This window comes from Crotalus tigris, unplaced genomic scaffold (assembly GCF_016545835.1).
Source record: "Crotalus tigris isolate CLP2741 ecotype Arizona unplaced genomic scaffold, ASM1654583v1 scf7180000018553.2237530, whole genome shotgun sequence".
Taxonomy (NCBI): Eukaryota; Metazoa; Chordata; class Lepidosauria; order Squamata; family Viperidae; genus Crotalus; species Crotalus tigris.
In genome coordinates, this window is record NW_024097074.1 from 654,775 (window position 1) to 777,980 (window position 123,206).

Consider the following 123,206-nt stretch of genomic DNA (forward strand, 5'->3'; position numbering starts at 1 on the left):
TAAATCAATTTGGATTCCTGACTTTGGCACTATAATCTTGGCGAGAATAGTGAAAGGTGGGATGGGTTGACTTACCATCGGATCATCTTCATCATCCTCATCGCTATCATAAGGCACCGGTAAGGTCAGGTGTTCAGGTGAGGCTCCTGCTTCTCCCTGGGGTGGGGAGGAGATTTGGACAGCTTGCTCCTGCTTGGCCCAATTAGACTTCTCCCATCCTGCTCGTGGCAGTGGCTTTCTTAGCTTTTGCTTGGGGGCAGGAGCTAAGCATTCAGCAGCATGATGGCTCTGCTGCCCACATTGGAAGCATTTGATGGGAGCCCAGCAGCTGCTCGAGGAATGTCGATGGTTGGTGTGGCTTGGTGTCACCATCCAGGTGCTTCTTAGGACCTCGTCTTGGCTTTGGCTTGGTGGTAGTTGGTCTATTGACATGATCCAGTTAGATGTCCAAGGTTACTGTCATGTTATACCTTTCTCGCAGCTGGTTCAGAATCCCTCAGTAGATGCATGCTTGTAGCAGGTCGCGGTCCAGCCCTTGTTTGAAATAGTGGATCAGGGGCTTCTCTGGCCACTGTCCCAGGCAACAAGTGACTCTCCTGAACTCTTGGACATATTCCTTCGCTGGGCGACCTCTCTGCCTCAAGCGATGGATCTCCTTTTCCACTTACAGGGCTTGGGATTCATCCTCAAATCTTGGCCTCAGCTGTTCCATGAATAAATTTGCATCCAGCAATTCTGAAACCCCTTCATCATGAAGGTTGGTCACCTACTCCGCTTCCCCTTCCAAATTGGCTGTCACTGCATTCACCATTGTGGCATCGTCACGGTAGATGTAGGTATAACAATCCAGCTGGGCCCACACCTGGTTTAGGAAGAATGGCAACTTCTCGGAGTCTTCATCAAAAGTGGGTTTGATAGATGGTGGCTCCAGGTGTTGTGGTGCCAGATACATTGGTTGCTGAGCTGCTTGCTGATATCAGGGCCAAGGTCGCACCACTCTCTGGAATCCTCTCTGCTGCGTACCCAGGTTCGCAGAGCGAGGCTGATGCAAAGGGTTTTGCTGGGATTGAGAGCTCAAGCCTGCAGCCAATGGAGGAGTGGGCAAAGTGGTGTGGGTGCCAGCAACAGGACTGGGGCTTCAGCAAGGGGGTGGAAGTGATGGATATGTCTTCACTTTACCGCCCTTTGTGCATTCACACTGGGCTTTATGAATCCCATCTTTGACTTCCAGTCGGTCAAATTTTTCCTTTATCTGCTTGACTGAGGGACTGTGAACTGCAGTCTGTAAATTCCAGTCAGTTGAGTTGTCCCATCCAGTCAACCCTTTCTTTCTGCACTGCGGAAGATGGACCCTGTAGCAGGATTAAGAACAGCTCTTTTTCAGAAGGCTTAGGAGTGTTTCTGCACTGAAGGATCAGTTCCGATTGATAGAGGTCTGCCAGGATGGTGATTCCTTCTTGAGGCATCAACTTCCCTGGCTGGATTATCCAGCTCTTTGACTGGGCCCTTGTCATCAGGGCCTCTTCGGTGGCCAGAGGAGCCGCTTGTGTTCCAATGGCCAAATCCTCAGTGTGACCAGCAGTGGATTCCTCTTTTTTCTCCATAGCAAAGTCTTCATTGAGTCTTCTCTGTCCTCCCAAGGTAGTAGGTAAGCAGCCAGGGCGCAGCACCCCAGGAAAGATAGCATTTTGAATGAGACTTAGTTTAATGTCAAGGTTCCGATAAACAAGACCAAACAAATCAGAACTCCAAGGCTTGCGATTTCCTCAAAGAACATGTTTATTGGTTACATAGTATTGGCATGGTCAAAAGTGAAACCAAGTCTGAAGTTCCCTTCAGAGAGCAACAATATTACAAAGTTAAACTTCCCACCCCATTGCTATGCAATTAGCTATGTTCCCCAATAGAAGAGTTTGGTGGGCTTTCTAACTAAATGCCCCTAACTGACAGAAATGACCTTGGTCCCACAGGAGCATAAAATGTTTTGTCTAGTAGAAATCCTCCATCCCCCTTCCAATCTTGTGGCAACTTAGAACAAAGGAAATGGCTGCATCCAGGTTCATTGTAGAGTTGACAATATGCATACCTCGTGTAATGGTCGAACACCAAAGTCCGTGTTATTTGTTTTACAGAAATGTTCTACTCTGTTGGACAAAGGTTATTTCCAGAAAGATGAGCAATTGGCATACTGCAAGCAGCAAAGGAGAGTTTATTTCTTTACTCCTGCTATAAAAGTTTGCTTCCTGAAGTTCTATTTTCAGAGGGAGAAGTTTATTTTATTTATGTATTTAACAAATTTAAATATCACCCATCTCACTCTGATTGTGACTCTGGGCAATTTAAAGATAAAGGCATCAAAACCATATGAAAATACAATACATACCAAATTCAGTAAAAAAAATAAAGGAGCCAAGTAAAAACAAAAGAAAAATAAATTAAAAATTAAATACCTAATTAGTACCATTAATATTTTAGGAAACTACCTGAATGTTTTACAGACATATTTCTAAAAGTATCCAAACCAGAGTTCTGAAATCTGATACTTTCTTGTTGGAACGTTGGGAGAACTTTTTTTAAAAAAAATATTCTTTAAAGTTTGATAACAGTCTTTTAATTTAAGATTGTTAAATTAACCTTACAGTCATCTTTATATCACCTATGGTCTATACATTTAGCCGAATCACAAATGGTGTCCTTTCCTGATTTGGTTTTTTTTTCCCCATTTCATTATTTTTCCATTACCTGCAGAATGTTACAATTCCTATGCTCTGTTTTGCACCCTGGCTAATTAAACTAAGTGGATTTACTTTTGATGTTTTGGACAGCTATAGCTATAATAGATAATGGGGTTGGTCATCTTAACTATTATGACTATTTTCAACATTTTAAAATAAAATAGAAACATTTTTGTAAAGCTGTTTCCTATGTACAGTGAAAGCACTATAAAATGCCATACTCAGATTGAAGAATCTTTTGATTGTGTGACAATATTATAACTCACATACTAAAGGATCAATAAAATTAAAAATATTTAATGAAAAAAATGAAAATAGAAACTGAGAAGCATTCTTACTTACATCCAAGGACATAGGATAAATTTTAGAAAAATAGGAAATAAAACCAAAATGATAAATACCTCTATTTTATATATTACCATCCACAAGAAATATACAGTATTTTGCTGATTTCATTTTCCTTTGTGGGTTCATTACTAAATGACAATCAAACAGTCCTTAATTTCTTGTTTCCATGTCACTTAGAAACCACACAATAAGTTCCAAAATGAAAGAATTTCAATTCATTCATTTTAAAACATATCAGTGTGATAACCTCGAAGAAATAACTGATAAGTTCCAAGGATGGGCTTTTATTTCATACAATTATGAAATACAATACAAGGATTCTCTCTCTTGAATTGTATACCAAAGCATATTCAAACTTTTAAAATGCAGCTAATAGCTGCTGTGCCCTAATAACTATAGCAACAGGATGAGCAAAATCAGTCTGTTATCTATGGGCAAAATGACAGGGAAGTATTTGCATTTTAAACAATTCTGGTGACAGATTTTGGTTGGGGTAACAAAAAAAAATGCAATTGGGGCCATATACTTGAATAAACATTGCAAAGTACAGTTTATTGGAGTTTGACTAGCATTTGAGTTGGACAATTTAAAGAGAGGCAACTAGATTTCTTTTCACTTAATTGATCACATTTACTTTGTTTATTGCTTATTGTTCCTTCCCCTGTTCTTCTGTAAACATAGATGTAAATTTACTTGTATTTCAAAATAAGATTTATGCATCTGAAGAAATGGACAACTGAATGAAAATGTAGGACTTCAATCAATCAATCAGTTTATTATTAGTTTAATGAAGAGAAGGACGAGGGGGGACATGATAGCAGTGTTCCAATATCTCAGGGGCTGCCACAAAGAAGAGGAGTCAAGCTATTTTCCAAAGCACCTGAAGGCAGGACAAGAAGCAACTGGTGGAAACTAACCAAAGAGAGAAGCAACCTAGAACTAAGGAGAAACTTCCTAATAGTTAGAACAATTAACCAGTGGAACAACCTGCCTCCAGAAGCGGTGAATGCGCCAACACTGGACATTTTTAAGAAGAAACTGGACAGCCATTTGTCCAAAATGGTATAGGGTTTCCTGCTTGAGCAGGGGGGTGGACTATATGACCTCTCTGACAAATTGAAAAATAAAAAGGACAAGTATAGAAAGTGGAAAGAGGGGAACATAACTAAGTCAGAATATCAGCAAATAGCCCGAGCCTGCAAAGATGAAGTGAAGAAAGCCAAGGCTCAAAATGAACTGAGGCTTGCGACCAAAGTCAAAAAAAACAAAAAAAGCTTCTTTCAACATGTAAAAAACAAGAAAAAAGTGAAGGAAATGATTGGTCCATTAGTGGGTGGAAGTGGAAAGAAGGTGACAAGCAAAAGGGAGAAAGCAGAACTATTTAACTCATTTTTTGCATCTGTCTTTACACAAAGGGAAAAAACAGACCAACCTATCCAAAATAGTGCCACAAAAAACAAAACAGAAACACAAGTTAAGATAGGCAAGAAAATCGTTAGTGAGCACCTGTCCAGCCTAGATGAGTTCAAATCGCCAGGACCAGACGGATTACACCCCAGAATTCTCAAGGAACTGGCAGATGTGATATCGGAGCCACTGAACTATATTTTTCAAAGATCCTGGAACACAGGGGAACTACCAGAGGACTGGAAAAGAGCTGATGTAGTTCCCATCCTCAAAAAAGGAAAAAAAATGGATCCAGGAAATTACAGACCTATCAGCCTGACCTCAATACCTGGGAAGATCATGGAAAAGATAATCAAACAACGAATCAACGAACACCTAGAGGCAAACAAAGTCATTACTAAAAGCCAACAGGGGTTTGTCAAAAATAGATCATGCCAGATAAATCTTATTGCATTCTTTGACCAAGTGACAAAATTAGTGGATCAGAGGAATGCTGTGGACATAATTTACTTGGACTTCAGTTAGGCATTTGATAAAGTAGATCACAACCTACTACTTGACAAGATAGAAAAATGTGGGGTAGACAGAACCACCACCAGATGGATCCGTAGCTGGCTGACCGGCCGTACTCAGCGAGTGGTCCTCAATGGAACTGCATCTATATGGAGGGACGTGTGTAGTGGGGTGCCCCAGGGCTCTGTTCTGGGCCCAGTACTCTTCAACATCTTCATCAACGATTTGGATGACGGGATAGATGGGGAACTCATCAAATTTGCAGATGACACCAAGCTGGCAGGAATAGCCAACACTCCAGAAGACAGGCTTCAGATACAGAAGGATCTGGACAGACTTGAACACTGGGCACTAACTCACAAAATGAAATTCAATGGTGAAAAAAGCAAGGTTCTACATTTAGGCAAGAAAAACCAAATGCACAAGTACAGAATAGGTGGCACCATGCTCAATAGTAGTAACTGTGAGAGGGACCTCGGAGTCCTAGTAGACAATCACTTAAATATGAGCCAGCAGTGTGCTGCAGCTGCCAAAAAGGCCAACACAGTGCTAGGCTGCATTAACAGAGGGATAGAATCAAGATCACGTGAAGTATTAATACCACTCTTCAATGCCTTGGTAAGGCCACACTTGGAATACTGCATCCCGTTTTGGTCACCACGATGTAAAAAAGATGTTGAGACTCTAGAAAGAGTACAGAGAAGAGCAACAAAGATGATTAGGGGACTGGAGGCTAAAACATATAAGGAACGGTTGCGAGAATTGGGTATGTCTAGTTTAACGAAGAGAAGGACAAGGGGGGACATGATAGCAGTATTCCAATATCTCAGGGCTGCCATAAAGAAGAGGGAATTAAGCTATTTTCCAAAGCACCTGAAGGCAGGACAAGAAGCAACGGGTGGAAACTAATCAAGGAGAGAAGCAACCTAGAACTAAGGAGAAACTTCCTGACAGTGAGAACAATTAATCAGGGGAACAGCTTGCCTCCAGAAGCAGTAAATGCTCCAACACTGGAAGTTTTTAAGAAGAGACTGGACAGCCATTTGTCCGAAATGGGGTAGGGTTTCCTGCCCGAGCAGGGGGTTGGACTAGATGACCTCCAAGGTCCCTTCCAACTTTACTACTATTACTATTACCTTCAAGGTCCCTTCCAACTTTATCATCATCATCATCATTATTATTATTACAGCCATAGGCCAATAGTAAAATTAAACATTCAAATAAAACAGAACTAAACAGAACCAAACACAAGAAGGCATACCAATATATTACAATTAATGATGTAATCAATGAGTATCCAAAGTCTGCCTAGTTTTACAGACAGTATAACAAAACCTATCTACCTTCAGAGAGACTGAGTTATACTGACCTGACATTAAAAATACATTAAGTATGGTCTAATACTGAATAAAAACACATAATAAAATTAATTATAAAAGATTATTATTATCTTCAATGTGCACTTCCAGGATTAACCAACAGTAAAGCTGTATTACAATTAACTTGAGAAGAATCAATGACTGAGATTACCCATACCATTGTCTCCAATTGTCCAAACCCATTTATTAGGATTATATCTGGATTGGATAAATCCAGATGAAAACAAATAGTTACAGAAATTCTCTTTGTAGCCATCTAGGGCTAGAACTTTGCAGTGATGAACCTTTTCAGCTTGATGTGTCAAAAATTCGGAAAATGCCTAACTTGACTCTGCTGGTGTGTCACACACCTCATAGAATCATAGGGCTGGAAGGAACTTTGTGGGTCTTCTAGTCCAATCCCCAGCCCAAGGCAGGAATCTTTATTCTGTCCTGGACAAATGGTTGTCCAATCTTTTCTTGAAGACCTCCAATGATGGAACAACCACAATTCCAGTATTCAAGCTGTTCCATTGATTCATTGTCAGCAAATTCCTCCTTAGTTACAGGTAGAATCTCCCTCTGATGAGCCTTTTGTTGTTGTTGTTCCTGAAACAAAAAGGAAACAATTCTCTAACACCCTTCGCTTCATCTAGGCCTCAGCACTTGGCAGCAATGCTTGGGCCTCAGCTTGAACCCTAGTGCCCCTGCTGCCACTCAGAAAGGCTGCTTTGTGCTGTTCCCCAAAGTGCACTGCTTACTTTCAGGCAGTATTCTCTTTCTGTTGACAAGCACCTGCAATCTATATGAGGCTACTCTGGGTTGCACAAGGCCTTCATTTTTAAAGCAGCTTTGGAGAATGCAGAGCCTCTGAGCCTCTGAAAACTGTACTAAAGAATGGCTCATTCTTGTGGGATTTTTGGAGGCTCCGAAAACTGCATGAGAGCAAACCTCATTCTCATACAATCTCCAGGGCATGCTTTTGAAAATAGTTGTTGGTGAATGTTGGAGTATCACCCAAAACATTGTGGCATATCACCTTTGACATTATCATAGGTTTACCATTACAATCAAACACTATTATGAAAACCATTCATCTATCATCTTCACTGCAGGTGAATCATTAGGTTGCCCCAGAGAGGAAGAGAAATTTAAAATATGTGTACAACCATGTTTTGAATGAATTCATGAATATAAAAAGTATGCTTGCATAATTAATTTTCTTTAAAGGGGAAAAATAGACATTATCTGATATTACTATATTACTATACTTTGGTTTGTTTAAGGTCAATTTAAGAGTAACTGAGGAGAACTGGGAATATAAATACAAACTTTTTCAATAATGAGTTACCCAAGCTTGGCAATCTCTTTGTTTTACTACCTTGTATTCCTTGTGTATTTAATCACACTTGGCCAATAAAGTATTCTATTCTTTAATCATCTCATTAGAAAAATGCACAAATAGATGTGCTTGCTGATTGAAATCAATAATGATATCATTTAGACTAGCTCAGCTCCGATGCCTTCAAAAGATTCCTAAATTTTGCAATTTATAAGTTCTACTCCCTTCTTTTGGATACTGATACCAAAATATGTTCTTCAGGGAGTTTTCTAGTATTATTTATTATGTACAGAAAAAAGTCTTCCAGAAATAAATTAAAAGGCCAAAAGAAATTAGTAATCATTGCTAAAATGCTAAAATATGACAATTTGAGCTTCTGAGTCACAAACACCTGTACTTGTTTATAAAAGAATGTTTAAAGTTTCCAGAAGAAAACTAAGTAAATAAAGCAAAATATTTTATGGGTGATAGAAGGGCTATATTTATCGGTTGAAAATCTGTTATATTCTAAAATGTAATAAATGCATTAGTTGCTAATTTTTCAACTCATCTTTCTCAGACCAAACTATCAGTTTATATTTCATCAGCTATTTAAAGAAGTTCTATTTTTAATTGCATGGCAACAATGCATAATCAACCCTCCACCTCCCAAGAAAATTTGGCCAAGATATTCTCACTATGCAAAGATAATGAGAAGTGATTGGCAACTGACAACCATGATTTTTTTCTGCTTTGGGACAGGTCACAATAAAATATTGGTTTCTTAATGTGAAATTTGCTTCAGCAGTTGAGAAATCTTAATTTCTTAAGGAAAGGTGCTATCTGTTTTAGGTCTTTTCTTTTTAGTTTCATTATAAATATCCAATATAATGAGCAGAATTTCAGGAATAATGGTTTCTGTGTATTTGTCAGAAATCCCTTCAATCCTTTTCGAGGCTCTGCCATTCTAGTGGGGGGGAGGTTTTTCCTCTGCTGGGAGGGGGGCTTGTGGCTTGTAGTTCCTCTGCTTTGTTCCTCCTCAACTTTGGTGTATCTCTTTGGGTGTGAAGTGGAGAATGAAATGTGCCACATTATCTCCAGTCCGTTGCAAGATCCGGTGAAGCACCTGGGAACTGTTCCTTATCAGCTCCGGTTCTCATAACAACTTCACACCTGTGGATTGACTGGATGCAAGCTGGACAGTTGGGCTCTGGAGTGGGGTTTTGTGAAGCAAATATTTTAATGTAGAGAGAGGTGAGCTGAGAGCCCTGGAGAGGTCCGTCAGGCTGGAGTCCAGGAGCAGAGGCAATGACAGGCAAGAGGGGTCAAAATGGGAAGCCCCACCCACCACTGCTTGCCTGTTGCCCTCTCTGCCTGGAGCCTCTGGCACCTTAAAAAAAAAAAGCTTGGAGAGCACCAGCTTTGTTTTTTTTCTTCCACCCTCCCCTCCATTGCCTCTGCTCCTGGACTCCAGCCTCACACTGAACGGGGAGTTGGCTGATGCCCCATCTTTCCTGCCCCGTGCCAGGCTCCTCCCCACAATTGGAGCTGCGCTAGTGCCGTTTGCCTCCTTCCTCCTCCCCCCACAATCAGAGAAGCCGCGCAGGCCCTGCTATTCACCTGCTACCTCACAACACAGCCCCTGAGATAGCCCATCGCACACTGCCCCCAAGAGCAACATGGCTGTTGCCTGCCACCGATCCGATTGGCTGTTGGCTAACTGTCCCATGTGGCCCAAAGCTCGGGACAAAGGGAGCCTTGGTGAATGGGCCAGGCTGAAGGGCACGAGGTGGAGGGCCAGGGAGAATGGGCGGGGGTGGTTCAGCTGAGGAGGAATGCTGCAGGCAAATGGGTGGAGGTGGTAGGCTTGAAGCGAAGGAAGTGTGGCCAAGGTAAGAACCTAAAGCTCCCATTCTGCTCTGAAATGGATGATGGAATGCCAAGCGGCGTTCAAAATATTAAAAAGATTGTTCTTGGCAGAGCCGATTCTTTCTTTTTTTTTTTTTTACAAATTTTATTTATAATACAATTAAAAACAAACAAACATTGGATTTGATGTAACATTACAGTATATACATTCTTATCAGATTATTCCACTTTTTACAATCAATTATTCATCTCTACATATACATCTAAGTTTTATATACAATACTTGTTCTAAAATAACATATATTTCTATCTTAACATTCGTCTTTAATCCCTACTGTCCTCTTCAAATTCCTCCAGCGGTAAAATTTATCCCAGGTTTCATAATAAACTGATCCACATTTATCTTTTAATATCATTGTGAGCCTGTCCATTTCTGCATATGCTAATATTTTATGTATTAACTCTTCCTCTGTGGGAATTTCCTTCTCTTCCATTTTTGCGCTAAAGCAAGCCTAGCTGCAGTCAGGATGTGTAGCAGCAGGTAGATTGTTCCCTTGTCATATTTTTCTGTCGTTATTCCCAACAAGAAGAGTTCAGGTTTTAACTCTAAGTCCAGTGTTAATATATCCCTCAACCAGTTTCATGTCCTGTTCCAATACTCACGGATCTTTGGGCATTCCCACCACATATGGTAGTATGAACCTAATGCTGTTTTACATTTCCAGCATAGGGGAGAAATGTTTGAACCCATTTTGGCTAACCTTACGGGTGCGAAATTTGGCAGAGCCAATTCTAAAGCACCCAGATCCAGAAAAGGCATTCATAATCCAGGCTGATGCCAGCAGTGTTACTCCAAGGGAATGAACAGGAAAAACTGCAGTCCTGTGCTTACACCTCCAAAAAATTATCAGAAACTGAACAACATTGGGCAGTGTGGGAGAAGGAAGCTTATGTAGTGCACAGGGCCCTCCTCACCTGGAGACACTTCCTGGAAGGGAGCAAGATCCCTTTCCAAATATGGGCTGATCACAAAAATTTAGAAGCTCTTAAGACACCTAGGAAGTTAATCCCCAATGAGCACTGTGGGCTCAACACTTCCACCAATTCAATTTTACTCTCCATTACCTGCTGGGAGGAAAGAATTTCTTAGCTGATGCTCTATCTAGAATGCCACACTATAACAACACCAAAGCAGAGGTAGTCAAACCTCCATTACCAGCCCAGCAATTGGCTGTGCCAATTGTTACAAGAACATAGAAGAGGACCCCCACCCAAATGGACGGCTCTGCCCCAACCAAGTTCAAGCAGGCCCTTGAGACAGGTAAATGATTCTCAAAGTACAAGAATCTCTGCTCAATGCGAGATGGACTGGCATGAGTAGGAGAAAAACTGTATGTCCCAGGCACGCAAAGGCTAACAACTATGCAAGCCTCCCATGATTCAAAACTAGCGGGACACTTCGGGTTTGTGAAAACCCTTCACCTAGTAAAGAGGCAGTTCTGGTGGCCATAATTGAAAAAGGACATTGAAAATTATGTAGCCAGCTGTCCTGTTTGTGCCACAGCAAAATGTATGCAAGGAAAAATGCCTGGCCTTTTACAGCCAGTAGCTAACCCTTCAGTACCCTGGAGAAAGATCTCTATGGACTTTTATTGTGGAACTGCCAGACAGTGCGGGAAACACAGTTATTTGGGTCTTGACTGACTTATTCTCAAAATAGGTCCACTTCATCCCATGCCAGAAGATCCCAATCACCAAAACCTTAGCTAAAATGTTTCTTCAACACATCTACTGACTACATGGAGCCCCCCCAATGCATAATTTGGACAGGGATGTCCAATTTACTTCCAAGTTCTGGAAGGCCTTTTTGGATCTTTTGGGCACAGAACAGGGCTTGAATTCTAGTCATCATCCTCAAACGAATGGGGGGACAGAACGAATAAACTCAGTTCTAGTATAATATCTTAGATGTTTTATTAACTATCAACAGACATTTGGACCGACCTCCTGCCGTTTGCTGAAGTGGCATATAACAATGCTATTCACACTAGTACCAGATACATTCCCTTTCAAGTGGCTACAGGGCAGGTGTTTAAACCAATGCCAGAACTGCCTACTATTTAACCCACCATCTCTTCCCTTAAAGAATGGATAAATCAGTTACAAATACCTGGTTGATAGTAAGGAAAGCTCTAGACAAAGCCAGGGACACTTTCAAAGTTCAAGCCAATAAAAAAAGAATAGAACCCAAACCTTTCCATATCAGGGACAGGGTTTACCTATCTACTAAGTTTCTACAGTCATTTCAACCTTCAAAGAAGCTAGGCCCATGTTTGTAGGACCCTTTCCCATTAAATGTATTATAAACCCAGTTACTGTGGAGTTAGAACTCCCAAACCCCTTAAGGCAAATCCACCCGGTGTTCCATTGTAATTTACAAAACCAAAAATACACTCGCCTTTAAGGTATTAAAGCTCCTCCTGCATCACAACCTATTATGATAGAGAGAGTGCAGCCCTTTGAAATTAAGGACATCCTAGATTCCCGTAGGCACCATGGGGCTGTCCAATATTTGGTGGCTTGGAAAGTTCTTCCAGCCTCCGAAAATAAGTAGGTACATAAAAAGCATGTTAAGAGCCTCTATATTATTTAAACATTTTCATGCTCGGTACCCAGATAAACCTAATTAACCTATTGTTCTCTTCCCTATTTTATTGTTTCTGCAGGCGGATTTCTCCTTCTATTAAGGGGGGCAGCATGTCAGAAACCCCTTCAATCCTTCTTTTTGGGACTCTGCCATTCTAGTGTGAGGGAGGAGGTTTTACCTTTGCTGGGAAGGGGGCTCGTGGCTTATACTTCCTCTGCTTTGATTCTCCTCAACTTTGATGTATCTCTTTGGGCATGAAGTGGAGAATGGAATGTGCCAGGGGCCATCTGCCTTATCTTCAGTCCGTTGCGAGATCCAATGAAGCACCTGGGAACCATCCCTTATTAGCTCCAGTTCCCATAACAACTTCACACCTGTGGATTGGCTGGATGCAAACTGGACAGTTGAGCTCTGGGGTGAGATTTTGTGAAACAAATGTTTTAGCACAGCAATTTGCATGGGAAAACTTTAGATCTTGCTTTGCTCTCTTGCTATCACTATCTCTCAATAAAAGTTCTTTTTGAAACAATGCCTGTTTCAAGCATTCTGCTTTCTTGGGGGAGGAGTTGAGGCAGGACCTTAGCAGTATTCTGTAATATGTGATTATTACTGTCAACTTGGCTATATGTACATTGTCTTTCTTTTTCTTTAAATCTGTAATTTTTTGCGGCAACTGATTTACCATAACTGTCCTTTAGAATTTCCCCATGATAGCCATTCCAGGAACTTTCTGTGGGAAGAATATATAGCTCTGCCACCATTAGCACAAGTGTCAGAAAGAAAGAAAGAAAATTAAAATAGCACATTCCATAATGCAGAGACCCAAGTTTAATGAAATCAAAGATGTTTATACTCTAAAAAGATTAACACTTAGTAAATCAGGCTTCAATACAAGTCATCCATCTGACAAGATCTAAAACGGTGGGCGGACTCCAAGTCCTGCCATTAAACAGAGTTATGGTGGAGTCGAGGAGACATGCCTTCTGTTACCTGCACAATGGAATTGCATTCTACTCCCCACCCAAGATCCAAATAACCCCAACCTTACCTACCTTTTGGAAGGTTCTAATATCTAGCTTTTGTTTAGGGGATTGCAAGGTTTTGTACCTGTCTTGATTACTTTTCACTGTTTGGGGCTAGATGAAGTTGCCTCAAGCACAGTATGTTTTATTGGTTAAAAATATTTTGGGTATTATGTGTCATTTTGATTTTTTTTAGAAAGTAATGACAGCATAACAAGGGGCAAAGGAAAAGCTGCTCTAGGATATAGTTTATGGCATATGCAGGTGTGAGACTGCAATAGAATGGTTTTGAAAATGAATACTGTATAAAAAAACCTTCATTTTATTAATCTAGTATTGCATAAATAGCAACACATTGAAAATATCTGCACATTTTTAAATCTCACAGCCTCTTTCCTAACCCACTCTTTACCTGCCTGGTAAAAGTCAGGGGAATACATTGCTCTGGCCATTTTGATGAATGACTTATGAAGAAAACTAAATGGAGAGAATTCAAGCCTACTAATTCCCTTGAGTCTCTCAATAGCTTTTTCCCTATGCTGGAAATATAAGAGATATAACAGCACAAGTAGAATGGTATTTTAGAAGAAGCAATTCTTTTTACCAATATCTTAGGATACTGCAAACTAATCCACAGGCTTAGCACAGGTCCAGTGGCCAAACAACATATTGAAGGGGAGAAATAGGGAATACAGTAGAATGGGGTGGAATCCAGAATGCTAAGCATGGTACAACAAGACAAACACAACAAAGCTAAGGGTTGAAAAGATGTTCTCAGCATTTTCTCCCAGAGGCTGGGGTCAATAAATCAGCTTTGCTGAGCCTTCACCCAAATGCACAGATGAGTCATGTTACTCATTAGAATCTGCATTCCTGGATGTCTGCTTTTTGCCCAGTCTGACCTGCAAGGCTCAGGCTTTTGCTGTTCTATCTTTAAAGCATAACCTTGCCTAGGATTGACTGAGAGGCCATCAGTCAGTGCAGGAAAAGACCCGCAAGGTCTATTGTATTTGCTGCAATCAGATTAAGATCTTTGGTCCCTTTATTGTTGCAATCACCCACTCCAGGATTATTGTCACTAAAAGCCCATGAGCCCATTTGTTTGTCGTAGTCCTCCTCTCAAGACATGTCCAGCATGGTTATAGCTTTTAATACTTTCAATTATAACATCTTTCTGGGCCATCTGGTATGATTTTGGTTTGAGGCTATTGATTTGAAGTGGTTCCAGTCCTTCTTATCAGTTAGAAACAGAAGGTAGTTCTGGGGAACTATTGTTTGAAGGCTAAATTGTTGACTATTATGTTTACATAGTTCAATCTTATGTCTAATACTATATAATATCTACAAAAAACTGCTGAAGGAAGGCACCCAGAGATTTGAAGTAGAGGGCCGTCAAAGATGCGGATAATACCAGCTGTTATCTTCATCATTTAACTCCACTGAATTCAACTAACACAGAGCATTGCAATGATAAAAAGAAAATAACAAATTTCCTGTGGAAATGCAGAGGGAAAGAGAATCATTACCAGTACTTTATTAGTATGGGCAGGGAAATGAAAACAGACCTTTAATTATAAATGAAAGGGTTAAAATGTATGTCAGAAAGCATGGATAGGCAGCTTATGGATCATTATGAATATAATGACTGTCCTTTTGGGAGGACAGTCCTCCTTTTTTGAATTCTGTCCTCCCTCAAAAAGTGTCCTCCTAAATGTCCTCCTTTTCCATATTTGAAGACTCATCTGCAGGGCTTTTTTCCCCTCATAGAACGCCCAGAAGTCATTCCAGGACCTTTTTTTGATGGTTTTTTTCAACTTTTGCCTGAGCTGTGCTACTCCCCCTATTGGCTTTCAAAAGCCAATAGGAATTGCTGCTGAGTGCGCCAAAACACCCAGGCGGCAAACTTTGCACATGCAAGTTGCAGGAACTTTGCACCCCTCACTGCTACCCAACTACACCATCTCTTACTTAGTTCCGCAGATAGCTGGAGGAGACTGGAGCGGTAAGTTTCTCTTGATCTTCTCTGTTCGGTTCTACACGGGGATGCACAGGGTAGGCGGTGGTGCTGGGGGGTGGTGGCTGCAGGGCCGGAGCCAGCGCGGCTGGTGCTTTGCGAGCCGCAGGGCCGGCTCTACGGGAATGCGCAGGGTGGGCAGTGGTGCTGGGGGGCAGCTGGGGGGACGGCTGCAGGGCCGGAGCCGGAGCAGCTGGTGCTTTGCCTTTGAGAGCTGTGGGGCCGGCTCTACGGGGATGCGCAGGGTGGGCGGTGGTGCTGGGGGGCAGCTGTAGGGCCGGAGCTGGCACTTTGCCTTTGCGAGCCATGGGGCCGGCTCTACGGGGATGCGCAGGGTGGGCGGTGGTGCTGGGGGGTGGCTCAGGGCTGGAGCTGGCTCGGCTGGTGCTTTGCGAGCCGCGGGGCCGGCTCTCCACGGCAGGGCAGCGGTGCTGGCAGGGCAGCTGTGGGCAGGGGTGCGGCAGGCAGTTGACCTTCCATGGGCCGCGCCATCTGGTGATCTACGCAGTGCTGACCTGCGCTGCCACCACTTCACCCTGCGCATCTACGTGGCCACCCTGGAGCGCCTGGCTCACAACACCTGCCGCCCACCCCCGTGCAGTCCAGCCGTGTAGATTTGGGGACAAGTGAGAAATCGAGATTGAATGTTGATACTTAGCTGCAGCACTTGCCGTAAAATTCAATATGAAGGGTATTTCTTGTTCAGATATTTCCAATATATTGTTAGAAGATGATACATTGACAAAAAATATTCATTCAATGGAAAAGTACTCATTTAAATAATTAATAGGCATGTAAGCATAATTACAATATAAAATGTTATTTTACAAATGTTTTTTATTATGCATTGATCATATTATAGTGTATTCTGTATTATTGTTGCAATAAATACAATGTTTCTTTTATTTACGATATTTTTTTCTTCAATTTATTCGTGTCCTCCTTTTTGTTGTAAAAAAGTTGGTCACCTTAATATATAAGAATGTGAGCATATCATAAGCTGCTAATAATTGCATGTCAGACACAACTAAACAATCACAAATTTGGGGGAGAAAACTGGATTTTGAGGACTTAATCTTACTTTCTGTTTGCCGCAGCACCAAGATGCTTTACTAACCATTCTGAGGAATATGTCCTTAGGACATCAGCTCCATCTCATCCCCAATCCACAGGTGAGACAGCCAAGACAAATTTTTGTTTGTTCCAGTTTGAAAATGCTGTTTTCCTTATTCTCAAAACATGAAACTTCTCATGCACACAATTTAGAGTGCCTCAGGGATGAACCTGGGGAAGATGTTATGAAGGACAGTGATCTGCTCAGCTTCATTTTGTCCAGGAGTTCTGCTAAGAAATGCTTTTTTCCATAGTTATTTTGGTTTTAATTGCAAAAGAGGCCAGAGACCTGGTCTTTTTTTATATATATATAAAGGAATAACAAATTTTCTAGCAACAGAGATATTTGAGCCAGGAATATTTAGCATACATATACATTTTATGTTGGTGTGTTAGGGAATGGGAAACTAAACAAAAAGCTAACACATGCATATAAATAGTGACGGGTTGAGAGAGATACAACTCTGCCCAATCAAAAACATTTTTGGGGGGAAACTGAAGGGAGAAGAAAAAGAAAGATTCAACATGGAGAGCTCCTCAACTTGGACTTTTCTGCTTTCTATCTCAAATCAGCTTTTCTAAAGTAGGCTTTCTAGGGGAGGGGGTGAATACAATAGATAAAGTTATTTTCTATATCTTTAATAGAACTATTGATCTCACTCAATTTTACCAATGAACTATCCAGATTCTTCAGACTGAAACCTGAAACAATTTAGTATTTAACAATTTAAAATGAGAAATTCGGTTCTTTAAAGGAAAATACAGATAAATAGGAACAGTTTTGGAAGGTATTAGAAATGCTCTGTGACTCCGGTTCTGAATGTAAGAAATAAAAATAATTATTTCAGAAATTGTTTAATGATAATATTTTAAGGTGGGGTAATACCAATTTATTTTAAAGATATTCAGATAGGTATGACAACACATTACATTTAATCTTAATAATCCTAGCTGAAATTTAAGGAGTGGGCTTAACAATTATAAAATGGAATAACTTAAGCTTTTAAAAGTAGGAGCTTTGAAACATGCAAGATAGTTGCTGTGATATTAGACATATAAGTAGGCCACTGGAAACCAGACACAACCGAAGTAGAGGAAACACAAAAATAAAGATACAGCTTATGCTAGAAAAAAGGTCATGGTTAACAGGTACAGCAAATGCAAGGGGCTTTTTCCTGGGAGGGGACGAACAGAAATTTATTCTATTTAGGCACTTCAGATTAGCTGATCGGGATTAGCAGGTGGGCTTGAGTGCGATAAGGTGTGTGTGGGGGGGAACCAGCATCATGAAAAGATATAAATATGTACTTTTAAAGACTTTCTGCGTGAGTTTAAGACCACCAACTTTTGCAAAAGTTCAATCTCAATAAAACTCTGCTCCTGAAATCCAAATGAGTTTGTTTATTTTTTAAAACTCTGAGCCACGCTCCAGACATGAACAACAAAAATATGATCAATTAATGACTTTTTGGATTTGCACAGTACAACAGATCAACTCATCTAAGAATAGTAACACAGTAATAACAACATTCAGGATTCTTAAGCACAAAAATAAATGTATTGTTATATGATATGAGCACCAGCTAACAAGATCATTACCTAATTCCCTGAGTATTGGTAGACAGAATTATAAATTGAACCTCTGGTTGCAAGACAATACTCTCATATCTGCATTGGACCCATATATGTCATTTTAGAAGAATATTACATATTATAGTTGTCAGAATGGATAAGTACTTTTGAACATAATAGGTTTCAATTTATATTAAGATGGCATAGAAAAAATGGCTTTACCTATTGAAAAATGGCTTTACCCACCTCCTCCAAACAGTATTTGCTTAATGTTTACCTAGCAAACCATAACATTATTTTTTTATTATTTCAGTTTGTCCTACTAAGGAATTATCTTACTATGGTGGGAGGGTTTTAATGGACAAACACTGCTGTCACTATTTTTAATGCACATGATATTTTATTTTCACCATCTACAGATGGTGCTGTAGAGCAGTTCTGCTTTATATTACTACACATATGTAGAGTTCTTTGCTCAATCAATTGCCATGTCTTCATTTTCAATTCATTTATTTGCATCTTATTGGCAATTACATAAAAAAGTTCCAAGAATAAATCTTACATGTTAGTCATAGAGCAGCTTACCACACAAAAATATTGGTTTATAAGGGAAGGCATAATCAATGTAGTTTCAGATTTTAGTAATGAAAATATGATAGGAATATTTAGTATGAGAATTTAATAGCACTGGATCTATTAGCTAATACTACCGGAACAAGGATAAAGAACTGCTCATAGCAAGATCCTGCTACTGAAGAAGCAGCAAAATTTCCTTGATTTAATTCAAGTCCATCCAAAATCAATACTTGAATAACAACTTTATTAGCAATGAGCCAAAACTGCAACAAATGTATATAAACTTTTGAGTTCTCCATAATTAATATCAGTTAAGGTATACAAAAAGCAGGAAATTAAAAAGCAGAAAACCACCATACACTTTTAATATCATTTTGATGAGTTCTGGAAATCTCAAAGCTCATTAGCTTTTTTCACACTTGTTTGACCTAAAAATGGTGTCATATAACTACAATTTCATTTTACTTATATGTTGAACCAACAAAGCTTTCTTTAATAATGGTCCTAATTATTCAAAGTACATACAATGCTAGCAATCCCACATCTTCTCCCAGTTTGATATTATACTTCGACTTTCATTATTCTCAATCAGTATATAGTATCAAAAGCTGCTGTATTTATTCTGAAAGTGTGAGAACCTCCTAGTTTCCAACAATACACAAGTGTGCTACTTGAAGCATCTGATAAATGGATCAAGAATGAGAGGCCCAAATAAATGGAAGAAAAAGTCAGAAGCAAGATTCATTTTTGAGATTTTTATTCTCTTTCTTTCCTTTTTTTATAATACTGATTTTTAGCTTCCTCTGTGCTCTGTTCAAAAAGAATAGAGAGGAGTTTCAAATTTTTACATCATTTCAGCTTAGTATGCCGTTCTGAACTGTCTATGTCTTTTTAGGGAAGTAACAACAGAATAGCAGCAGACAAGGAACAATGGAGGGAACGGAATGGGATGACATAGGCTTGAATCAGCTCTGGACATCTGACTTTAAGCATGCAACCAGCTTAAGAAGAAAAACTCTACTTGAACATCAGGATGATTTAAGTCTATGTCTTTCATAGACTGAGGATGAGTCTATGAAAGGATGCTATATAGACTTTGCTTGTTGGAAGTTGGTTGGGAAGGTTACAAATGGTGATGACGTGAACCTGGGATACTGCAACGGTCATAGATGCATGCCAGTTGCCAAGCGTCCAAATTTTGATTAGGTAATCATGGGAATGCTGCAACTGTCGTAAGTGTGAAAACTGGTCTTAAATCACTTTTTTTAGTGCCATTATAATTTCAAACAGTCACTAAATGAATGGTTGTCAGTTAAGGACTATTTGTATTGTATGACCAGAGCACTTTCAGCATCTCGTTTTTTATTTCCTTTGAGTTTAAACTGCTCAAGAAAATAGTTGCAAAAATAAATCAGTTACTGGCATTGTGCACTGATGTAAGAGTACTTATGCATTTATCATTATGGATATATTATTAGGCAATGTGTACAGATTGCAGGTAGCCATTTCCCTATTGTAATTATTGGATGGAGTACAGTTCTGCCTAGGAAACATTGGCCTGTTCTACTGTTGTTAAGACAAGGAGCCTGTTCGTGGAAAAAGTTTTTACTTAGTGTCTATCGAAGTTTTTCAAAAAATAGAAGAATGGCAATGAAATTAATAAAGGGCCTGTTTTGGCAATTGAAAGGCTAAAGCCAACAAATAAAATGATGTTCTACTAATCAGTCAGAATGCAAACAGATCATTAACAAGTCCAGACCCATCTCCATATTTTCTTCCTGTTAATTGGAATGACCTAGTTAACTAATACAGAGCTCCAGGGCATCACTGCCATTCAAGAAAGTACAGTATCTTCTTCAAACAGCCAAAATATAAAAGGTTTATGCCAAACTCCGTTACTCGTGGTTAATATTATCTCATCCATCTTGCCCAGTGTCACTTTACAGTGAGATGGGTTACAAATGAATTTAATAAATAAAATCCTAGCTCCATGGATTTTTCAGTAAGCATTCTTCTCCAGCAGTAACAAAAAAGAATATGGTTTACTTTCTGCTATTTTTTAAACAAAGTCCTAACCATCACTAGCCAGAATTTTAATGAACGCTTGGAGCCAGAAGGAAATGAAAGCGAGAGAGACCTTGAGAAGCATGAAAATGGAGCCAGTTACCAAAACAAATGCCACCTGTGAATTGGCTGGAATTCAAATGGACCTGGGACCCTGGGGGGAGGAATTTTTCTCCAGATCTTGCTTTGTTTTCCTTGCTATCACTAGCCCCTAATAAAAGTTCCTTTTGAGACAATGCCTATTTCAAGAGTTCTGCTTTCTTGGGTGGCTTTGTTGAGTTAGGACCTTACATAAGGCAAGATCGGCATAGTGCCCAACCCAGAGAGGCAGGTGCCCTACCAAGGTGGGTCGCGACCGACTTGTTCCTTCCTAACAGCAGAATGGAAGAGAGCGAAATGGAGTCTTGGGGCAGAGACATCACTCTGGCAAACCCCAAGGAAGCCACTTCCAGGGACCTGGAAGAAGCTGAACCCTCAGCCAAAGGAGATCGAGCCAGGTGGTCACTTGGGGTTGGAAAGAAAGAGGACTGGGAGGAAAAGGCTCAGAGAGTGACCCTCATGTGAGGCAGAGGAAAGAAAAAAGCTAAAAAGAAAAATCCGGAGCCTACCCCTCCCGAAAAGGAGAAAGAAGACCCCAAATCAGAGCTGATGGAAGCAGTGTTAAAGCAGACCATGGAATATGTGAGAAAGTCCTGTGAGGAACTAAAAGCCCAACTGAAAGAGTGCCCAGGGTCAGAGGAAGAAGCGAGGAAGGAGCACAGGAAGAAGAACTAGCAGTGCCAGAGGCGGCAGCGGTGGCTTGCCCCCCCTGAAGCAGCACGATGAGGGCATTCTTCTCAAGTATCCAGAGAGGGCCCACCCCAGTCTACGGAAGTGAAACTGATTCCATTGGGGGTGAAGTTTGACAAAAATCCCCAAATGGTTGGGGTTCTTCTTAGCCCAGATGTTTACCTACATGCAGATATACGGGAGAATGCTGCCCACGGATGGGAAGAAAGTCACTCTGGCACTGGAAGACACTGCTACTAACTGGATGGTGACCCTGTACAATTGCAATGCTCCAGAACTGAGACATTTCAACCATTTCATGGCAGCCTTCCTTCATCACTTCGAAGACTGTTTGGCAGACCGGAAAGCCTGTGAACACATAAAAACAGTAAAACAGGGGTGCCAGCCCAATGAACATTGAGGGTTTGACCATATTCAAGCTCTTTTGTTGCATTTTATATCATCTCCTAACAAAAGGGATATATTGTGCATTTTGTTGCATTTTATATCATCTCCTAACAAAAGGGATATACGGCGCGCGAATTATATAATTAGATAACTAAAAATCACAAACAGTAGCAGTACATTCAGGGCAAGTGTGTCTGACATCCCCTGTATCTAAGATGTCCAGCTTAGTTCAGTGCAACACCTGCTTTGCAGCTGTTTTTCGCAGTACCCTTTTCAAACTTGGAAACTGTCCTATCTGTAAACAAATCACTAGCCTACAAGGACAGATCATTTACCTAGGGTCTGTAATCCATGCTCTTCGGGCAGAAATTAGGTGTCCAGTTCAGCCCCTCTACTCTAGTAAGCCTCCCTGCTATCAGCCCCCTTTACCACAAAGATCCTGCAGGAAAAGGGCAGTGTGGACAAACGTGGGATCTGGCAGGGTGAGAGCTGTGAACCATAAACACAAAGCTTTCGCTGTGTCCCTGCACAACAGCTACAGTGCCCTTGCTGACCTTAATAGGGACATTAAGGAGACTGGTAAAGGTATTTGTGAAGATAACTCAAATAAGCAGGGGATTGTGGTCCGAGATGAAGAACTAGATTTTGACAGGGAGAAGTGTGAATCAGGTATTGCACATCAGTCATGCAAGAATAGAAAGGCTCCAAAAAGAGAAGCTACCTTCTGGTAGGTGATTCAATTATAAGGGATGTAAATTTAGGAAAGGACACAGAGGCTTTGAAAGAGGTCAGGTGTCTTCCAGGTGCTACTGCCAGTAGGGACAAGAAGCGTATTTCTAAAATAATCAAGAATGGCAGCAAGGACTGTGATGTGGAGGCTATTGTACATCTTGGCACTAATGATCTGTCCCAAAAAGATGTACTCTCTGTGCAGAATGATTTCCAGAGCTTGGGGAAGGAACTTAGCAGAATAGGCTGTAGGCTTACTTTCTCAGAGGTTTTACCAGTGTATAAGGAGCAAAACGGAAAAGGCCAGCGCATAGCACAATTCAATATGTGGCTAAAGGAGTGGTGTAAAGGGGAAGGCTTCGGATATATTAGTCACGATGTCAGTAGCTGGTCCAATCAAAAGATGTACAAAAGAGATGGTTTGCATCCATCAAAAAAAGGGACTGAGTTACTCGGCTATAAATTCACAGATTTTCTGGAGGGAAATTTAAACTAAACAGCGGGGACAGGGAGTTAATTGATACGGAACAACCCTGTCCCCGGCAATTTAAAAACTATAGGGCTATCAGTGCATGTAGCATAGATGTGTGTGTGGACAAGAATACCAACCTTGCTACCAATCAAAATGAAGCCTCTAATAGCGAGTGCCACATAAAGTGCACTAACCAAATAAGTGGTAAGACAATAGGGGAACTCAGGCACCACACAGGTTATGTAGAAAGGAAACACAGGGCCACCCACAAAGGACTCAAATGTTTATACACCAATGCACAGAGTATGAACAGCAAACAGGGTGAACTAGAAATTCAGGTTAACGAGGGCAGATACGATATTGTTGCCATTACGGAAACATGGTGGGATGAAACTCACACATGGAACACACAGCTAGAGGGATTTAAATTATTTAAAAGAAACAGACCAAATAAAAGAGGAGGTGGAGTTGCTCTCTATATAAGAAATAACTACATCTCCACAGAAATAGAGTACAACAATGATAAAAACTGTCTTGAATGCATTTGGGTCAATATAAAAGGGGGGGGGAATGACATTGCCATAGGTGTATACTACAGACCACCCAACCAAACAGAGGAAATAGATGAACTTTTTGCTAGTCAGCTAACGAAGGTATGTAGGAAGCACATCACAATAGTAATGGGGGACTTTAACTACCCTGACATCAACTGGGAGACAAACTCCGCACCAAGTGGAAGATCAAACAGGTTCCTGACAAACCTAGCAGAAAACTTTGTCTCCCAAAAAGTAGAGAAGGGAACTAGGGGATTAGCCATCTTGGATCTAATTCTCACTAACAGAGATGAAATGATAGACGGTGTTGAAGCCATAGGAACCCTGGGAGGAAGTGATCATGCAATATTAGAATTCAACATTATAGAAGCACAACAAATAGAACACAGTCAAACTAGAGTCTTGGACTTCAAGAGAGCTAATTTCAATAAACTTAGAGAGGGCTTGGGAAGGATTCCAGGGATGAGAATCCTCAAGGGGAAAACAACTCAAGAAGCTTGGGAAATTTTGAAAAATGAGATAATAAAAGCACAGTCTAGCACAATACCAACAAAGAGGAAAAACAACAGCTCTCAAAAGAAACCAGCATGGCTGCATAAAGAACTCTTTGACAAATTGAAAGATAAAAAGGACAAGTATAGAAAGTGGAAAGAGGGGAACATAACTAAGTCAGAAGATCAGCAAATAGCCCGAGCCTGCAAAGATGAAGTGAAGAAAGCCAAGGCTCAAAATGAACTGAGGCTTGCGACCAAAGTCAAAAATAACAAAAAAAGCTTCTTTCAACATGTAAAAAACAAGAAAAAAGTGAAGGAAATGATTGGTCAATTAGTGGGTGGAAGTGGCAAGAAGGTGACAAGCAACAGGGAGAAAGCAGAACTATTTAACTCGTTTTTTTGCATCTGTCTTTACACAAAGGGAAAAAACAGACCAACCTATCAAAAATAGTGCCATAAAAAACAAAATAGAAACACAAGTTAAGATAGGCAAGAAAATGGTTAGGGAGCACCTGTCCAGCCTAGATGAGTTCAAATCGCCAGGACCAGATGGATTACACCCAGAGTTCTCAAGGAACTGGCAGATGTGATATCGGAGCCACTGAACTATATTTTTCAAAGATCCTGGAACACAGGGGAACTACCAGAGGACTGGAAAAGAGCTGATGTAGTTCCCATCCTCAAAAAAGGAAAAAAAATGGATCCAGGAAATTACAGACCTATCAGCCTGACCTCAATACCTGGGAAGATCCTGGAAAAGATAATCAAACAACGAATCAACGAACACCTAGAGGCAAACAAAGTCATTACTAAAAGCCAACATGGGTTTGTCAAAAATAGATCATGCCAGACAAATCTTATTGCATTCTTTGACCAAGTGACAAAATTAGTGGATCAGAGGAATGCTGTGGACATAATTTACTTGGACTTCAGTAAGGCATTTGATAAAGTAGATCACAACCTACTACTTGACAAGATAGAAAAATGTGGGGTAGACAGAATCACCACCAGATGGATCCGTAGCTGGCTGACCGGCCGTACTCAGCGAGTGGTCCTCAATGGAACTGCATCTATATGGAGGGAAGTGTGTAGTGGGGTGCCCCAGGGCTCTGTTCTGGGCCCAGGGCTCTTCAACATCTTCATCAACGATTTGGACGAAGGGATAGATGGGGAACTCATCAAATTTGCAGACGACACCAAGCTGGCAGGAATAGCCAACACTCCAGAAGACAGGCTTAAGATACAGAAGGATCTGGACAGACTTGAACACTGGGCACTAACTAACAAAATGAAATTCAATGGTGAAAAAAGCAAGGTTCTACATTTAGGCAAGAAAAACCAAATGCACAAGTACAGCATAGGTGGCACCATGCTCAATAGTAGTAACTGTGAGAGGGACCTCGGAGTCCTAGTAGACAATCACTTAAATATGAGCCAGCAGTGTGCTGCAGCTGCCAAAAAGGCCAACACAGTGCTAGGCTGCATTAACAGAGGGATAGAATCAAGATCACGTGAAGTATTAATACCACTCTTCAATGCCTTGTTAAGGCCACACTTGGAATACTGCATCCAGTTTTGGTCACCACGATGTAAAAAAGATGTTGAGACTCTAGAAAGAGTACAGAGAAGAGCAACAAAGATGATTAGGGGACTGGAGGCTAAAACATATAAGGAACGGTTGCGAGAATTGGGTATGTCTAGTTTAACGAAGAGAAGGACAAGGGGGGACATGATAGCAGTATTCCAATATCTCAGGGGCTGCCATAAAGAAGAGGGAATTAAGATATTTTCCAAAGCACCTGAAGGCAGGACAAGAAGCAACGGGTGGAAAATCATCAAGGAGAGAAGCAACCTAGAACTAAGGAGAAACTTCCTGACAGTGAGAACAATTAATCAGTGGAACAGCTTGCCTCCAGAAGCAGTAAATGCTCCAACACTGGAAGTTTTTAAGAAGAGACTGGACAGCCATTTGTCCGAAATGGTGTAGGGTTTCCTGCCCGAGCAGGGGGTTGGACTAGATGACCTCCAAGGTCCCTTCCAACTTTACTACTATTACTATTACTAAATTATTATATTTTTTATTATTCTGTTTAAAATACAATATATGCATACATTCAGAAGGATTGCAATTGGGGATTGTAGGACCCCCCCCCGGGACGCCGCATCTGTCAAAAATACGTGCCAGCTGACCAGCGCTTAAATTTTGATCACGTGAAGGTAGCGGAAAGAGGCGTGTTGCTGCAATGGTTGTAACTGTGAAAAATGAACACAGCCTGCTTTTTTTTCAATGCCTTTGTAACTTGAAATGGTCCCTAAACCAGTGGTTCTCAACCTTTTTAATGCCACGACCCCCAACTGGTCGTAAGTCAAGGACTACTCAACCGGTCGTAAGTTGAGGACTACTCAACTGGTGCAGCACAGTTTGCAGAATGGGACTTTTGGCGGGCTCAGCAGGGCAGAGACAGCCTGGACAATTCCTATTGGCTTTTGAAAGCCAATAGAATTAGACTCTATTCAAGAGAGTCTATTGGCTTTCAAAAGCCAATAGAATAAAAGGGAGTAGCATAGCTAAGGAAAAGGGGGAAAAATGGCGGACTGCGTTGTTTGGGGACCCCCGTGAAATGGTCGTTCAACCCCAAATGGGGTCCCAACCCACAGGTTGAGAACCACTGCACTAAACAAATTCATTTGTAAAATTGCCCTGCAAATGCAAGACAACCAGTGATCTCAACCCTGAACATTTAGAGAAGAAACTGTAGATGAAAGAGTATAATCTATGAAAAAAGATTCCACAATAGTCTATCTCCCTGCCTATCTGTCTGTCTGTCTGTCTGTCTGTCTGTCTATCTATCTATGTGTATCTATATCTATTTGTATCTCTATTTCTGTCTATCTCTGTGTGTATCTATCTCTCTCTTTCTGTGTAGCTATCTCTATCTCTGTATCTCTCTATCTCTCTGTGTATCTATATCCATCCATCCATCCCTATGTCTGTCTGTCTGTCTGTCTGTCTGTCTGTCTATCTATCTATCTATCTATCTATCTATCTATCTCCCTCCATCCATCTATATCTATCTATGTGTATCTATATCTATCTCTGTGTATCTATTTCTGTCTATTTCTCTGTATCTATCTATCTATCTATCTATCTATCTATCTATCTATCTATCTATCTATCTATCTATCTATCTATCTATCTCTTTCTGTGTAGCTATCTCTCTATGTATCTCTTCATCTATCTCTGTGTATCTATCTCTGTATCTCTCTATCTCTGTGTATCTATATCTATCTACCTATCTACCTACCTCTATCTATCTATCTATCTATCTATCTATCTATCTATCTATCTATCTATCTATCTATCTGTGTGTGTCTCTATCTATATATTGCTCCATTTACAGTTGTGAGGAAACAATGATTTTCGAGATTTGTAAATATATTATTATACATTTAACGTAATCTGATTCTTAAGTGTACTGCTCAGCGGCTGAAAATTAGTTCACTCTTTGTCTTCTTCTCATTTCCCCTTCTGCTTTTATTCATTTCTGGATAAAAAGGGTGTGGATTACAGATGCCGTGGTTCAAGAAGGGTGAGTTGTGTGCTCTTAGAGGAGTTGCATGCTTGCAAAGGTCAGATGCTCCAGGAAGAAAAAAATGACAAAAAAAAAATCGCATTAACTTTATCCAAAGCTGGCTTTCCGGTTATCACTGCAGAAATAAAATGTTTTGGAAGCCGAGCTGCCATCGATCCCACTCATCTGATCCAACAGAGGAATGTGAAGCGAGTCCAAAAGCATTCAACGCCGTGATAAACCATATTTGCTGCTTCCCCCCCCCCCACATACACACTTTGGCTGCTAATGTTCTAGGACTCCTGTCGCTTCTCATTTTCTTGTCTTGTTATCCATCAGCAGATTGCTTCCTAGTTAATTTCGTGTCTTCAGTTTTCCAAGAATTCAGCCACTTTCTTGTTATCTCACTGGAGATCTCGTACTGCAGCGGGCTAGAACAGTGGTTCTCAACCTTTTTAATGCCGCGACCCCCAACCGGTCGTAAGTCGAGGACTACTCAACCGGTCGTAATAGTAATAGTAATAGTAGTAAAGTTGGAAGGGACCTTGGAGGTCATCTAGTCCAACCCCCTGCTCGGGCAGGAAACCCTACACCATTTCGGACAAATGGCTGTCCAGTCGCTTCTTAAAAACTTCCAGTGTTGGAGCATTTACTGCTTCTGGAGGCAAGCTGTTCCACTGATTAATTGTTCTCACTGTCAGGAAGTTTCTCCTTAGTTCTAGGTTGCTTCTCTCCTTGATTAGTTTCCATCCGTTGCTTCTTGTCCTGCCTTCAGGCGCCTTGGAGACTAGCTTGACTCCCTCTTCTTTGTGGCAGCCCCTGAGATATTGGAACACTGCTACCATGTCCCCCCTTGTCTTCCTCTTCGTTAAACTAGACATACCCCACTCTCGCAAACGTTCCTTATATGGTTTAGCCTCCAGTCCCATAATCATAGATTAGTCCGAGGACTACTAACTGTGCAGCACCGTTTGCAGATAGGAATGGGACTTTGGCGGGCTCAGCAGGGCAGAGACAGCCTGGACAATTCCTATTGCTTTTGAGAGCCAATAGAATAGGACTTATTCAAGAGAGTCTATTCTATTGGCTTTCAAAAGCCAATAGAATAAAAGGGAGTAGCACAGCTAAGGAAAAGGGGGGGGGGGAATGGCGGACTGCGTTGTTTGGCGACCCCCGTGAAATGGTCGTTCGACCCCAAATGGGGTCCCGACCCACAGGTGGAGAACCACTGGGCTAGAAGGAAGTCAATATCCTTCAACCATTTATTCTGCAAAAGAAAAGAAAAAAAACACCCCCACCAAAATGTAATCTTATGGATCAGAGGTAATGAAAACGGACACAAATTTATAAAAAGGCATTCTCCCTTTGGCGGATTGTCAGGGCCCAAATTGTGCGACAGAGAACAATTGACACTTCTGCTGAACTAGACTCTGTGGCATCTAACATACGTGGGTATGTGCGTTGTTCTGTATTTATTTATTTATTTTTGTCACATTCATGTAGCGCCTATCGGAGGGGGTGGCCCTTTGGGAGCTGTAGGCAATGAAAATTTCATTTTAGTGTATGACGATTAGTGTATACGTTCAGAGTGACAACGAAGCTATTATTCATGTTTGTTAGTCACATATAATTATTCAACTGAGACATAGGTTTTCAGCCAGCTGGGTGTTCTGTTCTGTATTCTTCAGAGCAACATTATGCTTACCCCCAAAATATGTGAGGAATATATGTTATGGTCTTCCAAGCCAAAACGTATCTATACATATGTTGTATGTAGTATGTTTAAATGTGTTATGTATGTGTACACTTTGAGAGCAAGCAACTTCATTTGTAATGTGTGCCATTGTGCCCACAGTAAAAAAATGACAAGATTATTTTTTTTCCTTCTTCTTTCTTTTTCCCTTCTTTCTTTCTATATCATTTGTCTATATCATCTATCTCTATCTATCTATCTATCTATCTATCTATCTATCTATTTATCTATCTATCTATATCATCTCTCTATCTATCTACCTATATCATCTATCTACTGTATATCTATATCATCTATCTATCTATCTATCTATCTATCTATCTATCTATCTATCTATCTATCTCTATCTATCTATCTATCTATCTATATCAATATATCATCTATCTATCTATCATCTATCTATCTATCTATCTATCTATATCATCTATCTACTATATATCTATCTATATCATCTATCTATCTATCTATCTATCTATCTATCTATCTATCTATATCATCTATCTATATCTATATATCATCTATCTATCTATCTATCTATCTATCTATCTATCTATTTATCTATCTATCTATATCATCTATCTCTATCTATCTACCTATATCATCTATCTACTGTATATCTATATCATCTATCTATCTATCTATCTATCTATCTATCTATCTATCTATCTATCTATCTATCTATCTATCTATCTATATCATCTATCTATATCTATATATCATCTATCTATCTATATCTATCTCTATCTATCTATATCATCTATCTACTGTATATCTATCTATATCATCTATCTATCTATCTCTCTATCTATCTATCTATCTATCTATCTATCTATCTATCCATCCATCCATCCATCCATCCATCCATCCATCCATCCATCCATCCATCCATCCATCCATCTATCTATCTATCTATCTATCTATCTATCTATCTATCTATCTATCTATCTATCATCTATTGTAACATTCTTAACTGACCCCCAATTCCTTTGCTATTAAAACACCACCTATTTCAAAGTTTAAGGCTAACAAAGCAATTGAAATGTGTTGAAAAGCAAGATCTTACCTATATTTCATGGTGGAATTTGAGAGCGAAGCTGAGATCAGTTTGAGTAGACAATGTGGCTTATTTAACTCTGTCCCAGTTGCTCATTTATGTGTCTCCGGCTCAATTCATTACAGGAACTTTAGCGGATAAATGCTTTGTCTTGCAAGGTCATTAAATGGAGAGGCTCATCAAAAGAATTTCAAGTTTTTTTTAATTACTGTAACAACCACAAAGTTGCATAAATCCGAAAGACATTCTTAGTCTTTATCCTGGTGTGGAATCGATGATTACAAATATTACAATTTGTTATCGGGGAAACGGTAGCAGCTAAGAGGATTTTTCCACCAACACACACACTGAGAAAGAGTACAACTCAAATTCCACAATTATCAATTAATTACGGGATAATGCTTCCGGTCCAGCTCTTTTTTTTCTTACTTTAAAATGGAAGGCACCGCTTCGTTGTTGTTGTTGTGTTGGAATGGAGGAACACAAATCCCTCCAAAATTATAATTAAACCATCAGAGAAGCATAGAAAAGAGAGCGGCGTTTTGGAATTAACTTATGCCTTTGTTGTGCTGTTTGACATTAAAGACAAGATTTATAGCCTTTAAGCCCCGCAGTGTTTCTCCACCTTGACAATTTTAAGGCATGTGGACTTCAACTCCCAGAATTCCACAGCCAGCAAATGCTGGCTGTGGAATTCTGGGAGTTGGAAGTCCACATGCCTTAAAATTGTCAAGGTGGAGAAACACTGCAAGGGAATACCAGCCTGTTTGGTATTATTGCAAAGGTCCCATTTTGCAAATGTACCTTTTTGGAAATGTGCCTCGTTTTGGAACTTCTGTTGAGATAAAACACGTAATCCGTATAATTTGGGGGTCTGTGTGTGTGTGTGTGTGTGTGTGTGTGTGTGTGTATCCAGTGTCAGTACTTGACCACCTCTATTACTGTATTCCAGAACCCTCAATATACACTGTAGTATCCTCAATGTAAGCCCAAAGTTTCCATTGCTGACGGAGACAGCTGTTAAGGGAATTTTGCTCCTTTTTACGACTTTTAGTAGGCGGTTAAGCAAAATTGGCTTCCTGCATTGACTTTGCTCGTCAGAAAGTCGCAAAAGGGGAATCACGTGATTCCGGGACGCTGCGACCGTCGTAAATATGAATCAGTTGCCAGTTGATCACCTGACCCTGGGGCTGATGCAACGGTTGTCAGTGTGGTTAGAATGCGGTACTGCAGGCTAATTCTGATGACTGCCCAAAGTAATATTCTGTAAGTCATGCGCCCTGGTGGCGCGGTGGTTAGAATGCGGTACTGCAGGCCACTTCGGCAGTTCGATCCTGACCGGCTCAAGGTTGACTCAGCCTTCCGTCCTTCCAAGGTCAGTAAAATGAGGACCCAAATTGTTGGGGGGCAACAGGCTGACTCTATAAACTGCTTAGAGAGGGTTTTGTAAAGCCCTGTGAAACGGTATATATAAGTGCTATCGTTATAAGTTACTTTTTTCAGCGGCTTCGTAATTTCAAACGGTCAATAAACGAACGGTTGGAAATCGAGGGCTACCCGTACTCAAACGCTGAAAAGGTACAATGTTCACTTGACTTGATATTTACAACAAGGTGGATCTTCTCGATATATCAGAACAGAAATGTGAAACTCAAATCAATCAGAGGAAGGGACCTTGGAGGTCATCTAGTCCAACCCCCTGCTCAGGCAGGAAACCCTATACCATTTCGGACAAATGGCTGTCCAGTCTCTTCTTAAAAACTTCCAGTGTTGGCGCATTCACCGCTTCTGGAGGCAAGGAGTTCCACTGGTCAATTGTTCTAACTGTCAGGAAGTTTCTCCTTAGTTCTAGGTTGCTTCTCTCCTTGATTAGTTTCCATCCGTTGTTTCTTGTCCTGCCTTCAGGCGCTTTGGAGAATAGCTTGACTCCCTCTTCTTTATGGCAGCCCTGAGATACTGTAAGGCTGCTATCATGTCCCCCCCCCCATTCTTCTTTTCTCTAGACTAGCCATACCCACTTCCTGCCACCGTTCTTTATATGTTTTAGTCTCCAGGTCTTTAATTATCTTAATTGCTCTTCTTGGCATTTTTTTCCAAAGTCTCAACATCTTTTTTGTGATCTCAGAGAAAAATACACAGACTTGTCATAAAAATGTACATTCCTCTAAACCAGTGGTTCTCAACCTTTTTATATGGCGACCCCGGTCATAAGCAGGCGGCGCACATGCGCGGCGCTGCCCCCTGCGTGGCACGCATGCGCGGCGCAACCCTGTGCGGCGTGCATGCGCGGGGCTGCCCCTGTGCGGTGCGCATGCGCTGCGCCTGCGCCGCCCCCTGCGTGGCGTGCATGCGCGGCGGCGCCCCATGCGCCACCCCCTGTGCGGCATGCATGCGCAGCGGCGCCCCATGCGCCGGCTGACGAAAAAAATGGCGGATCGCATTGTTTGGCGACCCCCGTGAAATGGTCGTTCGACCCCAAATGGAGTCGCGACCCATAGGTGGAGAACCGCTGCTCTAAACAAATTAGCGGTGGATCACAATCACGTGTTCCTTCAGTTGTAAAAGAGGGAGAAACGGAGCACCCCAAACTCTCACTTAGAGAAATGACACTTAACTTGCACAGAGGACGCTCTGTGAAACTGGGCGCAACCGGGCGCGAGTAATAGTAGCATGGGAAGAGTATCACTAGTAACAGTTACGACATGCTCCCCCAAAATTGACAGATCTAACACGATTTAATTTTAAACCAATATGCCACGTCGCTTCTGGGTATCCTTATTGTTTCAAGATCAGCTGTCCTGTGGATAAAGGCAGTCCTCAACTTATGACCGCAACGGAGCCCAAAATTTATGTTGCTAAGCAAGACAGTGGTTGAGTGAGCTTTGCTCCGATTTACGCCCTTTAGGGACACAGTTGTTAAATGGACAACTGCAATTGTTAAGTTGACTTCCTCATTGGCTTTGCTTGTTGAGACGGTCGCCAAAGGGAATCACATGACCCTGGGGCACTGCGACCGTCATAAACATGAGTCAGTTGCCAAGGATCTGATTTTTTTTATCATGTGACCGGCGAGGGGCTGTAACGGTCATAAGTGTGAAAACAGTAGTAAGTCACCTTTTTTCTGTGCCGTTATAACTTCACTAAACAAACTGTTGTTACGTTGAGGACTATTTGCATTGTGCTATAGACAAAAAGGCATTTGAGGCGCCCTATAGTCATTATACAGTTTTCACTTCTACCCAAAGCAATGTTTTGACACAAAAAGAGTGCACACCACCACACCAAACAACAGCAAAGTAAGCACTCTGCAGGGTGAGCTTTGACAACGCACAAATTTGGTTGATGTTGCCCTATTCCTATTCTTTCTTTTTGCATTAAGCCTGAGCGAACCCTCCTGGCAAATAGATGGGGAAGAAATGGAGGTAGTGACAGATTATATCTTCCTGGGCTCCAAGATCACCTCAGATGGGGACTGCAGCCAAGAAATTAAAAGACGCTCCTGGGGAGGAAAGCTATGGCAAATCTAGACAGCATACTAAAAAGCAGAGACATCACCCTGCCAACAAAAGTGCGCATAGTCAAGGCCATGGTTTTCCCAGTTGCGATGTAGGGCTGTGAAAGTGGGACCATAAGAAAGGCTGAGCGCCAAAGAATGGAGGCCTTTGAACTCTGGGGCTGGAGAAGACTCCTGAGAGTCCCCTGGACTGCAAGGCGATCCAACCAGTCAGTCCTGGAGGAGATCAACCCCGACTGCCCTTTAGAAGGCCAGATCCTGAAGTTGAAACTCAAGTACTTTGGCCACCTAATGAGAAGGAAGGACTCACTGGAGAAGGGCCTAATGCTGGGAAAGATTGAGGGCAATAGAAGAAGGGGACGACGAAGAATGAGATGGCTGGATGGAGTCACTGAAGCAATAGGTGTGAACTTAAATGGACTCCAGAAGATGGTAGAGGACAGGAAGACCTGGAGGAACATTGTCCATGGGGTCACGATGGGTTGGACACGACTTCGCATTTAACAACAACAACCCTCTCAATTCCTGGCAAATAGATGGGGAAGAAATGGAGGTAGTGACAGATTATATCTTCCAGGGCTCCAAGATCACCACAGATGGGGACCGCAGCCAAGAAATTAAAAGATGCTCGCTCCTGGGGAGGAAAGCTATGGCAAATCTAGACAGCATACTAAAAAGCAGAGACGTCACCCTGCCAACAAAAGTGCGTATAGTCAAGGCCATGATTTTCCCAGTTGCAATGGATGGCTGTGAAAGTTGGACCATAAGAAAGGCTGAGCGCCAAAGAATGGAGGCCTTTGAACTATGGTGCTGGAGAAGACTCCTGCGAGTCCCATGGACTGCAAGGCGTTCAAACCGGTCAGTCCTAGAAGAGATCAACCCCGACTGCTCTTTAGAAGGCCAGATCCTGAAGTTGAAACTCAAGGACTTTGGCCACCTAATGAGAAGAAAGGACTCCCTGGTTTGGGTCATGAAACATCTGCAAGAAAACCACCCAGCTCAGAGAGCAGCAAGGATCCTTCAGAAGAAGCAACTTCACCGAGAGTTTCCGGAACGGTTAAGATCACGGTTAACGGTCACAGTAACGAAAATGCTTACGTTTTGGCAAGTCTCCGGTGCTGGATGCTGAAACCGTCCTGCTCCTGTCGTGGGATGGAGTGCTTCCGTCTCTTTCGGTTACGGTCGACTCTTCAGAAACCGCCAAACCACAAGCGATGGAATCTAAAGCTCCGGGGAACGCCGAAGCGGAGAATTCCGAATATTGTGATTCTGGAATGTTATGACGTCCGTTTGGCAATTCGCCATTAAATTGTTCGTAAGAGCTGCTGTAGCTGTACTCGCTTTTCGCGTCGGGCGCATCGAGGTTATATTGCTCGGCATTCGGGCCTTCTTCCTCCTCCTCCTCTTCCTCTTCCTCTTCCTCCTCAATCTGCTCTTCCAGGGAGAAAGGGCCATCTATAATGTGGCCATTGGTTTTGGGAGATTCTATCCAAGCGGGATCCGCGGACTCTGAATTGGCCAGTTCTTGTTCCAGGTCCTCGTCCTTCTCCGTGTCTTTTTCTTTTTCCGTGTCGTCTTTCTCGTCTTGGTCTTCTGTGTCTCCTGAGGGATACAAAGAATAGAATTCTTTTTTTTAAAAAAAAACCAATTTTATTGTTTTTTTTAATTTTTAGGACAAAGTGCTCAAGACACACCGTGGTGTTAGGGTAGTCAAACATCCAAAGGCAAAACATATATACGTAATTCAATCAATACATCAAGTAGTCCCTCTCTTTTTCCCTTAAGTAACATAATTTATTTAAAATAGTCCCATTCTAGCTTAAATTTATTCAACCTAGACCTGTTTTTAAAGCTTTATAAATTGACACTACCATAATCAAATTAACTTTCAGTACAAACATTATCAATTCGGGTATCCCTTCCAAATATGTTCCAGTTCCTTAATTTTATCACAAATCTTATTTATTTCTTCTTCCACTAATATCCCTTATTTAAAATGAAATATTAATCTATCCTATACGTATCTAATCCATCCATCAATCAATCTCTTTAAGCTGGCAGAATAAAATCAGACCTTAAATCATTTCCATCCATTAAACAGAATTCAAATTTCATCCAATTAATTGTCGTGACTAATAACATCCATGTTATCAAACAAACCAATCTTCTTATTAGATTAACTCCACATTACATAATGATTTTCTTACAAGTAAACCTATCGTTCTAAAACAGTGGTTCTCAGCCTTTTTTTTCTGGTGACCCCGGTCATAAGGACGTGCCGCGCATGCGCGGTGACGCCCCCATGCGCGGCACGCATACGCGGCGACACCCCCATGGGCGGCAGCGCCCATGCGCAACGTGCATGCGCAACGATGCCCCATGCGCGGCCCACATGTGCGGTGGCGGCCCATGCGTGGCGCACATGCGTGGCGGCACCCCATGCGTGGCGCACATGCGTGGCGGCACCCCATGCGTGGCGTGCATGTGCAGTGGCGCCCCATGCATGGCAGGCATGCGCGGCATGGCGCGCATGCGCGGTGCCGCCAGCTAAAAAAATGCCGGATCGCGTTGTTTGGCGACCCCCGTGAAATAGTCGTTCGACCCCAAATGGGGTCGCGACCCACAGGTTGAGAACCGCTGTTCTAAAAGAACACATAAAGAATAGAATTCTTCATTGCCCATCTGGTTGGACACACAAGGAAATTGTCTCCGGTTTGTAAGTGTACGTAGAAGTAATAGCGATCATCATGATGATAAACAACGTGAAATGCATTCATCATGAATCGTAAAATACAACACATTCATCATAAATTGTGCACTTAGTGATAGTCATAGAGCACTGGCTAAGAAAAACATAAATCATACTAGGACAGGGGTCCCCAACCCCAGTCCGTGGATCGGTACCGGGCTGCGACATGCCAGCAACCAGTCCGCACAGACGAGCAAATACTCTAGGGTCTGTAAATTGTTGCACACATTATGTACACAGTTAGTCAACAGTCATCTTGAATTGCGTCCCAACCTTAATTCAATCAATCAGAATAGAGCTGGAAGGGGCGTTGGAGGTCTTCTAGTCCAGCCCCCTGCTGAAGCCGGAGACCCTATATCATTACTAGATTACTACATTTAGTAATTGCTAACATCAAGCCGAGTAATTTGACTTTATGGAAGCTATATCTATAATTTCTTCATATTTGGTACTAAATAGTAATAGTAATAGTAGTAAAGTTGGAAGGGACCTTGGAGGTCATCTAGTCCAACCCCCTGCTCGGGCAGGAAACCCTACACCATTTCGGACAAATGGCTGTCCAGTCTCTTCTTAAAAACTTCCAGTGTTGGAGCATTTACTGCTTCTGGAGGCAAGCTGTTCCACTGATTAATTGTTCTCACTGTCAGGAAGTTTCTCCTTAGTTCTAGGTTGCTTCTCTCCTTGATGATTTTCCACCCGTTGCTTCTTGTCCTGCCTTCAGGTGCTTTGGAAAATAGCTTAATTCCCTCTTCTTTATGGCAGCCCCTGAGATATTGGAATACTGCTATCATGTCCCCCCTTGTCCTTCTCTTCGTTAAACTAGACATACCCAATTCTCGCAACCGTTCCTTATATGTTTTAGCCTCCAGTCCCCTAATCATCTTTGTTGCTCTTCTCTGTACTCTTTCTAGAGGCTCAACATCTTTTTTACATCGTGGTGACCAAAACTGGATGCAGTATTCCAAGTGTGGCCTTACCATGGCATTGAAGAGTGGTGTTAACACTTCACGTGATCTTGATTCTATCCCTCTGTTAATGCAGCCTAGCACTCTGTTGGCCTTTTTGGCAGCTGCAGCACACGGCTCAGCAGGGCAGAGACAGCCTGGACAATTCCTATTGGCTTTTGAAAGCCAATCGAATTAGACTCTATTCAAGAGAGTCTATTCTATTGGCTTTCAAAAGCCAATAGAATAAAAGGGAGTAGCACAGCTAAGGAAAAGGGGGACAAAAATGGCGGACTGCGTTGTTTGGCGACCCCCGTGAAATGGTTGTTCGACCCCCAATGGGGTCGCAACCCACAGGTGGAGAACCGTTGATTTAATGCATAATAAATAGATGGGGTTAAGAAACTAACTCACCATCTTCTTCGTTCCCAGGTTCTTCGTCTGCCACTTCCTCTAACTCTACAGTTTTTAGTTTAACTTCGGGATGGTACCCGTCCTCTTGTTTGTTGGACGGAGTAGTAGAGGTTACATTTTCTTCTGTTTTTTTCCTCTCCGCTTCTCGCTCCAGTTCCTCTATTTCCTGCAAACGTTTTTCTAGCAGCTCGGCCTGCCTCTTTTGCTTTTTTTTTAGTTTCTTCTTTTTATTTTTAGATATCTTTCCGATCTGGAAGGGGAAAACAGGAAAGAAAAAAAAAACCATCACAAATTAGTCTGGAATCACACAAGACAATTAGTTTGTTAGGTGTCGCTAATCTGCTGATGTTGCATAGATTAGTGATGGAGAGCCTATTACCCCTTCCTGTACGAAAACGCTGGAATCCTAAAAAGCTAATTTTCAGATACAAATCTCTTTTGTTTTTGTGGAATAAAAAAACAAGCTTAATATGCGACGCGGCCGTTTGCTTACCTGCTATCAACCAGCTTAAATCCATTTTTTCCAAACCATCTGCAAAAATCTGTCTGATAAAAAATACAGTCCAACAGTCAAAGCAACCTCACAATGGGAATACCGTTTGGTGTAGTTCTAGTCCAGGGGTCTTCAAACATGGCCCTTTGATGACTTGTGGACTTCAACTCCCAGAATTCCTCAGCCAGCCTCCATTTTGTTTGTTAGATTTAAGACAGGGGTCTTCAAACATGGCCCTTTGATGACTTGTGGACTTCAACTCCCAGAATTCCTCAGCCAGCCTCCATTTTGTTTGTTAGATTTAAGACAGGGGTCTTCAAACTTGGCCCTTTGGTGACTTGTGGACTTCAACTCCCAGAATTCCTCAGCCAGCCTCCATTTTGTTTGTTAGATTTAAGACAGGGGTCTTCAAACTTGGCCCTTTGATGACTTGTGGACTTCAACTCCCAGAATTCCTCAGCCAGCCTCCATTTTGTTTGTTAGATTTAAGACAGGGGTCTTCAACTTGGCCCTTTGATGACTTGTGGACTTCAACTCCCAGAATTCCTCAGCCAGCGTGCCTGGCTGAGGAATTCTGGGAGTTGAAGTCCACAAGTCATCAAAGGGCCAAGTTTGAAGACCCCTGTTCTAGTCCCACCTTAGCCATGAAAGCCAGCTGGGTGACTTTGGTATTTGTGTGTGGGGAAAATAGGAGGAAGGAGTATCGTCTGTGTTTGCCACCCTTGAGTTATTAGTAAAGCTAATAAAGGCAGGATACAAATAAAATTAACAAAGATTTATCTGTGGCCTCAAAAATAATAAAATAAAATAAAATAAAATAAATAAAATAAAATAAATAATGAAATAAAATAATAATAAAATAAAATAAAATATATAAAAAATAAATTAAAATAAAATAAAATAAAAAATAAAATCTAAACTAAACTAAAATAATAAAATAATAAAATATAAAATAAAATAAAATCTAAACTAACATAAAATAAAATCTAAACTAAACTAATAAAATAAATAAAATATAAAATAAAATCTAAACTAAACTAAAATAATAAAAGAAAATAAAGAAAACAAAATAAAATCTAAACTAAAGTAAACTAATAAAATAATATACACTAAAATAAAATCTAAACTAAAATAAAATAAAATCTAAACTAAACTAATAAAATAAAATAAAATAAAAAACTAAACTAAACTAAACTAAACAAAATCTAAACTAAACTAAAATAAAATCTAAACTAAACTAAACTAAAATAAAATAAAAACTATATTAAAATAAAGTAAGTGTGCAGTATGGGGGCATAAAAGTTATTTTTACCCCACATCGTAGAATGTCGTGTTCTGAAGCTTTTGGGTAGCTACTGCCCATTAAAACTTAATATGGAGTCTTTCCTACAAAATATACCCAGTTCCCACTCAGAGGTTAGTTTCCTGGAATGGGCCAGCTGGAATGTACCATTTTGCAGCCATCAAAAGCAGGACGTAGGATGCTGTTTCAATCTGCCTTTTTTTTTTAAATTTCATGTTAAGAATGCATTGTTTAAGAAATGCATGGTGGACAGCTCGGTAGCTATCAGAACGGACGGTCTCATCTTAAATTTCCCATTATAAATGCAGCTACTAAATCTATTTCGGCATTTAACTGATCCCACCTAAAACGCTGCCAGTTTCCATTATATTGTGACCATCGATATAAATTAGCAAAGCTATAAAGCTGAAGGAAGGCTGTTAAAAATCGCACTGAAGTCAACGTTGAGGGTGAAAAGGGGGGGGGGACGACACAGAGCACGGTGTATCTTTCTATACAGAAATAAATCCAATAAAGGCAACCGCTATAAAAATTCCCTACGCGGTCTTATTAAAAAATGTGCTAAGCTAGTGAGATCCCTTCTTTCTTTCTTTTTTCCCACCAATCGTTGTTGAAATTTTCCCTTGCTTCGCAAGCAATTTGTCACGAATTATGGAAATTTCATCTTTGAAGAAAAATATGTTGCATAGCTGCTATTTTGGGCGAGTGGCATTTTAATGCTTAACTGCAGACAGGAATGTAGCCTTCACAGCCACACCAGAAGAAGCAAGCTATTATACACACCACACATGCAATAAAAATTCAAGGAAGGAAGGATGGGATAAATGACTTTCTCCAAAATAACCCTCTGGGTCCTGTCAAGTCTCCCCACCTATTTGTGCAGAGGAAACATATACAGGTCGTCCTCAATTTACAACAGTTCGTTTAGCGACCTTTCCAAGTTACAAGGCACGGGGAAAAAATGGCTTACGACCATTTTTTATCGTTTTAACTGTTGCCACATCAATCCCCAGGGTCACGTGAACAAAATTCAGATGCTTGGAAACTTGTATGTATTTACGACGGTTGCAGGCTCACGTGATCCCCTTTTGGGACATTCTGACAAATAAAGCCAATGGGGGAAGCCAGAACCACTTAACAACCGTGTGACTAATTTAACAACTGCAGTGATTTACTTTAACAAATGTGGAAGGAAAATCGTAAAACAGGGCAAAACTCATTTAACAAAGGTCTCACTTAGCGACAGAATTGTTGGGCTCCACTGAGGTCGTAAGTTGAGGACTACCTGTACTTGGTGGTTTTATTTAAGCTAAGGGGCATAACATGTTTTAAAATCCAGTGGCAAATATAATGCATGGTGAATGTTATGCAGAAGACTTGACGTCAGATAACATTTAAAATGTTTTTATCTTTCAACCATCCAAACAAAAGAATCAGGTACCTAATAACAATAATGTGACGGTACTTACAGGCTTTTGTTGTGGGGCAGTGCTCACTAAAAAATAAAATAAAGAGACAGCCAGAGTCACATTTAGGAATATTCAAGTGTATGTTTAAAAAAATAGCAAACAATGGATATAAGACTCAGCCAGAGACAAATTCCTTGTGTGTCCGATCACACTTGGCCAATAAAGAATTCTATTCTGTCCTGTTCTGTTCTATTCTGTATTTGTATTCTCTATTCTATATCCTATTCTCCCATCTATCCTGTTTGGATCCCAATGTTCCTAGCCAAGCAACAATCCATTCCAAACTCTGTTCTCCTTCCAGAAAAACCTGAGACGTTCAGTCACAGGATGACAACATTATTACAGGCCGAGAGAGATTTCTATATATTGCCCAGGTAGAACTGGAACGTTCAATCCAGCTTCAAACCTGTTCAAAGAATGAACTAGGATGCGCAAATAAAGGTGTTGGGAAATGTTTTGACCTCTCTAACAAAGTTAAATGAATGGAATGGAATGGAATGGAATGGAATGGAATGGAATGGAATGGAATAGAATAGAATAGAATAGAATAGAATAGAATAGAATAGAATAGAATAGAATAGAATAGAATGGAATGGAATGGAATGGAATGGAATGGAATGGAATGGAATGGAATGGAATAGAATAGAATGGAATGGAATGGAATAATGAAGAATAGAATAGAATAGAATAGAATATAGGAATGAAGAACAGAATAGAATGGAATGGAATGGAATAGAATAGAATAGAACAGAAAATATGGAACAGAACGGAACAGAACAGAATAGGAATTCAAATGGAATGGAATAGGGAACAGAACAGAACGGAACAGAGCAGACAACCTTTATTGTCATTTTTTACTGCGGGCACATTGGCACACATTAAAAATGAAATTTTGTTGTTTGCTCTCTCCAAAATGTACACATACATAATACACATTTAAGCATGCTATATACAACATATGTATAAACCTACGCCCTTATGTATAAATAAATATAAATATTAATCGTGTGTGTGTGTGTGTGTGTGTTAAAAGAAATACACTCTTCTTCCTTTCGTATGGCAAAGTGGCTGAAAATTTACACGTTCCCATTAAGCGCCTTTAAAACGTATTATCATTCCCATTAAGCAAAATCGACCCAGGGTTATTACACCATGGCTTGCTGAAAACACGAAATTTTAAACTCTACCTGCGGAGCCAGAGGGAGGAGGGGCTCCTGCTTTCTGCCACTCAGTAGCTTCCGCCGCCATTCTCCGCACGTAGGTGTCATCTACACACATCAAGATGTTTTCTGGTTTGATATCCGTATGAATGATCTTACATTTGCTGTGGAGGTAATCTAAACCCTGCAATACCTGATTACAAAATATTCAGATGGAGAATAAGGGCATTACCATCAAAAACAGCCACGCGGGTCAGGATTCAACAGTTTTAGCACCAACAGGAGTTTATTCCTAGCCTTCCAGATGTTGCTTAACTTCAGCATTACGAATAGGGCGACATTAAAAAAAAAAATTCCCCAAAGTAATATTCTGAAAATCATGAGCCCTGGTGGTTAGAATGCGGTACTGCAGGCCACGTCTACAGTTCGATCCTGACCAGCTCAAGGTTGACTCGGCCTTCCATCCTTCCGAGGTTGGTAAAATGAGGACCCAGATTGTTGGGGGCCATAGGCTGATTCTGTAAACCACTCAGAGAGAGCTGTAAAAGCACTACAAAGCAGTATATAAGTCTAAGTGCTAGTGCTATGCCTGTATTAAATGCTATGTAAGACTGGCTGAGACAAGCACAACGTCATTTCATGTACTGCTACATGTTGTAACATGCAGTTTTTCGGCTATTAAGAATAATGTCAGTAACTAATTGTCTAAACTGGAACTCCTCAAATATTCCTATTTCCAAGTATTAAGATCTCGGTGTTTTATAACTTTACACTCATGAGGAATTCCTGGACAGGTTTCTCCTTAACACCACAAATAGCTGGAAGTAATCCAAAAAAAAAGGGGGGGGACTAAAAACACAATATTTCCACGTTTTGCTGGACCAGACATGTCAAGCTTGCGATGTCACGTGACGTCGCGCAATGTATCGGGACAGTTTTGCCTTTGCCGGCAATGGGATGGGCACAGCTTCCGCGTGACGCATGCGGCCCGCGGGCCGGCAGTTTGACACCCCTGTGCTAGACAATGATATATTAATACCTAAACTGACATATTAAATACCAAAACCTTACCTGTTTTATTATACTTTTTACACAATGGATCGGAAGGCCCTGATAGCTGGACTTAATTATCCATTTTAAAAGGTGATGTCCGAGTACCTCAAAAACCATACAGACATCTGTGTTTCCATTAAGGATAAATGGCAAGGGATTTTTATTGGCGCACAATTGTGTTTACAGAGCCATTACAAAGAGGAATTCTGCTGCAATTGCACGATGGAACGGACTCTTTTGCAAGGTTCTTATATAAAGTAAAGACAAGCGTTAAGATAAATTGCACAGCCCCAGACTGGACCCATCAAGAATAAACATGGGCAGATAAATACGATCATGAGGACCAGTTTGGTGTGGTGGTTAAGGCATCACGCTAGAAACCGGAGACTTGTGAGTTCCAGTCCTGTTTTAGACATACATCCAACTGAGTGACCCTGGGCCAGTCACTCTCCCTCAGCCCTAGGAAGGAGGGAATGGCAAACCACTTTTGAGAAACTTGCCAAGGAAACTGATGGAGTATCCAAGGATCGATCACAATTGAATGGGGGGGGGGAAATACGAGCAGGGTCTACAGATTAACTTTATGAAATAAAATGCTTTAATAAAATAGCGAGAGAAAAAAATAAAAGCTCATAATGTATGCAGATGAGATGGCTGGATGGAGTCACTGAAGCAGTAGGTGTGAATTTAAATGGACTCCAGAAGATGGTAGAGGACAGGAAGACCTGGAGGAATGTTGTCCATGGGGTCGCGATGGGTCGGACACAACTTCGCAATTAACAACAACAACAATGTATGCAGAACATCCCTGTGACACCAACTCATGCGACTGCAAAAGGTATTTTCAGTCTAGTATAAGCCAAAAGAACGTAAATTATTCCTGTAGCAATGACGCCTTGTAAATAATTACAATTATAACAGGGATCTTCAAACTTGGCCCTTTTATGACTGGTGGACTTCAACTCCCAGAATTCCTCAGCCAGCCATGCTGAGGGGAAAGGGAGAGGTTTCCAAGCTGAGCCATGCTGGCTAAGGAATTCTGGGAGTTGAAGTCCACGAGTCATAAAAGGGCCAAGTTTGAAGACCCCTGAATTATAATGAAACATCGATCTGTTATAGAATCAGCTGGTGTTTTATTTAGTGACAGTGTATATGTTTGACTGTCAAAAGTAGACAATATGGAAACAGACCCATTCCCATAGATATAAAAATAGACAAAGGTGCAAATATAAATATTACATTGCATTATACAAATTAAAAGATTACAAAATAAATATTGTATATTGTAATATAACTTGCTAGTTGTATTTACGGCACTCAAGGACATTGAGTTTAGAACAGTTTAGAACATGAAAACCTTTATGTGGTCAGTATTTTAAGAAAGGCTGGCTATTTTGAAAGATAACTCCCGTATAAACCTGAATAATCTGAAATTTAAAGTCTTATTTTCCAAAAATATAAAAAGATAAACCCCGTATAAACCTGAACAATCTGAAATTTAAGTACAAAAGTACTTCCAAAAGTACAAAAATATTCAAATTATTACAAAAGTTATTGACCATATCACCTATTTTTAAAAGTGTAAAAATGCCAATTTTGGAGTTTTATAAGAAAATACAGGTGAGCACTCAAAAAACATATGACTTTCTTTAACCACTGTATGAAATGTCTGAACGATCGCTGAAATATCCTTATACTTTAAAAAATATTTATTTCTTAAAATAATAATAAAGTTGGAAGGGGCCTTGGAGGTCATCTAGTCCAACCCCCTGCTTTCTACAGCATTTCCCACCATAATAATTCATTCTTAGAGAACTGACCCACTAACGTAGCATAATATTCTGAAGGGGATGAACAAGCTCTTCTAATATTGCTTAAAAAGGAAAGGCAGAAAAGATACGTATGCCGTTCAAGCCAGAAATTTTAAAGTCGTCAATTAATTGCACCACCATGTCTTTATTTGGATCGTTAGGGTCACTTTCACGGACCTAAAAACAAAGACGAGAAACATCATGTTACAGTTTAGATTAAGAAGCGGCAACATTTATATTTTAACCACTTATTTTAAAGGCAAGGCAGGTATCATAGTTCCAAAAGAGAAGTCCTAAGCAAGAGGTTTCCTTAAAAAAAACCTATTTATTGGCTACAAAGTACGGGCATGGTCAAAGATGAAACCAAGACCGAAGGCATAACTGTAGGTTATTATGAGAAAGAGGGTATAAATTTGATTTTACACATATTAACTGCGGCAAGAATTGTACTCCCTCAATATTGGAAAAATGAAGATCTACCAGCGAAGGAAGTGTTAATTAAAAAAAATCTTAAAAGTGTGCAGAAATGGATAGATTGACTTTGAAAATGAAAGAGAAAGAAGACTCATTTTATTTTAGAACAGGGGTGTCAAACTCAATTTCACTGAGGGCCGCATCAGCACTGCGGTTGCCCTGGGGGGGGCGGGTGGGTGTGGCTAGAGTGGGTGCAGCCTACTGGATGGGTGTGGATGGAGTCGGTGTGGCCTACTGGGTGGGCGTGCCCAGTTCTACATCATTCGTGTCAAGGGTGCCTGTGGGGGCCTGGGCAGGAGTGGGACAGATCTGAGGGTCTTTGGCAGAAGGGGGTGGGACCGGGGCAAGTGCAAGTGCCAAGATGGCCACCACAAAATTGTACATTGGCTCCCGGCCGGCCTGGGCCAGGGCCAAGGCAATGGGGGCCGTTCCCTCACTGTTTCCAGGATGGCTTCGCGGGCCACATGAAAACACTTCGCGGGCCGCATCCGGCCCCCGGGCCTTGTGTTTGACATGTCTGCTTTAGAACATGGAATACTTTTTATCATTGGCTAGAAAAATGAGGCAGAGAGAAAGGAACTTACTGTGTATTAGTAAAGTAGGCATTGAAACCCAGACAAAGTGTTGCTGACAATATTTTAAGCAGTTGTGATTATAAAAAAACTTAATATATAGCAACCCGCCAAAACCTCAGCAGCAGTGACCTTGGTTCCCACAGGACAATTTATTGTTTTGTCTAACCTTAAAAGCACACATCCTCCCCCCTCCCAACTGTGGCCACCGAAAACAAAGTTGCGGCGTTGACAGTAGGTTTGAACAGGCCTTGTGGTTTTCACTGCCTTCCTGGACTCCTAAAATTAAGTCGTAAAATTACCTACAACTGTAGAAGCGCTTTTCAATTCATCGCTCGAAAGAATGGGACGTTGTCTTGATACTTACACACTTCAGCAATTTTATTTCATCCAAGGCTGTCTCCGTATAATGTTGAGCGCTTTTCACAACTTTCATTGCGACAAACCGTTTCCCCCTTTAAAATAATAGTTAATATATAGAGAGAGATTTATCAATATTATATTCTTTTTTCTATTTAAAGGAAGAAATAGAGAAAACAGAGACACTAAGTACAAGTTCACTACAAATGATAACTAGGCAGGATCCCATTTGGATTGGTCAACCGGGACCAGAGGTTTAATCTTCCAAGCTTTTGGACTCGTGCTGAAGACCAACTTCTGGAAACTTCTCTCTGTCCAGAATGTGTGCTTTGATCTATATTCTATGTGTAATATTTATGTGGTGCCTTCCTATTGGTTGACTGGTCTATTGAGGGCCAGTGATTAGCTGTCGTTTCCTTGTGCTGCCATTGTAACTTCAAAGGGTCACTAAAAGAAGGATTGTAAGTCGAGGACCACCTGTGTTTTCTACGATTTCCCAACACTCAATGACAGCATAAGGAAACAATAGCCAATCACCAGCCATCACCAGACCAATCAACCAATAGGAAGGCACCACAATAAATATTACACATAGAAGTTCCCTGAGAATGGGCTCCAACACAAATCTGAAAGCTCAGAAGTTTTAAGCTTCTGGTCCTGGTCCAATTAGGATCCTGCAACATTATCCCGGAACACGTATATTTGCTTTCATTTGTAACGGTAACAACATTTCAGTAATATTCAGATGACTAAATGACAGTCATAACCTTTTCTTCAATAATTTACCTTTAACTAATGGGATTTAAAGTAACATTTTTAGCAACCAAATCAGAAGTATAATTAGTACAATTAGATTATCTATCTATCTATCTATCTATCTATCTATCTATCTATCTATCTATCTATCTATCTACCTACCTACCTACCTACCTATCTATCTATCTATATCTAATCTATCTATCTATCTATCTATCTATCTATCTATCTATCTATCTATCTATCTACCTATCTATCTATCTATCTAATTATCTATCTATCTATCTATCTATCTATCTATCTATCTATCTATATCTAATCTATCTATCTATCTATCTATCTATCTATCTATCTAATTATCTATCTAATCTATCTATCTATCTATCTATCTATATCTAATCTATCTATCTATCTATCTATCTATCTATCTAATCTATCTAAGCTATCTATCAATCTATCAATCTATCATCTAGCTTATCTATCTATCTATCTATCTATCTATCTATCTATCTATCTATCTATCTATCTAATTTATCTATCTGTATCTATCTATCTAATCTTCTAATCCAGTGGTTCTCCACCTGTGGGTCGGGACCCCTTTTGGGGTCGAATGACCATTTCACGGGGGTTGCCAAACAATGCAGTCCGCCATTTTTTCCCCCTTTTCCTTAGCTGTGCTACTCCCTTTTATTCTATTGGCTTTTGAAAGCCAATAGAATAGACTCTCTTGAATAGAGTCTAATTCTATTGGCTTTCAAAAGCCAATAGGAATTGTCCAGGCTGTCTCTGCCCTGCTGAGCCCGCCAAAAGTCCCATTCTGCAAACGGTGCTGCAAGTTATCTGCAGCGAAGGCGAGCTGTCTGGAACTTTCCACCCCTCCCTGCTGAGCAACTACTAAAAATGTAAGGAAAAGAGGGCCAGGGGTGGGAGGTGGGAGGCCGGCGGGCGCAGGGAGGGTTGCTGGTGCGCGTGGGACCCGGTGGGTGCCTTACCTCCCTTGGGCTGGGCCAGCTGGTGGCCCAGCCGATGGTCGGCTTGCGCCGTCTCTGCCACTTGCCAGCTACGCCTCGGCTGGAGCATGGGGCGGCACCACGCATGCGCAGCGCTCCCGGGCAGGGAAAGTCCTCGACTTACGACCGGTTGGATAGTCCTTGACTTACGACCGGTTGGGTAGTCCTCGACTTATGACTGGTTGGGGGTCGCGGCATTAAAAAGATTGAGAACCACTGTTCTAATCTATCTTATCTATCAATGTATCTTATCTATCTAATCTATCTATCTATCTATCTATCTATCTATCTATCTATCTAATTATCTATCCATCCATCCATCCATCCATCCATCCATCCATCCATCCATCCAATAAAAACAAGATGCAGAGAGAAAGAACATATCTTACTGCATGTCCCAGCATAGCCAGACTGTAGAGAAGTGACCCCATCCTAATTTTCTGATAACGTGATATCGACCATTGAAAAGATCTCCAATTTTCACTGGATGGTAGCCACCTTTCCAAAAAATAAAAGGATATAATTAAGGATATAATTTAATTTGCAGCATTTTACTTACGTATGCATGAAAGGATCTCAATATCGCCAGCTACCTACAGAATTGCAAATGTAAACGTTTGCATAGACCTTTGCTGACTACAATGGAACAATTCTGAGAAGACATGCCTAAGATTGCATTGCTGGATTTAATTTGTTGTTCCAAAAATATCCGGCAACACACTTTAAAGATTTAATTGTTTTCTGAAGCTTCATTGTATCGTAATTGCGAAGACAGTACCTTAGTCTATGAAAATATTTCATCCCTCCACCCCTCCTTCCATCCATCTAGCCCTCCCTCCCTCCTTCCACCCACCCATCCATCCAAATCTCCTTCCACCCATCCATCCATCTATCTAAGCCTCCCTCCCTCCACCCACCCACCCACCCGTCCACCCATCCATCCCTTCCTCCACCCATCCATCCATCCGTCTATCCATCCATCCAACCAACCCTTCCTCCACCCACCTATCCATCCATCCATCCATCTAACCCTCCCTCCTTCCATCCATCCATCCATCCACCCACCCATCCATCCAACCTTCCATCCATCCATCCATCCATCCATCCATCTAACCTTCCATCCATCCATCCAACCCTCCCCCCTCCATCCAAACATCCATCCATCCATCCATCCATCCATCCAACCCTTCTTCCATCCATCCAACCTTCCATCCATCCATCCATCCCTTCCTCCACCCACCTATCCATTCATCCATCCATCTAACCTTCCCTCCCTCTACCCATCCATCCACCCATCCATCCAACCTTCCTTCCATCCATCCATCTAACCTTCCATCCATCCATCCATCCATCCAACCCTCCCTCCCTCCCTCCAACCTTCCATCCATCCACCCATCCAACCCTTCCTCCACCCACCTATCCATCCATCCATCCATTCATCTAACCCTCCCTCCCTCCATCCAACCTTCCATCCATCCATCCATCCACCCATCCATCCATCCAACCCTTCCTCCACCCACCTATCCATTCATCCATTCATCCATCCATCCAACCCTCCCTCCCTCCACCCATCCATCCATCCATCCAACCTTCCATCCATCCATCCATCCAACTTTCCATCCATCCATCCAACCCTCCCTCCCTCCATCCAACCTTCCATCCATCCACCACCCATCCATTCAACCCTCCCTCCACCATCTGTCCATCCAACCTTCCATCCATCCATCCATCCATCCATCCCTCCCTCCACCCATCCGTCCGTCCATCCATCCATCTAACCTTCCTTCCTTCCATCCATCCATCCTTCCAACCCTCCCTCCACCCATCCGTCCGTCCATCCATCCATCTAACCCTCCTCCCTCCCTCCCTCCAGTATATAAAGCTATCCATTTGTCCCATTTTATTGGGTGGTGAACCCAATAAAAATAAGACATTTCATTGACCAACAAAATCAAATAAAACCAAACTGAAGTTCAGTAAAACACAAACCCATTAACCACATGCACACATATCACAGCTCTCGTAGGTAACTCATTTCCAATTGGTCTGTGTTTGTTTCAATGGAAAGTTCCCTGCTTCCCTTCCCTCTACCAAGACTTTATCAATACAACACTTTAATACCAGTATCAAATTCTTGATGTTCTAGACCTCATTTTAGTGAGTTGGATGAAATGGGGGGGGGGGGACTTTGCTTAGATAAAATCCCTTTTTGGTATTTTATGGATCCACAAAATACATAAAACGCTCCCTATGTTACATTACAGTCCTATTCTATACCAGTGCAAATTCTGATTTATCGTTTTAGTATATGCAAATAATATAGGCAAACTCATTCAAATTAAACAAACATTCAGTATTAACAGGATCCCCACCACATTAACTGATTAAAATGAGAGCTTATTTTATTAGATATCCTATCAGCATTTCTCTATCAAAGGCTGTTATATTGTATTAGATCAAAATACATTTTTTTTGGTTATGGCTTACCTTACTTTATACATTCATTCTGGTTTATAAACACAGATTATCGTTCAACACAGTGTGTGAGCACAATAACTGCCATTTATTTTGCAAACCACAATAAAATAAGCCATGGCTTGGCCTGAAAATACTCTCTACGTGTTACACAAGTACTGTTTACTATTAAAACAGAAAAAAATCTTTATTCAACGTCTTCTCTACAAAGTTGCAGTATTAATAAGGACTACCCCACTAGCAGTTGTGTCTCACTTGTAGACCAGCTCAAGTAAATGCAGCTCCCAAAGTTTATACAAAATCATTTCTAAGATTCAGAGTTTGCAACTGCTGCAAAATGAAGACACTCCAATGAGCCTTTGATTCGTTTCAAATCGCACCCAATGACATTTCAAATTATTTCCCAAATTTCAATTATTGGCGTTTGCCAGTACAAAAGTCCTCAGAAATTGAAAATGTTCTCAATTGGTTAGGTAATCTTGGTCCTTCAAATGTCAGTGTAATTCCCATCAGCCTCTTTAGCCTAGCCCAGTGGGCGAGGAATTTGGGGAGATCAGGAATAAGTGGGAGACGTAACTTGATCTAAATTCCCTGATCTAAATTCTCTGTGACAGCCGTGAAGAACACATCTGGATAATTACAATCAAGTTACGAATCATTTATTTTCTAAATCTAAAATACTCCGTTGTCATTTTTTTTTTTTAAGAAAGGCAAATAAGTTAATTCAAAAGCAAACTGGAGGTCACAAACCGTACAGAAAGAAAAAAAAAAAGGGGGGGGGTTATTAGCATCTGAAAAAAAAAACACCTACATGATTAGGCAGAGGAAAAAGCTGTCACTTTTCAATGCTTCTTCAAAACATCTGCCTTTGAAAGTTAGGGATTTCCAGAGTATTTAATTCTTCATTTCTTTTCTTTTTTTTCAAGAGAAACTTCACTAGGGATATAAACTGTCAATTCACCTTACAGTACAGGCTATCAGACCAGTCTCAAGGAGACTACGAAGGGAAGAATTTGTCCAAAAATTTGCACTCCTCACCATCCAGGCAGAGCTGAAGAAGCCTCTGGGATGAGAAGCGAAATGTTTTCAAAAGAAATATAAGGCAGTCCAGTTTCCTCCTGGAAAAAAAAGCACCTTTGCCCAAAATCTGGATCAATCTGCTTATCAAGGAGGATTAATATATGCAAATATGAAAGAAAAACACACTAAAATTCGTGTTGTCATTTGAGAGACTAATTTAGTATTTGCAATCAAAATGCAAGCACACCCTAGGGCAGCGGTTCTCAACCTGTGGGTCGGGACCCCATTTGGCGTCGAACGACCATTTTACAGGGGTCGCCAAACAACGCAGTCCGCCATTTTTTCCCCCTTTTCCTTAGCTGTGCTACTCCCTTTTATTCTATTGGCTTTTAAAAGCCAATAGAATAGACTCTCTTGAATAGAGTCTAATCCTATTGGCTTTCAAAAGCCAATAGGAATTGTCTAGGCTGTCTCTGCTCTGCTGAGCCCGCCAAAAGTCCCATTCTGCAAACGGTGCTGCACCAGTTGAGTAGTCCTCGACTTACGACCGGTTGAGTAGTCCTCAACTTACGACAGGCTGGGGGTCGCGGCATTAAAAAGGTTGAGAACCACTTCACTAGGGCATTCGGAAAATCTACTTAAATAGATAAGTAAAGCTGGCTGGGCTTTATTTTTATTTTTAACCCATTCAACCATTTTTAAAAATCTGCACCCACTAATAATTAATCTTTCCTTATGTACATACAGAATTTTCACGCGCTGTTCTTACGTAATACTATCTTAGCGGCAATGAAAAAAAAATCAGCCAACGTCATTTTAACAAGTCTATATTCTGAATGGCAAAAAGAAAAACCAAGGTAAAAAAAAATGTGACATTCGGCATCAATTCTATCGCTCTTTTAAAAAGAGCTGTTCTGTAACAAGAAGGCCACAAAGCCAAGAGTGAAAATGTTTCACGTGATGGAGGGCTGTCTGGCTTGGAAAAGAAAGAAGTAGAAATACAGAGATGATTCCTTTCAAAAGTACCTCTTGAATGTGCTATTATTTTAAGCTGGCAAATGGGGGGGAAAATTCCTGCCTTTGTTAGCTCAATGAATAGGAGACATCGCCAGAGTCTAGAATTAAAAAAAGAGCTAAAGAAAAGAAAAAACGTCTAGTCCACCAAGGAAAAGACACGTGGACCTGTGGCACACAAACTCTACAGGAGTTTCCAACTGTTCTAGGCACATCTGGACTGCTCTTTATTTACTGACTGTTCTGGGCACATCTGGACAGCTATTTACTTACTTATTTACTTACTTAATTGGTAAAGGAGACTATCTGTAATCAGGGTTTGTATGGTGGGGTCCTTGGTGCTTGCTAATCTTGATGGTTTTCTTGAAGACCTTTCATTATCCAAACTAGGTAACATCATCCGTGCTAGAGCAAGGAGTGAGGTTTGCTCTCAATTTAATTTTCTACTGCAGGGGTCCCCAATCCCCGATCCATGGACCAGTACTGGGCCGCGGCATGCCAGCAACCGGTCCACATAAACAAGCAAAGCCCCATCTGCACACAAAACCACGTCCCCTCCCCTCCGGTCCGTGGGAAAACCTCTCTCCACGGAACCGGTCCCTGGTGCCCAGAAGGTTGGGGACCACTGCCCTAGTTCAGGGGTCTCCAACCCCCCCAGTCTGTGGACCAGTACCGGGTCACAGCAGGCCAGCAACCGGTCCGCACAAACAAGCAAATCCCCATCTGCACACAAAACCACATCCCCCCCTCCGGTCCGTGGGAAAACCTCTCTCCACGGAACCGGTCCCTGGTGCCCAAAAGGTTGGGGACCACTGCCCTAGTTCAGGGGTCCCCAACCCCTCAGTCTGTGGACCAGTACCAGGTCGCGGCAGGCCAGCAACCGGTCCACACAAGCAAGCAAAGGCCCATCTGCACACAAAACCACATACCCCCCCCCCTCCGGCCTGCGGAAAAACCTCTCTCCACGGAACCGATCCCTGATGCCCAAAAGGTTTGGGACTCCTGCCCTACTTCAGGGGTCCCCAACCCCCCCGGTCTGTGGACAAGTACCGGGCCGCGGCAGGCCAGCAACCGGTCCACACAAACAAGCAAAGCCCCATCTGCACACAAAACCACGTGTCCCCCCCCCGGTCCGCGGGAAAACCTCTCTCCACGGAACCAGTCCCTGGTGTCCAAAAGATTGGGGACCTGCCAGCAACCAGTCCACACAACCAAGCAAAGCCCCATCTGCACACAAAACCACGTCCCCTCCCCTCCGGTCCGTGGGAAAACCTCTCTCCACGGAACCGGTCCCTGGTGCCCAGAAGGTTGGGGACCACTGCCCTAGTTCAGGGGTCTCCAACCCCTCAGTCTGTGGACCAGTACCGGGTCGCGGCAGGCCAGCAACTGGTCCACACAAGCAAGCAAAGGCCCATCTGCACACAAAACCACGTACCCCCCCCCTCTGGCCCGCGGAAAAACCTCTCTCCACGGAACCGGCCCCTGATGCCCAAAAGGTTGGGGATCACTGCCCTAGTTCAGGGGTCCCCAACCCCCCCGGTCTGTGGACAAGTACCGGGCCGCGGCAGGCCAGCAACCGGTCCACACAAGCAAGCAAAGGCCCATCTGCACACAAAACCACGTACCCCCCCCCCTCCGGTCTGCGGGAAAACCTCTCTCCACAGAACCGGTCCCTGGTGCCCAAAAGGTTGGGGACCTCTGTTCTAGTGGACTGCCTAGTTTGGTAATGAAACATTGGCAGGAAAGCAACCCATTTCAGAGAGCACCAAGGACCATTAATTAATTAATTAATTAATTAATTTCATTCAGAGACTACCCATTTCACTCACAGAATGACTCTGGGTTGAATACAATGAAAAAATATTGCTTCCTCTTTCCCCCATCTAATTTGGAAATCAAGAGAAAGCAGGGACTCAGAACCGCTGGCCGAGGTTCTTCAAACTACCCTTCGCTGGGATTAATCAAATGAGAGAGGTTTTTTTTTTAAATACTCATCGCCTACCTATTAAAAATCATTTAATGAATCGGTGTCACTAACGAGCCAAAATTCTGCAATCCAAAACTGGAATCAGACGTTATATACATATGAACCCACAAGCGCTACTGTTGAGAAATAGTTAAAAGTATATGTATAGTGGTACCTCGGTACTCGTTGTTAATTGATTCCGGGAGCCACAATGAGTACCAAAAACGATGAGTACCAAACAAATGTTTCCCATAAGGCATAATATAGTAAGTCACAAGGCAGCTGACATGGACAAATTCTAGCTTGTGGGTTGAGTGCCGAACAAATGATGAGCAACGGGACAAATGTTTCACGTCAAAATCCATTGAATACCAAATTCGATGAATTCCAATGTACCACTGTATAAGAAGACTATACGCTATTTCAACTATAACATGGGAAGGTGTTATGGTGCTGAATCTCAACCATTCATGCTTCCTTGTTAGGTTAAAGGGTTTGTTGGTTTCAGTGCCAAGACATACAATAAAGCAGGGGTCCCCGACCCCCGAGTCCCTGGACCAGTACCGGGTCACGGCATGGCAGCAACAGGGCCACACAAACAAGGAAAGCCCCATCCGCGGGATGCAGGCAGCACGCAAAACCACTCCCCCCCTTCGGTCCGCGGAAGGTAGATTCAATTGATAACAGGAAATATTTCAGTGGTGGCGAACCTATGGCACGCGTGCCAGAGGCGGGCACATGTGCCGTTGCCCCAGCCTTGCTTCCCCGTGACCCCCTCCTCTCTAGCAGCCCCCCTGAAGGAGAGTCGCCCCCGAGCGTGGCCCACGCGGAGCAGCGCAGCCAAGGACATGACAGCCAGGTAGAGTAGACAAGACTCTGCCCTCCCACCCCATCACGCAGTTGACGCTGCAGGGCACAGGCAGAGAGTGTGACCACCATAGTGCTGCTGGGCTGCCTGGGCGATCTGCGGCGGGCCCTGGAGGCGGTGAGTGGTCCTGTGGGCAGGCGGGGCAGGGGATGGGGGGCAGAATGGGGGCGGGCAGGGAGGGTGGAGCAGGGGCACGACCAGTTTTTGGACACTCGGTCTCTAAAAGGTTTGCCATCACTGATGTGTCCTTAATAGTATTAAAAACATGAATCCCGGGTATACACATAATGTGAAGTAAAGTAAGGTGATCACCAAGATAAAATCATAAACACAAATGTTTAATCTACAAAACCAAGCTTTCGTCGGCCACACTACCGACATCGTCAGGGTATAAAATGCTGGATCCGGGAGTCCGTTTTTATGTGGCTGGCTGCCTCTGCGCTTTGACCCTGGATAGGCAAAGCATAGGCAAGCATCCAGTTGTCCTGACGGTACTTTTCCAAAAAGCAAGTGGACTTTCTTGTTTTTTTCCTCGAACTTTTCGCTCCTCATCCCAGAAGCTTCTTTGATTCTGACTGGTTTTCAACGGGGAAAAAAAAGAAAAACAAAAAAACCCCAAAAAAGCCTTTGGAAAAAGCATCTTTGGGACAGCCGTGACCTGGATGGATTGATGATCTCCACAGGCATCCAAGCATCCTGTTCTAATCATTAATCTCGTTATTTTTAACCAACTTACCTTTGCAATAATCTGCAGGATCTTCCTGTTCCTCATCATCGGATCCTAGAATTTCTTCCTCTGGTTCCGGCGGGGTCGGTTCTGGCAACGGTGGTGGTGGAGGAGGAGGTGGCGGCGGTGCGGAGGGAACTTTTTGTGGAGGCTCTGGCCTACAAATAAAATATATGGATATGTATATATATATTTGTCCTTGATTATGCTAAAACTACAAATCCTGGGTATACTCATTCTTGAAAAAAACAATTGAACACCAGGATAAAATACAAACAAAACTGTTTAATACACTTAGCTTTCGTCGGCTAGCTGCCGATGTCATCAGAGTAAAATGCTGGCCTTTTGGGAGCTTGCTTATGAGATTCCCAGGTCTAGGAACACACGGACTGATGTGGGACACCTAGACACAATATGGCCAATTGGGGCAGGTAAACCAGTAACTCGCTCCATGAGCAGAGCGCAAAAATGGCTGGCTTCATAAGCAAGCTCCCAAAAGGCCAGCATTTTACTCTGACGATGTCGGCAGCTAGCCGACGAAAGCTAAGTGTATAAAACAGTTTTGTTCTGCAGTCATACTTTTTACAATCTCTATATACATGTTCAGAAAGTAAAACTCTGGAGCAAATTTCCAAGAGCTTCCTCTTTCCCTGGCTTTTAATTCAAACATTCCTTCAGAAAGATGACAATTTATTCCGCGCGGGCTACAGAAATGAATCTGAAAAATGTTACAGGACATGGCAGGGATTTTTATGTAGGATTTAAAGTGCAGGCGCGGACCCATAAAATCAGATTAAAAGACAGGAGGAAAGCCACTAGCTCTGTTCCCCAACCTGGTCAGTATAAACTACCGTCATTTGAATAAAATGGTACTATCCAGATCCAAATTGGGTCAGTCACTGGGACCGAAGGTTTCGGTCTTCCGAGCTTACAGACTCGTGCTGGAGCCGGTCCTCAGGGAACTTGTCTCTCACTAGAATGTGTGCGGCTCTGGATGTGGTATTTATAGTGCCTGTTGTATGTGGCTTTCTAGATATTATTAGGGTGTGTTGGTGGCTGGCTATGAAGTCATTGGATGTTTCTTTGTTTGTGCTGCCCAGTCCTCACTTCTTAAGGACTTGATAGACTGGGGGTAAATCAGCATTCCCGCTCACTGGAGAGGGGCCCGTTTCCCAGGCTTCAATCCCTGAGCAGGCTGTTTTTGTGCCTGCTCATCCGACAATCGTAGTAGTGGCAAAACTGAATCTAGCCCACACTCTGCTAGAGAGGAAAAGGCTGAGGATGGGTTCCAGCATGGAAGGCAAAACCCAGATTGGATCCTGCAACATTATCTCGGGACACGTATGTTCACCTCTGTTCGTAAAAACGGTACTTCTTTCAAGATGTGACACTTTTTTAAAAAAACTTTGCTCACAGCAGCAAAAGGACCGCAACTTCGCTGACAGGTAGCCCTCGACTAACAAGCACAGCTGAGACCAGGTTTTCTGTTGCTAAGCAAGACTGTTGTTCGGCGAATCGGGCCTAGTTTTATAGCGTTTTTTTCTGATGCGGTTGTTAAGTGAATCACTGTTCTTGAGGGAACCCTGCAATCGTTAAGTAAATGTGCCCTCCCCCCCCCCAAGGACTCTGCTTGAGGTTGTATCAAATGGCAATCCCATGACCCCGGGATGCTGCAACTGTTGTAAATATATGGGGGTTGCCAAGCACCCAAATTTTGATCACATGATCATCGGGATGCTGTGACAGCTGTAAGTATGAGGAATGGTGCATAAGCAGTGGTGGGATTCAGCCGGTTCGCACCACTTCGGCCAAACCGGTAGCTAATTTTTTTGTTGCTCAGGCCCAGAACGGATTTCCAGAAGCGGCATCCACGCAGAGAACCGGTTGTTCACTTATTTGAATCCCACCACTAGATGGATGGATGGTTGGATCGATGGATGGATGGATGATAGATAAGAGATAGACAGACAGACATAGATATAGATAGACAGAAAGATAGATAGACAGACAGACAGACAGACAAACAGAGATATAGATAGGCAGACAGAGATATAGATAGACAGAGAGACATATGCAGACAGTGATATAGGTAGGTAGGTAGGTAGGTAGGTAGGTAGGTAGGTAGGTAGGTAGGGTGGTGGGATTCAGCCGGTTCGTACCACTTTGGCAGAACCGGTAGCTAATTTTTTTTGTTGCCCAGGCCCAGAATGGACTTCTGGAAGCAGTATCCACACAGAGATAGGTGTTCATCTATTTGAATCACTAAACGAATGGCTGCAAGTTGAGGACTGCCTGTATAAAAAAATTGAAATTTCTATAACTCAAGTTTGCGTCTCTCTCTCTCTCTCTCTCTCTCTCTCTCTCTCTGTGTGTGTGTGTGTGTGTGTGTGTGTGTGTGTGTGTTTATTAGAATGAAATAAAACTAATTATTTTATTTTCTGTGCCCCATGCTCTAATATGATTCTACCGCTTATCTCTCACGTACCAAAACCATGTCTGATTTCCGATATTATGATACAGCCGATTTCAACAGGCTTTGAGATCCAGAGTTAGCTTAACTTGTTCCTTAACTTAATTCTTTCCTCAAAATAAGGAAATCTTCAAAATAAGAAACTCCGTTGCAAATAATTAAATATAGGTAGCCCACGACTGACGACCACAATTGAGCCGCAACATTTATGTTTCTAAGTGAGCCATTTGTTAAGGGAGTTTTGCCCCCACTTTATGACCTTTCTTGCCACAGTTGTTAAGTGAATCACCGCAGTGGTTCAGTTGGTCACACGGTTGTGAAGCGAGTCTGACTTTTCTTGACGCCGTTCTTAAGTGAATCACTGCAGTTATTAAGTTAGCGAATCTGGTTTTCCCGTTGACTTTGCTTGTCAAAAGGCTGCAAAAGCTGATCCCGTGAGCCCGGGACGTTGCGACCGTCATAAATACGAGTCAGTGGACAAGGGTCTGAATTTTGATCACGTGACGGTGGGGAAGGCTGCAGTGGCCGTGTGAAAAACAGTGCTGTTGTTACTTTGAACAGTCACTAAACAGACTGCTGTAAGTCGAGGAGTACTTACAGTAGTGGCCAAAATTGTGGAAGCCTTTTGGCAAAAGTGTATTTTTGAGGTCTGATGGCTAATAACACCACTTTTGGGGGGGAGTAGTACCATAAGATTATACATCAATGGAAAGATAATTTAATCAAGAATGCAATGCAACAAAGTTTGTTCAATTATCTGTGCTGTATTCTGTGAAAAGTTATAGCCAAATAACCAGAAAAAGGAAGCACAACTTGCTCAGGTGGATCTCCGGTAGCTTTCCTTCCTCTGATTGTAGCCAATGAGCGCGAGTGTTTAGAGAGCCAATCGAGTGTCATCTTGTTTTGGCCATGAGCTACTCAGATCATAGTAGGATTCAGTGATTGATGTCCTGTATTGAAGCCGAGAGGAGGACATTGGTCAGCGTGTTATGTGATGGCTATCGAGTTGGTGGGTTTTTTTGTTTTCTTCCATTGTAAAACATAATAAAATTAAAGTCATGGTGCAAAGAGTTGACTGGTCGCCCAGAAAGCGATGTAAAATAGTACCGTATTTTCCGGTATATAAGACGACTTTCTAAAGCATGCAAATCGGCTCCGAAGTCGGGGGTCGTCTTATACGCCGAGTCGTCTTATACGCCGGAAAATACGGTATTATTAAGTGAACAAGGCTACAGTTATAAAGAAATTGGAAGAAAAATGGGTGGAAACTTAACCAAAGTTGGCATTTCTAGGGTACACTTTTCCCAAAAGGTTTCCACAATTTTGGCCACTGCTGTAGACGAACAAAACTTGGTGAGGGTTGCCATAAGCAACTGTATCACGCTAACCTTTCATCTAATTGTGTTAACCAAGCAATATCAGCTTAGCTATTTTGATTAGGTAATTCCTTGAAAGGGATCTCATCAGGTTGATCAGGTAGAATAAACACCAAATAGAGCAACGGACTACGTATTTTGGGAACTCAATCAACCCTAGACATCCCAAGCAATCATTATAGAATATATATATATAGTCCTACAATCATGCAAGCCTATCAATTCCACTGCCCTGTTTGGTGTTTATTCTACATCAGTGGTTCTCAACCTTTTTAATGCCGCGGCCCCCCAACCGGTCGTAAGTCGAGGACTACTCAACTGGTGCAGCACCGTTTGCAGAATGGGACTTTTGGCGGGCTCAGCAGGGCAGAGACAGCCTGGACAATTCCTATTGGCTTTGGAAAGCCTAGACTCTATTCAAGAGAGTCTATTCTATTGGCTTTCAAAAGCCAATAGAATAAAAGGGAGTAGCACAGTTAAGGAAAAGGGGGGAAAAAATGGCAGACTACGTTGTTTGGCGACCCCCGTGAAATGGTCATTCGACCCCAAATGGGGTCCCGACCCACAGGTTGAGAACCACTGGTCTACATGATAAATCTGATGAAAGACCAACTAATATTAAAGGGGCATACAAAGAGCCTTTGATTAGCAACCCCAACTTGGTTGTTAAGACAACTTGGTTCTTAAGCAAAGTAGCTGCTAAGAGAAGCTGCAACTGTGCTGATGATCTTACTTCAGCTTTCCTTTGCCTGTAGTTACACGTCTTCATTGAGATTTAAACCATGAACGAACCAACGAAGCCACAGGATAAAAGTGATCAATGAAAGCCACAAAAGAATACAGCACTGTGAAGGTTAACTTGATCAAGGCTCACTTCACTGATCTGAGTTCTGATCATGCTTGTATACCTGCTTCCAATAATTTGAACCTTGGACTGCAACCCCTGATGTAATGTCTGATGTAAGTGGCCCCTTTGACTCCCCCCCCCATAGTTTTGACTCAGGATAGAACATTCTCCTTTCTACTTGTAGCAGAAAATGGAATGGAATAGAAGTAGAGTAGAGTAGAAGCAGAGTACAAGGGGGATGGGGATGGGGATGGGGATGGGGATGGGGATGGGATGGAATGGAATGGAATGGAATGGAATGGAATGGAATGGAATAGAATAGAATAGAATAGAATAGAATAGAATAGAGTAGAGTAGAGTAGAGTAGAGTAGAGTAGAGTAGAGTAGAGTAGAATAGAATAGAATAGAATAGAACAGAATAGGATTTAGAATAGGATTTAGAACAGTATTTAGAATAGAATAGAATAGAATAGAATAGAATAGAATAGAATAGAATAGAATAGAATAGAATAGAATAGAATAGAATAGAATAGAATAGAATAGAATAGAATAGAATAATGGAATGGAATGGAATGGAAGAATGAAAAATAGAATAGGAATAGAATAGGAATAGAATAGGAATAGAATAGAATAGAATAGAATAGAATAGAATAGAATAGAATAGAATAGAATAGAATAGAGTAGAATAGAATAGAACAGAATAGGATTTAGAATAGGATTTAGAACAGTATTTAGAATAGAATAGAATAGAATAGAATAGAATAGAATAGAATAGAATAGAATAGAATAGAATAGAATAGAATAGAATAGAATAGAATAGAATGGAAGAATGAAGAACAGAATAGAATGGAATGGAACGGAACAGAAGAATGAAGAACAGAACAGAACAGAATAGGGTTTTTTATTGGCCACCTGTGATTGGACACACAAGGAATTTGTCTCCGGTGCATAAGCGCGCAGTGTACATACAAACACAAAAGTGATAAATCATAAAGCCTATTTGGTCCCAATAATGTCCTCCTTCTGAAGCAGTTGCATGCCAGCCCTTTCTTCACCAAGCTCATCTTTTCTCATTCTCCATTAGCATCTAGCTTGAGCATGAAAAGGGCTTATACAATGGAAATGTAGCTAACAATATCCATCTAGGAAAAGCAGAATCTGGAGACTAAAGTAGACAAAAAAAAAAAAAACAAACACAGAACAGAACACACAGCCTCAGGAGAAGCAGCCAAGTCATCGGTGCACGCTGTTCACAAAACCTGGCCATCTGTGAATTATTAGATGAAAACTGGCTCCATTTTAGCAGCAGACCAAGCTCAGCACTGCAGTGAACCTAGCAGAAAACCCAAGTCAGCACAGGTTTTAATTTTTTGCTTAATGTACTGGTAGTCCTCGATTTATAACAGTTCATTTAAGGACCGTACGACGTTACAACAGCACTGGAAAAAAGGCCTTCTGATCGTTTTCCACACCTACGGCCGTCGCCGTATCCCCACGGTCCTGCGATCAAAATTCAGACGCTTGGCAACTGACTCATAGTTATGACGGTTGTAATGTCCCGGGGGGTCACGGGGTCACGTTTTGAGATCAACGCCAACAAGGAAGCCGGATTCACTTAACCAGCGTGGCGGGAAAAGCCGTCAAATGGGGCAAAACTCCCCACTTACCCGTTTCACTTAGCAGCAGAAAATTTGGGACACAACTGCAGTCGTAAGGCGAGGACTATCTGTAATTAACCCTACGAGTTTGTCTTTCGACTCCAAAACCAATCAAGATTTTGGAGCAACGAAAAGTAACGCTCGTTTTTTTCCCTCTCTGCACGCACACACACATACACACAGAGACAAAAGAGCAATATCAAAATAATAAAACGGAACTTACATTTTCTACTAGGCTGCAGCGTTACTACGGCAACTGGCTTAGATGTCTATTCATATCACCAGGTGCCAGCGACAACTTTAGGTACGGGTAAATGAAACATAGGCACTAAGTTCTTTCTTTCAGCCGGAAAAGCTTACTAAAAAAGAAAGCTTCTAAATGAAAGTTCTGCTTAAGGTGACATTTTGGAGCGAGAAAAAAAATAAATAAATCAGTTTCTTTTAAATAATACATCCGCTTAGTTTGCTGCTAACACAGACTTAACACAAAACAAAGATTTATTTTTTTTTACCGAAATATCTGGTAGCGTTATCCCCTTGTTGAAAATAAGATGAGTGTTAATTGCCTGGGTTGCAAATAAAATCACAATAATATACACAACTCTTCCTATCCAAATAATACAGAGCAATGTAAATAACCAGGTACTTTATTTACATACAAGTGCAATGTAAATAACCAGGTACTTTATTTACACTACATTTTTGGTGAGCGTTTTTGGAAATTGCATCTAGTTTTGGTCGCCATGATATAATCTAGTTAGTCGCCATGGGCACTAACTAACAAAATGAAATTCAATGGTGAAAAAAGCAAGGTTCTACATTTAGGCAAGAAAAACCAAATGCACAAGTACAGCATAGGTGGCACCATGCTCAATAGTAGTAACTGTGAGAGGGACCTCGGAGTCCTAGTAGACAATCACCTAAATATGAGCCAGCAGTGTGCTGCAGCTGCCAAAAAGGCCAACACAGTGCTAGGCTGCATTAACAGAGGGATAGAATCAAGATCACGTGAAGTATTAATGCCACTCTACAATGCCTTGGTAAGGCCACACTTGGAACACTGCATCCAGTTTTGGTCACCACGATGTAAAGAAGATGTCGAGACTCTAGAAAGAGGACAGAGAAGAGCAACAAAGATGATTAGGGGACTGGAAGCTAAGGAACAGTTGCTGGAATTGGGTGTATCTAGTTTAATGAAGAGAAGGACGAGGGGGGACATGATAGCAGTCTTCCAGTATCTCAAGGGCTGCCCCAAAGAAGAGGGAGTCAAGCTATTCTCCAAAGCGCCTGAAGGCAGGACAGAGAAGCAACGGATGGAAACTAACCAAGGAGAGAAGCAACCTAGAACTAAGGAGAAACTTCCTGTCCAGTTAGAACAATTAATCAGTGGAACAGCCTGCCTCCAGAAGCGGTGGATGCTCCAACACTGGAAGTTTTTAAGAAGAGACTGGACAGCCATTTGTCTGGAATGGTATAGGGTCTCCTGTTTGAGAAGGGGGTTGGCACATTGAGTAAGAAAGCCTATTCTGCACCATCTTTACAGAAACAGAAATTTCAGGGAGAATGAGAAACGCAATCACCCAGCAAGTGTGTATGTATGTATCTATCCATTTGTAGACTTTAGATGCTTATCCCGCCTTTATTACTTTATAAGTAACTCAAGGTGGCAAAGATACAAAATACTTCTTCTTGCCCCTATTTTCCTCACGACAACCGCCCTGTGAGGTGGATTAGACTGAGAGAGAATTACTGGCCCAAGCTCACCCATCTGGCTTTCGTAGCTAAAGCAGGACTAGAATTCACAGTCTCCTGGTGACTGACCAAAAGTCACCCATCTGGCTTTTGTAAGTAAAGCAGGACTAGAACTCACAGTCTCCTGGTGATTGGCCCAAAGTCACCCATCTGGCTTTCGTAGCTAAAGCAGGACTAGAACTCACAGTCTCCTGGTGATTGGCCCAAAGTCACCCATCTGGCTTTCGTAGCTAAAGCAGGACTAGAACTCACAGTCTCCTGGTGACTGGCCCAAAGTCACCCATCTGGCTTTTGTAGCTAAAGCAGGACTAGAATTCACAGTTCCCTGGTGATTTTTTGGCTTTCATGGCTAAGGTGAAACTACAACTCCTAATCTCCTGGTTATGGTCCCAATCATCCATCTGGCTTTCATGCCTAAGGTGGGAGTAGAACTTGCAGTCTCCTGGTGATTTTCTGGCTTTCCTGCCTAAGGCGGGACTAGAACTCATCGTCTCCTGGTGATTGGCTCAAAGTCATCCAGCTGGCTCTCCAGCCTAAGGCGGGACTAGAACTCACAGTCTCCTGTTTTTTTTTAAGCCAGCACCTTAAGCAGTACAACACACTGATGCGCTCTCTCTCTCTCTCTCTCTCTCTCTCTCTCTCTCTCCCCCTCTCCCTCTCATCATTTAGAAAGTTATTAATATAAAATCTGCATTAAAGATAAAGAACAGTGCTGAGGGCAAGTAAGTGATTAATTAGAAAGTTGAAAACATCCCAATGCATCTTATATAGCAAGATGCTAGAACAGTGGTTCTCAACCTGTGGGTCGGGACCCCATTTGGGGTCGAACGACCATTTCACGGGGGTCGCCAAACAACGCAGTCCGCCATTTTTTCCCCCTTTTCCTTAGCTGTGCTACTCCCTTTTATTCTATTGGCTTTTGAAAGCCAATAGAATAGACTCTCTTGAATAGAGTCTAATTCTATTGGCTTTCCAAAGCCAATAGGAATTGTCCAGGCTGCCTCTGCCCTGCTGAGCCCGCCAAAAGTCCCATTCTGCAAAGGGTGCTGCACAAGTTGAGTAGTCCTCGACTTACGACCGGTTGAGTAGTCCTCAACTTACAACCGGTTGGGGGTCACGGCATTAAAAAGATTGAGAACCACTGAATTAGGAAGTCGAAAACATCCCAATGTCATCTTGTATAGCAAGATGCTAGAGAAAGTCCATCTTCCTTCTGTTACGAACCAAGGAAAGTTAGGAGAATGTAATCTACATAGTTCAGATCATATATCACGCCGCGTTTCAGAAAGGTGTGTTCAAAATTGAAAGCTGCAGAAGAGTCACTCATGAGCCAATAACACATCAAACAACTCACGCTGACCCGGAGAAACAAAACATGCAATCAAAGCAGGCACCAACAAAACCTATCCTCTGAGTAATTCCTAAGTAATTTTATTAGGTGCAACCCCTCACCTCCTCTTTCCAGTTCCAACACGCTAAAACTACAAGATGTGTTGCTTCTAAAGCAATAGAAGTCAGCTGGGAAAAAAAAACCAGAGAGAGAAAAAGCATCAAGCAAACCAAACAATATTTTTGTTTCCTTAGAAACTAACTACGCGTCTCTTTGATTTCACACAAATTAAGTGAGATTTACTTCCCCCTATGTGTAGGACCACTATCAAAGTACAAATAGTAATTTGAAATTGTTTGGGATCAATTTCTTTTTAAACGTTACACAGTTTTACAAAATCGCCACCGTGAAATCTAAAGCATATGTGAATATTAATTAAAATGGTAAAACTATAAACCCTGGAAAAAAAAGGCCTAATATCAAACACAGGCAGCATTAAAGGAAGCTTCAGTTTTATTTACAAATTATACTTGCAGCCAATACTGGGGAGAGGAAATACACAATCACCCAAAACAAGAGTATTGCACGGAAAACCAATTATCAATTAATTATCAATACACTGAATAGAAAAGAAAGGTTCAAAGGTTTCAACAGCTAGACATGCTTCGTATGTTGCAAAATATTTTTTGCTGAAGTTATTTTTTTTTTCCAAATTGCTTGTGGATTATAACATACGATTTCCAAATAAAAGATCTTCAACTTAATACACAGAAAAGTCCCAACTGCAGAACTAGATTGCACAGAAAAATCACCTTCTCAAAAAAAAGCAGGATTCGTTCAGTGTTAATTTATGTTGGTTTGTACTTCGGGGTGCGTTAACAGTAGGATGATGATTTGTCCAAGTTCGGAAAACCTGGCTTATTCATGTCAGGAAAAAACAAGAATTATGTTGCAGCGATTTCTGGAATCTTGATTTTTTTTTCCTTCTTAATAGTGCAAGGATTGTATACAGGTGGTCCTCAAGTCACAACCACAATGGAGATCAAAATTTCTGTGGTTAAGCGAGAACAGTTGTTAAGTGGATTTTGCTCAATATTACGAACCTTTCTTGCCACAGTCGCTAAGCGAATCACTGCAGTTAAGTGAATAACACGGTCGTTAAGCAAATCTGGCTTCCCCATTGACTTTGCTTGTCTCCCCTGGGACACTGTGACCGTCATAAATATGAGCCAATTGCCAAGCACCCAAATTTTGATCACCTGTGTCAACGCCGCTAACATTGGATGCTTTTGCTTTGACAACAGTTGGAGATGCAACCCTTTTCTTCTTATGTTTTACTCTTAGAGTTAGAGCTAGAATTAGATGATGCTGGGGGGAGGAATGTGCAGAAGAGTTTAGCTAGACATAACAATACTGAACCTAGTCTGTGAACCAAGGTTATTGAAATAAGAGAGGATAAGAATTGGCGGGCTGGAGAACTGGAGGGAAAGCCTGCATTTCAAGCTAATTGGGGAATGTGATTTATGACAGCTAACTGGAGGAGGGAATTGAGCTTTGATACTATGTGCTCTTCTTCTTGTTGTGCCATATCTGTTATCAGACGTTGGCGATCATGTTGGCGATACTGTTTTTATCAGCAGCCGTAGGAAAAAGTGCTGCTGAGTTTTGTCCAAACCAGTCTCTTAGATTTTGAAGCCATGATGTTCTTCTTCTGCCCGGACCTTGTTTGCCTTCAATCTTTCCCTGGAGGATTAAACGGAGTATGCCGTATTTTTCTGGGTGTCGCATCACATGTCCAACATATTCTAACTTTCATTTTTTAATTGTTTTGATGATTTCCCTCAGCTTTCCCAGGCGGCTTGTGCTCAGGGGAGGGAATCCAGTTTTTGGCTTCAATTGTGTTAGTGCCAATCTTATGCTCCTCTAATAAAGATTCTTTTAAGATAAACAATGCCTCGAAGTTCTTTGAAGGGTTTCATCTGTGGAAGCGTGACAACGTGACCCTGGAATATTGCAACCATCATAAATATAAGTCCGTTGCCCAGCGTCTGAATTTTGATCACGTGACCGTGGGGATGCTGCAGTCGTAAGCATGAAAAATGTTTATAAGTCACTTTTTTTAGTGTCATTGTAACTTTGAATGGTCACTAAATGAACAGTTGTAAGCCGAGGACTAACTGTACCCCTCTTCCTCAGGATCTCTCTCTGCTTGCTTGCTGATTGGTGAAGAAAATTCAAATTAAAGGAAGCTCTGCCTAGTCAACACAGACCTTATTCAGTCACCCGTACAACCCAATTCGTTGCAGGACAACCTATTAGACCAGTGGTTCTCAACCTTTTTAATGCCACGACCCCCAACCAGTCGTAAGTCGAGGACTACTCAACCGGTCGTAAGTCGGGGACTAAACCGGTCGTAAGTCGAGGACTACCCAACCGGTCGTAAGTTGAGGACTTTCCCTGCCCAGGAGCACCGCGCATGTGTGGTGCCGCCCCCTGCGCCGGCCGAGGCGTAGCTGGCAAGCGGCAGAGACAGAGCAGGCCGACCAACGGCTGGGCCACCAGCTAGCCCAGCCCAAGGCAGGTAAGGCACCTGCCGGGCCCCACACGCGCTAGCAACCCTCCCTGCGCCCGCCAGCCTCCCACCTCCCACCTCTGGCCCTCTTTTACTTACATTTTTAGTAGTTGCTTAGCAGGGAGGGGTGGAAACTTCCAGACAGCTCGCCTTCGCTACAGACAACTTGCAGCACCGTTTGCAGAATGGGACTTTTGGTGGGCTCAGCAGGGCAGAGGCAGCCTGGACAATTCCTATTGGCTTTTGAAAGCCAATAGAATTAGACTCTATTTAAGAGAGTCTATTCTATTGGCTTTCAAAAGCCAATAGAATAAAAGGGAGTAGCACAGCTAAGGAAAAGGGGGAAAAAATGGCGGCGTTGTTTGGCGACCCCCGTAAAATGGTCATTCGACCCCAAATGGGGTCGCGACCCACAGGTTGAGAACCACTGCATTAGACTCAAAGGGGACGAAAATAAATAAATGTCAAACAGAACAAAGGATTTTTTGACCTTTTTTCCCACAGTGTTTCATAGCTGTCCGTTCCTGGAAATCTCTTATTTGTGACTATAACGCATTTCCCAGCTCATTAACCAAACTATGACCTCAGAGAACGATTTGCTGTTTTCAGATGGATCTCAAAACTTCGGATAAAATTGGACTTATTCTGCTTAAAACCTGTACTTCCCCACCACTTAATTATCTGGTAACTGAGTCACGTCACTAAACGAGTAGGACTGAGATAGTCTGGCTTGTAAAATTTCCAGAAATGTTGAAACCGTGGAGGGAAAGAAAAAAAATCAATTATTTCCAGAAGGGAATCTGAAAAAAAGAGGTTAATGAGAAATTTAAATATAGCCGATATGGACTCTTATACTACCCTAAGTTCATTTTGTTATTTTAAAGATCATAAATTGCAATATGTATGTTTTCATTTATGCACGCAATTCCTTGTTTGATGTACTTATTAAATGTAAAAATTGCAATTTATTTAGACAGTAAGTGTGGTTACTAGCTGGTTACAGTGCGCTTAAAACTTTATTTTGGAATTTTGTTGTGTTTTTTGCTGTCCGTTAAGGCTTAACAAAACACAGCCCAAACTTGGGACTGACAAGTTCATAAGCAAAATTTCTTCTTTCTTGGCATTTGAGTTACATTATCTGCTTATCCTACATGTACAAAAATGAAAATGCTTTAAGATTGATTCTCAGTGTAAATTTTCCCGTTACAAATCAGTGTGAAGCTTTGACGTATAAATGCTAGCAGTATATGAACCCTGGAGCGTTTTAAAAAGTCCTTCCCAAATTGTTTTTTTTTTATATCCTTTACAAGGAAAAAAAAACATACCAAGGACAAAAATTGTATTTATTTTTGCCCATCTCTAACTGGGTTAGATTTTTGATTGCAGAGCCTTAAGATATCCGCTTCAATTTTTATAATAGCAATTTTTTTCCCCCACCACTATAATTTGGGTGAAAAAAAACCATTCTGCTTCTAAATTTTGGTCGTGGATTTGGACACACCATAATTAGAGATACTATCCAATTGCGAAAGTTTAAACTCAGTCAGAAAATTTATCCTTAGTTCTAGGTTGCTTCTCTCTTTGATTATTTTCCATCCGTTGCTTCTTGTCCTGCCTTCAGACGTTTTGGAGAATAGCTTGACTCCCTCTTCTTTGGGGCAGCCCCTGAGATATTGGAAGACTGCTATCATGTCCCCCCTCGTCCTTCTCTTCATTAAACTAGACATACCTAATTCCAGCAACCGTTCCTTATATGCTTTAGCCTCCAGTCCCCTGATCCTCTTTGTTGCTCTTCTCTGTATTCTTTCTAGAGTCTCAACATCTTTTTTACATCGTGGTGACCAAAACTGGATGCTGTATTCCAAATGTGGCCTTACCAAGGCCTTGTAAAGTGGTATTAACACTTCATGTGATCTTGATTCTATCCCTATCCCTAGTATTGCATTGACTTTTTTGGCAGCTGCAGCACACGGCTGGCTCCTATTTAAGGGATTGTCCACTAGGACTCCAAAATCCCTTGGCAATTGTAAAGCTCTTGATTTTCATACAGAGTTATTTTGTTCAGCATTATATCGGCGTGACACTAATAAAATTTGGCAATGCCTTGAAGACTTTTTTTAAGCTGAGGGGTAAAGCTGATACCTGCCACGTTCTGAGTTTTTATTTTTTTCATTTCTTCTGCAGGGTGAAAAAAGGTAAGAGAAGAGAAGCTGTGCAACGCACACAAAAAACAAGCGAGAACATTTTTAAAAGAATGCTTTTAATTTCTCTCTGGAACGCAGCCTAGAGGACTCGATGCCAAATATTTGAAGAGACAGGCCTGGCAAACGGCAGGTCCTCTAATTATTTAGATTTTTTTTTTTTACTTTATGAATTATAAGCAGAAATTCACCTACAGACGCTCCTTTCCTCTTTGGTGATCAATGAAATGCTGAATATTTTAATCAAGCTCCTTTGTAATGTTTTATAGGATGATGTATGTGGGCATGTTACAACATTAACAAGGCAGTTTCCTGGCTTGTATTCCTTATTGCTAAAAGTACCTGCACAGTACCTCAAAATTAGAAGTACTTTCAGTCTAGAGCAAATGGATACGGTAGTAGATTTTCCCTAATGCTTAAGACTCCTTCATCCTCAGTGAAGGTTTAAATTTAAATTTTTTCCCCTTTCTTAATCTATTATAATTCTGGCCTGTAGGAATCAATGCACATAAGAGGAATGCTACTTTGGGTGGGTCTGTGATGTCCATTTTGCTCTATGAGTTCAGGGTGACTTAACCCTAACCCTAAGTGGAATTTTCCTCCAATGGGATTTTTCCATGTATTTTACCAGGAAACATAGATAGGACAGCCTAGAAAAGTCAGTGCCCTCCTAACCATACCCAAGCACTCCGAATTTGTTGGCGATGTCCATTTTGCTCTATGAGTTCATGGTGACCTAACCCTAACCCTAAGTGGAATTTTCCCATCTCTAATGGGATTTTTCCATGTATTATTACAAGGAAAGATAGATAGGGCAGCCTAGAAAATTAAGTGCCCTCCTAAGCATACCCAAGCACTCTGAATTAATTGACGATGTCCATTTTGCTATATGAGTTCGTGGCGACCTAACCCTAACCCTAAGTGGAATTTTCCTCCAATGAGATTTTTCCATGTATTTTACAAGGAAAGATAGATAGGGCAGGCTAGAAAAGTCAATGCCCTCCTAACCATACCCAAACACTCCGAATTTGTTGGCGATGTCCATTTTGCTCTCCGAATTCATGGTGACGTAACCCTAACCCTAAGTGGAATTTTCCTCCAATGGGATTTTCCCATGTATTTTACAAGGAAAGATAGATAGGGCAGGCTAGAAAAGTCAATGCCCTCCTAACCATACCCAAACACTCCGAATTTGTTGGCGATGTCCATTTTGCTCTCCGAATTCATGGTGACGTAACCCTAACCCTAAGTGGAATTTTCCTCCAATGGGATTTTCCCATGTATTTTACAAGGAAAGATAGATAGGGCAGGCTAGAAAAGTCAATGCCCTCCTAACCATACCCAAACACTCCGAATTCGTTAGCGATGTCCATTTTGCTCTCCGAATTCATGGTGACGTAACCCTAACCCTAAGTGGAATTTTCCTCCAATGGGATTTTCCCATGTATTTTACCAGGAAACATAGATAGGGCAGCCTAGAAAACTCAGTGCCCTCCTAACCATACCCAAGCACTCCGAATTCATTGACGATGTCCATTTTCCTCTATGAGCCCATGATGACCTAACCCTAACCCTAAGTGGAATTTTCCTCAAATGGGATTTTCCCATGTATTTTACCAGGAAAGATAGATAGGGCAGCCTAGAAAAGTCAATGCCCTCCTAACCATACCCAAGCACTCCGAATTTGTTGGCGATGTCCATTTTGCTCTATGAGTTCATGGTGACCTAACCCTAACCCTAAGTGGAATTTTCCTCCAATGGGATTTTCCCATGTATTTTACCAGGAAACATAGATAGGGCAGCCTAGAAAAGTCACTGCCCTCCTAACCATACCCAAGCACTCCGAATTTGTTGGCGATGTCCATTTTGCTCTATGAGTTCATGGTGACCTAACCCTAACCCTAAGTGGAATTTTCCTCCAATGGGATTTTTCCATGTATTTTGCAAGGAAAGATAGATAGGGCAGCCTAGAAAAGTAAGTGCCCTCCTAACCATACCCAAGCACTCTGAATTAATTGACGATGTCCATTTTGCTATATGAGTTCATGGCGACCTAACCCTAACTCTAAGTGGAATTTTCCTCCAATGGGATTTTTCCATGTATTTTACAAGGAAAGATAGATAGGGCAGGCTAGAAAAGTCAATGCCCTCCTAACCATACCCAAACACTCCGAATTTGTTGGCGATGTCCATTTTGCTCTCCGAATTCATGGTGACGTAACCCTAACCTACACCATTCCAGACAAGTCTCTTCTTAAAAGCCTCCAGTGATGGAGCACCCACAACTTCTAGAGGCAAGCCGTTCCACTGACTGACTATTCTCACTATTAGGAAGTTTCTCCTTAATTCTAGGTTGCTTCTCTCCTTGATTAGTTTCCATCCGTTGCTTCTTGTCTTTTCTTCTGGTGCTTTGGATAATAGGTTGACCCCCTCTTCTTTGGGGCAGCCCCTCAAATATTGGAACACTGCTATCATGTCACCCCTGCTCCTTTTCCTAATATATCTATAACTTTGGATCCTTGCATGTGCAAGTATCTGTTTTAATTCATTATCCTTACAGGTATCTATATCAGTTTAATCTCCTAACATAGGAGGATAACATTTCCGTATCATACTGGTTTTTTTTTTTCATTTTTTTTCTGCTGGTTATCCATAAGCATATCTTTAGGACTGAGCTGCTTGTACGTAGGAAAACAAAAGAAGTGGAATTTGTGGGCACCATAATAAAGCTGTATTTATTAGTTGCATTATTGAAAATTGCATCCTCTACTTTTTTGCTCAGAGCTGGCAATTAACGCGTTTATCCAAAAGGAGAACAACCCTTAATTTAAGACTACTTTCTCCGAAGGAAGTGGATGCAGGAAAAAATAAATAAAATAGGGATAAACTCAGGCAAACATCCTGCTGGTTTCAGCTGGAACGGTCGGCATGAGGAAGGCTTGACCTTACATAGGTAAACAAAACACTTGTGCAATGTCCGTGTCAACGCGGCTAACCTTGGATGTTCTTGCTTTGACAACATCTGGAGATGCAGCCTTTTTCTTTCTCATGCTTTACTCTTAGAATTAGATGATGCTGGGGGATGTGGGAGGAGGAATGTGATGGGAGCTAGTTAGACATAACAATATTGCAATAGTGTGTGAACTCAGGGCTTTTGAAATAAGAGATGATAAGGAATGGCCGAATGGAGAATAGGAGGGGAAAGCGTTTGCTGTTAATTGTGTTTTCTTAAAGATTTGCCTTTAAAAACCCGTCAGGTTAACAAAAAAATAATGGTGGAATTTGAGGTGGTTTATATTCTAGACTAGAGAGTCAAAATATTGATTCATCGAGATAAAATTGCAAAAATCTTTTCCCAGTAGATACTGGGAAAATGCAATTAAAATTCATGGAAAAATCTAACAGGATTGCTTTGTTTGTTTTGTCAGGAACAAAAACAAACACATCTGCTAGCTGTCACTAAACGAATTATGCTGTTAATATGTTTGGTTTTCATATGCTCTGGTGCTCAGCAACACGTCACTAGCTGAGGAGATTTGAAAGACTTTTCTTCATGTGGTCTTTCATCCAAAACTTTAAGGATCCTATTAAAAAAACAACAACACACTTCTGGAACACTGATGACAGATATGGCAAGCTCTAAAGCAGGGGTCTTCAAACTTGGCCCTTTTATGACTTGTGGACTTGAACTCCCAGAATTCCTCAGCCAGCATGCCTGGCTGAGGAATTCTGGGAGTTGAAGTCCACAAATCATAAAAGGGCCAAGTTTGAAGGCCCCTCCCAGAATTCCTCAGTCTGGCACGCTGGCTGAGGAATTCTGGGAGTTGAAGTCCACAAGTCGCAAAAAGGCCAAGTTTGAAGACCCCTGTCTTAAACCATGGATTCCTCCATGGATCTGGATTAAAGGGCGTTCTCGATTTACAGCAGTTCATTTAGTGACCGTTTGAAGTTACAACGGCACTGAAAAAAGTGACTTATGACCATTTTTCATACTTATGACTGTGTGCCTGGCTGAGGAATTCTGGGAGTTGAAGTCCACAAGTCATAAAAGGGCCACGTTTGAAGACCCCTGCTCTAAAGTTTTAATAGCTTAGAAATATACTTATTCTTGACGAGACATGCAAAGAGATTTTTTTAATAAATGTTGCTTATTCCATTCTCATTCAGAACCCACTGAGTAACATTCATCTTGTGTTTTCATCTAAGCTTTGCTTACAAATCACTTACACTGCCTATATTATTTACGTAAGCTATTTACACTGTTCAGCCAGCAGGAAAAGTAACCTAAAAGCGCACACTCCGACTAAGTTAATAGACAACGCAAGAATGGCTGCTCTCCGTTCAAAATGGCCCTTCTACAACAGTTAGTATCTCTCTGTCCAGTGATGCTAAATTATTTCTCAGCCCTGCCTTTACGTCCTACGACTGGACACTTCCTTCATTTAAAATAAAAGACTTTTCCAGTTGGAATATTCTAGAATTGCTAAAGGAAGGCACAAGGGTTTTGGACTAGATAACCTCCAAGGTCCCTTCCAACATCATCATCATCATCATTATTATGGATCATCGCAGTCAACCAGATGTTCAGACTGGATTTGGCATTTTGTCTACCTATCGAGTCCTTACCCAGGACCTAGGATAGGCAGATGTAGATGTTTGATGGTATTACAGGTATCGTCGCAGGATGGAAGCAGTTCCTAATAAGGCCGCCTTTTGCAATTGACTAATAGCAAATTTGTTGTTGTTGTTGTTGTTGTTGTTATTATTATATGGATCATCACACCGTCAGCCAGATGTTCAGACTGGATTTGGCATTTTGTCTACCTATCGAGTCCTTACCCAGGACCTGGGATAGGCAGATGTGGATGTTTCATGGTATTACAGATATCGTCGCAGGATGGAAGCAGTTCCTTGTAAGGCCGCCTTTTGCAATTGACTAATAGTGAATTTGTCAATGCCAATGGTGTTCAAGTGGTCCTCCAGCTGTTTTGAGATTGCACCCAAGGAGCTTATTACTATTGGTACTACCCTTGCTTGCTTTTGCCACAGTCTTTCTATTTCTATTTGTAGGTCTTTGTATTTTGTTATCTTCTCCAGTTCTTTCTCTTCTATTCTGCTGTCTCCAGGCACTGCCACGTCCACTATCCATACTTTTTTGTCTTTCTTATCGACAATTGTTAAGTCTAGGGTGTTATGTTGTATTATTATTATTATTATTATTATTATTATTATTATTATTATTATTATTATTAAATGGCTGCCCAGTCTCTTCTTAAAAACTTCCAGTGTTGGAGCATTCACAGCTTCTGGAGGCAGGTTGTTCCACTGGTTAATTGTTCTCACTGTCAGGAAGTTTCTCCTTAGTTCTAGGTTGCTTCTCTCTTTAGTTCATTTCCAACCTCCAGCCTTTTTATTTATTTATTTATTTATTTATTTGAGAAATCATAACCCTGATCTGAAGATTCTCCAGGTGAGAGCATCTATAAATAATTCCTTCTTTTGCACTGAAACATTCTTAGAACCGAAATAAGCAAAGTTTAATGAGGGTGGTGATTTCCTGTTAAGGGGGTCTCATTACAAAACATAAATGTGCATGACTAAGATGCAGAGATGCTGTATCACTGCCTGGCTGGACACCCATCATGGCTGCAAGTTATATTTCAGTATTAATTTTGATTTGCTTTTTGTCTCTGTTGGAAACAGAGACGATTAATAAAACAATATCACACTGTCTGGCACCAGCTTCCTAGTCTAACAATTGAGGCAGCTCCTATTCGGGTTTTGCTTTAATGAATTGCCCAGAAGAGGCAGATCACAAAATACTCAGCTGGGGGCACTTTTGTAAATATTACAGGTTCTGGCAGGTATGTAAATTTGTTTGTTAGGGTTATAAAAGAGATGTTTCTTTAACAAAAAAAAAAAATTAAAAAAAAAGGACTCTTCGGCAATCTTTTCTACTCCATTCTTTGTAACTAGTCAGACAGATGGACACTTGGGATGTGACGCTGGGACTCCTGCTGATTCTCATATGCCATTTCCAAAGCTTTCTTACACAACTCTGCTACGTTTCCTCACAACTCTGAAGTATGCCCTGAAATAAATCAGAACAGCAGAATTGGAAGGGACCCTTGGAGATCTTCTAGTCCATGGGTGTCAAACTCGCCACATATCGCGACGGTTTTTGCTTTGCCGGCAATGGGGTGGACGCGGCTTCCGTATTTTATTTATTTATTTATGAGTCTTATATACCGCTTTAAGTGCAAGCACTCTCTAAGCGGTGTACACCAGTAAGCAATGTATATATATATATATATTTACATTGCCCCCAACAATCTGGGTCCTCATTTTACCTACCTCGGAAGGATGGAAGGCTGAGTCAACCTTGAGCCGGTGAGATTTGAACTGCTGACCTCCTGAACACCTGCAGTACTTGCACTCTAACTGCTGCGCCACCTCGGCCCGCGGGCCAGCAGTTTGACACCCCTGTTCTAGTCCAACCCTTTTCCTCGCGCGGGTGACCCTATCCCATTCCAGACAAATGATTGTCCAAACTGCTCTTAAAAATCTCCGGTGTTGGAGCACTCACAACTTCTGAAGACAAGCTGTTCCACTGATTATTTGTTCTCACTGTCGGGAAGTTTCTCCTTAATTCCAGGTTGCTTCTCTCCTTGGTTAGTTTCCATCCGTTGCTTCTTGTCCTGCCTTCTGGTGCTTTGGAGAATAGCTTGACTCCCTCTTCTTTGGGCAGCCCTGAGATATTGGAAGGCTGCTATCATGTCCCCCCGCGTCCTTCTCTTCATTAAACTAGACAGACCCAATTCCAGCAGCCTTTCCTTATATGTTTTAGGCTCCAGTCCCCTGATCCTCTTTGTTGCTCTTCTCTGCACTCTTTCTAGAGTCTCAACATCTTTTTTACATCGTGGTGACCAAAACTGGATGCCATAGTCCAAGTGTGGCCTTACCAAGGCGTTGTAAAGTGGTATTAACACTTTCCGTGATCTCGATTCTATCCCTTGGTTAATACAGCCCAGGACTGTGTTGGCTTTTTTGGCAGCTGTATTACATGGGTGGATGGATCCACTAATTGTCCTTCTAATCCAGTGTTTCTCAACCTTGACAATTTTAAGGCATGTGGACTTCAACTCCCAGAATTCCACTGTGGAATTCTGAGAGTTGAAGTCCACATGCCTTAAAATTGTCAAGGTTGAGAAACACTGCTCTAATCCTTTCAGAACAGTTTCTGAACCGCCTTTGCATTTATGCACAGTGACCAACTTGACCCAAACAAGCAGAGAAGAGCATTCCCATCTGTGTCCAGACAACCTGGCTAAGGCAGGCAGATTCTGCAGACCAACAATTCATTTAACACACTCCAAGGACTTGCCCAAACATCTGCCTTTCTGCAACGGAACTCCATGATCCACCTACTACGAGACAAAACAAGGCTGAGAAATTAAAGCTGGCCACAGGACCCAGGGTGGCTACAGCACCGTTTCTTCTTTAGAAGGTTTTCAAAATTATACAGGTAGTCCTCGGCTTTACGACCACAATGGAGCCCAACATTTCTGGTGCTAAGTGGGACATTGGTTAACTGAGTTTTGCCCCGTTTTACGAGCCTTCCTGACCCAGTTGCTAAGTGAATCCCTGCAGCTGTTAAGTTAGGAACACGGTCATTAAGTGAACTGACTCTGCTTGTCAGGTCACAAAAGCAGATCACTTGTCCTCTGGGCGCTGCGACCGTTGTAAATATGAGTCAGTTGCCAACTGTCCGTGGGGCAGGGACCTCTCTCCTATCCCAATTCTGTTCACCATTGAATAAGAGTATGAAAAACATCGTTAAGTTGCTTTTTCCCGTGCTGCTGTAACTTCAAACCATCCCTAAAAGAAGGGGTGTTATGTCAAGGACTACCAGAGGCGGTAGCCCAAAATTCATGTTGCTAAGTGAGACATTTGTTAAGTGAGTTTGGCGCCATTTCACGACCTTCCTGGCCAACATGTTTAGTGAATCACGGCAGCTGTGAAATTAGTTAAGTAAATCCGGGTCCTCCCCTTGAGTTTTTTAAATTAGGTATAATGCCAGAAAAGATTGATAAACAACGTATATACTTGATTCTACACGTGAGAACGGTGGCCAGAATCATCTTCGCACAATATTGGAAAAAGGAAGAAACACCACCAGAGGAAGAAATAATTCAAAAAAAAATACTAGAAGGTGCGGAAATGGACAGACTTACTCTGAGGTGGAAAGAGAAAGAAGAAACAGAAGACTTTAAACTTGGGGCTTCTTTTATCCATGGCTGGAGAAAAGAATAAGGGATCAGAAATTAAATTCGCGTTAGTGAATGGTAAACTTAGACAACAGGTTTGTTGAATAAGTACTTCTGAATTGTATGAAAACATTAATAAAAGCTTTATTTAAAAAAAAATGGTTGTTCTGTCAAGAACTACCTGAGGCAGTCCTGGAATTGCCACCGCAGCGGAGCCCAAAATTCATGTCGCTAAGTGAGACATGAGGTTAGTAACACGGTTGTTAAGTGAATCCAGCATCCCCCTTGACTTTGCTTGCCAGAAGGTCGCAAAAGAGGATCGTGTGACCCCCAGGGACACGGCCATCGTCGTAAATGTGAACCAGTTTGCCAACCCTCCAAATTTTGATCATGGGACCATGGGGTCGTAGGTGTGAAAAACGGCCGTAAGCCACTTTTGTTCAGCACCGTTGCAACTTTGCACGGTCATTAAATGAACGGTTGTTAAGACGAGGATTACCTGTATCCTGTCTGGATTCTGCTTCAGTTTATTATCATTCAGAGATTAACAAATACAGGCGGGCGTTCTCGGGAACCACAACATGACTTTGTTATGTTACAGCAGTGGTTCTCAACCTTTTTAATGCCGCGACCCCCAACCGGTCATAAGTCGAGGACTACTCAACTGGTGCAGCACTGTTTGCAGAATGGGACTTTTGGCGGGCTCAGCAGGGCAGAGACAGCCTGGACAATTCCTATTGGCTTTTGAAAGCCAATAGAATTAGACTCTATTCAAGAGAGTCTATGCTATTGGCTTTCAAAAGCCAATAGAATAAAAGGGAGTAGCACAGCTAAGGAAAAGGGGGAAAAAATGGCGGACTGCGTTGTTTGGCGACCCCCGTGAAATGGTCGTTCGACCCCAAATGGGGTCCCGACCCACAGGTTGAGAACCGCTGTGTTACAGGGAAAGAGATTTGGGTGTTGTCATCAGGATACTGATAACATCAAGCTTCAAACTATCTGGGGATCTCTTCTCTGCTGATTCCTATAGATAGTGGAGACGGTATACAAGAGCCCCGGGGACACTGTACAATAACTTCAATTTCTCCAACCAACTCTAGTTGTAAATTCTCCTGACAAATAGGAATGGATCTGCTGCCAAACACACTTGCTCTTCCCAGGTTCATCCAGTTTTGGTCATGATGTAAAAAATATGCTGAGACTTTAGAAAGAGTGCAGAGAAGAGCAACAAAGAGGATCAGGGGACTGGAGGCTGAAACATATAAGGAACAGATGCTGGAATTGGGCATGTCTAGTTTAACGAAGAGAAGGACGAGGGGGGACATGATAGCAGCCTTCCAGTATCTCAGGGGCTGCCCCAAAGAAGAAGTCAAGCTATTCTCCAAAGGACCTGAAGGCAGGACAAGAAGCAACGGATGGAAACTCATCAAGGAGAGAAGCAACCTAGAACTAAGGAGAAACTTCCTGACAGTTAAAACAATTAACCAGTGGAACAGCCTGCCTCCAGAAGCGGTGAATGCTCCAACACTGGAAGTTTTTAAGAAGAGACTGGACAACCATTTGTCTGAAATGGTATAGGGTTTCCTGCCTGAGCAGGGGGTTGGACTAGATGACCTCCAAGGTCCCTTCCAACTTTATTATTATTATTATTATTATTATTATTATTATTATTATTATTATTATTAATGGATCATCGCACAGTCAGCCAGATGTTCAGACTGGATTTGGCATTTTGTCTACCTATCGAATCCTTACCCAGGACCTGGGATAGGCAGATGTGGATGTTTGATGGTATTACAGGTATCGTCACAGGATGTTGTTGTTGTTGTTATTATTATTATTATTATTATCATTATTCCTAGTTATGAGGGCTTCTCTTAATTTTACAAAGAAGCAACGGATGGAAACTAATCAAGGAGAGAAGCAACCTAGAATGAAGGAAAAACTTCCTGACAGTCAGAACAATTAACCAGTGGAACTACCTGCCTCCAGAAGTGGTGGATGTTCCAATACTGGAAGTTTTTAAGAAGAGACTGGACAGCCATTTGTCTGAAATGGTATAGGGACTCCTGCCTGAGCATGGGGTTGGACTAGAAGACCTTCAGGTCCCTTCCAACAACCACCTCATCATCATCATCATCATCCATCATCGCACAGTCAGCCAGATGTTCAGACTGGATTTGGCATTTTTGTCTACCTATCGAGTCCTCCCCAAGGACCTGGGATAGGCAGATGTGGATGTTGGATGGTATTACAGATACCATCCTAATAAGGCTGCCTTTTGCAATTGACTGGTGGCAAATTTGTCAATGCCTATGATGATGTCCAAGTGCTGCTCCAGTTGTTTTGGGATTGTACCCAAGGGACCTATTAGGACGAGAACGACGACGACGATGATGATGGTGACGACAATAATGTCTTTCAAGCAGTAAGAATGGATAGCATTTCTTGGGTTTTCTGAACCTGGTTAGTGATACGGAAGTTACGCTCAAGAAGAACTAAATAGCATAAGCAACCATGCCTGGGGGCCAAACAACGCCGTTACCACCACTTGCCCATCCTAAAGCCAATTCAGATTGGGTTGAGGTCATCTGTCCTGTTTGAGGCTGACAAGCTTAAAACTAGCCCAAGGCCTTTTCCAACAATGGATGGTTAAATGTAGGTCTGTAATTCCCCTTAGCCAAATGATCCAATCAAAGATTCTCAACAAGCAGTCTAATCATTTATTTCTGTCAACACAGAGGCATCCCTGCTCAAGACATATATATATATATATGGTATTAAATGTCACTAACAACAAATTACACCGGGCAACAATCCAGACGTTGGTTTGTAATACTCTTGGGCATCACACCTTGAAATTATGGAGTGTCTAACTATACAGAAGAGTTTGAAGCTCTCTCATTGAATCTACCTCGATAAAAGCACGCAGACTTACCAGATCCTCACAATCCTACACAATTTAGCAAGCCAAGACTTTGTGGCCACCATACATGCAATTCTTTGCTGCACGTTGTGCCATAATACAGTATATGCTCTCCAATAGGGTCTAATATGTCCACATCCCACGTAGAGTTGAAATGCAGTCTTAAAGTCCATGTCCTTGCTCACAGAATATTTCTAAATCAGTATCTGAGGGGCTGCCACAAAGAAGAAGGGGGTCACGTTATTCTCCAAAGCAGCAGAGGGCAGGACGAGAAACAATGGTTGGAAACTGACCAAAGAGAGAAGCAACCTGGAATTAAGGAGAATCTTCCTGACAGGGAGGACAATCAACCAGTGGAACTGCTTGCCACCAGAAATCATGGGCGCTCTATCACTGGAGGTTTTTAAGAAGAGACTAGACAGTCACTTGTCTGAGATGGCATAGGTTCTCCTGCTTGAGCAAGGGGCTGGATTAGAAGCCCTCCAAGGTCCCTTCCAGCTTCCATTCTATTCTATTCTATTCTATTCTATTCTATTCTATATTCTATTCTATTCTATATTCTATTCTATTCTATTCTTCATTCCTCTATTCTATTCTATTCTATTCTATTCTATATTCTATTCTATTCTATTCTATTCTTCATTCCTCTATTCTATTCTATTCTATTCTATTCTATTCTATTCTATTCTATATTCTATTCTATTCTAAATATTCTCTTCTCTTCTTAATATTCTCTTCTATTCTGAATAAAGATTCTATTCTATTCTTCATTCCTCTATTCTATTCTATTCTATTCTATTCTATTCTATTCTATTCTATTCTATTCTATTCTATATTCTATTCTATTCTAAATAAAGATTCTCTTCTCTTCTTAATATTCTCTTCTATTCTGAATAAAGATTCTATTCTATTCTATTCTATTCTATTCTATTCTATATTCTATATTCTATATTCTATTCTATTCTTCATTCCTCTATTCTATTCTATATTCTATTCTATTCTATTCTATTCTATATTCTATTCTATTCTATTCTTCATTCCTCTATTCTATTCTATTCTATTCTATTCTATTCTATATTCTATTCTATTCTAAATAAAGATTCTCTTCTCTTCTTAATATTCTCTTCTATTCTGAATAAAGATTCTATTCTATTCTATTCTATTCTATTCTATTCTATTCTATTCTATTCTATTCTATTCCATAATTCTATTCTATTCTATTCTATTCTATTCTATTCTATTCTCAACAATTCTTAGGCCAATGTCTGTAATCAAGAATTATCTGTACCTGAACGTGAATATCTAATCAGATATGCAGTTCAAGTTCTTCAGATAATGAAAAAAATACTTGCTATTTCTCTACTTAAAATTCACTTTGTAGTCTTTTGCTGAATGCACGTAGGTTAAAGATCTATTATGTAGTAGGAAAAAAAACATTGCTATTCAGGGAGTCCCTGACTTACAACAGTTCACTTAGTGACTGTTCAAAGTTACAATGGCATTGAATAAAGTGACTTATGACCAGTGGTGGGATTCAAACACCTGTACAACCGGTTCTCTTATTGGATGCAAGTCTGGGCCTCCAAGGCCTAGAACGGACTTCCAGAAGTGGCATCCATGCACTTCCGGCGGGAAGTTCTAGGCCTAGGAAGCCTCCTTCAGGCCTCTGAGGCCTAGAACAGACTTCCGGAAGTGGCATCCACGTACTTCCGGCGGGCAGTTCTAGGCCTGGGAGGCCTCCTCCAGGCCTCTTGAAGCCTAGAACAGACTTCCGGAAGTGGCATCCACGCACTTCCGGCGGGCAGTTCTAGGCCTGGGAAGCCTCCTCCAGGCCTCTGAGGCCTAGACTGGACTTCCAGAAGCAGTGTGCATTCAGCCGGTTCTCCAAACTCAGCAAAATTTAGCTACCGGTTCTACCAAACCGGTGCAAACCGGCTAAATCCCACCACTGCTTATGACCATTTTTCACGCCTACAACCGTTGCCGCATCCTCTTGATCACGTGATCAAAATTCAGATGCTTGGAAACTGGCTCATACTTACGACGGTTGCAGTGTCCCAGGATCACGCGATCCCCCTATTGGCAACTTTCTGACAAGCAAAGTCACTGGGGGGAAGCCGAATTCACTTAACAACCGGGTTACCAGCTTTATCAATTGCAGTGATTCGCTTAACAACTGTGGCGAGGAAGGTTGTAAAATGGGGGGAAACTCACTTAACAAATGTCTCACTTGACGACGATAGAAATTTTGGGCTCAACGGTGCTCGTGTCAAGGACGACCTGTACCCACCTGTAATATAATAATACGTAATATGTTCAGCATAAAGTGTGCATAAACATTAATGATTCTGCACACACTTTGTTGTTAGTTGTGAAGTCGTGTCCGACCCATTGCGACCCTATGGACGATGTTCCTCCAGGCCTTCCTGTCCTCTACCATTTTCTGGAGTCCATTTAAGCTCACGCCTGCTGCTTCAGGGACTCCATCCAGCCCCCTCATTCTCTGTCGTCCCCTTCTTCTCTTTCCCTCAATCTTTCCCAGCATCAGGCTCTTCTCCATTGAGTCCTTCCTTCTCATTAGGTGGCCAAAGGACTTGAGTTTCAACTGCACACACTGACATAATGCAAATAGTATCATATATTCTGAAAACCCTCTCTGATGCTTTCCTAGAAACGCACAAATATCATCCATTTTTAATGCTGTCCATACTTTGGACATGTTAATGCCTTTGACTATGTACAACTGGGGTCCCCAACCCCCGGTCCATGGACCGGTACTGGGCCACGGCACGCCAGCCACCGGTCCGCACAAACAAGCAAAGCCCCATCCGCGGGATGCAGGCAGCACACAAAACCACGCACTCTCCGGTCCACGGAAAAACCTCTCTCCACACAACCGGTCCCTGGTTGCCCAAAAGGTTGGGGACCTCCGATGCACAACGTCACCGCATCTTCATGTGAAAGTGCCCAATTTTCAGAACCTCAGGCCATTTTACCCCAAGATGCTAATTTCAAAGTCCTCCCCTAGAAAAATCCCGAAAATGAAAGGCTATGCTTTTCCTAAATAATGGACTGTGCGAAAAAGGTATTCCAAAAAAAAAAGTACAGTCACTTAAGCCGGCGAGCAAATGCATTCATTTGAATGTTGCCTTCTCTTAAATGCAATCCACTCCCTATAAATGGGGACTCCGAATAAAACAGGGTTCTGAAATTCGCTACGTTTTGTAAAGCAATAGGTATTTATAATTTTATAAAATGTATATTATCTTTGTGGAATTATACGAAAGAACGAAACCTCCACCGGAATTACAGCTATGATTTCCAGGCTAGTTTGATCTCTCTCTCTCTCATATATATATAGTAGCATTCATTTAAATTACACCAAAGAGTAACCGTATATCTTACATATTGCATCCTGTTATTTGTCTTCCCCTCAAAAAAAAAAAAGATTTTTTTTTCCCCAACTCTCCCTTGGCACAATGTTTATCCTAAATTTTGCTTCCTCCTGATGTAATGATGGGCATTTATGAATTAAGGGAACAGGTTACTTCCAATTAGCCAGTTTTCATTCAGTGTTAAAATATATCTCATAGTATGCCAGTGACAAAGTTATTCCTAATGCTGCATAGGTTTTCAGCAAATAAAATTGGCTTTCCCCCAGTAAGAGAGCCATTCCTGAACAGAAAACCTTAAAAAAAAAACAAAAAAAACACCGTTTTCCTTGCTATTTCCATCCCTAGCTTCCTTCCTCACGTCATCATCACCACCATTTTATTGGCATAATATTTATAGCTTATATAGAACCGGGACAGAAATGGAAAACCAAATCGCCGAACCAAATTAGCATTTTGATTTTCAGCTCGTTGTTTCTAGAGCCAAGAAATCTACTCACCCCCCCCCCCCCACTCCTAAATTTTGCAATAATCCTGGAAATGCACCATTTGAAAAGATTCACACAGAGCACTGGTCTTTTTTCTCTCTCTCTCTCTCTTTACCCCACCCTGCACACCATTTTTTAAATCTTATTTCTCAGGGCTGTGTGAGATTGTCAATAAAAAAACAAAACAAAAAAAGGGAAATAAATAACCTCCACCTCTCCTTTTTATGACTGTCTTCCCTCCCCATTTTTCCCACAAGTGGACCTGTTCTGTTCTAAAGCTCTACACATCACACATTAATGATGTGCCTGGTCTCTTCCTAATTAGCTCAGATGTTTTCGTCTCCCGGATTATATTCTCTGCTGTGCATTTAGATGGGCATCCGATATAAAATACGTCTACATCGATTATGGCACATCTTATGAAAGAAATGGCTACGAAGCCTAGAACCGTGGCTCAAATGTAAAGAAGAAATAGGCGCATGCATTTACCAACAGCAAGGATGCAGCTGCATGGGGGGAAAAAATAAAATCGTATTTATCTTATTTTCTAACGACAAAAAAAAAACCCCGTAAGCCAAAAAAAAAGATGCTTGGTTGCTTGCTAGCAAGGGTAAAAGGAAATCAGCACGTTCCATAAATGTGAAATTAAAATAACAAGGTCTGGATGGGAGCAAATTGGCAGATAATGCCCTTTGCCTTTGGGATGCTTCTGAGTAATTCTGCCTTACCTGCAGGCATGAACCACCACTGCTGCATGCGGTGACTGTTCCATTTCCTAGCACAGACTTGAAGCAGCATCACAGCCCTCTTGACGAATGTGACTAATTCATAGATTTGCAATTCCTAAGCTCTTACTAAGGACACTCCCTTGCAACACACACACACAGACACACACACAGACACACAATCGTGCTTTGAACGAGTGCTATTTTCTGCAAGGTTAAAAATGCAAGCATCCGGCTAGTTTTTCAGCGCCTTTCTCTGCAACAGCCTTGGGGGGGGGGGGAACCTCTCTCTCTTTCTCGGTCGGGATTTTTTTTTTTTTTTTTAAATCAAGATGGATTTGCCGGTGGGAAAAAGACAGACAAGCACAAAGACACCATCGACTGCAGCAACAGTATAAACACACAGACATGTACGGGTGCCGTAATACTACAGGAGGGTGTTTTTTTTGTTTGTTTTTTTTTTGCATGCTGCACGGCTTCAATTTTATTTTTCTGTGTGGTTTTTTTTTTTAAAAAAATAAAAGTGAAAAACCTTCTCAAAAATATATGAAAGCTCAACCCAAACACAGGTTCGATGAAGACATGAAAAAAGGCAAACATGCAAGATATATATATATATAACTGAAGGTTAATATATATATATATCTATATATATAGGTATATATATTCTGCGCTGCGGGTTAGCCAAATACCACACCATTCAATGGTTCATGCAGAAGATGTAAGCTGTACCTTTCTGAAGTGGTCGACTTCTCAGAGTTAACTGACATCAGCAGCTCAATCTTCTGCTTGATTTCTGGAAAAATCAGAAAATATTCACAACCAACACGACAGGCCTGCCCCTGCTCTTCCGACTGCCTTATTCCCGTGAAGTCCCCTTTGTTGCAGACGGCCGGGAAAGGGTCCTTGCACTTCGGCGGGGAGACCGATTCTGATTCAACAGTGCTGGGAAAGAAAGAGATCCAGAGGCACCGTCGTCGGCCTGGCCAATAGTGCACATGACTGTTTATGAAAGCAGGAAATACCATTTATTTTATACAGGGGGGTGGTGGAGAGGGAGGGATTCCTCCTCCTCCTCTGAACCGACATAACCAGAAGCTCCTCAAAACCGGCTTGCTTGCCTGTCCAGGCACATCCTAAGCTCTTGACGGCTTTGGGGAAGTGACCCTGCAGGTCTGCAAGAAATCTAAGGGATGGCAAGAGAGAGTCCTAGCGAAAAAAGAAAAAAAAAATTGGCTTAAAGATTCATACACGGTTGGAAAAGATGACTGAAATACCGATAAGAGTTTAAACCGGAATTGTTTTTGTTTAGGAACATTAGGAGCCACATATGGGAAAGAGAACGAGTATTTAATATGACGTATATTGACAGGAGCGAGAATAGCATGGGCCCAATATTGGGGGGAAAAATGAAAATGTACCCTCTGAAGAGAGCCTAATGAAGAACATTTTAGAAGGCGCAGAAATGGACAGATTAACCTTAAGAGATCGAAGAGGAAGAAGACCCAGTTTATTTTAAAACATGGGGAAACGTTTACCAATGGGTTAGCCCAGGGCTAGGCAACCTCGGCTTTTATGACTCGTGGACTTCAACTCCCAGAATTCCTCAGCCAGCATGAGGGAACTATGGCCCTTCATGACTCGTGGACTTCAACTCCTAGAATTCCTCAGCCAGCCTGGCTCAGCTTGGAAACCTCTCCCTTTCCCCTCAGCGCGGCTGGCTCAGGAATTCTGGGAGTTGAAGTCCACGAGTCAGAAAAGAGCCAAGGTTACCTACCCCTGTCCTATATCAGGGGTCCTCAACCTTGGCAACTTTTCAGACTTGCGGACTTCAACTCCCAGAATTCCTGAGCCAGCATGGGGGAACTATGGCCCTTTCATGACTTGCTGGTATGCCATGGCCCGGTACCGATCCACAGAGCGGGGTTGGGGACCCCTATTCTAATCCGAGCCTCTGCTAAAGCAGGAGAGCTTATACCAAGGGTGGAGAACCTTGGCTCTTTGATGACTTGTGGACTTCAACTCCCAGAATTCCTCAGCCAGAATTCCTGGCTGGCTGAGGAATTCTGGGAGTTGAAGTCCACAAGTCTTAAAAGTCGCCAAGTTTGAAGACCCCTGGGTTAGACCAAAGGGCCTATATCCAATATTCAGTTCAATGCACATAGCCAGATAGCAATAGGAAGCTCACAGGCAGTGTGTGAACACACAAATAACACTCTTCAACTCCTGTTCACAACCATTTTAGGAGCATTTAGCCATCAAACCTAACAGTCACCATAGCTTGGGAGCCAGGCATTCAAGCATCCCCACTTAATTTAGCATTTAAACAATCACGTACGTGTGTCTCTGCATCTCTGCCTCTGGCATTTTGCACGATTCTTCCCTACTAGTGCACTTTTTCACCTTCACACAGTCTGAAACTCTTAATTCCTCCCCCGGGTTCAATTTAGAAGCCACTCACTCAACATTCACATAAACTCCAGCCGTCACAGTTACAAAAACGTCCAACGTATTAAATCGGAGAGCTGAATTCTGCCACAGAATAAAAATAAAACCTGGCTTATTCTTAGGCACTAAGATAAATAAATAGATAAATCAGCTCAATAGAATAGAAATAAAATGTGGTTTGTTCCTAAGACGCTAAAGCGGCAGGAATAGCCAACACTGCAGAAGATGGGACTGGAGATCCAGATGGATCTCAACAGACTTGAGCACTGGGCTCTATCTAACAAAATGAAATTCAGTGTAGAGAAAAGTTAAGGCTTTTATACACTTAAAAAAAAACTTGGCTCAACAGTAAGTAACTGTGAGAGGGATCTTGGGAGTCCTACGGGACAATCAGTTAAATATGAGCCAGAAACCAGGAGACTGGGAATTCTAGTCCCAACCTTAGAGAGAAACCAACCTTGGGCCAGTCACTCTCTTAGCCATAGGGCAGTGGTTCTCAACCTTTTTAATGCCGCGACCCCCAACCGGTCGTAAGTCGAGGACTACTCAACTGGTGCAGCACCGTTTGCAGAATGGGACTTTTGGCGGGTTCAGCAGGGCAGAAACAGCCTGGACAATTCCTATTGGCTTTGGAAAGCCAATAGAATTAGACTCTATTCAAGAGAGTCTATTCTATTGGCTTTCAAAAGCCAATAGAATAAAAGGGAGTAGCACAGCTAAGGAAAAGGGGGAAAAAATGGCGGACTGTGTTGTTTGACGACCCCCGTGAAATGGTCGTTCGACCCCAAATGGGGTCCCGACCCACAGGTTGAGAACCACTGCCATAGGGAAAAAAAGGATGCTAAACAATTTCACAATCCCCCACAAGTCTGGTTGTGTGGTCTAATTGGGGGGGTGGTGGGGTGTTCCAAAAAAAAATGGGAGGAACGTATGCTAAGAGTATGGATTCCCAGCAGGCTCACCCCAAGCTGTGAAGGACACCCCAACTGTTCAGCTAAGATAAGGAAGCATCTATATCGGATGGCGGTGATTTAGGAAGATGCTGGAGGCGGATCATAACTTCAGCAAATCGTCAATGAATATTAGCGGGGAAAGACAACGGTAAACCATTCTTATATTTTTAATCAAGAAAACCACATGCATAGAAAACATCACATGATCGATGATATCGTCTCGTATGCTGGATGCCTCGGAGCAGATGGCGTCCATCAAGCCACCGAGGAAGAACTGAGGATCTTCCAGAGTATTAATGCAGTTTATGAGGTTGGCTGAACGTTTCATTACCGAACTAGGTAACATCATCAGCGGGATTTTCCTGTCCTACTCATAAGCATCTCGTGGGCCACTGTGGACCACTTGTTTAGAGCCATATTTGAATCCCGAGAAGCTGATTGGTTCTCTTGTTGATTGGCACTGGTTTCTTACACGTTGATAGGTTGGATCTACATCAGTATGTCTGTTATGGGCCTGGCAGACGAAACCACACTGGCACCCAAGACATTGATACGCTAAAGAGGAGCAGGAGAAGGACATCGTGCTGATGATGTTACCTAGTCCGGTAACGAAACTTTCAGGAATCCTAAGTCAAACAAGCTTGGAGGACAAGCCACAGCCAAACTCTAAAAGCCAAGCTGGAAATATTTCCTATTCTTTCAACGTTTATGATGTGTCTAGATCAGGGGGTCCCAACGATATCCCAAGGGGTGCGAAAACTTGGCTTCAGACGTTTCAAAATGATAAGTGTATACGCACAACTACATATTACTTTTATAAGGGGGGGGCGAGAACGTTATCAGAAGCGTTCTAGGGGTGCGGGACGTAGAAAAGGTTGGGAACCCACTGGTCTAGATTGAAGGGCACGGGACATCAAGACCCAAGTCACATGGGGTCCCATCAACCCAAGTGTTCCAGCTGGCGGGTGTTCTATCCCAGCCTATAGCCGTCCTCGTTAAAGGCACAAGGACCAAACCCCTGTTCATAAAATAGGCTGGAGACTTTAAAATGAAACAAACCCCTTTTTAATATGGGTGACAGACCAAATAGTTCAAAACACAAACAGCAAAACTCAATCCAAATGAAGGAAATAGTCCACAGGAAACACGATGCAAACAGAAGAATAGTCACAAGCAAGACGAACAGACCAGGATTCAAAGAAGTACTTTGCAAACGGTTGCCTTCAGCAACCAGCACCGCCCACACCTCCTCTTTTTATGCAGCAGTCCCCAGGTATTGCCTCTCAGTGCCTTCTCCTTTTACCCTGGAGTTGCCGTACTGACTGCTACTGATTTACTCTCGCTAATTGACGACGTCTGCGAGCATCAATTAGCATGTCCATCGGGTGTGAGTCCTCCGAGTCTGACTCATTCTCCTCACACAGCTGAGCTTCGTCAGGAACACGACTGGAGGGTCCAGGCTCTGCATCAAACCGTGAGTCCTGTAATTCATCAGAGCCTCCCTCTGCCCCTGACGGCCCTTCAAATGCCTCCTCCACCTCCTCCTCAGATTCCTTAGACTCAACTGTTGGGAGCATAGGCTGGCACGGAATCACAACAGCGGGTCCAGGAAGAGGGCCTTCTCTGTGGTGGGTCCCCACTCTCTGGAACATCTTGCCCCCCCCCCGATGTGAGGTTGACCCCCCCAACCCACCTATTCTTTCCTGAGGGCCTAAAGTCAGAAGCTAATATTACAGTCCAAGATTTGTCAAAGACGGAGTCTGAAGAAGAAGAAGGCAGAAGGAGAAGCAGGAGATCAGGATCGGAGTTAAATATTTTTACATTGTTTGAACCATTCCAAAGCGGTAACTTAGCCCGCCTGGAAGACACCAGATTACGGTACATTTCGCAGGCGTCTCGCCTTTCTTTCAATGGAAGGATTTTACAACTGGATCCGTGAGTCACCCGGGTGTAAAAATAACTAGAGACAGAAAATTCAAATTAAAAAAAAAAAAGTAACCTACTTCAACGGAGATACAGAAGTTGTGATGATGAACGTTTCATAACAGATAAGGATTTGCAACGAATCACCTAACGAGGGATGTTCATTTGCATCAGTGCCAGAATAGCCCCTGGGGTCATCAGCATCAATGATGTAAATGTGGGACGAAACTTAATGAATGACCGTCCACTCATAATGGGGACCCGCTATGGCTTGGGGTAGTCCTCGGCTTACAACAGTTCGAAGATACGGCACTGGAAAAAGGGACTTACGGCCGTTCGTCACACTTACGACCTTTGTAGCATCCCCATGATCATGGGATCAAACTTCAGAGGCTTGGCAACTGGCTGTGTCCCAAGGTCACGGGATCACTTTTTTGGGGGGGGGCATCTGCTGATTTAAGCAAAGTCAAGGGGACAGCCAGATTCATTCACAACCAGGTTGCTAACTTAACAGCCTCAGCGATTCACTTAACCACCGTGGTAAGAAAGGTCGTAAAACGGGGCAAAGCTCACTTCACAAATGTCTCGCTCAATGACGGAAATTAGGGGGCTCGATTGTAGTCGTAAGCCGAGGACTACCTGGATACATCTCTTCTAGTGCTCTGTTCTTTTCTATCAATGATCTACATACACACCAGAAAAATTGTGGTTTAACTAAATCAGATATATTTATAAACAGTGCCTTACTTTCCTGTTAAAACTCGGGAATCTTTTACATCAGAGGTCCCAACCTTTTGGGCACCAGGGACCGGTTCCATGGAGAGAGGTTTTTCCACGGACCGGAGGGTGCATGGTTTTGTGTGCTGCCTGCATCCTGCGGATGGGGCATTGCTTGTTTGTGCAGACCGGTTGCTGGCCTGCCACGGCCCGGGACCGGTCCACGGACCGGGGGTTGAGGACCCCTGTTCTCCATCACTTACAGCAGTGGTTCTCCACCTGTGGGTCGGGACCCCATTTGGGGTCGAACGACCATTTCACGGGGGTCGCCAAACAACGCAGTCTGCCATTTTTTTCCCCCTTTTCCTTAGCTGTGCTCCTCCCTTTTATTCTATTGGCTTTTGAAAGCCAATAGAAGAGACTCTCTTGAATAGACTTTAATTCTATTGGCTTTCAAAAGCCAATAGGAATTGTCCAGGCTATCTCTGCCCTGCTGAGCCCGCCAAAAGTCCCATTCTGCAAACGGTGCTGCACCAGTTGAGTAGTCCTCGACTTACGACCGGTTGAGTAGTCCTTGACTTACGACCGGTTGGGGGTCACAGCATTAAAAAGGTGGAAAACCACTGACTTACAGGCATCTGAGGGTAAAGACCCTGAATGTGTATAATGATATCTCTATATTTAGTACCAAATATGAAGAAATTATAGATATAGCTTCCATAAACTCAAATTACTAGAGGCTAAAACATACAAGGAACGGTTGCTGGAATTGGGGATGTCTAGTTTAATGAAGAGAAGGACCAGGGGGGACAGGATAGCAGTGTTCCAATATCTCAGGGGTTGCCCCAAAGAAGAGGGAGTCAAGCTATTCTCCAAAGCGCCTGAGGGCACAACAAGAAGCAATGGTTGGAAACTAATCAAGGAGAGAAGCAACCTAGAACTAAGGAGAAACTTCCTGACAGTTAGAACAATTAACCAGTGGAACCACCTGCCTCCAGAAGCGGTGAATGCTCCAACACTGATTTTAGTAATTACTAAATCTAGTAATTTAGTAATAATATAGGATCTCCTGCTTGAGCAGGGGGCTGGACTAGAAGACCTCCAAAGTCCTTTCCAGCTCTATTCTGATTGATTGAATTAAGGTTGCGACCGAATTCAAGATGACTGTTGACTAACTGTGTACAATAATGTGTGCAACAATCAAACAAAGTCACAATTTACAGACCATAGGAGTATTTTGAACAGGTTCTCCAATTGCAAGCCACCCAGGAACTATCTCTAGATAGCTCAAAAATGCAAGGTCAGTAAGGTTTTGATAACATCCCTTAGCAGTGAAACAGCTTTAAAAATGCACGAAGGGAAAACAGAAATTGGAGGAAGCCAAAACATGCCAGATTACAAGCAAGGTGGCACCTTCGGTATTAAAGTCTACTAGCAAACCTATAGCAGACATATTATATATATGAATCCTCCTTTGATCAAGGACTGAAAAATAAAACCCCAAGAAAATAAATACAAGTAATCCTTGGCTTACGACCACAACGGAACCCAAAATTTCTGTTGCTAAGCGAAACATTTGTTAAATGGGGAGTTTTGCCCCATTTTACGACCGTTTTTGCCACCGTTGTTAAGTCGGTAACACGGTTGTTAAGTGAATCCGGCTGCCCCTATGGACTTTGCTTGTCAAAAGGTCGCAAAAGAGGATCAGGTGACACCCCCCCGGGACACTGCAACCGTCATAAATGTGAGTCAGTTGCCAAGGGGCTGAATTTTGATCACATGACCGTGGGAAGGCTGTCACGGTCATAAGTGTGCAAAACGGTCATAAGTCCCTTTTTCCAGCAGCGTCCTAACTTTGAACGGTCACTAAATGAACTGTTGAACGTCGAGGATTACTTGTGGCATGGCTTTGCCACAATTCAAATTCCCCAAAAGAGAAAAGATGATTTGGGCCATGCAGGATGGGATGCCAACACCTTCAAATATTTCTTAAATCAAATGCCGTAGAGGTTGAAGATCTTAAAGCAGGGGTCTTCAAACTTGGCCCTTTTATGACTTGTGGACTTCAACTCCCAGAATTCCTCAGCCAGCGTGCCTGGCTGAGGAATTCTGGGAGTTGAAGTCCACAAGTCATAAAAGGGCCAAGTTTGAAGACCCCTGTCTTAAACCATGGATTCCTCCATGGATCTCGATTTGCAACAGTTCATTTAGTGACCGTTTGAAGTTACGACGGCACTGAAAACAGTGACTTATGACCATTTTTCATGCTTATGACTGTGACCCCCCCCCCATGGTCATGTGATTTTGCATTCAGGTGCTTGGCAACTGTTCATATTTATAACGGTCACAGCGTCCCCAGGAGGGTCATGTAATCCGCTTTTGGCAACTTTCTGACCAGCAAAGTCAAGGGTGGGAACCAAATTCACTTAACAACAGTGTTACTAATTTAAGAACTGCAGTGATTCACTTAACAACTTTGGCAAGAAAAGTCGTAAAATGGGGCAAAACTCCAGTAGCAAATGTCTCACTTAACAACATAAATTTGGGGGTCCATTGTGGTCTTAACTGGAGGACTACCTGTATGTATGTATGTATATATCTATGTATGTATATCAGTAGCAAATGTCTCACTTAACAACATAAATTTGGGGGTCCATTGTGGTCTTAACTGGAGGACTACCTGTATGTATGTATGTATATATCTATGTATGTATATCATGGTCTGAACTTTCCTTGGCATGTTGTCAAAACTATATAATTTTGAGAACGACAAAAGTAATTCAGGAATAGTTTTTTTTTTTTTTAAAAAATGTGATTTAACTTTGGTCATTTTTATTTCTTCAGTGGTTATACTGAAGACAGCTCCTTTGAAGCAGTACTCTTGCTCGGGAAAAATAAAACCCAATTAAAACAAAAAAGTGATAAATTAAAGTCCTGTATCAGTGATGGTATCAAATGTCATATGAGTTTCAACAGTTCTGTAAGAGCATCCCAAAATAAGAAAATGGTTTTAAGACATGCAAAAAAAAGTAGCCTCAATGACTCATTTTTGGTAAGGTGCTCTATATGGTTGTACAGCAAATTCTAATGATAGAACAATCCCAAGAGACCTGGCCTATAAATGCACCTGTGATTAAGATCCAGTGTGTGTGTGTGTGTGTGTGTGTGTGTGTGTAGACAGACAGACAGACAGACAGTTCATATAGATATAGATCAGTGGTTCTCAACCTGTGGGTCGGGACCCCATTTCACGGGAGTCGCCAAACAACGCAGTCCGCCATTTTTTCCCCCTTTTCCTTAGCTGTGCTACTCCCTTTTATTCTATTGGCTTTTGAAAGCCAATAGAATAGACTCTCTTGAATAGAGTCTAATTCTATTGGCTTTCAAAAGCCAATAGGAATTGTCCAGGCTGTCTCTGCCCTGCTGAGTCCGCCAAAAGTCCCATTCTGCAAACGGTGCTGCACCAGTTGAGTAGTCCTCGACTTACGACCGGTTGGGGGTCACGGCATTAAAAAGGTTGAGAACCACTGATATAGATATATGTAGAGAGAGAATCGGTAGACAGACATAGATGATAAATAGACATAGACAGATAGCCAGACATACATGATAGACATAGATGATAGATAGATAGATAGATAGATAGATAGATAGATAGATAGATAGATAGATAGATAGATGATTGATAGATAGATATAGATATATAGATATAGATATATAAATATCGATATATAGATATAGATATAGATGGGACTTCGTCGAAACATCACCAAGACACTTCCAATTTGACGCGGGAGAAAACCCGAATAACTAAAGACCTACATACAAACACCCGCGAAAACCTCAGAAAACAAATAGATATATAGATATAAATATAGAAACTGGTGATAATTGTTAGAGCTATAATAGTAACTTCATCCGTTTTTAATTTCATGCCTCTGCATAGCACAATACTTTTGGGGAAAGTGGGAAAATGTGTATGTGTATGTGAGATTCAGATGTTACTTTCAAGAATAAAATAACAATAGCACTTAAGACTAAATATGCATTACAAAAAAAAAAACCATTGCAAACAATATTTTTAGAAACATTGTAGAATCCCAGGATGTAATCAGCGTGTTTCATTTTCCCCGGCAAATGACTTGAGAATTGCTCCTAACATTATGTCCCCCCTACAGAAGGAGTTAATATTAGTTAGCAAATTATGTTACTTAAAAGTTGTAACATAAAATAAAACGCTCTGTCTGAAATGGTGTAGAGTTTCCTGCCTGAGCAGGGTATTGGACTAGAAAACCTCCAAGGCCCCTTCCAATTTTATTATTATTAAATTAAAAAGAAAACATTAAAATCAAGCAACAATCTGAATACCCAAGAAAGTCATTTCCCCAACAGAAAAGAAGTCACAGAAATTGTGTGACTTTCATTTCCAATGTCATAGCAGCCAAGCCAGCTTCTGAAAGATTATGACAACACGGAGACATAAAATATTATGACACGCAAATTAGACTTGCAGAAATTCACTCACTTCATTTGCCGATAGCAATTAAGAGTTTCTTTTGAACAACCAGAAAGAGAATGAAAAGGCATGTAGCGATAGCTCCACAATATTCATTTTATTGTAGCTTCCACAGGAACAGTTTTTGCTTGCCCGTCTCCATGGTGTTACTACGGACGACGCAGGCAGCATAAATACTGATTTAAAGCTAACCACAATGATTTCTACACTGGACTTTACACTACCGCAAATGATATGGGTTAAATGCACACCTTCTTATTGAAACTAACTTGGGAATTTGTATCGGGCAAAAGATGTTTTCATGCTCAAGACCAGTGGTTTTTTCAAACTTGGCAACTTTAAGATGCGTGGACTTCAATTCCCAGAATTCCCCCAGCCAGCAAAATTCCAGGTTTGAAAAAAAACAATGCTTAAGACGAGGGGTCTTCAAACTTGGCCCTTTTAGGACTGGTGGACTTCAACTCCCAGAATTCCTCAGTCGGCCATTTTGATGAAACTGTGGGCTTGGATCCAGACCAGGGGTCTTCAAACTTGGCCCTTTTAGGACTGGTGGACTTCAACTCCCAGAATTCCTGGGCCAGGCAAGCTGGGAGTTGAAGTCCGCAAGCTGTAAACGTTGCCAAGTTGGGAGATCTCTGCTTTAAAATCGAGTGGTACAAATTACAGGACATTCTTACCTAAAACATCATGGAGAAATGCACAGTTGTTCTGCGGGTTTCCTACCGTGCTTGATCTCCCGGAATTCAGCGTGTTTCCATACTTCTGAGGGCTCATCCCTTGCCCCCCATGTCGTCTTTCTACCTTTCTACCCCTTTCCATGTATCTTTCCCCTCAGGACTGTACAGCTAAATAAAGTTTTCCATATCTTAACACATCTTGTTCGAGCAGTTAGTTTATGTGTGTGTGTGTGTGTTTTTTAAATCCCTTTGTTTATTGAATATATTGTGACATCAGAAAGTGCTGAGGCGCAGGATCCTGTGAAGTGGGCTTTTTTGCATATTAAGTGGAGCTACTCTTTGCTTACTGATCCTGGCTTGAATGGTATAGGTCAGGGTTAGGCAACCTTGGCTCTTTTTATGACTCGTGGACTTCAACTCCCAGAATTCCTGAGCCAGCACGGCTCAGCTTGGAAACCTCTCCCTTTCCCCTCAGCGTGGCTGGCTCAGGAATTCTGGGAGTTGAAGTCCACGAGTCATCAAAGAGCCAAGGTTGCCTACCCCTGGCCTAGGCCTTGCAAAGAGATAAGTCCCCATTTTATCTATCAATCCCTCTCAAACTATTCCCTAAGTTTTTTTTCCCACTGCACAATTAGGAGGACAATGGGTGTTTTAAATTTCTTTAAAATGTTTGCCCTTTACAGCTCACAGTCCTACAAAGGGCCGAACAAACCATCTTTTGTCCCACATAAACATACACATTGAATTTCTACTTTTTTGTTCCCCAGCATAATGCATATTTTTTTTTTTTAAAAAAAAAATCATGTGTATCAAACAATGCTGCATTTCTTGGAAGAGACCAAGGCTTAGAATTTAAGGACTAAACAGATAGTAATCTTCCTCAAGGTAAAAGGAAGCAGGAAGCTCCAGAGATAATGCAGAGGCAGATCCCTTTGGCTGAACTCCCACTGATAAAAGCAACAAACCAGGGATGCCGCCTACACATTTTACACCCAGGCTACAGTTGAAAGCCATGCAGCACCTGATGATAAGCAACATACTACAAGTATTCCTCGACTTACGACAATTGAGCCCAAAATTGTTCTGTTAGGAAATTTCTCCTTAGTTCCAGGTTGCTTCTCTCCTTGATTATTTTCCATCTGTTACATCTTAGTTTCCATCCGTTGCTTCTTCTCCTGCCTTTAAGTGCTTTGGAGAACAGCTTGACTCCTTCTTTTTTGGGGCAGCCCCTGAGATATTGGAACACTGCTATCATGTCCCCCCTCGTCCTTCTCTTCGTTAAACTAGACATGCCCAATTCCAACATCCGTTCCTTGTATGCTTTAGCCTCCAGTCCCCTGATCCTCTTTGTTGCTCTTCTCTACACTCTTTCTAGAGTCTCAACCTCTTTTTTACATCGTGGTGACCAAAACTGGATGAACCTGGGAAGAGCAAGTGTGTTTGGCAGCAGTTCCATTCCTATTTGTCAGGAGAATTTACAGCTAGGATTGCTTGAAGAAATTAAAGTTATTGGACGGTGTCCCCGGGGCGCTTGTATACCGTCTCCACTATCTATATCAGCGGTTCTCAAACTATGGGTCGCGACCCCATTTGGGGTCGATCGACCATTTTACGGGGGTCGCCAAACAATGCGATCCGCCATTTTCCCCCCTCAGGGGGCGGCGCCGCGCATGCGCGCTGCGCATGTGCAGCACGTTCGGGTGACAGGGGTCGCCATCACACAAACGTTGAGAAACGCTGATCTATATGAATCAGCAGAGAAAGGATCCCCAGGGATCTTGAAGCTTGATGTTATTGGTATCCTGATGACAACACCCAAATCTCTTTCCGTATAACATAACAAAGTCATGTTGTGGTTCCCCAGAACGCCCGCCTGTATTTGTTAATCTCTGAATGATAATAAACTGAAGCACAATCCAGACAGGATACAGTCATACTCCGAGGACTACCCAGACTCAGCTAATGAGACGAAACGAAAGAGGAAGAGGGAATGGATGTTGTGTAGCCCTATAAAGATCGGATGGCCCGGAGCAGATCCAAATTCTTCCACTGATGTATTCTGACAGCATTCCTATAAATATAAGGTATCTTTGCAGGCAGAGAGCGCGGTCAATATTTTCAAATGCCAATGACGAAAGGCAAGAAGCAATACGGCAGTTCCCGGAGTGGTCCGGAAAAAACAAGCGGATATTTATTTATTTGCATTGATTTCTATGGCTGCCCGTCTCATCAGTCAGTGCAATTGTGGACAGCTCCCTTCCCCCTTGTCCTGCGTGGATAGTTAAAATTAATCACGGTGATAAAAGGCTGTTTGAATGTTATATTCAAATCTAAAGGCAGACTAAGGCTGGTTTGTCTCAAACGTAATGAAAAACATCAGGTCGTCTCTGAAACAGTCTGATTCCTCCTACGGTGGGCTAATCAGCAGCGCTTCGTTTTTGAACGACTATAGTCCAGATCTTTTTCCTGGAATAGACACACCATCCCAGAATACTCCTATAGGCTTACTTTTGGGGGGAGGGGAGGTAGGAAATATTTCGGGGGGGGGGGGGGAGAAGAGAGACCACAGAAGCACTGAGCTGGAAAAAAAATTCATTTTTTTTACTGCAATATCATATGTTTATTCATATTCAATAAACTGCCACACAGAAGGGGGGGTCAACCTATTTTCCAAAGCACCAGAGAGCAAGACAAGGAACAATGGATGGAAACTAACAAAGGAGAAAAGCAATCTAGAAAGTTCCTAACTGCGAGGAGGAGGATTAACCAGTGGAACAGCTTGCCACCAGAAGTTGTGGGTGCTCCAACACTGGAGGTTTTTAAGAAGGGACGGGACAGTCACTTGTCTGAAATGGTATAGGTTCTCCTGCTTGAGCAGGGGGTTGGACTAGAAGACCTCCAAGGTCCCTTCCAGCTTTATTCTGATTGATTGATTGATTGACTAATTGATTGGTTGGTTGATTGATTGAATTTCAGTGGAGATTTTTAAGAAGAAATTGGACAACCACTTGTCTGAAATGGCGTAGGACAGGGGTAGGCAACCTTGCCTCTTTTATGACTCGTGGACTTCAACTCCCAGAATTCCTGAGCCAGCCTGGCTCAGCTTGGAAACCTCTCCCTTTCCCCTCAGCGTGGCTGGCTCAGGAATTCTGGGAGTTGAAGTCCACGAGTCATAAAAGAGCCAAGGTTGCCCACCCCTGGTATAAGGTCTCCTGCTTGAGCAGGGGGCTGGACTAGAAGACCTTCAAGGTCCCTTCTGCTCTGTTATTCTGTTATTCCTCAAGACCTGGCCAGCTGGTTGAATTTGAGCCAGTCACTCCCTCTAGGCCCTAATCACCATCTGGCTTTGCCACAAGGTGGCTGAAAAAAAAACAGTCCACCACCCCCACTTCGTGCATCCACAACTTTTGTTGAAAGTACAACTAGGTGGAAGCAGGGGAAAAACAAGCAGACCTTGCAACCAAGTGGAACAAATGCTAAGAGCAGTTTTCAGTCCTCGTCTCTTAAGCTACCAAAATTACATCGAATTTACACGTAGGCCTCCCGGAATATAGACAATTCTGCGTTATCTGCAGATTCGAAAAAGCCTGCCACCCCATCACTTCCTCGGAAACATAAACACAGTAGTCGTATTTTTACTCTTTGAAAGGAAAGAATTGCCGCAGGTTGATTACCTCCCCTATCGTCAGAAAGGCACAAAAGTCGATCCCAGGACCTTGGGATCCAGCAACGGTTATCAAGACAAACCACATGTGTTACGTGAGTTTTGCCCCACTTTATGACTTTTCTTGCCACTGTTATTAAGTGGATCACTGCAGTTGTTAAATTACAGTAGTGGCCAAAATTGGGAAAACCTTTTGGGAAAAGTGTATTTTTGAGGTTTGATGGCTAATAACACCACTTTTTGGGGGGAGTAGTACCATAAAATGATATATCAATGGAAAGATAATTTAATCAAGAAAGTAATGCAACAAAGTTTGTTCGATTATCTGTACTGTATCCTTTGAAAAGCTATAGCCAAATAACCAGAAAAAGGAAGCACAACTTGCTTCGGTTGATCTCCGGTAGCTTTCCTTCCTGATTGTAGCCAATGAGCGTGAGTGTTTAGGGAGCCAATCAGGTGTCCTCTTGTTTTGGCCATGAGCCAATCAGATCACGGTAGGATTCGGTGATTGATGTCCTGTATTGCAGCTGAGAGGAGGACATGTGTCAGTGTGTTATGTGATGGCTATCAAGTCAGTTGTTTTTTTTTTGTGTGTGTTCTTTCATTTAGTGAGCTTGCAAAACATCATAAAATTAAAGTCATGGTGCAAAGAGTCGACCCAGAAAGCGATGTAAAATAGTATTATTAAGTGGACAAGGCTACAGTTATAAAGAAATGAGGAGAAAAACGGGTGGAAACTTAACCAATGGTGACATTTCTATTGTACACTTTTCCCAAAAGGTTTCCACCATTTTGGCCACTACTGTAGTAACACAGTTGTTAAGTGATTCTGGCTTCCCCCGCTGACTTTGCTTGCCAGAAGGTCACAAAATCATCACACGTGACCCGGGGACACGTCGTAAGTATGAGTCCGTCGCCGGGCATCTGAATTTTGATCCCGTGACCCTGGGGATGCTGCAATGGCCATTATGTGTGAAAAACGGTCATCGATCACTTTTTCCCAATGCCGTGGTTCACCTCGAACGGTCGCTAAACGAACTGTCGTAAATCGAGGACTGCCTGTACTACAGAACCGAGGGAAAGGTGCTGCCTTTGCAATTTATGAGAAAATTGTTCAGAAGCTTTTAATAGACACAAAAGGATTGACAAGGTGGCTGCAGGGAAATGGACAAATGGCGTTTTAAATCTCAGCGGAGAGGCTACCTTTTCAAGTCCCCTCTTGAGCAAATGCAGATTAAATGGTCTCTCCTGCTGGGAAAAACCAGTCAATCCACGGATCAAACAGGATGACTCATCAAGGGACAATAAAGCCACCCAGACAGACAGGAGAAGATGATAAAGCTCGCCGGCAGACACTCTATATCATGTTTGACACACGGAGCCGAATTTGAGAGCTGGCATCGCAAAGGGATTGGATTGACTCCATCCCGGCCTGTAATTTATTTCAATTTATTTCAAGGAAGGGAGAGATTTGGCGGAGTTGGAGGTGGATTATAAACCCGTTTTGCAGGGGTGGCGTTCAAATGATGTGAACAACCGACGCCGCTTCCGGAGGTTCATTCTGGGCCTGGGCAACAAAAAATTAGCAACCAGTTCTGCTGAAGTGGTCCGAACCAGCTGAATCCTTCCTTCCTTCCTTTCCTTTCTTCCTATCTCTATCTATCTACCTATCTACCTATCTACCCATCCATCCATCCATCCATCCAGTGGTGGGATTCAAATAGGTAAACAACTGGTTCTCTGTGTGGATGCTGCTTCCGGAAGTCCATTCTGGGCCTGGGCAACAAAAAATTAGTGACCGATTCTGCCGAAGTGGTCCGAATCAGCTGGATCCTTCCTTCCTTCCTTCCTTCCTTCCTTTCCTTCCTTCCTTCCTTCCTTCCTTCCTTCCTTCCTTTCTCTATCTATCTATCTATCTATCTATCTATCTATCTATCTATCTATCTATCTATCTACTCTATCTATCATCTATCTATCTATCTATCTATCTATCTATCTATCCATCCATCCATCCATCCATCCATCTAGTGGTGGGATTCAAATAGGTGAACAACCGGTTCTCTGTGTGGATGCCACTTCCGGAAGTCCATTCTGGGTCTGGGCGACAAAAAATTAGCTACCGGTTCTGCCAAAGTGGTGTGAACCGGCTGAATCCCACTACTGGCATTATTTATGTAAAAAAACGAGAGCAAAAAGGGAATCAAGATTGTGATTTAAATACAGGTAGCCCTCGACTTACAACAGTTCATTTAGTGACTACAACAGCACTGAAACACGTGAATTGTAACCGTTTTTCACTGTTACGACCTTTGCAGCATCCATCCCCACCATCCTTGGGATCAAAATCAGAGGCTCGGCAACTGATTCATGTTTATGACCATTGCAACGTCCCAGGGAGGGGTGGTGTGATCCCCTTTTGTGACCTTCAGACTAGCAAAGTCCAGGGGAAAGCCAGTTTCACTTAACGACCGGGTTACTAAGTGCAGCGGTTCACTTAGCAACGGTGGCAAGGTAGGTTGTGAAAGAGTCTATTCTATTGGCTTTCAAAAGCCAATAGAATAAAAGGGAGTAGCACAGCTAAGGAAAAGGGGGGAAAAAATGGCGGACAGCATTATTTGGCGAGCCCCGTGAAATGGTCGTTCGACCCCCAATGGGGTCCCGACCCACAGGTTGAGAACCACTGATTTAGACACTGCCAATTCTCAACCAATTCAGGGTCCTCCAGGTCGTATAAAGGAGCTCAGATCCCTCAGCCACAACCTCCTTTAATGTCATTCCTTGCTCACCTGTCTCCTTCATCCGTTTTTTAACTCGCTTTTGTTCTTGTGTATCCTCGAGAATGTTTGTTCTTGCCATAAAACTGTTCCAAATTCAAATCCGCAGACTTGTCCATTCAGAGATCAAACGGCAGTCAGAAGAGACATTTTTTGATGGAGATACCATAGTGGCCAAAATTGTGGAAACCTTTTGGGAAAAGTGTATTTTTGAGGTTTGATGGCTAATAACACCACTTTTTTGGGGGGGGAGTAGTACCATAAATTTATATATCAATGGAAACATAATTTCATCAAGAATGTAATGCAACAAAGGTTGTTCAATTATCTGTACTGTATTCTGTGAAAAGTTATAGCCAAATAACCAGAAAAAGGAAGCACAACTTGCTTAGGTGGATCTTCAGGTAGCTTTCCTTCCTCTGATTGTAGCCAATGAGCATGAGTGTTTAGAGAGCCAATCAGGTGCCATTTTGTTTTGGCAATGAGCCAATCAGATCACAGTAGGATTCCGTTATCGATGTCACGTATTGAAGCTGAGAGGAGGACATTGGTCAGTGTGTTATGTGATGGCTATCAAGTCAGTTGGGGTTTTTTTGTGTTCTTTCATTGAGTGAGCTTGTAAAACATAATAAAATTAAAGTCATGGTGCAAAGAGTTGACTGGTTGCCCAGAAAGCGATGTAAAATAGTATTATTAAGTGAACAAGGCTACTGTTATAAAGAAATTAGAGGAAAAAAGGGTGGAAACGTAACCAAAGGTGGCATTTCTATGGTACACTTTTCCCAAAAGGTTTCCACAATTTTGGCCACTACTGTATTAAAGGTGCTACGTGCGCTATTCATTAAAAAAAAAAAAAACAATCTGTCAGAAAAAGCAGCAAGAAATGGGCAAAAATAGTTATCAATCAAGGCACCCAAAAGTTGCATCCTATGGATTCTGATATGGAAGAAAGCTACATGGACCCTATCCAAGTCCAAGTCCAAAGGGCACATGTATTATTCCCCCCCCCCACCGCCAAAATAAAAAGATAAAAGTAAAAACCAAAAACCAAACGAACGCTAGATGCAAAGAAAGGGCGTACGATGAATATTCACGAAGTGTACAGACTCTGAGTTATGTTGCCACAGAAACAACCCAGTCGCACAACATGTCACACGCCGAAGAGAAACGAATTCAAATAAAACGACAGATTTTGAAGCAGCACCGGGGGGGGAAGGGGGGGGGAGAAGAATCCAAACAGCATTACAGATAGTCCTCAACTTACAATCGCAACTGGAGCCCGAAATTTTGGGACTCAGTTCTCTTGTGTTCCTCCGAATGTACTCTTCCTTCCTTAAGGTAAAATCCAGGCTACTATATTCCGTCACAAATGTGCAGGAAATTTTAGATATATCGGAGGATAGAATGAAGAGACTGGTTTTGAAAATCAACCTGCGTGCAAATGATGCTAACAAAAATTATAGGAATAGAAAGAAATAGAAATAGAAGAAATAGGAATAGGAATAGGAATAGGAATAGGAATAGGAATAGGATAGGATAGGATAGGATAGGATAGGATAGGATAGGATAGAATAGAATAGAATAGAATAGAAAATATGGAATGGAATGGAATGGAATGGAATGGAATAGAATAGAATAGAATAGAATAGAATAGAATAGAATAGAATAGAATAGAATCTGGAAGGGACCTTGGAGGTCTTCTAGTCCAGCCCCCTGCTCAGGCAGCAAACCTATCCCATTTCAGACAAATGGCTGTCCAGTCTCTTCTTAAAAACTTCCAGTGTCGGAGCATTCACCGCTTCTGGAGGCAGGTTGTTCCACTGGTTAATTGTTCTCACTGTAAGGAAGTTTCTCCTTAGTTCTAGGTTGCTTCTCTCCTTGATGAGTTTCCATCCATTGCTTCTTGTCCTGCCTTCAGGCGCTTTGGAGAATAGCTTGACTCCCTCTTCTTTGGGGCAGCCCCTGAGATACTGGAAGACTGCTATTCTGTCCCCCCTTGTCCTTCTCTTCATTAAACAAGACATATCCAATTCCAGTCACCGTTCCTTATATGTTTTAGCCTCCAGTCCCCTGATCATCTTTGTTACTACACTAGTATGTGCTTTGAGGAATGAATATCCATACCATACTATAAATAACATCCTGCATTATTTTTCCAACCTGGTTAATTAAAGGATACCATAATGAACTTATACCCACAACTCTTTGGACTTAGCAAAACAACTATGATCGAATTTAGGCTGAAATCTTGGGGGCATTCAAAATCTATTCACTTTAGAAAAGGCACATCTGTTCTCTTTCCATTCTTCTTTCTATTTTAGTTTATTTTCTTATGTACCTAAGCAAACAATTCACAGTCCTCAGAAGAGATGTTATTCATATTTTGGTTATCTTTTAAAAAAAAAACCACACAGTTTTAACTGTTCTCATGATTACTTCGCTCTTTCCTTTTCCTCATTAGTTAAAATACTTTGCATTCTTGGTATTCTCTTTCATTCAAATGAATCCGATTTATCACATCCCTTTTTTTTTAAATAATTGTAACTTGATCCATTATATATAAGTGTGTGTTTTCTTCAATGCAGTAATCTCCAGAGATACTGAAGCCTAATGGGAGGGTTAAGAGAACTAAGATAGGTAGTCCTGTTGTTCAGTCAGTCACTGCGGATGTTAAGTTAGTAACCTGGTTATTAAATGAATAAAATACTTTGAAGTTCTTACGTCAGGGGTCTTCAGACTTGGCCACTTTAAGACTTGTGGACTTCAACTCCCAGTATTCTGGCTGGGGAATTCTGGGAGTTGAAGTCCACAAGTCTTAACAGTGGCCAAGTTTGAAGACCCCTGTCTTACGTCAACCTAAGGAAGCTTTTCCTGGATTTTAATCTCTTCCCCATTGACTTTGTTTGTCAAAAGGGGGGATCACATGACCCAGAGACGTTGCAACCGTCATAAGTATGAGTCAGTCGCCAAGGGTTCGAATTCTGATCACGTGACTCTGGGAATGCTGCAACAGCTGTAAGTATGAAAAACGGTCGCCAAGTCATTTTTTCAGTCCCACTGTAACTTCCAACCGTCACTAAATGAACTATTGTAAGTCGAGGCCTACCTGTATATTGAGAGAATACAGAGGTCATTTTAGCCGGCGTGATGTCATTTTTACTATCAACTATCCTTTGAACTCTGGTGCTGGAGAAGACTCCTGCGAGTCCCCTGGACTACAAGGCGATCCAACTGGTCAGTCCTAGAGGAGATCAACCTTGACTGCTCCTTAGAAGGCCAGATCCTGAAGTTGAAACTCAAGGACTTTGGCCACCTGATGAGAAGGAAGGACTCACTGGAGAAGAACCTGATGCTGGGAAAGATGGAGGGCAAGAGAAGAAGAAGGAGACAACAGAGAATGAGGGGGCTGGATGGAGTCACTGAAGCAGTAGGCGTGAGCTTCAATGGACTCCAGAAGATGGTAGAGGACAGTAAGCTTTGGAGCAACGTCATCCATGAGGTCACGATGGGTCAGGCACGACTTCGCAACTAACAACAAATCCACAAAAACAAATTTTAATTATACTTTACATATTCATTTAAAAAAAATGTAAAATTTTACTCAGATTCTGTCTAGCTCAGTGTTTCTCAACCTTGACAATTTTAAGGCATGTGGACTTCAACTCCCAGAATTCCACAGCCAGCATTGCTGGCTGTGGAATTCTGGGAATTGAAGTCCACATGCCTTAAAATTGTCAAGGTTGAGAAACACTGGTCTAGCTTTAATCCTTTTATTTTAATCTCGTTTTTTTCCGCTTAATTTTCAAGTTAATAGGTTGCCACCTACTGGTTCGCTCTGATAACTGATATCCAAACGAGTATTTATTTTATAAATAACTCCCATCTCCTCTGCTTTGTAGTCCCTCTCTATCTCCATACATCATCACTAGAGGACTGTTGTATCTCGCTTGCCGGTGCAATCTTTATCACCCCAGAATTTCAAAAGAATATATTTCTTAAATGGGTGTCATCGTCAAGAGCACCACTGTTTGCCTCCCGAGGTAATCCCTATACAGTTAGTCCTCGACGTACGGCTACAATGTACCCCAACATTTACGTTGCTAAGCGAGACAGCTTTCAAGCGAGCTTTGTCCTGTTTCACGACTTTCCTTGCCGCAGTTGTTAAGTGGATCGCTGCAGTTGATAAGTCAGCCACCTGGTTGTTAAGTGAATCTGGCTTCCCCCATTGGCTTTGCTGGTCAGAAAAGTCGTAAAAGGGGGTCACGGTCCTAAACTATGAACCGGTTGCCCAGCGTCAGAATTTTGATCACGTGACCCTGGGGATGCTGCAAAGGTCGTAAATTGCTGAAAAACGGTCAAGTCACATTTTTCAGTTCCGTTGTAACTTTGAACGGTCACTAAATGAACTGTTGTAAGCCGAGCATTATCTGTATCGTGTCGCATCGAAGCAACTGCTGGAAACCCCCTCTATGACCCGCAGCCAGCTTATCAGAGATTAAAATCCAGGAAAAGCTTCCTTAGGTTGACGTAAGAGAGGGGTCTTCAAACTTGGCCACTTTTATTTTTTATTAAAAAGTTTTATAAAAATTCCAATATCAACCCACCCAAAAAAAAACCCCTCTCCCTCCCCTACTCCCCAGAGCTGAATACAGGGTTACAAATATGATAATCATAATCTAAATAACATTAACCAACTATATAAATAACCAAGTCCATAATGCACTTTAACTCTAACATAAATATAAACAAATATGAGCCAGCCGTGTGCTGCAGCTGCCAAAAAGGCCAACAGAGTGCTAGGCTGCATTAACAGAGGGATAGAATCAAGATCACGTGAAGTGTTAACACCACTCTTCAATGCCATGGTAAGGCCACACTTGGAATACTGCATCCAGTTTTGGTCACCACGATGTAAAAAAGATGTTGAGACTCTAGAAAGAGTACAGAGAAGAGCAACAAAGATGATTAGGGGACTGGAGGCTAAAACATATAAGGAACGGTTGCTGGAATTGGGTATGTCTAGTTTAACGAAGAGAAGGACGAGGGGGGACAGGATAGCAGTCTTCCAATATCTCAGGGGCTGCTCCAAAGAAGAGGGAGTCAAGCTATTCTCCAAAGCGCCTGAAGGTAGGACAAGAAGCAACGGATGGAAACTAATCAAGGAGAGAAGCAACCTAGAACTAAGGAGAAACTTCCTAACAGAACAGTTAACCAGTGGAACAACCTGCCTCCAGAAGCAGTAAATGCTCCAACACTGGAAGTTTTTAAGAAGAGACTGGACGCCATTTGTCCGGAATGGTGTAGAGTTTCCTGCCTGAGCAGGGGGTTGGACTAGATGACCTCCAAGGTCCCTTCCAACTTTACTACTATTACTATTACTATTACTAAATTAAAAGTGAACATAATAATAATGAGAACATAAACAAATTAATATCCTAATTATTAAGCAATACAGTCCCCAAATAGTTAAACAATGCTAATACTAATGATAATGATATCATAATAATACTCTAAAATTCACTCATAGACTAAATGAAACTTTTTAGTCCCATATTTATTCTGAATATAATTTATCCATCTTCTCCCAGACGGAATTCTGGGAGTTGAAGTCCACAAGTCTTAAAGTGGCCACGTTTGAGGACCCCTGATGTTAAGACTTCAAAGTAGTTTTGAAAGCAGAGTGGACCTATGGAAGCAACCAAGACCCAACCTGCTGGGTGGACCCGGCTCCCGAGTCTTACAAAAGTATTGACACAACAAGATCTGACACACCCTGTGAACAAAAGGGGTTATCCGATGCCTTCTGCCCTTTGCGACTGTGGTGACATGCAGACAACAACACCTCCCTATCCTTTGTGCCCCAATGAAGATACACTTGCAGACCTCACGGCAACCCAACAGAACACAATTAACGTTGCTATTTCCGGGGAAGATTTGTTTAACCTGTACCTGTTTTGATTTTGTATTTTATATTTAATGATGATGATGATGATGATGGAAGGGACCTTGGAGGTCATTTAGTCCAACCCCCCTGCTCAGGCAGGAAACCCTATACCATTTCAGACACATGGCTCTCCAGTCTCTTCTTAAAACTTCCACTGTTGGGGCATTCACTGCTTCTGGAGGCAGGTTGTTCCACTGGTTAATTGTTCTGATTGTCAGGAAATTTCTCCTTAGTTCTAAGTTGCTTCTCTCCTTGATTGGTTTCCATCTGTTGCTTCTTGTCCTGCCTTCAGGTGCTTTGGAGAAGAGCTTGACTCCCTCTTCTTTGGGGCAGCCCCTGAGATACTGGAGGACTGCTATCATGTCCCCCCTCATCCTTCTCTTCATTAAACTAGACATACCCAATTCCAGCAACCGCTCCTTATGTTTTAGCCTCCAGTCCAGATCATCTTTGTTGCTCTTCTCTGCACTCTTTCTAGAGTCTCAGCATCTTTTTTACATCGTGGTGACCAAAACTGGCTGCAGGATTCCAAGTGTGGCCTTACCAAGGCCTTGTAAAGTGGTATTAACACTTCACATGATCTTGATTCTATCCCTCTGTTCGTGCAGCCTAGCACTGTGTTGGCTTTTAAATTTTAAATTTTGTCTTATTTTAAGTGTGATGTTTTTGACACGAATAAACCAACAGGCTGTCCAAACTCCTAAGCAGATTTAATTCCTCTTCTCTGGAGTTAGCTACCATCCAGAAGTATAACATGTGTTTTGATTGGAGACCAACCGTTAAAACCAAACTTCAGGATAGTAGCACAATATAGCTTAGCAAGGCGAGGTTTGGCAGTTCTGAACTTTCTCCAATGGCTGCACAGCATTAAAAGCTTTGAACATTTCGTCCTGCTTTTTTTTTTAATACGCCGGTCTACCAAAGCCTCTATTTTTGTCAAAAGGAAAGAATTGTTTTGAAAGTCTATTAAAGTTGTACATGAAATGGAAAAAAAAAAAACCTGTTTCATTCTGAAGAGCAACAAAACAAAACCACCTCCCTTTGCAAAGTTGAGTGATTCAGGTTTCAAGGGAACAAAACTTGAAACGTTTCCAAAGCGGCTAATTTCTTGATGTCTCGTCTTTTAATTTTGTTCGTCCTGACCTCAGAAAAATTAGCCAAAGGTGATTTTTTTTATATCTGGTCATTAATTTTGTTCAAGCTAACCTCAGGAAAATTAGCCACGGGAATATCAGTCCTATTCCTGTTTAGTTACAGATATCAATTGTGCAAGCAAGGTTTAAAATATAGGCTTATTTCTGTTTAATTGTTTTCCTTGATCGATTAAAAAAATAATTCCCTTCATCAATTCTTCTATTGGTCGGGAGATAATACAGCACTCAATCCCAATGAACGTAACAAATATATTTATGGTCACAGAATTAAATATCAGGGCAGAAAAACCTCTTAGGATTGTTCCTTGCCAGAAAATATTTGGAATAATGTGGAATGAAACATGCTTCGGTAAAATTCCCAGGGTGGAACACTATGTCAAATCTATATTTAACAGCCACAGCTAAATAGATTAGCTGCCCCAGTTTGCAAAATACAAATTTAAAGAAAATTAATGTGTTGATCGTACCTTTCTGAAGCCTTCAGTTGTTATTATTATAGTAAACAATCTGTAGATTCACACGTAAATAACGCCATTCTATTCATGCAACTATTCAGACTGACCACTTCCTTCCTTTTTTTTGGGAAACCACAAAAGGAAGGCAGCTATTCTACCGCCAGCACAAAAACAATTTAGCTGGGCCAGCGGAGAATCAACTAGTATTTTTAATTAATGATATATAACAAGTATAGATCATTGGATATCGTGCAACATCCAGCAGCAAAGCTGCCCTCATTTCCAGCGATGCAAGCTTTCAAACACTTTTGCAACTTCTGTTGACCAACAGCAATTCTATGTCAGCTCAGCTGATTCAGCTTATCATCAAATATAGGCCAACGTTCCAGAATTTGGCATCGAACTGCAAAGAACATCACCACCAACACAGCATTTTGGTAGCATTTTACTCCAAAGAATGGATTACTTGTGTGTGTGTGGGGGGGTGTCCCTTAGTGCTCTCTGAACTTGCAGATGTTTTGTTACATCATCAGAAAACCAAGCTCAGAGAGCACCAGGGACCCACCGTTCAACCCAATATATTCTCTTCTATCAATGGTTTATTTTTATGCCATTTAATGCATACATTAAAACCGCTTCGTGGACGAAACATTCTATTCTATTCTGGTTTAAACAACATGATTCCAAGGCACATGTTAAGCCGTAGGTTGTGTACAGTATAGTAATGCTAAATCCTTCCACAGTACACTTAGGTTTCTAGTTCTGTTTTAGTGAAATACATGTTGATTTGGAGCTTTGCTGGGAAGGCTTTATACCCACATTGTTTGTGTTATTCTTCATTTCTGTGGCACAATCCCCCAGGATTTATTGGTATCTGCTGCTCAGAAAAGCAGGAGTCAATTCATCAGTGGAGTCCTGTCTATATGATTAGCCAGCCAGCTGGTCAATTGTATTGTTTTGTGTTTTAAATATCTATATATCTATATTATTAAGAATATTAAAAACAAAACAGTGATTCCTGGGTAGACTCATATTAAACAATAAAATATACGAACACCAGGAAGTTATAAAACTATAAAAAGTTTTAATAAAACCAGAATAAAACCAAGCTTTCGCTGGCATCTGCCAGCATCATCAGGGTAGTCTCCAGTCGATGGGAGAAGCTATAAGTGTGGCGTTCTTTGCGCCCGGCTTCTTGACCTCGTCATGGGTCCCAGCCAATCCACCTGCGTTTTGATCGTAGTTTCTGTCTTGCAAGCTGTAATTTCCTCACCTTCCTTACTTGTGCTGGTACCTCAGCTCTTCCTCCCTTCTTTGAATAAGACTTACAGTTATGCAAAGAAGGGAGGAAGAGCTGCGGTACCAGCACAAGTAAGGAAGGTGAGGAAATTACAGCTTGCAACACAGAAACTACGATCAAAACGCAGGTGGATTGGCTGGGACCCATGACGAGGTCAAGAAGCCGGGCGCAAAGAACGCCACACTTATAAATAGCTTCTCCCATCGACTGGAGACTACCCTGATGATGCTGGCAGATGCCAGCGAAAGCTTGGTTTTATTCTGGTTTTATTAAAACTTTTTATAGTTTTATAACTTCCTGGTGTTCGTATATTTTATTGTTTAATATATCTATATCTATGTATATATGTATGTATGTGTGTGTGTATATATATATATATATATATTTGTTTTCTGAGGTTTTCGCGGGTATTTGTATATAGGTCTTTGGTTCCAATTTTACGCGGGAGAAAACCCGAACAACCAAAGACCTATATATATATATATATATATATATATATATATATATATATATATATATATATATATATATATTCTTAGGGAATTGAGGGTTCCAACATGCTGTTTGTTAACCATTTCAGACTTGCGCTAAAAGATTACTGAAGCAGTTATATAGCTAAAAGCTTTTTAGATTCTTGATTGGGTCATCAAAATTCTGCCTTGCAACCAGAAATTTACACAGGAAATGTCTGTCAAATGTCAGAGCTGAAAAAATAAAAGAACTGTCAAGCTGCACTTCAAATGTATACATATATACGTATACGTATGTGTATACGTATACATACATACACATACATACATACATACAATTCAATAAAAGATAACAGAAATCTTTTCACATTTGCTACCACTAAAACAAGATTCACTTTTTCAACTCAACTTTAACAAGATATGCAAAAAAGGCAACATAATTCTAATTGGATTTTTTAAAAAACTATTTTACGAATACATTAGGTCTTAGTATTAATATTTCATTCTTCAGATACAGTGTGTTTTTAAATGCTGAGCTATCAATAAAACCCTACCAATTTTTTTTTTTAAAAAATAAATTTTGACACGTGTGCTTTGGTGGTTGAAGTCAGCGTAGATACAGCGCGTGGTCTCCATTATTATTATTTTTTAATTTAAAATGCGGATTTACATTAAACCGGACATGATATATACATTTTTGTGCATTTGGGGTTTTTAAAACCGTAATCAACATTTCAAGAGGAACAAGGCAATTCACCTACTTTTCCTCCCAAAGCAGAAAATTGAAACCAACCATCACGCCCGACTGCCTTACGCCCTTGCTCAATGGGCATAAGGCTGTCGGGCACAAAAGATCAGATCCCCACATGAAGCTTCAATTAAATGGATTCTTTCTGAAAGCCAATAGACAGGAATCTTCTCACCCAACCAAGGGCACCTGCTTGGAGTTAGATAAGATCAATGGAATTCAAGGGGGATTAGAGTGAGTTCACTTATGGCTAGGTAGGGATTCCAGGCTGATCCCTCTTTTAACGCCGCCCCCAGCTCCGCCATTCCTTCCCCTACACCAGTGGTTCTCAACCTTTTTAATGCCGCGACCCCCAACCGGTCGTAAGTCGAGGACTACTCAACCGGTCGTAAGTCGAGGACTACTCAACTGGTGCAGCACCGTTTGCAGAATGGGACTTTTGGCGGGCTCAGCAGGGCAGAGACAGCCTGGACAACTCCTATTGGCTTTGGAAAGCCAATAGAATTAGACTCTATTCAAAAGAGTCAATTCTATTGGCTTTCAAAAGCCAATAGAATAAAAGGGAGTAGCACAGCTAAGGAAAGGGGGGGGGGGGAAATGGCGGACTGCGTGTGGCGACCCCCGTGAAATGGTCGTTCGATCCCAAATGGGGTCCCGACCCACAGGTTGAGAACCACTGCCCTACACAAAGGCAAAGTTTACTAAACTTTGACTAAACTCCGACGCTATTAATGAAGAAACTCAAACAAACGTGCCTGGGACGAAATAAGCCAAAAACTAAAAAATAAAAATCTAAATCATCTATAAAAAGACTTAACAGTATGCAAAAGTCAGCTTGATTTGTGACAGGTTATTTTATAAGCAAACATCCAAATATATAAAATGCAATACAGGTAAAAGAGTTGGTTTTTTTTTTTTTTTTTTTTTTAAGGAAAGAAATGCTTGGATGTTATTTGACCCGAGTACAATCATTTGGGCAGAAATACATCATCCCGTAGGAATGGCCCAAATTAAACTCAATGCTTCTTTATCAAAACTGAACGGGGGGGGGGGACTCCCCTAGATATTTCTGGGTAATTCAAACACTCTTCTTCGCACGTACGGGAGGAAGGCTCTTACGAAGATAAGTCAAGAGAAAGATCTCCAGAAGAATCTACCCTTAAGGAGCTTTACTCCTGCAATCCAGGTCAACAGCTCACTACCTCTAGAAAGCCAGCTTGAAAAAAACAGGCTGACAAGCCATAATTACTCAAGACTGTGGTTTTTTTTTTTTCTTCCTCCAGCAGGAAGTAAACATCTTAGCAGGATTAACTGGGCCAAAGAATCATCTGCCTAATTTGAACCAGGTAGTCCCTCGTGATTGGGACCAAAATTTAGGTTGCTAAAGGAAACGTTGGTTCTGTGAATTTTGCTCCATTTTACGACTTTCCTTGCAAGTGAATCCCTTAAGTGAAACCGGCTACCCTACCTGACTCTGCTCATCAGAAGGTTGCCAAAAGTTGACCGCCTGATTTTGGGGGACACGGCGACCGTCATAAATGTGAACCGGTTGCCGAGCGTCTGAATTTTGATCGCCTGACCCTGGGGATGCATCAATGGTCGTTAAGTGGGAAAAAGGGTCGTAAGTCGCTTTTTCTTCAATGCCCTTGTCACTTTGAACAGTCACTAAATGAAGTGTTGTGAAGTCGAGGGCGATCTGTACTTGGAAGATGATCCCATGAGCTTCTACAAAGGGAAGGTTGAGTTTTAAGTGAAGAACAGCCTCAGGCCTTTGTAAGTGGCCCAGAGTCACCGAGAGTGAGTAGGAGGTCGTATAAATCTTCTAAATAAATCAATGAATTAGGGGCAAAGTGAGGAACATGTAGCACAGGGGTGGGGAACCTTGGCTCTTTTATGACTCGTGGACTTCAACTCCCAGAATTCCTGAGCCAGCCATGCTGAGGGGAAAGGGAGAGGTTTCCAAGCTGAGCCATGCCGGCTGAGGAATTCTGGGAGTTGAAGTCCACGAGTCATAAAAGAGCCAAGGTTGAGGACCCCTGATATAGGTGGGGAACCTTAGCTCTTTTATGACTCGTGGACTTCAACTCCCAGAATTCCTCAGCCAGGCACACTGAGGGGAAAGGGGGAGGTTTCCAAGCTGAGCCATGCTGGCTGAGGAATTCTGGGACTTGAAGTCCACAAGTCATAAAAGGGCCACGTTTGAAGACCCCTTATGTAGCATAACTCCTAAGAAATTGGATGGAGTTGTTTCCAATGCTTTTTCTCCCCCTTTATAAGAAAGCTCGGTTCTATAGAGCTATTTTGGGGAAGTGTTTAAGGCCCAGATACAAGGAAACTGATTTATAATCAGTTTAAGGCAGGAAAGCCAACTTAAATTCATGACTTTGGATCGGACAATTCTCTCAGCCCAGCCTACCTTACCGCATCGTTGTTGAAAATAGGAGGCAGGAGTTATTAGGTAAGTGTTGAGCCCGGGTTTGCGACGTTTCGACTAAGTCCCATTCGTCATCTTCAGGCTGGTGTTTTCGGCTTCGTGCTTCGAGGAGCAATGTGTGGTCCTCGAAGCACGAAGCTGAAAACACCAGCCTGAAGATGACGAATGGGACTTCGTTGAAACGTCGCCAAGACACTTCCAATTTTACGCGGGAGAAAACCCGAACAACCAAAGACCTACATACAAACACCCGCGAAAACCTCAGAATACACACACACACACACACACACACACACACATTTATTTATTTATTTTTACAGGGCTATTTCAAATCTCACCGGCTCAAGGTTGACTCAGCCTTCCATCCTTCCGGGGTAGGTAAAATGAGGACCCAGATTGTTGGGGGCAATGTAAATATATATATACATTGCTTACTGGTGTACACCGCTTAGAGAGTGCTTGCACTTAAAGCGGTATATAAGTCTCATAAATAAATAAATAAATAGAACGCCCAGAATGGAGTTTACCACCTTTTTTGGATGGAACCTTGTAGAGTAGGCAAGGCAGATTGTATGACGTGTGTGAGTTCCAGCACTTTTTTTTTTTAGAAAAAAAGCACTATATATTTAAAAAACATGGAATAAAAATTTAGTACAGGTACCGTAGCCCCCCCTGACTTACAGCAGTTCATTTAGCCACCGTCCGGAGTTACAACGGCACTGAAAAAATTGAATTATGACCATTTTTCACACTTACAACCGCTGCAGCATCCCCGTGGACACGGGATCAAAATTCAGGTGCTTGGCCACTGACTCACATTTATGATGGCTGCAGTGTCCCAAAGTCCCTTATGGTGACTTTCTGGCAAGCAAAGCTGTCGCTTAACAGCTGTGTGACAATTCCCTTAACAATTGTGGCCAGCAAGGTGGTGAAATGGGACAAAAATTCACCTTAACAATGTCTCCCTTCAGCATCAGCAATGTTGGGCTGAATTGAGGTCATAAATAAATAATACAGCTGAAGATTCGGCACTTTGGCCTAAATCATTTTACTGCATCAGGAATAAAAGTGTGGCCACGGGAGCTAAGAAACTGGATTATAGCATTGGAAATGCTTCAGTGCTTAAATGCAATATTTTTTTCCCTCAGCGGCTAATGACTGGAGGAAAACTACCTATCTTAAAGGTCATGACTTGCTCAACATAGGTACAATTTGTCTGGCAGGTATAAGCACAGCTGAAACCCCTTGGTGGAAAAGACCACTCCTGTTTGAGAATAATTAACGTCAATTTTTCATTCATTACAAGATCCTGCTGTGGCTTACAAGCTGAGCTGAAGGCTGACTTGGAACAAAGATAAATGATATTCTCCTCAATGAGAAGAATGGAAATGGATTTATTACAAATACCAATGAGGAAACTCACTTCAGACAGCAATAACATGGAGCTGATGTATATAGAGAAGAGGAACGATTTTGCGATACCATTATGTGTGAATGAACATATTCATTTTACAATGGGAGGAGACCTCCCAAAGTAGCATATCTCACCTGCATAGGATAGCTGTCATGCAATTTAATAATCTGTCTAGGTAAACAGTGACCCACAACTAATATCTGTCCATTTACCCCACTGCCTTTTTCCTGGATATTCAATCACTGGCTACCTTCGAATCAATGAAGGCAATAAAAACACATGAATGGCTGGAATCTTTTTCAGGAGATGATGCAGCATTAAGCACTGAACATCCAGACCTGCTTGCTTTTGTCTTGGACAAGCCAATGTGCAAATTTCTCCTACGCTGGAAGAATAATCGAGGATATCCTCAAACTGTAAAGCAAATGAAGTATTAAGCCTTACTCCTGGATTTTAAGCTCTTGGTGGATATGTCCATGCGGTTTTCTTCCCTCTAGGAGGGAACTGGATTCTAATTGTTTTTCCAGTTTTTAATTTTATTTTTATTTCCCAATCTGGCCTCTTGCCCAGCTGTTACATGGCAATTTTCATATCCAAATACTAACCAAGCCTGAGGCAGCTTAGCTAAGCCCAGATAAGGTGCTGTAGGTGAAGATAAACAGGAAAATCAAATTTGTTACTAGAAATCAGGCAGTGATTCAATTTCCAATCCAGGTGGTTTATAAAGGAGGTGGGGGAGAATATCAAACCAGAAGCCCCATCAGCAATAACTTTTCTCCTGTGTTTTTTATCCAGACCAACTATCTGGTAGCCATTTCTAAACCAGCTGGATTCTTTTAGCATTTTTTAGAAGCAGATCACCACAAAAGACATGGCAATTCTCAATTTTTCATTATGGCCAGACCTGGCTTATTAAGGAGTGATCACACATGAAGGAACAGCCTCAACTTGAAGTAAGATGTTCTTGGTCACTATTAAAATCTGGATATTAAAATCGAGAGCCCAAAGAACGCTGCAAATCATGAAATTACTTTTCTGAAAAATACAATCTCATTTATCTTAAGACACATTTCCATTTCTTGATATGCCTTCTTACCGAGTGAAAACCAGTTTTGGCTTCTTAGGATTTTCAAAACTGTTTATACCCTTACGGAGTCCCCGCCGGACATTAATTCAAAAATTAATTAAATAAAGAGGCAGTGTCAAGAGACTGAAGTGATGACACTGAGCTTTCCCCCCCCCCCAAAAAAAATGACCGAATAACACGGAGGACAACACAAAAGAACAATACTAAACGCAAAAAAACAAAGCTATTTAATAAAAGTCCAAAGCCTCCAACACAATTCCCCTAAAATCAACCAGGAAATAAGACTGTAGCCTAGTTCTAGCTGAAATTGTCAACGTTTTAGTAGCTACATTGCTACAATTTGTATCTGTAGGCAGAAAAAGAACCCTGAAAACTAATATAACAAGGAGAGGAAAAAAACTAGCTTGAATCCTTCGTCCTAAGGAAGAACAAGCAATACATATTGTATAATGTCACCTAAATTATTAAGCGATGCAACCCTTCACGGACAAGTAAGGTCCCTGGCAGCGATGCAAAATTTCTCCATGAAAGCTACCTTGTGATTAAAGCGTCTTAAAACGGGAGGATCGTATATTTGGAAAACATCGCTCTATATTGGGCAACACAGCATCAAAATGCATGTCTGAAAAGTGCGCTAAACTGTCACAATAGTTTGAAAGAGACGTGCAACTCAAAGCTGACAATGCCTTTTGCCGGCTGGGTCAGCGATCAACCATTTTTGACCACGAACACTCCGAATGAAGCAAGCCAGGGCAATTCCTGTCAAACTTTGGATGCAAGATTTTTGGGGGGAACCATCAACAGATCCCACTTGATCCAATTTATTTCTCTCCCCCCCCCCCCAAAAAAATCAATCCCTGGCTACATTCACGGTGCTGCTTTTCAGGCTGAAATAAGGAAGGGGTTTGTTGGACTCAGAACAGAAGGAAGATTCAATGCTTAGGGCAGGGGTAGGCAACCTTGGCTCTTTTATGACTTGTGGACTTCAATTCCCAGAATTCCTGAGCCAGCAAGGCTGGCTCAGGAATTCTGGGTATTGAAGTCCACAAGTCATAAAAGAGCCAAGGTTGCCTACCCCTGGCTTAGGGCATAAAAATCAATCTCAGTCAAGGCAGAAACGGTTCCAAAGTCGTTCTCCAGACCTATTCAGACATGCAGGTCAAGATCAGCCCATCTTTTGTCACGAAATCCAGCCATAAAAACAGGGGCCAGAGAAAAGGACCTCTGCATTCAAGACACTTCAGCATCCCACGACTCCTGCAAAACCCCAGGAGGGAGGCGAGATCGGCAAGATGCCCAACCCGGGTTTTCCCAACACGCAGGTCGACCCCATTCACACGCACAAAGAGACCCGGAAAGCTGATGGAAGAGGAGGAGGAGGAGCAGGAAGAGGAAGGCGAAGTTTCGTGCCCTGCAAAATGCCAATGTACCACGGAGAAACACACACAAACACACACACAGCCCCGGGACCAAGCCCAACACCGCAACAACACAAACACACTTGTCCATACTCACTTTTTGGGGTGCGGAGGATGCTTCTCCTTCCTGCCGGGCGCTGCGGGGTGCTTGGGGCGGCGCCTCCGGGCCTGCAAGGCCAGCACTGCCGGACGTGTCAAGGGAGGGGGGAGAGAAAAAGAAGCAAAAATACAGATTATTGGAGCCAGGGAGCCCGCGGGCGCCCGCTTGACGATGCAAGGGAGCCCCCGACCAGTCTGGAGCCCCCCGCCCGGCGACTCGCGTCCCTCCGGGGACCGGAGGGACCCTTCGCCAGCCCGTCCGGTCCTCCCGGCGGTACCTTTCCGGGAGCTCATCGCCCTCCGGCCACGAGCAGCGCGCTCCGCCGACTCCGCTCGCCGATGCCGGGCGCCAACTCGAGAGGAACAGCGGAGCCGCCTCACGCCCGGCCGCGCCTGCGCGGTTGGGCCACGCCGGGAGAGAGGCGGCGCCGGAGGGGAGGTCGCTAGGCAACCGGACGGGCCGAGCAGCCTCAGGACGCCCCGCCTTTTTCCCCCCTCCCTCCCGGAGGCGCAGGCGGCGTGACGTCACCCTGGGCAACAGGTTAGCTGAGCCATCAAAAACCAGGGGTTTTCCAACATGGCCGCGTTAAGACTTGTGGACTTCAACTCCCAGAATTCCTCAGCCAGCCATGGCTGGCTGAGGAATTCTGGGAGTTGAAGTCCACAAGGCGGCCAAGTTTGGCGAGCCCTTGATCTAAACGTTTGCAGCGTTTCAGGGGATGCTCTGTGCAGCTGTGATGCTTGTGGTTTACACAAACACACAGCGCTTTTGGCTTTTCTGGGCTGCTAGGCGGGGAATGTGGGGAAGAGTAGGCAGGGGAATTAAAGGGCTGCACGAAGTCCTCGATTTATAACCATTGATTGAGTGATGGTTCAAAGTTACGACGGCACTGAAAAAAAGAGATCGTTTTTCACACTTAGTGGCCGTTTCAGCATCCTCGTGATCACGTGATCGAAATTCAGATGCTTGGCCACCGGCTCATATTTATGACATCTCGGGGTGGTGTAGTCCCCTTTTGCAACCTCTGACAAGCAAAGTTAATGGGGAGAGCCCGATTCACTTAACAACCGCGTTACTAACTTAACAACTGCAGTGATCCACTTAACAACTAGGGCAAGAAAAGGTCTGAAAAAGGGGGCAAAACTCTCTTGACAACTCTCTCACTTAGCAACAAAATCTTTGGACTCAACTCTTTTGCACTTTTTCCAGGTCAGTTAAATATTAATTGTTTTATGATTGTTGAATGATGGATGAATTATTCACTACAGATTAAGATATAGGACTGGGGCGTTTCCTACTGGGCATATGGAAGAGTTCTTGGAAAGGAAGTTAATGCTCGTATTTTTTGTAATTAGATTTTTTTATCTCACCTTTATTACTTTATAAGCAAATCCAGGCGGCAAATATACTTAATCCTCCTTCCTCTTCCTATTGTCCCCAACCCTGTGAGGTGGACTGGGCTGCAACATGACTGGCCCAAAGTCACCCAGCAAGCCAGCCAGTCACATATCATAAAACTATTTATGATAGTTTTTCCCGAAAACCAGCATTTACTTGCAGCCCCTAGTGAACATGATGTTTGCTTAGTGACCCTAGTGCTTGCTTAATGACCACAGCAATCACTTAACAATTGCCACCAAAAAAAAAATAAAAATCAGGTGGGTTACCTTGTGACCTGCTTTACAACCCTTGTGACTTTTGACTGACCATTACATTGTTGAAGGAAAAGTTTTCGTCATGGTTCAGTCCAAGCTGGGGATAAACAGCATGGCGACTGCTTTAGAAAGAAGGTTGCAGTTTATTGAAGAGGAGAGCCAGACAGAAAGATGGCTCTGGAAGAAAAGAGAGAGTGAGCACATGTAGGGAGTGGGTTTTTATACCATCTGGAGCCTTTTGTTTGGAGTTGTTCCTGTAGCATGAACCATGGCATGAACCCCTGTGTTAATCCTATTATGTCCTGTCTTAGAGTTTGGGTAGGGTATGTAGATTTTAGGTGTCTTTGTCTTCCTAAGCTTCTAGCTTCAATCTTCTTGGTGGTTTACATCTGCATTTCTAGAGCTGGTTACTGCTTGGGGGAGGGAGACAGAAAAACTGGACATGCTTTTCTGCCTCTTTAAGATCCTTTGAGGAAATATATTTTCCTGCCCTTTTAATATTTCCTTCTCAAGGGCTGACTTCCCACAATACACTAACTGGACTAACTGGAGCTGCTGATTGCCTTCACTCTGTCAGCGGCAGAGACATAAATATCTGATTTCCCAACAACATCAGTTTGAACCTTGTTGCATTTCAAATGAAGAACCAAAACACAACGAAAAGGCTGCTTAATTGTTTGAGATTTCAAACCAAAGTTGTGGGGTCCTTGGTGTCCTCTGAACTTGGTGGTTTTCTTGCAGATGTTTCATTACCCAACTAAGTAACATCATCAGTGCTAGAGGCGAGTGAGGTTGCTGTGTTTTTAAATAAAAGAGGCTAACCTGTCAGTGTTGGT

The 123,206-nt window shown here is 42.0% G+C and overlaps 1 protein-coding gene across 6 annotated transcripts; it reads right to left on the bottom strand.

The window, feature by feature from the left end:
- Window positions 1-34,931: 34,931 nt before the first annotated feature.
- SRPK2 (SRSF protein kinase 2) lies at window positions 34,932-121,143 on the bottom strand. 6 transcript variants are annotated; one of them, XM_039354450.1, is made up of 12 exons: window positions 120,993-121,053; window positions 120,713-120,797; window positions 87,252-87,315; window positions 56,525-56,673; window positions 48,835-48,943; window positions 46,687-46,774; window positions 45,363-45,450; window positions 43,481-43,587; window positions 42,437-42,602; window positions 41,250-41,275; window positions 37,985-38,234; window positions 34,932-35,479 (listed from the first exon to the last, which is right to left on the bottom strand). In XM_039354450.1, exons 3-12 carry the CDS (start codon window positions 87,287-87,289, stop codon window positions 34,947-34,949), a joined length of 1,554 nt encoding a protein of 517 aa, XP_039210384.1. In that variant the 5' UTR covers window positions 87,290-87,315; window positions 120,713-120,797; window positions 120,993-121,053; the 3' UTR covers window positions 34,932-34,946. The 6 variants fall into 6 exon arrangements, with proteins under 6 accessions (XP_039210384.1, XP_039210382.1, XP_039210381.1 ...); XM_039354448.1 differs by lacking the exon at window positions 87,252-87,315 and having other exon boundaries at window positions 120,993-121,143; XM_039354447.1 differs by lacking the exons at window positions 120,713-120,797; window positions 120,993-121,053 and adding an exon at window positions 97,754-97,996.
- Between the last annotated feature and the right edge of the window lie 2,063 nt (window positions 121,144-123,206).

Coding starts and splice junctions, on each gene's coding strand:
- SRPK2 (XM_039354446.1), bottom strand. CDS start 87,547: ATGGTATTTCCTGCTTTCATAAACAGTCATGTGCACTATTGGCCAGGC. Junction 45,451..46,686: donor AAATAAAATTGCTGAAGTGT/GTAAGTATCAAG, acceptor CTTTGTTTTTAG/GTCCGTGAAAGTGACCCTAA. Junction 42,603..43,480: donor TAAAAAGTATAATAAAACAG/GTAAGGTTTTGG, acceptor TTTTGTAATCAG/GTATTGCAGGGTTTAGATTA.